General features: G+C 44.2%; 4 protein-coding genes and 1 long non-coding RNA gene across 6 annotated transcripts; 1 reads left to right on the plus strand and 4 right to left on the minus strand.

Annotated features, from left to right (window-relative positions):
- Positions 1–18641: 18641 nt before the first annotated feature.
- On the minus strand, positions 18642–40890 carry LOC121576066 (tubulin--tyrosine ligase-like protein 12). Its single transcript, XM_041889360.2, has 3 exons — positions 40837–40890; positions 28797–28935; positions 18642–18917 (listed from the first exon to the last, which is right to left on the minus strand). The coding sequence occupies exons 1-3, from the start codon at positions 40879–40881 to the stop codon at positions 18685–18687; spliced, it is 417 nt and encodes a 138-aa protein (XP_041745294.1). The 5' UTR covers positions 40882–40890; the 3' UTR covers positions 18642–18684.
- A 17530-nt stretch (positions 40891–58420) lies between these two features.
- LOC121575709 lies at positions 58421–76673 on the minus strand. 2 transcript variants are annotated; one of them, XM_041888994.2, is made up of 4 exons: positions 76482–76673; positions 62506–67867; positions 62270–62335; positions 58421–59531 (listed from the first exon to the last, which is right to left on the minus strand). In XM_041888994.2, the coding sequence occupies exons 2-3, from the start codon at positions 67769–67771 to the stop codon at positions 62277–62279; spliced, it is 5325 nt and encodes a 1774-aa protein (XP_041744928.2). In that variant the 5' UTR covers positions 67772–67867; positions 76482–76673; the 3' UTR covers positions 58421–59531; positions 62270–62276. The 2 variants fall into 2 exon arrangements, with proteins under 2 accessions (XP_041744928.2, XP_041744927.2); XM_041888993.2 differs by having other exon boundaries at positions 62467–67867.
- LOC121575710 lies at positions 59471–74760 on the plus strand. The gene is made up of 5 exons (XR_006002377.1): positions 59471–59556; positions 73870–73992; positions 74075–74193; positions 74291–74364; positions 74517–74760. It is a non-coding gene; the product is annotated as an uncharacterized LOC121575710 (long non-coding RNA).
- A 9690-nt stretch (positions 76674–86363) lies between the features above and the next one.
- Positions 86364–109147, minus strand: ttll12 (tubulin tyrosine ligase-like family, member 12). The gene is made up of 14 exons (XM_041888992.2): positions 108906–109147; positions 101042–101196; positions 100495–100693; positions 100236–100395; positions 98124–98257; positions 97514–97590; positions 97306–97422; positions 96448–96642; positions 96223–96334; positions 93852–94003; positions 90945–91026; positions 90663–90731; positions 89097–89235; positions 86364–86739 (listed from the first exon to the last, which is right to left on the minus strand). The coding sequence occupies exons 1-14, from the start codon at positions 109056–109058 to the stop codon at positions 86588–86590; spliced, it is 1896 nt and encodes a 631-aa protein (XP_041744926.1). The 5' UTR covers positions 109059–109147; the 3' UTR covers positions 86364–86587.
- A 5542-nt stretch (positions 109148–114689) lies between these two features.
- On the minus strand, positions 114690–122560 carry LOC121576065 (patatin-like phospholipase domain-containing protein 2). The gene is made up of 9 exons (XM_045212380.1): positions 122134–122560; positions 120533–120765; positions 120140–120205; positions 118345–118554; positions 116816–116876; positions 116426–116614; positions 116087–116219; positions 115531–115650; positions 114690–115405 (listed from the first exon to the last, which is right to left on the minus strand). Exons 1-9 carry the CDS (start codon positions 122318–122320, stop codon positions 115174–115176), a joined length of 1431 nt encoding a protein of 476 aa, XP_045068315.1. The 5' UTR covers positions 122321–122560; the 3' UTR covers positions 114690–115173.
- Between the last annotated feature and the right edge of the window lie 21619 nt (positions 122561–144179).

Below are 144179 nucleotides of genomic sequence, written 5' to 3' on the forward strand. Positions count from 1 at the left end.
CCCGAGTCTGTTGTGAGGTCTGTGACCGGTGTTGAAGTCTGCATCTGTTGGGCAGTTTGAGGCTGTTGTGAGGTCTGCGTCTGGTGCCGTTGTTTCAGCAAGCAGTCTCACAGCATCCTCTGATGTGAGGACGGTCAAAATCATTTGGGGAAGGGTTGGTCTCTGAGTCTGCATCTGTTGGGAGAGTCTGTTTCTTTTGGGGCTTCTGATCCATCATGAGGGCTGTGTTTGTTGCGAGGTCTGGAGTCTGTTGATTAAGCTTCAACAGGTTGTCGTGCAGGCAAGTCCACAGTCTCCATCTTGCTGTGGAAGGTGTCATCCATTTGACTTCCCCAACCACTTTGGAACTCTCCTCTGCTTTATCTGGTATGAACCAAAGGGACCAAGCTCTTCCAGATTCTTTGTCAATGTCCATACAACTTCCTCGTTGACATTTAGCCATGATGACCTGCTTAACCCAGTGGCAGAGCTGTCAACATGTGCTGGAATGGGAAAGGTTCTCGACCACTTCCAGTGATATACCACTGACTGCAAACAACCACTGCCTTCTCATCCTCACATTGACCCAGCAGACACATACTGCATTATTTTTCTCAATCCCTTTCATCTTTTAAAGCTTTAACCAGGTTAGAGGTATCCCCGCCTCCAATACAGCTCCAATACCAGCCTTTGAACTAACCATCCTTTGCATCTGTGACTCGTTGCTGCACTCTCCAGATAACTAACCAGTTGCTGAGGCGTACTTAGCCGGAACTGAACTTCGAAATTGTGGACAAATCAAAGTTCTCTCATCTGCGCCATTAGAGCTCGCTTCCACAATTATCTGTGTACCTCCTATGCTTACAATATCAGTTGCCTGGGTTGGTGTGGACAAGCGGTAAAGAGTGAACTCTTGTCCATCTGTGCGATGACCTGAAGGACACCTCATCATTGTCCTCTCCAATAGATGCCAGTGAACTTGTTGCCAGCAGCATCCTAAAGGCTTATCATGCTCCTGAACACTCTCAGCTTGAACTGTCTCATTTAGGACAGATAGGGAACTTGCATCATCTTTAGCTCTTTCCCACAGTCTTCCGCCTGTTGTTGCGTTGGTGGACCCAGGCATGCTAAATCTTAAATGGCACCTCATTGCCTGCATTCTCTGTCTCCATGGGACTCTCGGGACTGCTGTGGACCCATTGGAGGACTGATAGCCACAGGAGGCGGAGCGTGGTGGTGACTGCCGTCTGGGTTTATATACCTGGGGTGGACTTAATCTCCAGCCGTACAGTGAGTCCTCAGCACCTTCAAACCTCTCAGGGGGCCTTCGCCTGGTCATCTTTGGTGTTTAGATGTCGGTGCGTGTGCCTGCTTCTATAAAACAGCCATCTTCTCTTGTGCTGGATTATTTGGGACTGAGAGGGTCTTGTTGTAGAGTTGTTCCCATTTACGGGTCCATTTTAGATCTTAAAACACTCTGGAGCCAGTCTGCTGTATTTCATTAGTGGGTCTTATGTTTATGATTGGTGGTTTGTCTGAGGTGTCTCAGTGAAGTTTGGGGAGAGGAGAGGTATGTTGCTGTTCAGGGTGAGGGTATGGGTGCGAAGCAGAGCAGCATTGACAGGAAGATTATTGGTTTTGTTGTGTTATGGTTTGGGGAAGGAACACTAGGTCCTAGTATACCATGGGTGTCTGCATTTGTTACCTGGGCTGCTTTTAGGTCAGCGACACCCAGATTCTCTACCCTACGTGGAAGGAGATCCATAGAAACACACTGCTGGTAGTGCAGAGAGAGGCCTGCACAAGGATATAGATCTCTCACAGGACACTGTGTTCGTCTGATGTTGTTTCACTGTGTTGATTAGTTGACCACAGGAACAGTTGGAGTGTTGTTGAGCGTTCTGAATGTCTGGAGAGCTGTTGGTCGTAGTTTGAAGGGGTGACATGCTTAGCCTGGAAGTCCAGCCTGGGAGACCATGCTGGAATGGGCCCTAGGGCAAGCGTCCACTAACCCACCCTCCCGAGCATCACTAGAACCACCCCTAGATGCGTCCACTAAACCACCCCTAAGATGCGTCCACTAGAACCACCCCTAACTGGTCCCATAGACCCACCCCTCGAAGCGTCCACTAGAGCCCACCCTTGGAACATCCTCTTGAGCATTCATTAAAATGTCCTCTCGCATGAGGTGGAATTGAACATCTACCATTTGCTTTCCAAGTAATGGGGTTGTTATGAATTCACCTATCCGACCAACCATATAGTCGCCAGTCAGCGTTATGGTGAAGGGAAATATCCTCATGCCCTCTTTCAACAATGAGTGGGGGCAAAAAACTCATAGCGTGAGGGTGGGGTTTCTATACTTTGCCCATGTTTCTGTTCTAGCTCCACTGTGGTGTAAGGTTACATTAGGGGGTGCCTGGCATCTCAAGGGTACATAGGGATTTGGGCCAATCCCCTATGTTCTGACCTCTGAGCCATTCTGTGATGGTCCTGATGATACAGTGGAGGTGATGGGTCTCTTGTGCCCCCATGTCTACGGATAGTCCATTTGAGAGTTTTTGTCGATGGCAGTTGTAGTATGAGCCCACGTGGAAGCTTCTTCCTCATGGTTCCAGCCACTGATGTTCCTCCTTTCCTGTTGGGTGAGGTACTGTCTTTCACGAGCGGGAGGACTTCCACCAGTGAGACATTATGGCTGCTGCAAAAAAAGAGAGAAACAGTTGTGAAAACTATGCATTGGTTTATCCATCAACCAAGTTCATGATTATTCTAACATACAATGCAACTCTGAAACATGTTTAGGACATGTGACTGCCAGTTCAGACATTATGGGTTGAAGTTAGATAGTTGATTGTGACATGTGTCACCACACAACATAGTACAGCCACCCATGCAAGGGGAGCCTGTGCCCCACAAATACTAGTCTGGGCATAGGAGAGTTCCACCTCAGGTCAGGTTGACTCAGAGGAATCAGGGAGGTGTTGGACCCTCCACATCTGTTTGGTGTTGGCAGTCGTTCATATCCGAAGGCCCTACTTGTCTCAGGCTAATCATTATTATGACAACTGACCACACAACAACTGTCTCCAGCCCTTGAAGTGATGCAGATACATGTGGTGTCGCAGACACGATGCTGATATGCTGTGTTGACAAGGAATCCATGACACTGTACTTTGATTATATCAAAAGATTTCAGCGTCAATTTACAGATTTCTGCAGAATCTGGAGAACAACTAACCCAATCTCAAATATGATTATTCTCCCCGTCCTTTGTTCAAAACCTGGTTATATCCTACAGTGGGAAAAAAGTATTTAGTCAGCCACCAATTGTGCAAGTTCTCCACTTAAAGATGAGAGAGGCCTGTAATTTTCATCATAGGTACACGTCAACTATGACAGACAAAATGAGAAAAAAATCACATTGTAGGATTTTTCATGAATTTATTGCAAATTATGGTGGAAAATAAGTATTTGGTCAATAACAAAAGTTTCTCAATACTTTGTTGTATACCCTTTGTTGGCAATGACACAGGTCAAATGTTTTCTGTAAGTCTTCACAAGGTTTTCACACACTGTTGCTGGTATTTTGGCCCATTCCTCCTGCAGATCTCCTCTAGAGCAGTGATGTTTTGGGGCTGTCGCTGGGCAACACAGACTTTCAACTCCTCCAAAGATTTTCTATGGGGTTGAGATCTGGAGACTGGCTAGGCCACTCCAGGACCATGAAATGCTTCTTACAAAGCCACTCCTTCGTTGCACAGGCGGTGTGTTTGGGATCCTTGTCATGCTGAAAGACCCAGCCACGTTTAATCTTCAATGCCCTTGCTGATGGAAGGAGGTTTTTCACTCTAAATCTCCACGATACATGGCCCCATTCATTCTTTCCTTTACACGATCAGTCGTCCTGGTCCCTTTGCAGAAAAACAGCCCCAAAAGCATGATGTTTCCACCCCCCATGCTTCACAGTAGGTATGGTGTTCTTTGGATGCAACTCAGCATTCTTTGTCCTCCAAACACGACGAGTTGAGTTTTTACCAAAAAGCTTTATTTTGGTTTCATCTGACCACATGACATTCTCCCAATCTCTTTTGGATCATCCACACTCTAGCAAACTTCAGACGGGCCTGGACATATACTGGCTTTAAGCAGACACGTCTAGACCTGTAGGATTTGAGTCCCTGGCGCGTAGTGTGTTACTGATGGTAGGCTTTGTTACTTTGGTCCGCAGCTTCTCTGCAGGTCATTCACTAGGTCCCCCGTGTGGTTCTGGGATTTTTGCTCACCGTTCTTGGGGAGTCATTTTGACCCACGGGGTGAGATCTTGCGTGGAGCCCCCAGATCGAGGGAGATTATCAGTGGTCTTGTTGTCTTCCATTTCCTAATAATTGCTCCCACAGTTGATTTCTTCAAACCAAGCTGCACCCCCTATTGCAGATTCAGTCTTCCAGCCTGGTGCAGGTCCTACAATTTTGTTTCTGGTGTCCTTTGACAGCTCTTTGGTCTTGGCCACTAGTGGAGTTTGAGTGTGACTGTTTGAGGTTGGCTGGAAGGAGTCTTTTATACTGAACAAGTTCGAAACAGGTGCCATTAATACATGGTAACGAGTGGAGGACAGAGGAGCTTTTTAAAGAAGAAGTTGCAGGTTCTGTGAGCCAGGAATCTTGGTTGTTTGTAGGTGACCAAATACTTATTTTCCACCAGTAATTTGCAAATAAATTCATAAAAATCCTACAATGTGATTTTCTGGATTTTTCTTCTCTCTCAATTTGTCTGTCATAGTGGACGTGTACCTAGTGATGAAAATTACAGGCCTCTCTCATCTTTTTTAAGTGGGAGAACTTGCACAATTGGTGTTAGCTGACTAAATACTTTTTCCCCCCACTGTATGTAACATAAGATGGGTGTTTTGGATAGACCAATCCCTGGCTTCCACATATCCGTCGGGAAGTAAGTCCTCTGTTTCAGGCCCTACAGTAATGCTTTCCAGATGTTTCCAAAGCAAAGCAGAGTAAAGTTCATCTAACACACCATTTGCAAACCTCAACCCAAAATTATAACTGTTCAGATACTACAGACACAACCTTGAAGTGAATGAATCGCAATTGTAAAACGTTAACATAACAATGGAGACTATTCATTCCTAGCTATGTAGACAACTTCCCTAGAGTCACACCAGGTTTTAAGCTATTGGCCTGTCTCAGGTTGGACTAGAGTGTTATACTACAAATCAGGATCAATTAAGCCAGCTAACTTTAATAAGCAACCAGATACAACTATTGATTTTCTGGTTCATTCAAAACAAAACTTAGATGAGTGTTTTGTTTGTTGAATCTATTAGACCATGCCCATTTCAGCGTGAGATTTCAACAAAATAATGTTAGCCGAATATTTTAGGCAAAGTTAAGCTGGCTAACTCATTTTTTCCTGCTTTGTACTATACCCTCTGGGCTGCATGGAAAAACTAATACATTCAAATCAGTTTATTGGTCATCTACACAGTTTAGAAGATGTTATAGTGGTTGCGCAAAATGTTTATGTTACTAGCTCCTAAGAATCTACACAAAGTAATTTATTGTATTTTTATACAAAAATAATGTCATAATGAATCCAATTAACAACCTAAATAGCACTGTAACAGTAGTCTTGGTTTGAATTGTTTCTAGTCGTCCGTTTGAGTTTTTATTCTGTTTGTTCGAACTCAGCCAGTCAAACAGTGTAATAACTAAAATGTGATGTACAGTAGAGATATTACAATGAGCCATATCAAGAACACAGTATTTAAATATACAGTATGAAATGGGAAGTGTCCAGTGGTTTAATGTTTCTATAAAATGGGACAGCAGCATTGGTTGTGTGTGTGTTTTCTGTGAGCGAGAATCACTTGGCAGACGGTTAGTGATGGCTGTTCAAGAGTCTGATAGCCTGGCGATAGGCCTGAAAAGGACATGATGGCTAATTTCATTGAGGATTTACCCCGGTGTTCTACCCAAAGGCTGACTTTTCTGTTTCCATCTACACAAGCTGGCAGCCGTGTCTCACTGGGCCATGGCTCCAGTGGACCTGCTCTGACTTGGAGCCAAGGTAAGGCCACTGGTACTTTCTACTCTCATTTACATAACAATGGCTAACTGTGAACATGGGTTAACACCTTCTCACAAAGGCAACTGTCTTAATTATGCAGAGGTTGTTGATTCTTCTCTTTCACAAGTAATAAAAATAATAATATGCCATTTAGCAGACGCTTTTATCCAAAGCGACTTAGTCATGCGTGCATCTTTTTTTTTTTTGTGTATGGGTGGTCCCGGGGATCGAACCCACTACCTTACGGCATACAGACGCGTGCTCTACCAGCTGAGCTACAGAGGACCACAAGTCCTCACTCTCAGCCCTAACTATGTAAACACAATTTTCCCTAGTATAACATCAGGATGTATACACTAGGTACTTACTGTGTTAGTCGGAAAAAAACATTTAGATGACAATAATATTAGTAGTTATAGGCAGGAAACACTGGAGATTGGAACCGTGAGAGGGACTGATTGATGAGGGAGGAGGTAATCCAGTGGTGTGGAGTCACAGCGGGGTTGGGATGTGGAGTAGAAACTGGGTTTCCTATCTAAGATCACAAGTGAGGTCTAAAGGCCATCAGCTCTGGAGAGGAGAACCTTGAGGACTGACAGGGCCAACCATTGTGCATATGCAATCATATTTCTCCATCATTGCCAAGCAGCCAGTAGGATGCATTTTAGCATACAGCTGTATTTCTGTATTTTGAAAGTTATATCTCTTGAAAACCTGATTGTTGTTTTGCAACTTGTTCAGAGAGTCAGCACTTTTGCAGTACACATGTCCTTGAGCGGTCTAACAAAGAGGCTGTGTGTGTGTTACAAGTCTTATCTCATCCTACCCCCTAACGTTCCTCACATTAATCACAGCTTGTTAGGTTGACCAATTTATATCAGTACAGTACAAACCTATTATGTTTAATCATTAATGCTTTCTTAAGCTAACAGCACATCTAAAATATAAGAGAATAATTTCCACACTACTGTTCTGACTTGGTGGTGAAATGTAAGAGCTTTTTGTCTGCTTGTATGCCCCTTACTTTATCCTAAGCTTCTGACTCAGTGTTGTGGTATCTAAACAATGATACTAATCTTTGCTGTGAGAACAAGAGTCCACTTACACTACTTTGACTATAAATAGTTTATTTATATCACAAGATTTCAGTGTAAATTGACAGACATCTGCAGGCATATGGAGAACAACAGACTCCAAAATAATATGTTGTTCTGTCCTCCTTTGTCCCCACCAAGTATTTATAATCTTTACCATGATATGGTGGTTTCCCCTAGAGACCAATCCCATGACTCACACACAACAGACTTCCTCTGTTTTATGGTGCACCCTATAAAACTGCTCCCAGATACTTCAAACTGAATCAGCATCCTCCAAGACACCATTTGCAAACGTTAAGCAAAGTCATAAATTCCTTAGACACCACAGTGTACAAGGAGAATAATGTAAGAACGGCTCATGTTCTGAATTATGTCGACTCTCATTTCAAAGTGCTAACAGGGAATAAGAAGTTATATTGACGTCTGTCTTAGCGCGCTCATTAAAGTCTTAATAAAAATTACGGATGGCTTCTTATCCGCTCATCGTTCCATAGTTTGTACATCTTAATTGTCAGTAGAAACCACATTTGTTTAAGCAAGTCAGCCATATCAGGCAGTAAATGAGGCTGAATTAACTGTTTCGCTGCCAGACAAGGCTCAGCTGATAGCCAGGGTGTAGCACTGTTCAGGATTCACTCCATTGTGCTGAAAGAAAGCTCTGCTGTTGGGACAGCTTTAAGTAGGGGCCCCCTAACAGTTTGTGGGGCACTGTTTGTCAACATTATAGATGCAATTCATGTATTGTTTAGTGTTGTGTCTTTGCTGTCTTGCATCAACAACAACAAAAGTTGTTTGCCCAACCGAGATTTACATGCTAAAATCGCCACTGACAATATAGCCTCAAAACATGGTTAAAACTATAATTTTGATATCGTGGATGAGTCCCTTGCATCCATAGCGCTGTATATGAATTTTAGAGTGGTTACATTTCTCCAGCCCCATCACTCAGCTTTTACAGAAACAGTGGCAGGGATTCAATTCGTTATTGTTTGCTCTGCTGATTGCTGCTTTAAGTTACAAAAAGGTGACGAGCAAACACCTTGAAACGGTCCTCCATGTATTTACTTGGATATCTCCTGGAGAATGAATACCCATACGTAAATCCGATGCTTTTTTTTTGCACAAAGATAAAATACTGTTCAACATAGATAGCATTGTTGTTCATGTCAACTAATAGATTTTTCTAAGAGAATATAGACCTAGGGATACTTACAGAAAGCATGCGCTGCTCTTCTCTCTTTCACATGCAGGCAGATCAGCGGTAAACATCAATATCTCAACCGAGATCTAGCGATCAATAACTCGCACTCTTCTTCTTTTATCGGCATCCAACGTTATAGTGCATTACTGCCAAAAACACTCCTCTCTTCTGTTAGAACTTCTTCAAATGTATCTCTGGTGAGAGCGCGTGGCTGGTACTAGTAGATTCATGTTCCACGCCCCCCAGAGTTTTCTCCGCTCCTTCTCAGCTGATTGGCAGTATTCTCTAACCATTATTTTATTGAAGCAAATGACAAAAACATATTGAAGCCAATTTTACAAGACAAATTAATGAACGAAATACGTTATAATTTCTCTGCGGTTTTAGGTTTTGTTCTTGCTATAATTTATACTGTTTCTTCCTGCTATAATTTGACCTTTGAGCATGCTCAAACAAATAACCAGTTGTTTCGTTGTGATTTATTACTGAACTAATGCTTAGTGATATTGAAGTAATGGCTGGCCTTTATCTATAGATCGAAACGTGACCTTTTCTTGACTGCAGCTATTTAGAAAGCATATTCAGTGGTGAAATTCCATCCATTGCTAAAAACATGTTGAGTCAGGAGGATATCGGCATTGAGGTTGTGTGGTCACAAAATTACAAGATTATGTTATAATACTGTTTATGCATCGAATTGTTGTTTTATGGAATAGGAATAGGGTTCTTAGAACTCTGTCATCTGTGTCTGTGTGAACTCAGTTGAGCCTCTGAAGTTTGGGCTGGCAACTGATTGGTAATGGCTAGGTGATAAAACCTGCAGCCACATTCCATTCTATGATTAGTAGTGGGTGTGGTGTGTAGAGGGAGATGTCTCTGGTCTGACTCAGCCTGCATTTTCATAGACTGAATTGGTGTCTCTGTGTGTGTAAGTTACCAGGGACGAGATCTTTATAATAGTTGATAAGAACCCTTGTCTTGGGGGCCAAACCTGGTTTCATACAATGAGAACAGTCTTCACAGCAGATACTGTTATTGCTTTCATACAAATCCTAACCTTTTGACCCATTCCACACATCTGTTGTTTGTCATGTATTCAGGAGGATGTCCAACTATATAATGCTGTGGCTTGGTTCTGCTTGTAGAGTTATCAGTGACTACTGACCAGCTCCATTACTGCAGTAATTATTAATAAGTTTGATGGTTTTGAAGAAATCTAAAAGTTTCTCCTTTGATTAGAATAATTACCAAGACAGTTGTCGTGCATGTCTAAGGGCAACTAATACACATATTTGTCTAAAGACACACTAGTGTGGTCCTACATTATCTACATATACAGTATCTCCAAAAGTGAGTACACCCCCTCACATTTTTGTAAATATTTGAGTATATCTTTTCATGTGACAACACTGAAGAAATTACACGTTGCTACAATGTAGAGTAGTGAATGTACATTGATATAACAGCGTAGCATTTGCTGTCCCCCTCAAAACAACTCAACACACAGCCATTAATGTCTAAACCGCTGGCAACAAAAGTGAGTACCCCCTAAGTGAAAATGTCAAAATTGGGCCCAATTAGCAATTTTCACTCCCCGGGGTGTCATGTGACTCAGTTAGTGTTACAAGGTGAAGGTGTATTAAATTTGGTGTCATCGCTCTCTACACTCCCTCATACTGGTCACTGGAAGTTCAACATGGCACCTCATGGCAGAACTCTCTGAGGATCTGAAAAAAAAGAATTGTTGCTCTACATAAAGATGGCCTGGGCTTATAAGAAGATTGCCAAGACCCCTGAAACTGAGCTGCAGCACGGTGGCCAAGACCATACAGCGGTTTAACAGGACAGGTTCCACTCAGAACAGGCCTCTCCTTGGTCGACCAAAAAAGTTGAGTGAACCTGCTCAGCGTCATATCCAGAGGTTGTCTTTGGGAAATAGACTTAGGAGTGCTGCCAGCATTGCTGCAGCGGTTGAAGGGGTGGGGGTCAGCCTGTCAGTGCTCGAACATACGCCCTGCACATTGCATCAAATTGGTCTGCATGGCTGTCATCCCAGAAGGGAAGCCTCTTCTAAAGATGATGCACAAGAAAGGCCGCAAACAGTTTACTGAAGACAAAGCAGGTAAGGACATACATAATAATAGTGCCATTTAGCAGACGCTTTTATCCAAAGCGACTTACAGTCATGCGTGCATACATATTTTTTTTTTGTGTATGGGTGGTCACGGGATCGAACCCACTACCTTGGCGTTAAAGCGCCGTGCTCTACCAGCTGAGCTAGAGGACCACACACATGAATTACTGGAACCATGTCCTGTTGTCTGATGAGACAAGATAAACATATTTGGTTCAGATGGTGTCAAGAGTGTGTGGCGGCAACCAGGTGAGGAGTACAAAGACAAGTGTGTCTGGCTTACAGTCAAACATGGTGGTGGGAGTGTCATGGTCTGGGGCTGCATGAGTGCTGCCGGCACTGGGGAGCTACAGTTCATTGAGGGAAACCATGAAGTGCAACATGTACTGTGACATACTGAAGCAGAGCCATGATCCCCCTCCCTTCAGAGACTGGGCCAGGGCAGTATTCCAACATGATAACGAACCCCAAACACACCTCCAAGACCACCACTGCCTTGCTAAAGAAGCTGAGGGTAAAGGTGATGGACTGGCCAAGCATGTCTCCAGACCTAAACCCTATTGAGCATCTGTGGGCATCTCAAACGGAAGGTGGAGGAGGGCAAGGTCTCTAACATCCACCAGCTCCGCAATGTCGTCATGGAGGAGTGGAAGAGGACTCGTGGCAACCTGTTGAAGATCTGGTGAACTCCATGCCCAAGAGGGGTAAAGGCAGTGCTGGAAAATGATGGTGGCCACACAAAATATTGACACTTTGGGCCCAATTTGGACATTTTCACTTAGGGGTATACTCACTTTTGTTGAGCGGTTTAGACATTAATGGCTGTGTGTTGAGTTATTTTGAGGGGACAGCAAATTTACACTGTTATACAAGCGTACATTCACTACTCTACATTGTAGCAAAGTGTCATTTCTTCAGTATTGTCACATGAAAGATATACTCAAATATTTACAAAAATGTGAGGGGTGTACTCACTTTTATGAGATACTGTTACATTCATTTCTGGAGTTGATCATTGTAAGATATGCTCACACCTGCTGCTGTGAAGGCACAAAATTCAGCTTAATGACAATCGTGTTAGATAACTACTGTGTGCTTTAAGGCTGCTATCCAAGATGAACTAGAACAAGACAAATCTGGATTTGAGGAAGGGGGAGTATGAAACGTGGCAATCCCACATGTATGTCTTAAATAATAGATAAGCTTGGGAAAACTGTGCAGAAAAGAGAATACTGATCTAAACCAGATGTTCCTTGCCTATTTAAGCTAAAATGTATGTGTCTAAGAAAGTCCAGAAAGGTCTCCCCTGCACAGGTCACTATTGAATAAACCTTTGGTGAATGCTTAAGTTTTTTTCGACTAGAAGAGCTGATTTTTATACAGCACTGCAACCCATCAATCTGCATCAATCACCCATACTTATGATTGGGGTATGATTATGAACACGTTTCACACATATTAATAGTAATACACCACACTCCGTCAGTTCATTTAACATTTCCATGAGGTTTATTTTTTTATTTTTTATTTCACCTTTATTTAACCAGGTAAGTAAGTTGAGAACAGGTTCTCATTTACAACTGACCTGGCCAAGATAAAGCAAAGCAGTGCAATAAAAACAACACAGAGTTACATATGGGGTAAAAAACATAAAGTCAAAAATACAACAGAAAATATACAGTGTGTGCAAATGTAGCAGTTATGGAGGTAAGGCAAAATAGGCTATAGTGCAAAAATAATTACAATAGTATTAACACTGGAATGCTAGATGTGCAAGAGATTATGTGCAAATAGAGATACTGGGGTGCAAAAGAGCAAAATAAATAACAATATAGGGATGAGGTAGTTGGGTGAGCTAATTTCAGATGGGCTGTGTACAGGTGCAGTGATCGGTAAGGTGCTCTGACAACTGATGCTTAAAGTTATTGAGGAGATAAGAGTCTCCAGCTTCAGAGATTTTTGCAATTCGTTCCAGTCATTGGCAGCAGAGAACTGGAAGGAATGGCGGCCAAAGGAGGTGTTGGCTTTGGGAATGACCAGTGAGATATACCTGCTGGAGCGCAGACTACGGTGGGTGCTGCTATGGTGACCAATGAGCTAAGATAACGGGGATTTGCCTAGCAGTGATTTATAGATGGCCTGGAGCCAGTGGGTTTGACACCGAACATGTAGTGAGGACCAGCCAACAAGAGCGTACAGGTCACAGTGGTGGGTAGTGTATGGGGCTTTGGAGACAAAACGGATGGCACTGTGATAGACTACATCAATTTGCTGAGTAGAGTGTTGGAGGCTATTTTGTAAATGACATCGCGAAGTCAAGGATCGGTAGGATAGTCAGTTTACGAGGGCATGTTTGGCAGCATGAGTGAAGGAGGCTTTGTTGCGAAATAGAAGCCGATTCTAGATTTAACTTTGGATTGGAGATTCTTTATGTGAGTCTGGAAGTTGAGTTTACAGTCTAACCAGACACCTAGGTATTTGTAGTTGTCCACATACTCCAGGTCAGACCCGTCGAGAGTGGTGATTCTAGTCGGGTGGGCGGGTGCCAGCAGCGTTCGATTGAAAAGCATGCATTTAGTTTTACTAGTGTTTAAGAGCAGTTGGAGGCTACTGAAGGAGTGTTGTATGGCATTGAAGCTCGTTTGGAGGTTTGTTAACACAGTGTCCAATGAAGGGCCAGATGTATACAAAATGGTGTCGTCTGCGTAGAGGTGGATCTGAGAGTCACCAGCAGCAAGAGCGACATCATTGATATACACAGAGAAAAGTGTCGGCCCAAGAATTGAACCCTGTGGCACCCCCATAGAGACTGCCATAGGTCCAGACAACAGGCCCTCGATTTGACACACTGAACTCTATCTGAGAAGTAGTTGGTGAACCAGGGCGAGGCAGTCATTTGAGAAACCAAGGCTATTTAGTCTGCCAATAAGAATGCAGTGGTTGACAGAGTCGAAAGCCTTGGCCAGGTCGATGAAGACGGCTGCACAGTACTGTCTATTATCAATCGCGGTTATAATATCGTTTAGGACCTTGAGCGTGGCTGAAGTGCACCCATGACCAGCTCGGAAACCGGATTGCATAGCGGAGAAGGTACGGTGGTATTCGAAATGGTCGGTGATCTGTTTTGTTAACTTGGCTTTCAAATACTTTCGAAAGGCAGGGGCAGGATGGATATAGGTCTGTAGCAGTTTGGATCTAGAGTGTCACCCCCTTTGAAGAGGGGGGATGACCACGGCAGCTTTCAATCTCTGGGGATCTCAGACGTTATGAAAGAGAGGTTGAACAGACTAGTAATAGGGGTTGCGACAATTTTGGCGGCTAGTTTTAGAAAGAAAGGGTCCAGATTGTCTAGCCCAGCTGATTTGTAGGGGTCCAGATTTTGCAGCGCTTTCAAAACATCAGCTGTCTGAATTTGTGTGAAGGAGAAGCGGGGGGCATGGGCAAGTTGCAGCAGAGGGTGCAGAGTTGGTGGCCGGGGGTAGTGGTAGCCAGATGGAAAGCATGGCCAGCTGTAGCAAAATGCTTGTTGAAATTCTCGATTATTGTAGATTTATCGGTGGTGATAGTGTTTCCTAGCCTCAGTGCAGTGGGCAGCTGGGAGGAAGTGCTCTTATTCTCCATGGACTTTACAGTGTCCCAAAACTTTTTGGAGTTAGTGCTACAGGATGCAAATTTCTGTTTGAAAAAAGTTAGCCTTTGCTTTCCTGACTGCTTGTGTATATTGGTTCCTAACTTCCCTGAAAAGTTGCATATCGCGGGGCTATTTGATGCTAATGCTGTACGCCACAGGATGTTTTTGTGCTGGTCAAGGGCAGTCAAGTCTGAGGAGAACCAGGGGCTATATCGGTTCTTAGTTCTGTATTTTTGAATGGGGCATGTTTATTTAAGATTGAGAGGAAATTACTTTTAAGGAACAACCAGGCATCCTCTACTGACGGAATGAGATCTATATCCATCCAGGATACCTGGGCCAGGTCAATTAGGAAGGCCTGCTCGCTAAAGTGTTTTAGGGAGCGTTTGACAGTGATGAGGGGTGAGTCGTTTGACCGCGGACCCGTTACGGACGCAGGCAATAAGGCAGTGATCGCTGAGATCCTGGTTGAAGACAGCTGAGGTGTATTTAGAGGGTATGTTAGTCAGGATGATATCTATGAGGGTACCCATGTTTACGGATTTAGGGTTGTACCTGGTAGGTTCGTTGATAATTTGCGTGAGGTTGAGGGCATCTAGTTTTGGATTGTAGGATGGCTGGGGTATTAAGCATATCCCAATTTAGGTCACCAAGCAGTACGAACTCTGAGGATAAATGGGGGTAATCAATTCACATATGGTGTCCAGGGCACAGCTGGGGGCTGAGGGGGTCTGTAAAGCGGCAACAGTGAGAGACTTATTTCTGGAAAGGTGGATTTTTAGAAGTAGAAGCTCAAACTGTTTGGGCACAGACCTGGATAGTATGATAGAGCTCTGCAGGCTATCTCTACAGTAGATTGCAACTCCACCCCCTTTGGCAGTTCTATCTAGACGGAAAATGTTATAGTTGGGGATGGAAATTTCTGAATTTTTGGTGGCCTTCCTGAGCCAGGATTCAGACACTGCTAGAACATCAGGGTTGGCGGAGTGTGCTAACGCAAGTGAATAACTCAAACTTAGGAAGTAGACTTCTGATATTTTGTGCAAGAAACCAAGACTTTTGCGATTACAGACGTCAGCAAATGATAGCGCCTGGGGAGTAGGAGTGATACTGAGGGCTGCAGGGCCTGGGTTAGCCTCTACATCACCAGAGGAACAGAGGAGGACTAGAATAAGGATACGGCTAAAGGCTTTAAGAACTGGTCTTCTAGTGCGTTGGTACATAGAATAAAGGGGGCAGATTTCGGGTGTTATAGAAAAGATTCAGGGCATTATGTACAGACAAGGATATGGAAGGATATGAGTAAAGTGGAGGTAAACCTAAGCGTTGGGTAACAATGAAAGAGATAGCATCGCTGGAGGGCATCAATTGAGTCGGTCTCCGCGTGTATAGGGGGGTGGGACAAAGGAGCTATCTAAGGCAGGTTTAGCTGGGCTGGGGGTCTACAGTGAAATAGTACAATTAGAAATCCCGAAACAACAATAAGCTAACCATGTTTGGGCTGAGGCAAACATAAACAGGATGTAGTACCGTAAAAAGGAACAGTCCAGCAGACATCAGCTGTATAGCTGAGTTATCATAAGGTCCGGTGAACAGCAATAGGATAGTTCGGAGGCTGCTAAAGCACTAGCGAGTAAGAGGCCACAGCTAGCGTGTGCTAGCGGGCCGGGGCTAGCAGATGGAATCTTCGTGGTTAACGTCGTAACCACATCAGACGATTTCGTCGGCAGACCAGTCGTGTAGGATCGGCGGGGCTCCGTGTCAACACTAGGTGGTCCCGTCCGGTTGACAGAGAGGTAGATAGCCGGGAGATGGGCCTAGCTCAGGATGATTAGCCAGACCACAGCGTCCATTTTGTTGCAGCTAGCTGGTAGCGATGAATCCGGAGTTAAAGGTCCAGTGATTCAGTGATTCCGGTGGAAAAACTGATATGTTCTGGGTCGATAACGCGCTGGGCAGACTGGCCGAATATCCGGTGATTAATGTCCAGTGATTAAATTAATCCCGCAGAAAAAAATCCAATGTTCTGGGTGAAATACCGCTAGCTGTGGCTAATAGCAAGTAGCTAGTTAGCTGGCTAGCTAGTTTCAACTGGAGATTCTAGATAAGGTAAGTCAATAATAGAATCCGTTCCACATTGAGTGAGGCGGGTTGCAGGAAAGTATATTTTGTAGAAGGATGAAAAGTCTGATAGGGAAATATGTATGAAAAATACAAAAAAACAGGGTATTTACAGGCTATTTACAGACACACGACAAAAACAGAACTGCACTACTACGCCATCTTGGAAACAGTACCAGTATCTTAATACCAATCAGAAAATATACAAAATAAACCAGTGTTCCTTGGAAGTTGGAGAAGGATTGAGACGGAGAGAACCGAGAGAAACCACAGAGCAGAACAGTGCAAGGCCCTTACTTCACTCTCTCTCCCTGTTACAAGATACATATATTGTTATGATGAGTTTCTGGTATTGAGAAGTTCAGGATGCAAGAGAGCAGTCGACACTCAGCTGTAAAGTTGATTGACATTTATTTCAGTGCTGGATTCAATGACAGGGGGTACAGACATAGCCTCTTGTCATATGAATGACTTCCATTCATAATCTCAGTTTTTATACTGCTCCTCCGATCTACTTCTCTCCTACACAGTTGCCAACCATCATTGTGTCACGATAATTTTGTTATCAAACACTTCTTAAATCTTTGAATAATTCCCAGAGGTGTAAATCTCTAGTTTAAATAAATTAAACAAAGACCCCTTTCTGCAATGGTCAGCCTTTATTCATGAGAGCGCTCTGTCCCAGAAATGGGCCAAAGTCCATATTTTATACACACATGTCAGACAAGAATCCCACCCCGCTTTAGGCGGGCTGTATTATTTTCACTGTACACAGTGGTCCTCTGTAGCTCAGCTGGTAGAGCACGGCTTTTGTAACGCCAAGGTAGTGGGTTCGATCCCCGGGACCACCCATACACAAAAAAAAAAAAATGTATGCACGCATGACTGTAAGTCGCTTTGGATAAAAAGCGTCTGCTAAATGGCATATTATGTTTTATTTATGTTTATCTGTTATCTTAATTCTGCAACATGTTTCATAATCTTCTCCGAGCCTAACGGTTTCTCCCCTGTCTGAGTTGGGAGGCCTAATTCCTAATCTTGGTTTCACAGTTGTCACAAGTTGTCTGTCCACAGTTCTCCTTCTCCTTTGTTGTCTGGCCTAACTCCTACTCATATTGCTAAATAGTAACACAATGTCATAATCTTTACTTGTCCTACGCTCACACATTATACTAGATAATAGTCTCATGATTCTAACACATTTCATAAAGAATCGGAGTGTAATAATTAGTCATTATTAAATTATTCTATCACATTGAGTGTCACTCATCTACCACAATAGTATCCACATACTTGGTATCATGTGGCTATTCCATCACGGCCTTCCATCACGCACCCCTCCTAAGATTAGCAACAGTGGCCCCCAATCTATCTTGGCACACTGACCTTCTGACCTCCCCTCCGTGACCGAAACAACACATGGCGTGTCCTTGTCCTCTCTCCTACATGCAGCTTAGGAGTTTACAATATTAATAATCTTGTATCAACCAGTCGTCATATCAGATATGTAGGAATGAAGGGCTTAAGTACTTTTTCCCTCACTATATGTAGGAGTGAAGGGGCTTAAGTGTGTGTGTGTGAGACAGAGACTGCCTGATCAGCAGTCCTCTCCAGCAGGAAGTGCAGTGGTTGACTTCCTCCAGTGTTTTGTACTGTAGCAATGAAAACGTGCCTTTCCTCTTACCCTCCTTCTAGATCACCTACTGTTAAGAGAATGTATTAACTAACAATGTCAGTGTCTCTGTGTGTCTCCCAAAAGGTTGTAAGGCTTTTGGATCAAGAAATGGACATAGCCTCAGTGCAATAGCCAGGTCTTTATTCAGAGAATTCTGTTATCACAATTTCAGAGTCCATCTTTTATACACACACACACACACACACACACACACACACACACACACACACACACACACACACACACACACACACACACACACACACATGTTCTCATCATAATCTACTCCCTGCTCGGGCAGGCTGCATTCCTCAGTTATTGCCGTTCTCACAATATCCTGCAACATATTTCATACTCTCTTCCAAGCCTAACGGTTTCTCTCCTCCCTACATTGGGAGGCCTCTTTATCTTGGTTTCTCAGTTGTCTGTAGACAGTTCTCCTTGTCCTTTGTTGTCTGGCCTAACTCTTACTCACATTGCTAAATAGTAACACAATGTCATAATCTTTACTGGTCCTACACTCACACATTCTAACACATTTCACACAGTTTCAGGGTGTAATAATTAGTCATTAATAATGATTATATCTCCTTCCCCACCTCGGCCTCCCCTTACCACCCCTACTCTGGGCCATGTTGATGGCGAGGAAATATTATCAATTTTAAGTGTGATCCTCGGGACCTCGTGGAGAACGAATGCGACACACGGGGCAACATTTATTTGGCACTTCTGGTCCAGACCATTACTCATGATCAATTCCTACTAGAAAGAGGTAATACACATTTTCCAAATGGGCCTTTTCAACTGCGTAATATGGAAAGGGTTTGAGGTCAGGGGTTTGAGATCATCATGAGACTGGAGTGACAGGGAACTGATCAGCCTCATCCAGAGTGTTTGGAACATGTGGTCGTAGAAGCCAGGGTGATAGAGGCAGGCCTGGGCGCAGTCTGGACTGAAGTTCACCTCCAGGATCTGAGGCTTCATCAAGCGTTCACCTGATCCAGGAACAGATCATAGAGGGTTGGATCATACACTGGATTTTATTAGCAGGGGTTAATAATGGATGACATACAGTGAGGGAAAATAGTATTTGATCCCCTGCTGATTTTGTACGTTTGCCCACTGACAAAGAAATGATCAGTCTATAATTTTAATGGTAGGTTTATTTGAACAGTGAGAGACAGAATAACAACAACAAAATAAGTATTTGACCCCTCTGCAAAACATGACTTAGAACTTGGTGGCAAAACCCTTGTTGGCAATCACAGAGGTCAGACGATTCTTGTAGTTGGCCACCAGGTTTGCACACATCTCAGGAGGGATTTTGTCCCACTCCTCTTTGCAGATCTTCTCCAAGTCATTAAGGTTTCGAGGCTGACGTTTGGCAACTCAAACCTTCAGCTCCCACCACAGATTTTCTATGGGATTAAGGTCTGGAGACTGGCTAGACCACTCCAGGACCTTAATGTGCTTCTTTTTGAGCCACTCCTTTGTTGCCTTGGCCGTGTGTTTTGGGTCATTGTCATGCTGGAATACCCATCCACGACCCATTTTCAATGCCCTGGCTGAGGGAAGGAGGTTCTCACCCAAGATTTGACGGTACATAGCCCCGTCCATCGTCCCTTTGATGCGGTGAAGTTGTCCTGTCCCCTTAGCAGAAAAACACCCCCAAAGCATAATGTTTTCACCTCCATGTTTGACGGTGGGGATGGTGTTCTTGGGGTCATAGGCAGCATTCCTCCTCCTCCAAACACGTCAAGTTGAGTTGATGCCAAAGAGCTCGATTTTGGTCTCATCTGACCACAACACTTTCACCCAGTTCTCCTCTGAATCATTCAGATGTTCATTGGCAAACTTCAGATGGGCTTGTATACGTGCTTTCTTGAGCAGGGGGACCTTGCGGGCGCTGCAGGATTTCAGTCCTTCACGGCGTAGTGTGTTACCAATTGTTTTCTTGGTGACTATGGTCCCAGCTGCCTTGAGATCGTTGACAAGATCCTCCCGTGTAGTTCTGGGCTGATTCCTCACCGTTCTCATGATCATTGCAACTCCACGAGGTGAGATCTTGCATGGAGCCCCAGGCCGAGGGAGATTCTTCCATTTGCGAATAATCACACCACCTGTTGTCACCTTCTCACCAAGCTGCTTGACGATGGTCTTGTAACCCATTCCAGCCTTGTGTAGGTCTACAATCTTGTCCCTGACATCCTTGTAGAGCTCTTTGGCCTTGGCCATGGTGGAGAGTTTGGAATCTGATTGATTGATTGCTTCTTTGGACAGGTGTCTTTTATACAGGTAACAAACTGAGATTAGGAGCACTCCCTTTAAGAGTGTGCTCCTAATCTCAGCTCGTTACCTGTATAAAAGACACCTGGGAGCCAGAAATCTTTCTGATTGAGAGGGGGTCAAATACTTATTTCCCTAATTAAAATGCAAATCAATGTATAACATTTTTGACATGCGTTTTTCTGGATTTTTTTGTTGTTATTCTGTCTCTCACTGTTCAAATAAACCTACCATTAAAATTATAGACTGATCATTTCTTTGTCAGTGGGCAAACGTATGAAATCAGCAGGGGATCAAATACTTTTTTTCCCTCACTGTATAATACAACTAAAATGAGGTTTATGAGAAATTAAGAAATACAAATTAAGTGTGAGAAATTTGTTTAAGTATATGGTATTTACCAGTCTACACTGGTAAAACTCTGCAATGGTATCACTATTGATTTATAGATGAACAGTGCTATTGTACCTATCCCCATGGGGGAAACTATCACTACAGGAAACTCCCACTAAGATATATAGCAGTTTTCCTACATGCTGAGGTGTTCGCATTTTAGTGAAACTAAATCTCTGTAGAGATCAGTATGAGTGTTATATATCACTAATCAACTGTTAAGCCACCCAATCTACCTCTGACAGATTTGAGAGCGTAACGTTTGCTATTTAGCAGACAATTGTATCCAAAGCGACTTAGTCATACGTGCATACATTTTACGTATGGGTGGCCCCAGCGGAGGTCGAACGCATAGCCCTTGGCATTCCAAGTGCCATGCTCTACCAACTGAGCCACACAGGACCACATTTTTAATAACAGAAGGCAATATTGGAGATTGTTCAGTTAATCGCAGTTAACCACTATCTCACACAAGGATGGAATGTCACGGTTTACTAAGCCAGAACCCAGAAGCAGACCAGGACAAGGTAAGTGGTGTCAAAGGTGAGTGTTTATTTAACTGATCCACGAGTGCTGCTGAATAATCCAGGGAACAGAGCGGGCGGCGTGGATGAGTTGTTGAGGGTGCAGTAGTTGGTCCAATGAGGGCTCGGCAGCCGCCCGACCATCAGGCAGAGGTTGGGTGAAGGTTCCGGACGAGTGACTGCAGGGAGAACAAAACGGAGGTAAGCATACAACAAGCAAACAAGGTGCAAAACAACAAAACTAATGCTCTAAGCTCTAAGACTGATCCGCTGATAAACATACTGTTCATGGCTAACGATCCGGCAGGGAATGGATGTTAGGCCAGAGCCTAAGAAGGGTGATGATCAGGACCAGGTGTGCAGATTGCTGATGGGATGCAGGTGCGGAAATCAAGAGAGCTCCCGCCTAGCAACGTTGCCCGGCAACCAGGCAGGGAGCGTTCCAGAACCCTCGGGGAAACTGGAGATCACGAGCAGAAAAACTAGTACACAGACCGGACCCGACTCAGACTGCCGGGATCGTTACAGTACCCCCCCTCCGACGAACGCCACCGGGCGGACTCCCCGGAGCGCCAGGATGGAGGCGGTAGAAGTCCCGAATGAGGTCAGCATCTAGGATCTGTCGCGCGGAATCCAACTCCTCTCTTCAGGACCATACCCCTCCCAGTCCACGAGATACTGGAAACCCCGCCCCGCCGTCTGGAATCCATGATGCGTCGCACCGTGTAGGCAGGACCACCTCCGATCATCCGAGGAGGAGGAGGAGGAGGCGGAGGAGGCAACAGAGGACTGAGGAAAACAGGCTTGAGGCAGGAGACATGAAAGGTGGGATGGACTCTGAGCGTCCTCGGTAGTTTGAGTCGAACTGCCACCGGATTGATCACCTTCTCCACCACAAACGGACCAATGAACTCGGTAACAACTTCCTAGACTCAGTCCGTAAAGGAAGATCCCGTGTGGCCACCAGACCCTATCTCCGATGGTATAGGTGGGAGCGGGGATCCGGCGACGAATCGCCTGGAGCTGATACCGGTCCGAAACTCTAAGGAGTGCCTTTCTGGCCCGATGCCAGGTCCGGTGGCAACACGAATATGGGCCTGAACAGAAGGCACTGAGAGCTCCTTCTCCTGAGAAGGGAACAAGGGAGGTTGGTAGCCATACAGGCACTGGAAGGGAGACATCCCAGTGGCAGATGTAGGGAGAGTATTGTGGGCATACTCAACCCAAGGCAACTGAGAGACCCAGGAGGTGGGGTTGGAAGAGACCAGGCAGCGTAGCGTGGATTCCATCTTCTGGTTGGCTCTCTCCGCCTGACCATTAGATTGGGGGTGAAAACCAGATGTGAGACTGACTGTAGCTCCAATGGCCAAACAGAAGGACTTCCAGACCGCAGAGGTAAACTGAGGGCCACGGTCGGGAAAGCGATATCACTGGGCAAACCGTGGACCCTGAAAACCTCCCTAACCAGGATCTCGGACGTCTCCGAGGCAGAGGGAAGCTTGGCAATTGGCACAAAGTGGGCGAACTTGCTGAATCTGTCCACGATAGTCAGAACGACCGTGTTCCCCTCAGAAGCGGGCAACCCAGTGACAAAGTCCAGGGCCAGATGCGACCATGGTCGCGGGGAATAGGAAGGGGGGTGAAGTAGTCCAGAGCTGGGCCGATTGGTACTCTTATTCTGCGCACACACTGGACAGGCAGCAACAAAACCCCGAGTATCCTCGGCCATGGCAGGCCACCAAAAAGCGTCTGCGAAGAAACGCCATCGTCCGAGCCACGCCAGGGTGACAAGCCATCTTGCTGGCGTGGGACCATTTGAGGACAGCAGGACGAACCGACTCAGGCACAAACAACCGACCGGGTGGACCGTTACGGGACCGGGCTGCGTCCGAAGGGCCGCCATCACCTCCTCCTCAATCTTCCACATAACTGCTCCCACGACGCAGTTCCGGGGAGAAGATTGTCTCGGTCTTGGACCCACTCTCCTCCGTCTTGGAGAACATCCGGGACAAGGCGTCCGCCTTGCCGTTCTTAGATCCAGGTCGGAACGTCAGGGAAAAATTGAATCGTCCGAAAAACAACGCCCACCTGGCCTGGCGGGAGTTGAGACGTCTAGCCGATTGCACGTAAGCAAGATTCTTGTGGTCAGTCCAGACAATAAACGGTTTGCTCCGCCTCCAACCAGTGGCGCCACTCCTCCAAGGCAAGTTTCACCGCGAGAAGCTCCCGGTTACCCACATCGTAATTCCTCTCCGCAGGCGAAAGGCGACGAGAGTAGTAGGCGCAGGGATGGAGTTTACTGTCCGTGGAGCATCGCTGCGACAGGATGGCGCCAACTCCCACATCAGACGCGGCGTCCACTTCAACGGCGAACTGGACGGGCCGTGTCCGGTTGAGAGAGAATCGGTGCGTTGGTGAATCGCCTCTTCAAATCCAGAAACGCTCGATCCGCCTCCGGATTCCACTTGAAGGTCCTGATACTGGAAGTCAAGGCAGTTAACTGGAGCGGCCACACGGCTGTAATCCCGGATGAATCTGCGGTAGAAATTCGCAAACCCCAAAAATCTCTGGAGCTGCAATCTCGGCCGGGCTGGGCCCATTCCAGAACCGCTCTAACCTTCTCCTGGTCCATCCTAATCTCTCCCCTGGAGATGATGTACCCGAGAAAGGATGTCGTGTGGGCGTGAAACTCGCACTTCTCGGCCTTCACGAACAGGCGATTCTCCAACAATCGCTGCAGAACCTGCCGGACATGCTGGACGTGGTCGGGAAGGTTCCTTCGAGAAGATCAGAATGTCATCCAGGTAAACAAACACAAAGAGACCGATCATATCTCTCAGGACGTCGTTCACCATACTCTGGAATACCGCTGGAGCATTGGTCAGTCCAAACGGCATCACCTGATACTCGAAGTGACCCATCGGTGTATTGAAACCCGTCAACCACTCGTCCCCCTCTCTGATCCGGACCATGTGATACGCATTGCGTAGGTCTAGCTTGGTGAACACCGTAGCACCCTGTAAGGAGTCGAAGGCAGAACTCATCAAGGGCAGGGGATACTTGTTCTTGACCGTGATGTCATTCAACCCCCGATAATCAATACACGGTCGAAGAGAGCCATCCTTCTTACCCACAAAGAAGAATCCTGCCCCCAGGGGGTGATGACGAGGGACGAAACGAGACCAGCAGCTAGGGACTCCTTGATGTAGGTCTCCAAAGCCTCACGTTCAGGTCGGGAGATACTGTATAACCTTCCCTTGGGGTAGACAGCTCCAGGGAACAGGTTGATGGCACAATCATATGGTCGGTGGGGAGGGGAGTGACAGAGCCTTCTGCTTACTGAACACTTCCCCAAATCGTGATATGTCTCGGGAACCAGGGACAAATCTGGGGGTTTAGCCTCAATCACCTGACTGGGAACCGAATGGGGACAGGCAGTCTTGAGACAGTTAGCATGACAATCAAGGCTCCAACTCGTTACCTTGCCCGTCACCCAATCGAACGTGGGATTGTGTTCCTTCAGCCAGGGGTATCCAAGGACCAGAGGAACATGGGAAGACGGCAGAATGAAGAATGAAATCATCTCAGAATGATTCCCCGACAACAGCATCTTAACCGGTTCAGTCCTCATCGTGATACGTGCCAGACTACTGCCGTCCAGAGTGGTAGCTTCAATGGCTTCCGGCAATTGCTCCTTGGAAAGCCCCAGCTGTTCCACCAACTCGGCATCAAGAAAGCTTCCATCGGCACCTGAATCGATAAAAGCGTTAATCGCTAAGCTCTGATTCCTGTTCATAAGGGTAGCCGGAAACGGGGTCTGACAGAGGTATTGAGAGGTCGAAACTGGCTCGCTAAAAGTCCTCCCAACTTTAGCGAGCCGCGCAGTTTGGCGACCGCCGGGAACCAGTGGCGGAGGTAATGTCCCGAACCACCACAGTAGAGGCAACAGTTAGTCCTACGTCTGTGTTGGCGCTCCTCCTTGGTTAACCCGTGCCGCCCCACTTGCATGGGTTCAGAATCGGGAGACAGGACCTCTCCACTAATCCTGTGTGGTGGACGATGATCGACGTATTCTGGTCCAATCCCCGACCCGACTGGAACCTGAGAAGCTGATCGGTTGGACGGGACCCATTGCTTCTCCCTCCTTCGCTCTCGGACTCGATTATCCACCCGAATAGACAAGGCTACCAAGCTGTCCAGGTCACTAGGCTCCGGATAGGAGATCAACTCATCCTTGAGCTGCTCCGACAGACCCTGGTAAAAGGCCGCTTGCAGAGACTCCTCATTCCACCCACTCTCCACAGCCAACGTCTTGAACTCGATCACGAAGTCGGCCACGCTGCGAGTTCCTTGGCGAAGCGAAAACAGGCGCCTAGCTGCGTCCCTCCCTCGGACGGAATGGTCGAAGAGCTTCCTCATCTCGGCCGTGAACCCCTGGTATGAAGCCATGCAGGGATCCTGTCATTCCCAAACGGCTGAAGCCCACTCCAGCGCTCGACCACGCAGCAACTCAATCACAAAGGCTATCCTAGCTTTGTCTGTGGCATAAGAGTAGGGCTGTAGATCGAACACTAATCCACACCGCATAAGGAAGGAACGGCATCTTCCCAGCTCCCCCTCATATTTATCCGGCGTCGGAACCTTGGGCTCACGGAAGGACACAGCTCCAGAAGCGGCAGGCGAGATGGGTGAAACCGGTAGTGGATCCTCCACCGGAAACTTGCGCTGGTTCTGGACCTCCGTCAGACCGGTAGAAAGGTTCCGAACTGACAACGCGATCTCCTGTAGTACCGTGCTATGATGACCCAACATCTTCTCCTGATGGGTAATGGCATGGCGAACAGAGTCCAGGTCCGCTGGGTTCATTACTGGCCGGATCGTTCTGTCACGGTTTACTAAGCCAGAACCCAGAAGCAGACCAGGACAAGGTAAGTGGTGTCAAAGGTGAGTGTTTATTTAACTGATCCACGAGTGCTGCTGAATAATCCAGGGAACAGAGCGGGCGGCGTGGATGAGTTGTTGAGGGTGCAGTAGTTGGTCCAATGAGGGCTCGGCAGCCGCCGACCATCAGGCAGAGGTTGGGTGAAGGTTCCGGACGAGTGACTGCAGGGAGAACAAAACGGAGGTAAGCATACAACAAGCAAACAAGGTGCAAAACAACAAAACTAATGCTCTAAGCTCTAAGACTGATCCGCTGATAAACATACTGTTCATGGCTAACGATCCGGCAGGGAATGGATGTTAGGCCAGAGCCTAAGAAGGGTGATGATCAGGACCAGGTGTGCAGATTGCTGATGGGATGCAGGTGCGGAAATCAAGAGAGCTCCCGCCTAGCAACGTTGCCCGGCAACCAGGCAGGGAGCGTTCCAGAACCCTCGGGAAACTGGAGATCACGAGCAGAAAAACTAGTACACAGACCGGACCCGACTCAGACTGCCGGGATCGTTACATGGAAAACTTAACAAGCTAAGTATGGTGCAAAAAGAAGAGGCCTAAAACAGAGCCAGGAAATGACTGTTATTTTTTACATATATTAATTGATTACGCATATGGAAGGTGTTGTAGAAAAATGTCCTTATACTTATTAAAAAACCAAAGTACTTCCAGCGGTTTTGTAGAATCAAGATAAACTTTAATACACAAGCAATATAGCCGAGCTGGTCTGCAGAGCAACTAACTCTCCAACCCTCAGTTCTCAGTTTTTATACAGTTCCATTCTTGCTAATTTTACATACGTTTTAGCTTAATCCCTCCCTGTTTGGTTCCTCCACCACTGTTTCCAGTTTTCACCTCTTGACCGCTCCGCCCACTTCCTTATTTTATAATAGTAGCGAAATCTGACCTCTCTTCCTTCTATGTATTCAGTTTCTGGAAACAATAGTGACGTGACCAAGCCCTGTCATGTAAAAATAACAGAGCCATTTCCTGGCACTATTGTTTCCAAAAACGGAATGAATAGAAGGAGGAGGAGCCAGATTGTGCTACTATTAAAGAATAAACATGATGGGCTGGGCGGTCAAGATGTTAAGATTGGAAACAATTAAGGAAAAGGCGTGTACTATGAGCAAGAATGAAACTGTATATAGACTGATAACTGAGGGTTGGAGAGTTAGTTGCTCTGCAGCCCAGCTCGGCTCTATTGCTTGTGTAATAAAGTATATCTTGATTCTACAAAAACTCTGGAAGTACTTTATTTTTTAATAAGGATAAGGACGATTTTCCACAACAACAACAAACCAACTGCACTCTCAACCTCCTAGCCTGTTGGGTCCTAAATTCTTTACGTCCACCATATTAAGTTGTAGCATCTGGGTGACCTCTGAGGTTAGGAGTCGTCACCATAAAACAGAACTTGGTATCCTAGGTAACCTTCCTGAGGCTACGGCCGATAGCTGTAACTCAGCCATAGGCACATTCAAATGATAGTTTACTCTGACCCAGAGGGTGGAGATGTTTTGACCAGGGCCTAGGCACTTGGAGAGCGAACAGAGATAAGATGAGTATATAATGAGTGGTTTGTCCTTCAGTTCTTCGGCAGATTGGTATGGACCTTCCGAGGAACGTGTCTGTCTCCCCATATGTGTTTCTCTATTAAACCTTTAAAAATATCAAACGTGTTATGATGTCTTTTCGTGGTGTTGTGGGAACAAGGTTACATTTGTTTTAGAGGTGACACTTGGTGCCACAGAGTCTGAATACCAAGGATTCCATTATGTCGAGGGAGCTTACTGGTGTTTATCTTAGAATTATTGATAGATATAATATACTGACTTGGGGTACAGGGCGATACCATCAGGGACGGGAGTGTCCACTGATGGTTACCAGATGTGGTTGAAGGAACGTGTAACATGAAGTATATAAACTGAGAGATTTCCTTTGTCCAGAGTTGGGATGACAAGAGGCAAAGCATGTGTCGTTTGTTAGACGAATCACGGTACCATACCTATTAAATATTTTGCATTAACTCCCCATATAATTGTTTAAGTATATTCTTGCAGCCTGAATTACTTGACACCAGAGAAACTCATCATAACACCTTGTATCCAGCATTTCCCACACCTTGAACAAATATATAATTCCCAGCATGCCCCAGTAGCCATACATGAGTTTTATGTCTGTAAATGTAGGGACCTAAAAAATACAGAGTAACAACCTTACGCCTATACATGTGTTACTGTTTCATGCAGCTGCTGCTGGTCCTCCGCGGCTCCCTCTCCTTTCCTTACAATGGCAGTACTATCCATCACAGTTACCATGTATACACTGTGGGAACAGGAGGACAGCTGGTCTGGCCTTGAACTGGCTAGTCTCAGAAACAATAGATCAAATGTGTTCGTGTCATGCGCCGAATAATGCTTACTTACAAGGCCTCATTGTTCAATAATGCGTAAACACAAATCTGTGTGTAAACCATGTGTGTGATCATTTCCATGCAAAGTGTGAGATAATGAATAAGAATGTGGACAATAACAGTTAGCCTATCTATTGTTTCTGAGACTGTAGCCAGTTCAAGGCCAGACTAGCTCTCCTCCTGTTCCCACAGTGTATACAGTTAGCCTTTCTTGTGAATGTGTGAGGAACTCCATGAGGAATGTAGAGCTCTCACACATAAACACGTGGAGGTACAGAAATGTACACACAAACATATGCATTAATACACCCATGCCTCACCTCTGTCCCCGGTGCCCCACTTGAGCAGAAGGTCTACAGCGTAGATGGCCCGGGAGGAGGGGTAGGCACAGAAACCGTAGGGGGCTGGACGAGACGAGGCTACCTGGAAGAGCTCTGCAAATGCCTTGAACATCTCTCTCTGAGAGAGAGGAGAGAGGGGGAAGGGTAAAGCGTCACTAGGGGGTAGAGAGAGAAATAAACACGCCTTGCTATTGAGAAAGGCCGCCGTATGCAGACCTGGCTCTCAAGAGAAGACAGGCTATGTGCACACTGCCCACAAAATGTGGTGGAAACTGAGCTGCACTTCCTAACCTCCTGCCAAATGTATGACCATATTAGAGACACATATTTCCCTCAGATTACAGAGATCTACAAAGAATTAGAAAACAAACCCAATTTTGATAATCTCCCTTATCTACTGGGTGAAAAACCAGTGTGCAATCACAGCAGCAAAATGTGTGACCTGTTGCCACAAGAAAAGGTCAACCAGTGAAGAACAAACACCATTGTAAATACAACCCATATTTATGTTTATTTTATTTTCCCATTTGTACTTTAACTATTTGCACATTGTTACAACACAGTATATATACATAATAAGACATTTGAAATGTCTGTCACGAATACCGCCGCGGCTGCTCCTCCTCCTTGTTCGGGCAGGCTTCGGCGTTCGTCGTCCCCGGAGTACTAGCTGCCACCGTTTGATGTTTCGATGTTTGTTTGGTCATGTCTAGTTTAGTGCACCTGTTTCGTATTATGTCCTAATTATGTCACCTATAAGTTTCCCTGTGTTATGTTCTGTAGTTGTGTGTTATTGTCCGCCTGTCGTTTGTCTTTTTCGGTAATATGTTGTGCATTAGTGTTTTACGCGTTGCGCGTAGTCTTTCGCCTCCTGTGTGTTCGAGGCCATTTCTTTTTTTGTATTTTGTCATTGTGTCTAAGTAAAGTCGTTTTGACTTATCCGCTGTGTCCTGCGCCTGACTTCACCACCACATCCACAAGTATACCGTGACAATGTCTTTATTCTTTGGAACTTCTGAGTGTAATGTTTACTGTTAATATTTATTGTTTATTTCACTTTTGTTTACTATCTACTTCACTTGCTTTGGCAATGTTAACATACGTTTCCCATGCCAATAAAGCCCTTAAATTCAATTTAATTTAATTGAAATAAACAAGGGGAGGCGGTAGACAGAGATAGGTGAGAAAACGAGGTGGCGATATAGGGGATAGAGTGTCAGAGAGAATGAGATAGAGGATAGGGGTCGAGAGAGATGGTGAGAGAGAGGTGGAGATAAAAGGGATAGATAGAGAGAGAGGTGATAAAAGGGATATATATATATAGAGAGAAAGAAAGAGATAGAGGAGGGGTAGAGAGAGAACGATAATACAACTGTATTACAAAAGTTACAAGTTTTATTAGTTGTATGTACGTGATACACACAGTCTACACCGTCCAACTAAATGCTTACTTGCAGGTTCCTTCAACAATATAACGATAAGAAATAATAAAAGATAAGAGTACGAACATAAAGTAAATGGCTCAGTAGAATGGAATAAACATTTTAGCATAAGTATAATACAGGAAGGCACAATTTATAGTCCAATATTTACACATGTTTGAAAAAGTAAGGTGTTACGTAATCAGATTACTTTTATGAATAACGGAGTAAAGTAACTTTTTCAAATTGGGTAATATTACAGTTACTTTGTCAAACAACGTGTGCGTTACTTTCAGAATCATATCTCTACCGGGAGCATGTTTACATAATCCGATCTCGACTTGTTTCCTCAATTAGTTCTCCAGCGATCGGAGAAATGCTGTTTGGAGAAATGTCATGACAGCTGCATTAATTAAGAACACCTTCCTAATATTGAGGTTCGGGGCACCTCCCCCTTTTGCCCTCAGAACAGCCTCAATTCGTCGGGGCATGGACACTACAAGGTGTCGAAAGCGTTCCACAGGGATGCTGGCCCATGTTGACGCCAATGTTTCCCACAGTTGTGTCAAGTTGGCTGGATGTCCTTTGGGTGGTGGACCATTCTTGATACACACTGGAAACTGTTGAGCGTGAAAAACCCAGCAGTGTTGCAGTTCTTGACACACTTAAACCGGTGTGCCTGGCACCTACTACCATACCACGTTCAAAGGCATTTAAATATTTTGTCTTGCCCATTCACCCTCTGAATGGTACACATACACAATCCATATCTTAATTGTCTCAAGGCTTAATAATCCTTCTTTAACCGGTCTCCTCCCCTTCATCTACACTGATTGAAGTGGATTTGACATCAATAAGGGATCATAGCTTTCAGCTGGATTCACCTGGTCAGTCTGTCATGGAAAGAGCAGGTTTTCTTAAATGTTTTATATACTCAGTGTATATGCTTGTGTGGCTTGTACATTATGCTATTCAGCTGAAACATCCTGTTTGGTGAATAAATCTGGTTTGAGCTTTTATCTGTGTCTGTCTGGTCTGTACCTTGAGCAGAACCTTACAGTAGTAGTACTGCATACTGACGCCACACACACACTCACCACATACACTGCTGCTACTGTCTATTATCTATCCTGTTGCCTAGTCACTTTACCCCTACCTATATGTAGATAGCTACCACAATTACCTCATACCCCTGCACATCGACTCGGTACTTGTACTCCCTGTATATAGCCATGTTATTTTCTACTCCCTGTATATAGCCATGTTATTTTCTACTCCCTGTATATAGCCTTGTTATTTTCTACTCCCTATATATAGCCTTGTTATTTTTACTCTTTATTTTCATTCATTATTCACTGTTTATTTCTTCCTTGTGTCACTATTTATATATTTTTATAATTGTATCTTATCTTTAACTCTGCATTGTTAAAGACTCTGCAGCCCGTGTAGTTCTGGGCTGAATCCTCACCGTTCTCATGATCATTGCAACTCCACAAGGTGAGATCTTGCATGGAGCCCCAGGCCGAGGGAGATTGACAGTTATTTTGTGTTTCTTCCATTTGCGAATAATCGCACCAACTGTTGTCACCTTCTCACCAAGCTGCTTGGCAATGGTCTTGTAGCACATTCCAGCCTTGTGTAGGTCTACAATCTTGTCCCTGACATCCTTGGAGAGCTCTTTGGTCTTGGCCATGGTGGAGAGTTTGGAATCTGATAGATTGATTGCTTCTTCATTTTTGACATGCGTTTTTCTGGATTTCTTTGTTGTTATTCTGTCTCTCACTGTTCAAATAAACCTACCATTAAAATTATAGACTGATCATTTCTTTGTCAGTGGGCAAACGTACAAAATCAGCAGGGGATCAAATACTTTTTTCCCCTCACTGTAGCTACGATAAATCACAATTGTTTTCGCGAGACAGTGTGGTATCGACAATCCTCACGACCAAGTGAAGAATCTTGTAGTGTGAACCCATCTGTGCCACATCGTTTAGTGTTGTCACGGTTTTGGCCGAGGCTGCCTCTCTTCCTTGCTCGGGCAGGCTTCGGCGTTCGTCGTCTCCGGAATACTAGCTGCCACCGTTGCATGTTTCTATGTTTGTTTGCTTTTGTCTGATTGTTGTTACACCTGTTATCGTTTAGTGTAATTAGTGTCCTATAAGTTCTCGTTGTGTTTGTCTAGTGTTGTGTGTTATTGTTTTACTGTCGTGCCGGTAGGCTGTGTGACGTCACGAGAGGCTACACAGCTTTCAGCGGGATTGCTCAAGTAGTGCAAGGAGACAAGGTTCAAACAAAACAAGGATTTTATTATAGGTCTTGGGAAATTAACGAAAATATAACCAAATTCTGTTCTCTTGTGGCTCTTTAAGGATTAACAGTTCAGGGATGTCTCTTCCACATCCAAAATCATAATTCTCACTCGCTCAGATAACTTTTCCCCAGCCTTACTGTAGTCCACGTTGCAGCTAGTGGCCAACCCAGCAAAAAGTCCTTCCAAATGTCTCTCACGTATTTCCACAGGTGCATATATCCAAAGGTGAGTATTTCCCAAAGGTAAGTATCTCCAAATCCTTATATTCCTCATGGAAGTGGACGTGCAGCACTCTTGTCCTCCAGAGAGCCCAGGTTGGAGACTGTGTCTCTTCCCCTCCCAAACCTTCAGCTCATCAGCTCCTCATTTGTTTCAGCTGCGTGGGAAGATTGGCCATAGAGGGGTGGAGTTCCCGACCATACCAGCAGATGGAGCCATAGCTGTCTGGGTTTGCAGCCACCTCAGGGGGATGTAACGTCCCTCCAGGACACAGCCTCTCGTGACATCACACATCCCCCTCTCGGGACCGACGTCCTCGTCGGGGTAAAGGCAGCGAAGAAGGCATCACGCCGGGAGAGGGCGTCCGCATTGCCGTGGTGCTTGCCAGACTGCTCTCTCTTCAACTCCTCCAACTCTAGGACCAGGGACTCAGCCTCCTGTTGTCTCTCCTTGAGTTTCTTACTGAACGCATCAGCCTTGGTTTTAGCAGAGTTTAGCTTCTGTTGAGCAGCTTTCAGTTCCTTCTCTCTCTCTGCCTCCGCATTCTTCATCTTGTTCTCCAACACCTTGTACTTCTCCTCTGCCTTCTTCTGGACCTCCTTACTACTGCGCAGGGTCTCCTCACACTCCTCGATGGTCCTGCGCAGCCTCTCCAGCTCCTCCTGTTGCTTAGGGAAGGAGCTCTGTTGGAGTTTAGCCTGGAGGATATCTAACTCTTCTGTCTTCATGTCTAACTGTTGCTTTAACAAACGATACCTCTCAGCGGTCCCCCTTCAGACCAGACAGTTCTTTGTCCAGATTCTGTAGCTCCGTCTCTGTGTCGGTCTGGGCACCTGCCATCCCTATCAGAGCCCGGGCGGGAGTGAGTAACTCGGAGGATTGCACCGGAGCCTTCCCAGGATGAGTCTTGCCTCTCCGTTTCCGAGGTACTCGGGTTATCCTCTCCTGAGACTCTCTCCAGAGTGGGTAAAAGGCTGGGCAGTCTCGTCCAATTAGGACAGGGACGGGGAGGGGAATCAACCACCCCGCCCGGTCGTGTGTATGGTTCCCCGTGTGCTGGTCATTGTAAGTTCAGTAATGGGGTATTCTCTGGTGTCCCCATGGACACAGGAAACTGGGAGGACTTTCCCCGGGGTCAGACACGTTGGGCCCACCAAATCCTTACGCACCAGGGTGGCCCGGCTACCAGAATCCAGTAAGGCCTCCACATCATGGTGATTCACAGTTACCGGGCAGGTGGGGGGTCGATCGGGGCCGCCATCTACGACTCCCAAGAGCGAGGCAAAACGGTGTGTGGGTGCTGAGCTGGGAGGACTCCGCAGTGGGCATAGGTTCATCGGCTGGTTTCCCACACAGCCAGGAGATATGTCCCATCTCCCCACACCGTAACACTGTCGAGTTTCCCCCTCCTGGTGTACTCTTCTTGGACCCGCCTGGTTTCTGGCTCCCCTGGAGCCGGGATAAGTCCTGACGTGGCTGGGTTCGAGACCTTGGGGTCCTTGGACGGGTTCTTCCCATTTGTGGTGGGGCCGCCCTCCTGGGGTCTTTTCGGGAAGCATTCAGCATCTCCGCTGTGGCCTGGTACTTTTCCACAGCTTCCACGGTCAGATCAGCCGTGGTCAAGGCCTGTTGACCTGATGAACCGTTTTGCCTCATAAGGCAGGGCGCGTAGGTAACGATCCACCACAACGGCCTCCACCACCGCCGCTGCTGTATTCCTCTGCGGATCCAGCCATTTCCTTGCGATTCGGACAAGTTCATGCATCTGCGCCCGAGGAGGTTGGTCTGGTTGGAAGGTCCAGCTGTGAAAGCGCTGGGCCATACCAAACTTTGTGAGTCCATATCTGCTGAGGATCTCAGACTTCAGGGCATCATAGTCAGTAACCTGGTCAGGGCCCAGGTCCCGGACAGCATTCAGCGATTCCCCGGTTAGAAAGGGGGCTAACAGACCAACCCACTGTTGCTTGGGCCAGGCTTCCCTAGTGGCCGTGGCCTCAAATGCATGCAGGTATGCCTCAATGTCATCGGTAGCTCCCATCTTAGATATAAAGTCACTTGCCTTTATTGGGCGGGTATTTTGGACCACCCTCTGTCTCTGCAACTGCAATTCCTCTGCCTTCAGAAGGTTGGCTTTCTTTTGCTCCTCCAAGAGAGCCACGTTTGCTTGCATCTGGGCTTGCTGGCCAGCAACAAGGGCTTTCAATATGTCCTCCATTTCAGTCGGGCGGGAGCCTACGGCCAACTTGGAAAACTGGGTGATCAAACCTTCGGTATCCTCCTCTGACATGCACTATTAACGCTTGAGCGTGCCCGTATTCTCCACCATCTGTGACGTCACGAGAGGCTACACAGCTTTAGCGGGATTGCTCAAGTAGTGCAAGGAGACAAGGTTCAAACAAAACAAGGATTTTATTATAGGTCTTGGGAAATTAACGAAAATATAACCAAATTCTGTTCTCTTGTGGCTCTTTAAGGATTAACAGTTCAGGGATGTCTCTTCCACATCCAAAATCATAATTCTCACTCGCTCAGATAACTTTTCCCCAGCCTTACTGTAGTCCACGTTGCAGCTAGTGGCCAACCCAGCAAAAAAGTCCTTCCAAATGTCTCTCACGTATTTCCACAGGTGCATATATCCAAAGGTGAGTATTTCCCAAAGGTAAGTATCTCCAAATCCTTATATTCCTCATGGAAGTGGACGTGCAGCACTCTTGTCCTCCAGAGAGCCCAGGTTGGAGACTGTGTCTCTTCCCCTCCCAAACCTTCAGCTCATCAGCTCCTCATTTGTTTCAGCTGCGTGGGAAGATTGGCCATAGAGGGGTGGAGTTCCCGACCATACCAGCAGATGGAGCCATAGCTGTCTGGGTTTGCAGCCACCTCAGGGGGATGTAACGTCCCTCCAGGACACAGCCTCTCGTGACATCACAGCTGTTATTCTACTGTTTGCTCGGTTGAGCTATTTCTCCATATTGTTTTGGAGTGTTTTGTCGCACCTGTTAGTGCGCCCGTTATTTTCGCCTACGTGCGGAGTTTTCGCCTCAGGGCATTTATTCGTGATTGTTTTTGTGTGCATCTACTAAAGTCTGTTGGACTAACGTTCTGCGTCCTGCGCCTGATTCCACCACCACACCCACCTACATCTACCTTGACAGAATAACACACCTTAAGAATGGAATCAGCAGGAGCCGCAGCAGCACAGGCGACGCTGGAGGACCGGGTCCGCGAGCAGAATGACCAGATCCTGCGGATGGGGTCCGCACTGCAGGAGGTGATCACCACCATCCGAGGCTGGGAGACCCGAGGGACACCTCCACCACCATCCTCCCTGCCCGCACCATCGGCAAGTCAGCCCATTCCCGCTCCGGAACCCAGAGGAGTTCGACTCTCGCTCCCGAGGGCCTACGATGGGACCGCTGCCGGGTGTCAGGGATTCCTTCTCCAGGTGGAGCTTTACCTGGCCACCGTGCACCCGGCGCCCTCGGGACACGAGAGCGTGTCCGCCCTGATCTCCTGCCTTTCCCGGTAAGGCGTTGGAATGGGCCAACGCAGAGTGGAGGAGAATCGACGCTACCACCATCACCTACGACCGAGTTCTCCCGCCGCTTCAGGGCGGTGTTTGACCATCCCCCGGAGGGGAAAGCGGCGGGGAGCGTCTGTTCTGCCTCCGGCAGGGGAAGAGAGTGCCCAGGAGTTCGCCTTAGAATTCCGTACTCTAGGGCGGATGCAGGGTGGAATGAGCGGGCCCTCATCGATCACTACCGATGTAGTCTACGTGAGGACGTCCGTAGGGAGCTGGCCTGTAGGGACACCAGCCTCTCGTTCGACCAGTTGGTCGACATGTCCATCAGGCTGGATACCCTGCTAGCTACCCGCGGACGTCCCCGAGGGGGTCCGTCCATTTCACCCTCCAGCGCCTCCGAGCCGTGCCCCATGGAGCTCGGGGCGCTGGCGCTAGAGAGAGGAGGGGTCGGATGACGAGGGGGTCCATCTCCTGCACCAACTGTGGTCGGGGAGGACACACCGCGGCTAGGTGCTGGGGATGGCCTCCTAGGGGAGAAGACGACAGGTCCCGCACTGGGGGAGTCCTTCCAGGTGAGTAGGTGCCCCACTCACCCAGAGCTCTCTGTTGCACACTTCTGTATGCCTGTGCGTTTTCCACAGGTAGCACCTCATTCCCAGCATAAGGCGCTGGTAGATTCAGGCGCGGCTGGGAATTTTGTTGATAAGAAATTTTGTTTAGCCTTAGGGATTCCCCTTCTCCCCTGTTGACGTTCCCTTCCCCGTTCATGCCCTAGATAGCCGTCCGTTGGGTGCGGGCTTGATCAGGGGAGGTCACGGCGCCACTTAGGATGTGTGCGCAGGGGGTCATCAGGAGATGATCCAGCTATTTCTGATCGACTCGCCTGCGTATCCGGTGGTGCTGGGCATGCCCTGGTTGAGTACCCATAACCCATCTATTTCGTGGCAGGAGAGGGCTCTGATGGAGTGGTCTGCCCAGTGTGTGGGTCGATGTTTAGGCGTTTCCGTAGGGGCTACCTCGGTGGAGAGTCCAAACCAGGTGCCCGCATTGCACGTTCCCCCTGAGTATGGGGATTTGGCTATTGTGTTCAGTAAGTCGAGGGCGACGCAGTTGCCTCCCCCATAGGCAGGGAGATTGTGCGATAGACCTCCAGGCAGGAGTTGCGCTCCCACGGAGCCATGTGTATCCTCTGTCTCAGGAGGAGAAGAGAGCTATGGAGACTTACATAGACGAATCTCTGAGACAAGGATACATACGGCCCTCCACTTCCCCCTGCGTCCTCGAGTTTCTTTTTTGTGAAGAAAAAGGATGGGGGGTTACGCCCGTGCATTGACTACCGTGGTCTCAATCAGATCACGGTGAAGTACAGTTATCCACTCCCGCTGATTGCGACCATGACGGAGTCATTGCACGGGGCGCATTTCTTCACTAAATTAGATCTCAGGAGCGCGTACAACTTGGTGCGCATTAGGGGAGCGATGAATGGAAGACAGCCTTTAGTACCACCTCGGGCCATTACGAGTATCTTGTCATGCCATACGGGTTGATGAACGCTCCTTCAGTTTTCCAATCATTCGTGGATGAGATCTTCAGGGACATGCAGGGGCAGGGGGTGGTCGTGTACATAGATGACATTCTCGTGTACTCGCCTACCCGGAATCGGAGCATGTGGCCCTGGTGCGCCGAGTGTTGCGGAGGCTGTTGGAGCACGACCTGTATGTCAAGGCAGAGAAGTGTCTGTTCTTCCAGGAGTCGGTCTCCTTTTTGGGTTATCAGTTGTCTGCGTCAGGGGGTGAAGATGGAGGTAGACCGGGTGTCAGCCGTGCGTAATTGGCAAACGCCAACCACTGTGAAGGAGGTGCAGCAGTTTTTGGGGTTTGCGAATTACAACCGGAGGTTTATCCGGGGGTTTTGGACAGGTGGCAGCTCCCATAACGTCTCTTTTGAAGGGGGTCCGGTGCATCTGCAGTGGTCAGCCGAGGCGGACAGGGCGTTTGGGAGGCTGAAGGACCTGTTTACCTCGGCCCCGGTGCTGGCGCATCCGGATCCCTCTTTGCCATTTCAGGTAGAGGTGGACGCGTCAGAGGCCGGTGTAGGAGCCGTGCTTTGCAACGGTCCGGCGTGCCACCTAAACTCCGCCCCTGTGCTTTTTATTCCAAGAAGCTCAGTCCGGCGGAGCGAAACTATGACGTAGGGGACAGGGAGCTGTTAGCCGTGGTACAGGCCCTAAAGGTGTGGAGGCACTGGCTTGAGGGGGCTCAACACCCTTTCCTCATTTTGACGGACCACCGTAACCTGGAGTACATCCGGGCAGCGAGGAGGCTGAACCCTCGCCAGGCGAGGTGGAATATGTTTTTGACCCGGTTCACATTTAAGATCACGTACATCCCTGGGTCACAGAACGGTAAGGCAGACGCACTGTCTCGGCGGTATGACACGGAGGAGAGGTCTCGTGGAGCCCACTCCCATACTGCCGGAGTCTTGTCTGGTGGCACCGGTAGTGTGGGAGGTCGATGCTGAACTCGAGCGAGGCGTTACGCACCGACCCTAGTCCACCTCAATGCCCGGAGGGTCGGAAGTACGTTCCGCTCGAGGTTCGGGATCGATTGATCTATTGGGCTCACACGTCACCCTCCTCTGGACACCCTGGTATCGGCCGGACAGTGCACTGTCTTAGTGCCAAGTACTGGTGGCCCACGTTGGCGAGGGATGTGAGGGTTTATGTTTCCTCCTGCTCGGTGTGCGCCCAGTGTAAGGCGCCTAGACATCTGCCTAGGGGTAAGTTACTACCCCTGCCCGTTCCACAACGACCATGGTCTCACCTCTCGGTGGATTTCCTCACTGACCTTCCTCCTTCACAGGGGAATACCACTATACTGGTCGTTGTGGACCGGTTTTCTAAGGCCTGTCGTTTGCTCCTATGCCGGGCCTTCCTACTGCCCTGCAAACCGCCGAAGCACTATTCACCCATGTGTTCCGGCACTACGGGGTACCCGAGGATATTGTGTCTGATCGAGGTCCCCAATTTACCTCCAGAGTCTGGAGAGCTTTTATGGAGCGGTTGGGGGGTCTCGGTGAGCCTCACCTCGGGTTACCACCCGGAGAGTAATGGGCAGGTGGAACGTGTGAACCAGGATGTGGGTAGGTTTCTTAGAACATACTGCCAGGACCGGCCGGAGGAGTGGGCCAGGTGCGTTCCCTGGGCCGAAATGGCCCAGAATTCCCTACGCCATTCCTCCACTAACCTAACCCCTTTCCAATGTGTGTTGGGTTACCAGCCGGTTCTGGCACCTTGGCAGCAGAGCCAGATCGAGGCTCCTGCGGTGGATGAGTGGGTGCGGCGCTCGGAGGAGACATGGAACGCTGCACACGTCCACCTGCAGCGGGCCCTCCGTCGTCATAAAGCGAGCGCCGATCTCCACCGCAGTGAGGGACCGGTGTACGCACCTGGTGATCGAGTCTGGCTCTCTACCAGAAACTTGCCCCTCCGCCTGCCCTGTCGGAAACTGGGTCGGCGGTTTGTAGGGCCATTTAAAGTCCTGAGAAGGTTGAACGAGGTGTGTTACAAATTACAACTACCTGTTGAGTATAAAAGTATTAACCCCTCGTTCCATGTGTCTCTTCTCAGGCCGGTGGTAGCTGGCCCACTCCAAGAAAGTGAGATCAGGAGACTCCTCCGCCCCCATTGGACATCGAGGGGCACCGGCGTACTCCGTGCGGTCCATCTTGGATTCGAGACGTCGGATGGGGGGTCTCCAATATCTAGTGGAGTGGGAGGGGTACGGCCCGGAGGAACGGTGCTGGGTGCCGAGGAGAGACATTTTGGACCCGTCTCTCCTGACGGAATTCCATCGTGGGCACCCGACGCACCCTGCTCCGCGTCCTCCTGGTCGTCCCCCGAGGCCGGAGTCGGCGCACGTCTGGAGCCGCGCGTCAGGGGGGTACTGTCACGGTTTCGGGCCGAGGCTGCCTCTCTTCCTTGCTCGGGCAGGCTTCGGCGTTCGTCGTCTCCGGAATACTAGCTGCCACCGTTGCATGTTTCTATGTTCGTTTGCTTTTGTCTGATTGTTGTTACACCTGTTATCGTTTAGTGTAATTAGTGTCCTATAAGTTCTCGTTGTGTTTGTCTAGTGTTGTGTGTTATTGTTTTACTGTCGTGCCGGTAGGCTGTTATTCTACTGTTTGCTCGGTTGAGCTATTTCTCCATATTGTTTTGGAGTGTTTTGTCGCACCTGTTAGTGCGCCCGTTATTTTCGCCTACGTGCGGAGTTTTCGCCTCAGGGCATTTATTCGTGATTGTTTTTGTGTGCATCTACTAAAGTCTGTTGGACTAACGTTCTGCGTCCTGCGCCTGATTCCACCACCACACCCACCTACATCTACCTTGACAAGTGTGCAAACCACTACGTTGGCAACATAACAAAATTACAGGAAAAACGGTTGTTTAATGTGAGAGGCGATGTTAGGATTTTAAAAGTCATGTAGTGTCCTCCCGGCTTAACTCACACATACAGATAGATACATTAAGCATTAAAAGTGTCTGTTTACCTCAACCTCTTTCCATGGATACTGAGGATACTGCTTTTCAAACATGGGTATGAATTCATCGTAGTGAACCTGGGGCAGACAGATTTAGGGAAGTAATTCAGGTAGTGTGTGTTTTTTTGTTGTAGCTGTGTGTGTGTTTTTGTGTTGTTGCTTTGTGTGCATTTTCTTTGACAAGTGTTTGTTTACTTTTCTGTGTGTGTGTCCTTTTCAGTCGGTTGGCTTAGTCTGCATTCCATGAATGACCACAGTAGTTGTGTGTACATGGGGGAATCAATGCAGGGGTTTGCTTTGGCATCATTATCTGTTTGACCCCTTCTGCATAGTTCATGACAGTGAAGTGCTTCTGGTAGTCATATGGTAGAATGAAACACCTATATACCTTAAATGCTTATGGATTGAGAACCAGTTGAAGGGTTGAGACAGAGCAGAGACATTTATGTGCTTTTCATAAACTCCCTGCAGCTGGTCTGGGTATGTCAATGACATGTGATGGAGATACAACTCCTCGTGGTGGCTGTGTGGAGATTGGAGTAACAATGGAACTAGTGTTATCATTTGTTTGTGCTTATGACCTGACACATAGCCACATGCACATAATCTCAAGGGCCAGGGTGTCATGAACCCTGCGTCCTGAGTCTGTTCCTGCCTGTGTTGCCGTTTTTCTGCTTGGTATCTCCTGTTTTCCCGAAGGTTCCTGAACGCACCCTGTCCGGTTGCCGGGCGACGTTGCTAGGCGGGTGATCTCTTGATTACCCGCACCTGTTTCTCATCAGCCTCGGCACACCTGGTCCTGATCATCACCCCTTCTGAAGCTCTGACCTGACATCCATTCCCTGCCGGATCGTTAGCCATTAACAGTATGTTTTGCCAGCGTATCAGCCTCTGAGTACTAGCGTTAGTTTTGTTGTTTTTGCACCTTGTTGACCTGCCTTGTACTTATCTCCGTTTTTTTCTGTCTACAGTCATTCTCCCGGAACCTTCACCCAACCCCTGCCGTGACATCATTTAATCTGCCACTTCACCTCCACCTACTCATCTCCGCCACCCGCTCCGTCTCCTGGATTATTCTGCATCCTTTTGAATCTGTAAATAAACACTCACCTTCGTTCAACTCACCTTGTCCTGGTCTGCTTCTGGGTTCGGTCTTAGAGAACCGTGACACAGGGAGGATGGTAAATGATAAATGCTTAAATGTATGTGGTTGAGAATGGGTTACGGATGACATGTTTAAACCATGTTTAAGTATTAATTGATATGTTTTATAATGTGTTATGAAATGATAAAGGTAAAACAGAATGAACATGATTGATACTTTGTACTCCAGATATATGTCTGGATAGTGAATATAGTCAATACAGAGTGTGATTGTTCTTTAACGTACGTATGTACATACGTTTTTGAGTCACGCCACTAATAAGATACAGAGGCCCCATTTAGAGAAGCGCAAGTAACCCTCATGAGTAGCCAACATGTGATACTGAAAGATGTTATTCATTCACATAGAGAGGAGTAACTATGTATGTTGTATAAGAATGACTATGCATTTGTGTCTGTATAAAAGGAGCGCTCCGGTTCAGGGCAACCAGTTGCTCCATGGAGCAAGCTCGGCTTTGTTATGCAAATAATAAAGTCTAATTTTTGGATTCACAAGCGCCAGTCTCTTGAGAGATATTTTTGAGTTGACTACTTTTGAGTCAAATATTTCTACGACATATTTGGCGAGCGTTGCCAGGAGTTGAAAACAGGGACCAGAGACGGTGTACATCTGTGGTTGTGAAACGGTTTGGACGAACCATACAAACAAAAGCGGACGCTTTTAAAAGGTAAGCCAAGTTCTTACTTATATAGTATAAAGTTTGTGTGGTACGATCCGGGGTCCGGCATCAGATGCAGAAAACCAAGTAGGTCTCTCCAAATTTAAGAACCAGAAAATTAGAGACTGGGAGCTTTTTAATTTAAGAATACATGTCGATGTCACTCTGTTGTTCGTCTGAACCGTCTGTTCAATTGATTTGATTCATTTGATTCATTTGATTCATCCTGCTTTGTCTGGGTCATTTCGGCACGGGCGGTTGTCCATCTGGTTGAGCGATCAGACAATAACATGTTAGAAAGTCCTACGAATACCGCTATAAACATGTCGAGGAAGTGTATCGTTTATAGGCTGCTTAGGTAGGCAGAAATCCTGTGCAATACCGCTTCGTTTCTGTGTCGAGGAAGTATATCAGAAAAAAAGGGCAGAATTAGGAAAAGGGCAGAATTAGGTCGCTTAGGAAAGCGTAGTAGAAGTCCAGGTGTGTCGAGGAAGTGTATCACCTAGGGGGCTAAATAAATAGAAATCCTGTATAAAATCGTCTTTCTTGTGTCGGGGAAGTGAATCAGAAAGGGTCGATCAGGTAAAAAGATAGGTCATCCGGAGTAGGTGACATAAATTGGAGTTAACACCAGTCATCCTGAGTAGGTGAACGGGTTAAACAGTCACTATGGCTTCAAAATATAGAGAATGTGTTAGATAGAGTAGGTCTGATCATCTCGTGTGGATGAGTGGTTTGCTTGGGCTACTGTGAGTCAATCGACTGTCTGATTCATTTGGGCACAAGTGGCTGCTCATCTGTGTGAGTGAGTATAATAAGAAATCCTGCAAGTAATAGCCTTTCTGTAAGGAAAGGAACTATATTTGAGGTCGTTTGAAGCTTCTGCCTGGTGGAGAAAGGGCACGCCCAATCTCGCATTAGGAAAAAGAAGAATATGGATGTGGATATACGTTTACCAACTGAGTGGAAAATTCACATTACTAGGAGGGGTATGAGGAATCCTGTTGGAGGAACAGGTCACGTGTACCGGTGTGATCATATGACAGAATGCATTGTATTTTGATCAATCTTTTAGGGTATGTTTCTGACATTATATTTGGAAACTTTAGTAGTATTGTGATAAATTGACTACAGTAAAATAATAACTGGGATAGGGTTAACATTCCAAATTTGGGCCCTTTGATAGAATAAAATATTCCTGTAGGTTATACAAATAGTAATTAAGCGCGTTTGAGAACAACATTGTATAAATATGGAATGAGAGTGGTATAATGGTGTAAATGAGTCGCACTCTAAAGTTTGAATGATGAGATATAGAGGTGTGTATGATAATTATATATATACGTTGGAATAATAAGCTTTTCTTGTAAATGATATCTTGGAGTTTCGTACAACAATGCCTGTCATGGAATTTTGTAAGATCAGTGAATAGTGATCAGCATATACGATTCTGGGAGGATTCTATGACTGAGGGGAAGGATTTGGGTAAATTGTTGTTCGTTCCGCTGAGACTAGATTGTGATTAACTGATTTGTGGCAATAAATAATCATTAGAAACATGAATGGTTTGGTTGATGTGAATATATTAGAATAGAATGAATTTTATGTGAGTGTAATTTATTACGAGGGATTGGATAAAATAATAGGTGCTGACTTGCACACCCAAAAAACGTAGACATACGTGGGGGATGGGAGACAGTACATAGAGCATGTGGTGGAATTAAGCATTATAATAAACTATTTATTATTTCAGAAGCAGAGGTGATATAGTCAAGGAATTTTAGTATATTAGGGGGAAAATATAATTCATTTGGTTAGTTCGTTAGATCTGTTTCCAAATCAATGAATGTGGGGTTTGACTCGTTGACTGCTAAGTTGTTTACGTTGAGCGTGTGAGATCTATATCCTTCAAAGCTATTTTCTGATAAAGTGTGGTATGTGCCAGATACTAAAATTACTGACCATTATCATTGGAATAAAGGAGGATTAACTTGTCTTTTCAATAAAGCATAGATTCTGCATCGCTGATCAGAGTCTAGGTTTTCTAAGTATAGTTCAGCTGTGGTTGTGGGTTGTTTAGATTGAAGGAACAGTCAGGATAAGACTGGACGATTTAGCAGCCTGCGTCTTTTCAGACTGAAGGACTCACTTATTCAACGGGAAAGAGGGAGGAGTGACTTTAGTCTAATCAGAAAGGACAGTTACATACATTTGAATAGCGGACTGGCAATTGCGATAGAGTTATGGCCATAATTTGAATTGTTTAGGTAGACTGGAATGAAAGTAAGGTCTTTTAATAATATGAATATAAATATATTAGTAGTTATTGTTGGGATGTGAATAGACTTTACTAATGCCATGAACTAGTTTCTGGGTAAAAGAGAGTCGTACTTGCTTGACTGTATCGAGCTGAAAGAGATATTTGAAGCAAGTTTGAATAGTTGGATGGAAAACTTTTATTTGACAAATTCTAATTGTTATTACTTTATTCTATAGTTTGCGTGACACCAGTGATGTATGCGAATAGTTGGTGAATTCTAGAACGATAATTTATTTTTTGTTACGTGAACCAGGGGATGCAAGGAGCTTTGGCTATTATGCTGAGGGAATAGCACCAATTTATAGTGGGTTCTAGATTTGTTGAATAAACAAACTTATATTTTAAACTAAAGTAATGCAATAGGCTACAATTATAACATTATCAGAAAAATGCACTATACGCTCATCTGTGGTCCTCTGTAGCTCAGCTGGTAGAGCATGGCGCTTGTAACGCCAGGGTAGTGGGTTCGATCCCTGGGACCACTCATACACAAAAACGTATGCACGCATGACTGTAAGTCGCTTTGGATAAAAGCGTCTGCTGAATGGCATATTATTATTATCTGGAAAAAGCAAATTTAAGACACAGAAGGACAATACAAAACCCAGAAAAATAATGGATACTAGGGGTGCCCAGAGAATCCTAAAGGGGAGGGTCAGCTAGTGGCAGTAACTATGCAGGCTGATGAAGAACCTATGCTAAAGGTTCAGGTGAAGAATAGAGGCACCCCAATGATGATAGATACAGGAGCAACTTACTCATGTGTAAATCCAAATGATGCCTCTCACCAACCCCATGTCAGGCAAAGATGCACAGACAATATAATTTTCATGACAAACGCAGTTAATACATATGACAGTTCCAGTAGAATAAAAAGCAGGAAAAAGTTACGTGTACATATATTAGTGTCAGAACAAATTCCAGTTAATTTAGTAGAAAGAGATACACTGTGTAGAATGGGGGTCCAGATTAAATGCAGATCAGAGGGACTAATAATAGTTAAGGAAGGGGTATGTCCACAGAAGGTAATGGGGAAACCAACATCACATTAGTAAACTATTTTGGTAGAAGGGGGGTCACAGGCATGTGGGAAAGTACAACCAACAAGGCAAGAGATAGCATATTTGAGTTTTCGATGTCACGAAGCATGTTGGGGATGATTGAGTGCGAAACAGTGCGGCTAAGGAAAAGCCTAGGGGTTTAAGTCTTATGGGATTTTATTTCGTTTTATGTGCGCTGAATTGTGGAATTCACCGGAGAAGGGAGCAGTCACAAGTGATGTTCTTGAGGGTTGTCTGAAAGGAGGGATCAGGAGATGTGGCAAGAGAGTGAGAATTTCGAATTTAGATTGTGTGGACTGATTAAGAGGTATCAAAATGGAAACTAACTAAATGTGTACTTTTTCTTCCAGGAAAAAGGGGGGAGTGATTCTCTTTTCTTTGAAATATTTTCTGAGACTATAAATAAGGCCTGGCCATTTTTTGTTTGTTTATTGTTTTACTATATGGTGTTCGAATGACCACAAACAAACCACTTAGTATGAAATGTTAGCTGTATAGGATTTTTATTTGTATTTTGGGTTTTTTCACGGGATGGAAGTGAAATATCTTAAAGGGTCATACACATGTAATTTGGGTTTTTATTTACTGAGGGATAAGTAAATACAGTGGGGAAAAAAAGTATTTAGTCAGCCACCAATTGTGCAAGTTCTCCCACTTAAAAAGATGAGAGAGGCCTGTAATTTTCATCATAGGTACACGTCAACTATGACAGACAAAATGAGAATTTTTTTCTCCAGAAAATCACATTGTAGGATTTTTAATGAATTTATTTGCAAATTATGGTGGAAAATAAGTATTTGGTCAATAACAAAAGTTTCTCAATACTTTGTTATATACCCTTTGTTGGCAATGATACAGGTCAAACGTTTTCTGTAAGTCTTCACAAGGTTTTCACACACTGTTGCTGGTATTTTGGCCCATTCCTCCATGCAGATCTCCTCTAGCGCAGTGATGTTTTGGGGCTGTCGCTGGGCAACAAGGACTTTCAACTCCCTCCAAAGATTTTCTATGGGGTTGAGATCTGGAGACTGGCTAGGCCACTCCAGGACCTTGAAATGCTTCTTACGAAGCCATTCCTTCGTTGCCCGGGTGGTGTGTTTGGGATCATTGTCATGCTGGAAGACCCAGCCACGTTTCATCTTCAATGCCCTTGCTGATGGAAGGAGGTTTTCACTCAAAATCTCACGATACATGGCCCCATTCATTCTTTCCTTTACACAGATCAGTCGTCCTGGTCCCTTTGCAGAAAAACAGCCCCAAAGCTTGATGTTTCCACCCCCATGCTTCACAGTAGGTATGGTGTTCTTTGGATGCAACTCAGCATTCTTTGTCCTCCAAACACGACGAGTTGAGTTTTTACCAAAATGTTTTGGTTTCATCTGACCATATGACATTCTCCCAATCCTCTTCTGGATCATCCAAATGCACTCTAGAAAACTTCAGACGGGCCTGGACATGTACTGGCTTAAGCAAGGGGACACGTCTGGCACTGCAGGATTTGAGTCCCTGGCGGCGTAGTGTGTTACTGATGGTAGGCTTTGTTACTTTGGTCCCAGCTCTCTGCAGGTCATTCACTAGGTCCCCCCGTGTGGTTCTGGGATTTTTGCTCACCGTTCTTGTGATAATTTTGACCCCACGGGGTGGGATCTTGCGTGGAGCCCCAGATCGAGGGAGATTATCAGTGGTCTTGTATGTCTTCCATTTCCTAATAATTGCTCCCATAGTTGATTTCTTCAAACCAAGCTGCTTACCTATTGCAGATTCAGTCTTCCCAGCCTGGTGCAGGTCTACAATTTTGTTTCTGGTGTCCTTTGACAGCTCTTTGGTATTGGCCATAGTGGAGTTTGGAGTGTGACTGTTTGAGGTTGTGGACAGGTGTCTTTTATACTGATAACAAGTTCAAACAGGTGCCATTAATACAGGTAACGAGTGGAGGACAGAGGAGCCTCTTAAAGAAGAAGTTACAGGTCTGTGAGAGCCAGAAATCTTGCTTGTTTGTAGGTGACCAAATACTTATTTTCCACCATCATTTGCAAATAAATTCATAAAAAATCCTACAATGTGATTTTCTGGATTTCTTTTTCTCAATCTGTCTGTCATAGTTGATGTGTACCTATGATGAAAATTACAGGCCTCTTTCATCTTTTTAAGTGGGAGAACTTGCACAATTGGTGGCTGACTAAATACTTTTTTTCCCCACTGTATGTGTGATTTATTTTGAAAAGAGCTGTACTAAGGACTTACTGTATACTTGGGATACAACATTTATGAAATGTTTTGACGGTTGTTAATGAGTAGTATACTATTTAATGGAACAATTAATTGAATGAATTCAATGACCTCTGCAGTCTGTCCTGGCTTTATAGTGTGGCCTGATCATCCACGCTGTAACTCTTGGAGGAATGCTGAATTAGGGGTTGTTTATAATTAGGAATTGAAAATAAATATATAGTTTGGCATTAATCCTATATATCATCCCAAACAGGACAAAGATGAAGTGGGAGAGTTAGTCTTGAGGGAGAGATATCCTTGAATAATGTTATCGAATGCAATTGGGTTAAGATATCATCAAGGGTTGTCATTTTAAGTTGTTATTTTTGGTTTAACAAGTAGTGTTGTTGTTCTTTTGTTTTTTGAACACATGAATCACGATGTGATGCATGTGTCCAAAGGGGGGAAGGTGTTAACGATTTAATAATTTTTGGGCTTAGAGGAGTTTTAATGTTTTAATGGTTTTTAATGGTTTTAATGTTTTTGTGGTAGGATATGCAAATTGTATTAAGGATATGAGCAGTAATAATAATGTGTTATGGGTTAGGTTAAATCTTTTTGTTTTTTGTTTTTGTGATAGGAGGCAGGGTGTAGAGGAGGTCTGTCTATGAAATGAGCTGGAAGCAGGGGCGCTTCATAATCTCAAGGCTTCTCCTGACGGATGAGAGGACAGAAGTAGCATACTGTGTCTCACCTAACCTAACAATGTTCTTAAGATTTTATTTTCATGGGTGAAGATAACTCTGCCCAACTGAGTAGGAGAATCTGAGTATTTTCTGCGCCCTGGAGACTATGTGATGGCAAAAGACTACAGAAGAAAGAGCTGGAAAGACCCTATGTGGAGGGGCCTGTACCAGGTGTTGTTGGCTACCTCAATGATGGTAAAAGTGGCGGAGACAGATACATAGATTCATGTTTCCCAATATAAGGGTGTTCCAACCTCAGCCATTGGGTAGCATTGTTGTATTTTGTGTGTGTCTGTGCTTGTGTGTCTTTGCAGCAGTAACTCCGAGCTTCCCTATGGGTAGGCTGGTAGAAGGACACTCTTCGCAGACTGATGTCGATAGATTGAGAGGGACTCTGGCTGATCCGGAGACCCTAGTGACGTAGGAAGGTTAACAGCTAAAGTGACCATACATCGTTGTCCAGGTCACACCAACTGCGGTACGGATAGAGGGGAGCGCGATCGGGTATCATCTAAACCATTGTACCAGAGTGAGGGAACTGATGACTAAGAGACCACCGAGACTGTCAAGACCTCCAAGACCTTCAAGACCGCCGAGAGATTCCAGACCACCGAGAGATTCCAGACCTCCAAGACGCACCAGATATCCTCATCATTGATTTCTCTGTACTTGACTAGTTCCCAGAGAATAAGGGGAATGGGGTACTGATAATGATAAAGAGCAGAAGAACAAGACATAGAAGGGATATAGATAGGATTAGAATGTATATTCCTGCACAGGCAGGAACCATAACTAAAATACAGAAGAGAGGGAATGGAAGGAGCCGTTAAACAATGATTGGTATAGATGAGTACAATATATTATATTACAATTAAATAAAGAAAATAGTCTAATATGCACCACATCTCCGTTTAAATAATTAACAGTAGTTCAAAATCTTCACAGTTACCAGGACTGTGTGCTAGGATTCAATCACAACTTTTGTAATATTTAGGAAATTCTAACTATACATTTTTTATGATCAACCATGATGAGGAGAGAAGTGTAAGCAATTGTTAGAATAGGAACAAGGAAAAGGGAAACACCAGAGTAATGTCAAATAGATTATGAGCAAAAATATAGGAATGTTACAGTAAAACAATTGGGTTATATAATTTGGGAGAATTCAAGGGAGAATGTGAAACTAGGGGGTGTTTAAACAGATAGCCTTTGGAATACAGGGACCCCTCAAAGGAAAATCTATCAGGCATTAGATAGAAATGGGTATTAAGAATGAGTGATGAAACATAATGATTTGTCATGTAGACAATGTTAATAGGGATGTTTTAGATTGGAAATTAACTCAACTAAACTGTTATGATCTGTCCTTTCCTGAGGTTACTACGGATGGTGTCGTAATGCATAGCAGAGATAATTCGGTCCAGAACGGTGTAAACCTCAATAAAAACCAAAAACCCTCTACCCGGCTGAAGAGGAACAACAAAGGCGTTGAAGACGTTCCTGTCCGACACCACCTCTGCCAGGAGACCTGAATCCAGCATCAAATCAAAGCAATCAATTGCCTTCTCTTTTGTGCCTTTTCTCTCAAGAATGTGACAGGAGTCCATGTGGAGTGAGCAGGAAGAGAGAGGTCTATGCCAATGCAACGTTCTTCGTAGTTTGGGTATACTGGTTGGCAAATGGACAAAACAGAATGGGGGTAGAGGTGAGGTGGTTCAGGTGTGACATTGGAATTGGGACATTGCCATGGGCAATCCAAGATGAACTATGAAGCTATCTGAAGAACATAATGAAGACGGCAGAAGATTGAGTGCCGGTAGAGGAAGGGAGTGTTAGTTGAGGTAGTATGTTGATTAAGGACGTATTATACACTGCTAAATGTATAGTAATTTAGACTAGGAATGCATTGAGATACTGATCTGTTGTAATTCTCGTTATGAGGAAGTTAATGCTAGAATTATGATAATATAAATATACATTCCGCCAGTGTCAGTATGTGCCAAGGTGAGAGTTTTAACTTTGAATGATGGAACCAAGGAGACTAATTAAGAATTGTCATTCTAAAGTTGTTTTGGGTAATTAATTTGATTATGAATTATAAGTGGATTGATTGATCTGAATAAGTTATACATATTAATGTCTAATGATGTTGACATTGCAATTAATGGATTAGATATTGATATTGATTATTTTGATCGTTATACTACTTGTGATATGGGTAAAAAATGTTATGTAAGCTAAAGATGTTGACACCATTCTTAACATGTCCTAGATATTATTGTTAAGATAGAGTTGCATATTTTGATGTGTTAGGATACTAATACATATATGGGAAATGCTATAACTAAACAGAAGTGGGGAGCAATGTTTACAAAGATGGCAATCATGATAGGCGTAGCACTTGTAGTAATGGGAATGGTATTTTGCTGTATACTACCTCTGTTAAAATCATTTGTTGATCCAAACCACAGTAAAACAAATGACTGTACAGATCATTGTTACTAGTTCAGCCAAAGAAATACACCCAGTTAAGGGAGCTCCAGGACAGTAGGTAAATGAATATGGGACATTTTGGAAATGTTAAAGGAGGACCAATGTACTGTCCATTTGGGAATTCTGAATGTTTGTATGGAGTTGTTCCTGGGAATGGATGGGCTTGCCATGGTTACAAAGCCCAATAGAAAAATGTGGAGGTTAATTTAGAGGAAAACCTTCCAGACTTGTAACCAATACCTGACTGGGCTCTGGGTCCTCATCAGGATGGGTCAAACAATGAGGAATATATATTGGTTTAAATATATGCATATAAAAAGTAACCACATATGGCAAGGCTAATAATAAGTAAATGCACAGGCTTACATTCCTTTTAAAGTAAATCTTTGTATTATTGGGACTTTGTTGGAAGTCCCAAAGGCAAAATGTTGGGAAATGTCAAAGGTAAAATATAGTAAACGTGATTGACATTTTATAATCCAGATGCATGTTTAAATAAGGAAATAGCCAATACAGTGTGTAACCATGCCTTAATGTATGTATGTGTATTATTTTTAAGAGGGGGTCTGCCACCAATATAATGAGATATGAGAGAGAGGCCTCATATGGAAAAGCGCCCATGGCCTTTTGGAGTAAACCACATGTGACATCTGGATGTTGAAAGATAAGGGTAGAGTGGCACTAAAATAAGTTAATCATTTGCCCTAAGGGGAGTGACTGTATATGCTATGTAACATGATTATGCATTTGTGTATAAAAGGGAGCTCTAAGCCAAAGAGAGACAGCCATTCCATGGGGTGGCTCGGCTTTGTTACGCAAATAATAAAGTCTAATTTTTGGATTCACAAGCTCCAGTTTCTTGAGAGAGATTTTTGAGTTGACTACTTTTGAGTCAAATATTTCTATGACATGCTGCACTGAAACACCAGCCTCATAAGAAGTGTTGGAGTTTTTGTTTTATCTTTGAAATAATGACATTATAGCCATTGCTTTCTCGCTGTCTCTTTAGTCCACACAATCAGCAAGGACAGGTCTGACAAACAAGTGAAGAAATGTCCCCAATATCTTTAACCCAGTTTATCAGAAACTACAAGAATGTAAACAAGGTGATGTCAGGCTACAACTGTAGCCATTGTCCTTATGTTGTTGTTTTTAAACAGCACATCATTTATCACCTTAAGAGACTGTAAAATATGTTCCAAATAAATGATATGCAGTGATAGTGTCACTAAGATTCATGTGTATTAGTTTGTATAGTTACCACTCGGGCTCCCGAGTGACGCAGCGGTCTAAGGCACTGCATCTCAGTGCTTGAGGTGTCACTACAGACCCCCTGGTTCAATTCCAGGCTGTATCACAACTGGCAGTGATTGGGAGTCCCATAGGGCGGCGCACAATTGGCCCAGCGTTGTCCGGGTTTGGCCGGTGTAGGCCGTCATTGTAAATAAGAATTTGTTCTTAACTGACTTGCCTAGTTAAAAAACCTAATAGGGAAAAGGTTAATTTAAATAAATAAATAAGTAAGTAATCAAATTTGTCTGGTTCTAGCCCAGTTTCGGTGTCTATTCCGCATATCACAAAGTAGTGTGCGAAGCGGCAGGGCACCCTGTGTCCTGTCGAAGAGAAAACTTGCTGGTTGTCAGCTCTTGGTCGCACTGACAATAGAGAATCAAACCGAGTGGGAAGCGCGAGCTCAGTGTGTGTGGGTGTGTGTGTTTGATTCCATGCCTTGCGCGTTGCAGGGCGGGACATTCAAATAAAATCTGATGCATAAGTTAGGTAAATTGGGTGAATAATGTGCAGTGAGGGAAAAAAGTATTTGATCCCCTGCTGATTTTGTACGTTTGCCCACTGACAAAGAAATGATCAGTCTATAATTTTAATGGTAGGTTTATTTGAACAGTGAGAGACAGAATAACAACAAAAATATCCAGAAAAACGCATGTCAAAAATGTTAGAAATTGATTAGCATTTTAATGAGGGAAATAAGTATTTGACCCCTCTGCAAAATATGGCTTAGTACTTGGTGGCAAAACCCATGTTGGCAATCACAGAGGTCAGACGTTTCTTGTAGTTGGCCACCAGGTTTGCACACATCTCAGGAGGGATTTTGTTCCACTCCTCTTTGCAGATCTTCTCCAAGTCATTAAGGTTTCGAAGCTGACGTTTGGCAACTCAAACCTTCAGCTCCCTCCACATATCTTCTATGGGATTAAGGTCTGGAGACTGGCTAGGCCACTCCAGGGGCCTCATGTACAAAGACTTGCGTTGAATTCATACTAAAACATTGCGTACGGACAAAGCCATAAATGTGCGTACGCACCAAAAAAATCTGATGTATGAATCTCTGCGTACGCAGCATTCCACATACATTCTAATTGTACATCCCAATCAACGCGAAATTGAGCGCACATGCACGAGCACCACACCACACCCTGTCTCCTCCCTCAATTAAATCAATTTAAATATGGTAATTAGTCCAATTTGGCAAAAGAAACCTGCAAGAACATGGCTAAAGCAAGCAAGAAACGAAATTTCACTGAAAACGAATTAGAGGTGCTACTATCAGAGGTAGAAACAAGAAAAAATATTTTATTTGGAAATCTGTCCTCTGGAATTAATAACAAAAGAAAGAAAAAAGAGTGGGCAAGTTTGTCTGATGCCGTCAACGCGGTGGGATCTGAGAGTCGCACCGTAAATGAACTGAAGAAGAAATGGTCAGACATAAAGGTGGAAGTTAAGCGGAGAACTGCTGCGCACCGACAAAGTGTGGGCAGAACAGGCGGTGGTACAGGGACCGATGAACTTGCACCCTTTGATCAGAGAGTTGCCTCTATTGTAGGAGACACGTTAATCTCTGGAATCGTATCCGCTGATGTAGGAGACTCGGATATACTACAGGACTGCCAGCAAGGTGACTCAGATTTATTTCCTTAACTTTGATATACATAGCCAGCCACCGTTTAATTTTTAAATGCATGCAATATAGCAAAAGGTACACCAGAGATTTCACGTATCCACTGCTTTTATTGCAAATGCATGTACCCATTAATAAGGAACAGACTCAAATTACTGTTAAGATGTGCCTGTGTTTAATTGGACTTAGGAACCGCAGGAACGTCCACTGGCATGCACTCAGAGTCCGCACCACCTGAGCAGCCAGAGCCCATTCAGTCCAGCGTCTCCCGTGTCTCTAATGTTCCCCCAGTGCTGAAGCCCGTCCATCTGGCCGTGTCTTGACGCATGCTGTTCTGGAGTCACAACAACAAATTGTTAGGGCCATTGAAGAAATGAACAGTCACCTTAAAAATGTCACTGACGCACTCACAGAAATAAGCCATTCATTAAAAGAATTGGTCAAAAAATTAACTTTGTGTCTGAGTACCATTTATATTGTCGCAATTACACGTTGACGGGCCTGAATGGCTTGTTGATTGTGCTGCACATATACTGGTCCTGGGTCAGGGTCATCTGGCGGTGCCCCCACCTCACCAAGGGGTATGCCATGCCTGTGCGCGACATTGTGCAGCACTCCACAGGCCAGTATGATGCGGCAAACCTTGTCAGGGCGGTATAACAGCATCCCCCCGGTCCTGTCAAGGCAGCGCCACCGACATTTCAGCTGCCAATCGCCCGCTCCACAACTGACCGAGTGCGGGAATGGGCATCATTGTATCTGCGCTCTCGGTCAGTTTGTGGGTTGGTGAGGGGGGTTAACAGCCACGTCTTTAGTGGATAACCACTGTCTCCTGATGGGCAGTAATAATAATTACAGACACAAACATTTTACTTTTAGATAGAACCATACATTTAAATGCATAACTTACCAAGTAGCCACCCATCGCGCACCCTGCCAGCTTGGAGTCTCATCCCAACCATGCTGTTTGTAAGGATATATGAATCATGGGTTGACCCAGGCCACCTTGCCACAATATTTGTTAGGCGCATTTGTGCATCACATATAATCTGCACATTTATTGAATGGAAATGTTTCCGATTCACATATGCAAATTCGGATTAGGAAAACCGGCTATCGCTGCAATTAGGAAAACCGGCTATCGCTGCAAATTGCGCTTTGATGTTTGGCTGGTCACCTGCATCGTATGGGAACGTTATATACCTGGTAGACAAGCGGATGATGCCGTCCCATACAGGTGGCATTGCACGGCTCAAACACGACTGGCTTATTCCTGAGCGGTCTGCCAGTTCTCTTTGGAAAGAACCGGTTGCTAGGAAACCAAGTGTAGTAAGCACCTGTAAAGGAACGGGTAATGCGTGGCTCCTCACTGTCTCTCTTTCCAAATTCGGACCCAACTCAGCGCAGAGCTCCAAGAGTATAGCCCTTGGAAATCTGAAACGGCTGATGAGCCAGTCATCGTCGTGGGCCAGAAAATCACCGTGGTCCCTAAAAACTCGTTCTCTCCGGATTTGTCCATTGAAAATGTCTTCTAATAAAGCCAAAGCTGCCATTGCTAGACGGGTTGTATCAATTTTCACATCCTTTATATATGTTCTTACTTAATTGCATAATTAATAGAATATTCTAATAAGACTCGTGTGACAATAATATGGCAAATCATTTATCAATTACAAATTATAAGCAATATCTGGCAGGTGCGATAGAACAGTTCGTAGTGTAATGTTTGCCACTTCACTTTATTGCCTCTATGAGTCGCCAACGGACAAACATCACAAAAATGTACATACGCCAGGCCTGAAGTTTACGTGGAAGAACGCACATTCTTACGTTAATTTCACTGTTAGTACATCTGACCGTGAACGTGAAAGCTGGCGTACGCCGTGTTTTCGTGCGTACGCAAGATTGATACATGAGGCCCCAGGACCTTAAATGTGCTTCTTCTTGAGCCACTCCTTTGTTGCCTTGGCCGTGTGTTTTGGGTCATTGTCATGCTGGAATACCCATCCACGACCCATTTTCAATGCCCTGGCTGAGGGAAGGAGGTTCTCACCCAGTCCATTGTCCCTTTGATGCAGTGAAGTTGTCCTGTCCCCTTAGCAGAAAAACACCCCCAAAGCATAATGTTTTCACCTCCATGTTTGACGGTGGTGATGGTGTTCTTGGGGTCATAGGCAGCATTCCTCCTCCTCCAAACACGGCGAGTTGAGTTGATGCCAAAGAGCTCCATTTTGGTCTCATATGACCACAACACTTTCACCCAGTTCTCCTCTGAATCATTCAGATGTTCATTGGCTTACTTCAGACGGGCATGTATATGTGCTTTCTTGAGCAGGGGGACCTTGTGGGCGCTGCAGGATTTCAGTCCTTCACGGCGTAGTGTGTTACCAATTGTTTTCTTGGTGACTATGGTCCCAGCTGCCTTGAGATCATTGACAAGATCCTCCCGTGTAGTTCTGGGCTGATTCCTCACCGTTCTCATGATCATTGCAACTCCACGAGGTGAGATCTTGCATGGAGCCCCAGGCTGAGGGAGATTGACAGTTATTTTGTGTTTCTTCCATTTGCGAATAATCACACCAACTGTTGTCACCTTCTCACCAAGCTGCTTGTCGATGGTCTTGTAGCCCATTCCAGCCTTGTGTAGGTCTACAATCTTGTCCCTGACATCCTTGGAGAGCTCTTTGGTCTTGGCCATGGTGGAGAGTTTGGAATCTGATTGATTGCTTCTGTGGACAGGTGTCTTTTATACAGGTAACAAACTGAGATTAGGAGCACTCCCTTTAAGAGTGTGCTCCTAATCTCAGCTCATTACCTGTATAAAAGACACCTGGGAGCCAGAAATCTTTCTGATTGAGAGGGGGTAAAATACTTATTTCCCTCATTAAAATGCAAATCAATTTATAACATTTTTGACATGCGTTTTTCTTGATTTGTTTGTTGTTATTCTGTCTCTCACTGTTGAAATAAACCTACCATTAAAATTATAAACGGATCATTTCTTTGTCAGTGGGCAAACGTACAAAATCAGCAGTGGATCAAATACTTTTTTCCCTCACTGTATGTAGTCTACATGTTAATCAATATTTTGCATGCTATGTTTAATTTTCTTCTGAATTGATTCAGTTAATTAAAATGTTTAAATGGACATTATCTCATGAGATGGGACTAACATACTGTATCTAGCCTGTTATTTCCCCAATATTCCTATCCCATGCAACAGACACAATGGACTTCCTCAGGTTAATGGTTGGTGAGGTGAGGTTAATGACCATGAGTGTTTTAGCACCGTGTTGGGAAGGGCCTCTCCTCTGACACCTGCGCTGCTGAGATCAAAACACACACAGCTCATTTAAAGGCATTCAGAGGACAGTGTGATATTATGACCCCTTGCTGAGACCGAGGAATAAGAGGGAAGAACATGGGAGGAGGATGGAGGAGAAAGGCTCCTATTACATTGGCTGACTCCATAATTCTCTCTCATGGATTGCTTGAATAACGGCTGGATTTTAACCCTCTGATCCCCCAGGCAAGGTCAGTCATGTACAGAATCCTGTAGCCTATCAAGTAAAAACTGAGGTTGAGGAAAACTATAACAGAAACAGCAAGTTGACCTCAAGTATGTAAGGTTAGGACTTTTCAACTCATGATGAGATATAGAAATCTCATTTGTAAGTAGTGATCTTGTACTATACATTCTCAACAAGCTTCCACCACTCTTGTCCTTGAAGGAAAAAGTTTCTGCTTGGCTTTCTCCAATTAATATACAATGAGTTGTGTAGAAACAGAAAATATGACTGAAGATTCCCCTCTTATCTGTTCTTATCCATTCACCTATGTGGAGTCTCTCAAGTCTCAACACAAAGGAGGACCCAGAAGCCTTGCACAAGTGAGTGACTGAAATGAAAGGAACATTAACATAGTACTTTGCTTCCCTCTGGTGGTGTAACTGTGTGTCTCAAATGTGGTCTGCCTGGTGGAGGGGGTAAATAATACTACAATTATCTTCATTGGATGCTGTGTAGTCTGAGAGGATTAGTAACAACAAAAATTTATTTTCTGTATTTATGTTAGTTCAGTGCCGTAACAATACAGTAAACAGAGGTAAAAAATAAAAATACAGCATCAAAACTGACAAAAACGAACAGATATTAAAAACAGAACTTGGCATTTCGACCAATTTTTAAGACGTAGTATAAAACCAGTGACCTGTGAAGTACATACATTCCTCAATACCCGAAATATTAGCAGTATCAGTGAATTTAACTACAAACATCATCTATGGCCACAGATAACTAAACCCATTGCAAGGAACCACATCAAACAAAGTGACAATGACTTTCAAACATAATTTGTTGTTGGATAGCCATGATACATTTACCCACTTTACCACCAGTGTTAAAAAAAACACCTGTTACAATTGACAAATTTTTTGTGTATGGGACAGCAGAATCTCGTTAAACAATAAGTTCAGTCTGGTTTCTCCCCTTTAGCTTTGGTTCTGGCTGCAATAGAAATAGACAATACAAATACTAGAAACAAACAAAATCCAATACCATCACTATGATGATTCAATCCCTATGATACCCTAACAACGTAGGCAAACAATACTATAGGAATACGGGTAACCAAACACCAATCACCCTTAGATGTCAAGAGTTACAATAAACACATATACATAGTATATAAAACACACTTCTGACTGTTTCAACCACAGCTAACCAAACATATTATAGAGAGAGAAATGTATTCATTTAAAAACATGTAGAAAAGTAAACTGCATAATGTAGCCTAAATATGGCTTTATAGGCACTGTCAGTAGTTGTTTCAAGTTTTAAAAAAGAACAGCATATGCACGATGTCAGGTATGAGGTAAAAGTATTGTCTTTGCCAGTTGCCATCAACTACTGTGTTGTCTGGTGTATCCTGTCAGGACCGACTGATTGGCTTACGAATCACATCTGTCTCCTGAACACCGCTCGTTCCATTCGTTCATGGGAGAGCTATGGTGCCTGGCTGTTGGCTCAACTCCTCTCAATTGGCTGGAGGATGAATGGCGACCAGGAAGGGGGCTTACATTCTGAGAGGAAGCTGGATGGTTACTGTGAGGGGGGCTTGCATTCGGAGAGGAACCTAAGAGGCAAACATAAGCAAGCAGGTGAGAAATATTTACATTAGCACTGTGGGAAATAGCCGTCCCCCAGCTACTGGCTTTCCAAGTGGAGATGAAGGATCAGTAAGGCGACTTTTCAGTTCATAAGTCTATTTTTCACCGTACACAGGATCCTGGGAACACTGCCTCAGAATATACTCAGAGCATGGCTAGAACATGTTCCAACCAAATCACACATACACTACTGTTATGAGTTTCTCGGGTATCAAGTAATTAAGGATGTAAGAATATACTTAGACACTTTGTGGAAAGTTAATACAAAGATTTTAATAGTCTGTAACGGGTTCGATATACCAAAGACAGAGCTTTGCCTCTTGCTATTTCGAACTGATTTGAACAAAGAGACCATCTCACTTATATACCCTCTGTTACACGTTTCTTCAACCACATCTGGCAACCCTCAGTGGGCACTCCCTTGTTTGATGTTACTACCATGCACCCCATGTCAGTATATCCTGTCCATCAATCATTCTAAGATAAACATCAGTAATCTCCTTTGACATAATGGAATGCATGGCACCTCAGACTGTGAGGCGCCCAGTCACTTTCTACTAAACTCAATCTGTTTCCCATCGCACTATGAAAACATCATAACAACTACCGTTCAAAAGTTTGGGGTAATTTAGAAATGTCCTTGTCTTCGAAAGAAAAGCAATTTTGTTGTCCATCAAAATAACATAAAATTTATCAGAAATGCAGTGTAGACATTGTTAATGTTGTAAATGGCTATTGTAGCTGGAAATGGCAGATTTTTAATGGAATATCTACATAGGCGTACAGAGGCCCATTATCAACAACCATCAGTCCTGTGTTCCAATGGCACGTTGTGTTTGCTAATCTAAGTTCATAATTTAAAAAAGCTAATTGATCATTAGAAACCCCTTTTGCAATTATGTTAGCACAGCTGAAAACTGTTGTGCTGATTAAAGAAGCAATAAAACTGGCCTTCTTGAGACTAGTTGAGTATCTGGAGCATCAGCAATTGTGGGTTTGATTACAGGCTCAAAATGGCCAGAAACAAATAACTTTCTTCTGAAACCCGTCAGTCTATTCTTGTTCTGAGAAATGAAGGCTATTCTATTCGAGAAATTGCCAAGAAACTGAAGATCTTGTACAACGCTGTGTACTGCTCCCTTCACAGAAAAATGAAAACTGTCTCTAACCAGAATAGAAAGAGGAGTGGGAGGCCCCGGTGCACAACTGACCATGGACAAATAGGTATGGGAAGTATTTTTCAAATCAAAACGTGCACCTGGGGGGCCGAGTACCGACTTACAGTGGGGAAAAAAAGTATTTAGTCAGCCACCAATTGTGCAAGTTCTCCCACTTAAAAAGATGAGAGAGGCCTGTAATTGTCATCATACGTACACGTCAACTATGACAGACAAAATGAGAAAAATAAATCCAGAAGGCACTGCAGGATTTGAGTCCCTGGTGGCGTAGTGTGTTACTGATGGTAGGCTTTGTTACTTTGGTCCCAGCTCTCTGCAGGTCATTCACTAGGTCCCCCCGTGTGGTTCTGGGATTTTTGCTCACCGTTCTTGTGATCATTTTGACCCCACGGGGTGAGATCTTGCGTGGAGCCCCAGATCGAGGGAGATGATCAGTGGTCTTGTATGTCTTCCATTTCTTAATAATTGCTCCCACAGTTGATTTCTTCAAACCAAGCTGCTTAGCTATTGCAGATTCAGTCTTCCCAGCCTGGTGCAGGTCTACAATTTTGTTTCTGGTGTCCTTTGACAGCTCTTTGGTATTGGCCATAGTGGAGTTTGGAGTGTGACTGTTTGAGGTTGTGTACAGGTGTCTTTTATACTGATAACAAGTTAAAACAGGTGCCATTAATACAGGTAACGAGTGGAGGACAGAGGAGCCTCTTAAAGAAGAAGTTACAGGTCTGTGAGAGACAGAACTCTTGCTTGTTTGTAGGTGACCAAATACTTATTTTCCACCATAATTTGCAAATAAATTCATAAAAAATCCTACAATGTGATTTTCTGGATTTTTTTCTCTCAATTTGTCTGTCATAGTTGACGTGTACCTATGATGAAAATTACAGGCCTCTCTCATCTTTTTAAGTGGGAGAACTTGCACAATTGGTGGCTGACTAAATACTTTTTTTCCCCACTGTATGTCTTTTCATGGTGTAGTAGGAACAAGGTTAGATTTGTGAGAGAGGTGATTATTGGTGCCACAGAGTCTGGATTCTGGTATGTCGGGGAGCTTGATGGTGTTTATCTTAGAATGATTGATAGATATAATATACTGACTTGGGGTACAGGGTGATACCATCAGGGAGGGGAGTGTCCACTGATGGTTACGAGATGTTGTTGAAGGAACGTGTAACATGAAGTATATAAACAGATTTTCCTTTGTCCAGAGTTGGAATGACAAGAGGCAAAGTATGTGCCGTTTGTTAGACGAATCACGGTACCGTACCTATTAAATATTTGTATGAACTCTCTGTCTGTGTCCCATATTCTATTGCATCCTGAACTTCTCGATACCAGAAACTCATTATAACACCGACTTTGGGAAACCCTGCTCTAGATGATTCCAATCAGAACCCAACATCAAACTGTGTACATCTGACATTTTTTTAAGAAAAATACATATACAACTTTGTTTGAAATACTGGGAAATCATTGGTGCAATTGTAAAAGTAGCCTACCATGTGAAGCTAGCATAGCCTGCGACTTACCTTCAATTTAATTTGGCCTCGTCTTCTGCTCCTCTGACCACTTGTAACCAACTCCAGTTGTTTTTGCTGTAACCAGAAGAACTTGTCAATGACTGGAAATCCAATAAAATGTATCTAAATATTGACCGGTAGTGTGTTCGTTTTTCATGCCAATGATAGCTATACATATTACACAAAAACTTTGAGGGAATACATACCATATTCGTTTGACAGTGGCTTGTGATTGGTGTCCTTACCCGAGTGTCTGGAGTCTTTCGGAGGTTCACGATGGAGACACTTCATCCAATGGTTTGCCTGAACAATGCTCTTCTTCATCAAAATGGCAGCAGGCTCATGTATTTCACGTTTCCTTTTGAAGCTCTTTTCACATGCACCGCTTGGTCCAGGCTTCAGCTCCCCTATATCTTGAGGACACCCTGATCGTCTGCGAGTCCGGGGGGTTGGCGTCGGGACAAAGCTACTCTCCCAATCAGAGAACACCTGCTGCCTCGCAGAGACTTTTGCCCCAAAATGACCATCGCCATATAGCGGTGATACCCTAGCCGGATTAGGGCATGCATGACTACCTGGGCTATTACCATTGGGACTGGCAGGCTTGATAAAAGGTTTTGGCTTGTGTGCCACTCTTGCAGGTTTGTTCAGCGTTTGTGATTCAGGTGAAGCACTGGGAGATGTCTCTTCTCTGTTCTCTCCCTCTTTCCCATCCTTTGAAACCTCTGGAGTCCTCGGAAGCTTGGGAATCCTTGGCAGCTTTGGCTTGGCGGGCGGCGAGTCGTTCTCACACTCGCTTTTTGAAAACCATCCTTTCTCATTCCTATTCAACACCTTCGGAATCTTTGTCAACTTCTGTTGGGATGTCAAGTCGCTCTCTGCCTTATGTTTTAGTTTCATGGACGAGTCAGGATTCTTAGAAACCTTTACCCCTAAACCCCCAGGGACTTCTCTATCCTCCACCCTCTTCAGCCTTGGTGGGGAACCTTTCCTGACAAGATGTTTGGATAAGGACAACTTTTCCAATCTGACTTTCAGGCGTTGAATTTTTTGCTTGTGTTTGATGCCGTTCCTCTGCCGCTCTTTGACAACAGGAGACACTGACTTTGCAGGGGAGCAGTGTCTTTTGTTCGGGACTTTAGTCTTTGGCTGTTCCTTTGGCATTTTGGGGACGTCCTCAGTATGTTTGGAGGGTGAGCAGTTTGTGGAAGGATTTTTGGGGACATTTATGGTGAGTTTGAGAGGAACGGTGGTAGTTGAGGATCCCTGCACATGGAGGGTTTTCACCCCAGGGCGCGGCAGTGGAAACGCACTGCCGTGGTCCCTCTCTCTTTCCACCAACTGGCACTGCAACTCTTTGGAGTCACCAGAGTTCCTGCCTTCAGTTTCAGTTGAAGTTCTCCTCTTCTGTGATATCTTGTCCCTAGATTGACTGCCCTCACCCACTTTTTCAATTGAAGGTCTCCTCTTCTTGTCCCTACTTTGATTGTTCTTGCTCTCTTTCTCAGTTGATGATCCCCTCTTCTTGTCTTTGCATTGATTTTTATCACTCTTAGTCGAATGTCTCCTCTTGTGTGACGCATGTGGCTTCTTGTCCCTGCGTTGATTATTCACAGTTGCCTTCACCCCAGAGCTCTTAGGGGGTTGGGATGGTGACCGTCTCCTCTCTGCTCTCCCATGGCTTTTCTTGAGCTTTTGTCTATCAGATGACTTTGGATGGAGGGTATTCTCCTTTTCCATATACATATATATTTTTTTCTTTGACTTGCAGGTTTTGTATTGGGTGAAAAAGTCTGCAACTTTGTCATACTTATCTACAGGTGAACCACAGTCCTCTATAGGTGAACACCAGTTGTCTGCTATGATGTTAGCTCTTAATTTTGAGGGGGTTTCAACCTTGGGAAGTGGTGATGTACTCATCCTACAGTCTTGGTCCTTCTCTTGCCATCTTTCCCTATCCTCAGAACTAGGACTGACTTTTCTGTGGGTAGTATGTTCTTGGGCTGACTCACATGGTTCTTTGGCATCAGTTTCAGGCTCCGTCCTTTTAACATTAGAAGCATGAGCCTCAATCTGAGCATGTTGTTCATTAGGGTTCTCCTCTGTCTCCTGATCTGAATCCTCACTTGTGTCTGACCAGAAAAAAAAGTCAGTGATCGGTACGACGTTTGTACATTGCTGCATTTCTCCCTCTGTTTTAATGTCACTGAATTGATTGTCATCACCCTCTTCTTCAGTTGATTGCATCTGCTTCTTGTCCCTGCATTGATTGTCCACAGTCGCCTTCCCCCCAGAGTCTGTTTCAGCAAGCAGTCTCACAGCATCCTCTGATGTGAGGACGGTCAAAATCATTGGAGAAAGGGGTTCTGTCTCTGAGTCTGCGTCTCTCGGGAGGTATGAGTCTGTTGGGGGGTCTGCGTCCATCATGAGGGCTGTGTTTGTTGCGAGGTCTGAGTCTGTTGCTTCTGTCTCCTGATCTGAATTTTCGCTTGTATCCGACAGGGTAAGGCAGTGAGAGATTGTTATGCATCTTGTACCTTTCTGCAATCCTTTCTCTCTCTGACAACTGGAGCATAGGCCACTTTCAAACCCATTGTCAGTTTCAATAATACAAGGACAGTAGCAGGACTTATCTAAGCTGCCAATTACTATATTCTTTAGTTGCTTGGTCTGGGTCTTATCTTTGTTTTCAGAGCATGGTTCAGGGGACCAGAGTTGGAGGTCAGAGCCATTTTCAATCTGGCAAAACAGTCTCATGGCATCCTCAGATGTCAGGATGGTCAAATTCATTGGGGGAAGGAGGTCTGTGTCCGAGTCTGTTGTGAGGTCTGTGACGGTGTTGAGGTCTGCATCTGTTGGGCAGTTTGAGTCTGTTTTGAGCTCTGCTTCTGATGCCTCTGTTTCAGCAAGCAGTCTCACAGCATCCTCTGATGTAAGGACGGTCAAAATCATTGGGGAAAGGGGTTCTGTCTCTGAGTCTGCATCTTTTGGGAGGTCTGTGTCTTTTGGGGGGTCTGCGTCCATCATGAGGGCTGTGTTTGTTGCGAGGTCTGAGTCTGTTGCTTCTGCTTCAACAGGTTGTCGGGCAGGCAAGTCCACAGTCTCCATCTTGCTGTGGAAGGTGTCATTCATTTTGACTCCCCCAACCACTTTGGAACTCTCCTCTGCTTTATCTGGTATAAACCACAGAGACCAAGCTCTTCCAGATTCTTTGTCAATGTCATACAGCTTCTCGTTGACATTTAACCATGATGACCTGTAACCCATGTGGGAAGAGCTGTCAACATGTGCTGGAATGGGAAAGTTCTCGACCACTTCCCCCAGTGATATACCACTGACTGCAAAGACAACCACTGCCTTCTCATCCTCTACGGCCCAGGCAGACACATCCTGCATTATTTTCTCATCCCTTTTATCTTTTAAAGCTTTTACCAGGTTAGAGGTATCCCCGCCCCAATATCGCTCCAATATGGCCTTTAGACAACCATCCTTTGCATCTGTGACTGTTGCTGCACTCTCCAGATAACTAACCAGTTGTTGCAGCGTAGTTAACTTGAACTGAACTTCAGAAATTGTGGACAAATCAAGAGTTCTCTCATCTGCGCCATTGGAGCTAATGTCCACAATTGTCTGGGTACCACAAATGCGTACAATATCAGTTGCCTGAGGGTTGGTGTGGACAAATGGTGAAGGTGAACTCTTGACCAGAAGGACCCCATTGTCCTCTCCAGTAGATGCCAGTAAACTTGTTGCAGATGCATCTACAGGCTTATCACACTCCATAACACTCTCAACTTGAACTGTCTCATTTAGGACAGATCGAGAACTTGCATCATCTTTAGCGCTTTCCCACAGGCTTTCCACCTGTTGTTCGTTGATGGACCAGGCATGTAAAATCTTAAATGGCACCTCATTGCCTGCATTCTCTGTCTCCATGGGCTCTGGGGACTGCTGTGGACCCATTGGCGGGACGATAGCCACGGGAGGCGGAGTGGTGGCGACTGCCGTCAGGGTCATACACCTGGGGGTGGACTTAATCTCCAGCCGTACAGTGGAGTCCTCAGCACTAAACCTCTCAGGGGGCCTTGCCTGGTCGTCTTTGGTGTTTAGAAGTCGGTACGTATTGCCTGCTTGTAAAACATCCATTTTCTCTGTGCTGGATTGTTGGGACTGAGAGGGATCTTGTGTAGAGTTGTTCCCATTTACGGGTCCATTTTTAGATCTTAAAACACTCTGGAGCCAGTCCTGTATTTCACTGAGTGAGATCTTATGATTATGAGGTGGTTTGTCCTGAGGTGTCTCAGTGAGAGGTTTGGGAGAAGGAGAGGGAGCATGTTGCTGTTCAGGGGTGGCAGAGGTCTGGGTGTGAGAAACCAGAGTAGCATTGACAGAAAGATTATTGGTTTGTTGTGTTATGGCTTGGGAAGGAACACTAGGTCCTAGTATACCATGGGTGTCTGCATTTGTTACCTGGGCTGCTTTTAGGTCAACGACACCAGATTCTCTACCTCCCGTGGAAGGGAGATCCATAGAAACACACTGCTGTGCAGTCGCAGTGAAGGCCTGCACAAGTGATGTAGAATCTCTCACAGGACCTGCTGTTCGTCCTGATGTTGTTTCACTGTGTTTGTTGTTGACCACAGGAGCAGTTGGATTGATGTTGGCATGCTGAATGTCTGGAGAAGTGTTGGTCGTAGTTTGAGAAGGGTTGACATGCTTAGCCTGGAAGTCCAGCCTGGGAGACCTGCTGGAATGGGCCCTAGAACATCCACTAGACCCACCCCTAGAACGTCCACTAGACCCACCCCTAGATCGTCCACTAGAACCACCCCTCGAACGTCCACTAGACCCACTCCTAGAACGTCTACTAGAACCATCCCTAGAATGTTCACTAGAGCCACCCCTAGAACATCCTCTTGAGCATTCATTAGAATGTCCCCTTGAATGTTCATTAAAATGTCCTCTAGCATGGGTGGAATTGAACATCTGCCATTTGCCTACCAAGTAATGGAGAATGTTATGATTCACTACCCGACCAACCATATAATCACGGTCAACGTTATGATGAAGTGAAATATCCTCATGCCCTCTTTCAACAATGAGTGGGGGCAAAAACTCATAGCTGGGGAGGTGGGGTTCATACTTAGCCCATGTTTCTGTTCTAGCTCCACTGCGGTGTAAGGTTACATTAGGGGATGCCTGGCATCTCAAGGGTCCATAGAGATTGGGCCAATCCCTTATCTTCTGACTCTGAGCCATTCTGTGATGGCCCTGATGATACAGAGGAGGTGACTGGGTCTCTTGTGCCCAATGTCCACGGAAGTCCATTTGAGAGTTTTGTCTATGGCAGTTGTAGTGGGCCCGCATGGCAGCTTCTTCCTCATGGTTCAGCCACTGGTGTTCCCTTTCCTGTTGGGTGAGGTACTGTCTTTCACCAGCAGGTGGAGCACTTTCCCAGTGAGCCATATTATGGCGGCTGCATCCGTCACCATCGCTCCAAGTGTTATCCATGTTGTGTCAGCTCTATCTGTCCCAGCACATTAAGCTGGGCAGCATTTCAAGCATATGGGGCACCATCCTCAATAGTTGAATTGTGAGAGGTCAATTCTGGAGAAAAAAAAGAGAGAAACAGTTGTGAAAACTATGCAATCAACCAAGTTATTGATTTTTCTAACATACACCGTAACTCTGAAACATGTTTAGGACATGTGACTGCTAGTTCAGACATTATGGGTTGAAAGTTAGATTTAGAGAGCCGCGCACAATTCACAGTCAACTAACACCATCAACATAGTACACACCCATACAAGAGGAGCCTGTGCCCCACAAATACTAGTCTGGGCAGGAGGAGAGTTCCACCTCAGGTCAGGTTGACTCTCCAGAGGAATCAGGGAGGGTGTTGGACCCTCCACATCTGTTTGGTGTATAATATGGCACTGTTGATATCCAAGGCCCTTTCTCAGGATTAAACCAAGGTAACTTGTCTCAGGCTACTTATTATTATGACAATTGACCACACAACAACTGTCTCTAGCCTTGTGATGCAGAGACGCAACCTTGAAGTGAATGAATGACAATGGTTAAACGGTTAACATAACAATGGAGCCTATTCATTCCATTGTTCAGAACCTAACAGTGAAACAGTGTAACTAAAATGCGATCTACAGTAGCAGAGATTTTAGAATGAGCCATATCAAGAATAAACAAGTCCTCACTCTCAGCCCTAGGGGGGGGGGGGGTGTAGAGTTTCCTGTCTAAGATCACAGGTATTTGCGCTTTCAAACCACTTGAGCCACAGACTCCAAAGTGTCATGATGTTGGAAAAATTGCACAGGTCTTATTTTCACGATATGGACATTAATTTGCTTTCCAAACCTAATAAACATGTGGAAATGTGAGCAGCATTCCATATTCCTAGTTGAATTAGTTAGGGAGCATAAACAAAGTCTAATTTTTACAGTCTAATTTAAATAGCTCATTGGTCATGTGACCTACTGACCTCAACCATGGTTCAGAATGTCTGGCAGTCTGACTAAAGTGCCAGAGGTATGAGGAGAGACATCCTCCTTTGTATTTATGGGAACAAATATTTCCTAACGCTTTGGATCCTATTCTTGGACAGTTAGTAGACAATGTATCAATATGGAAGAAAAAAAACATTGTTCACTATTTACTGTCCATGAGTGACCTCAACCTTGTGGTTCTGTGTGTGTTTGGACCAATAAAGTGCCAACTCAATTCTACTACTGACTAGTCTCTCATGCCCCTATGACCAGAGGCAATAGCTTCTAATCTAAACCAGCCCTTTTTTACTGGAGTACACTAACCCCTAATTGGGGCTCTTTCTTGACACATAGTAGCAGTTTACCAGATAAGAAGTCAAAAAAGTAGATTGTTGTAAGGGTTTATTAGGTCCTGTTCTGGCCCCATTGTCATATCTGTTCTGGATTCTGAGTGGTAAAAACATAGCTGAAAAGTGCCTCTTTGTATGTGTATACTGTATGTGGGAATGTCCATCCTACATGTAGTGTTGGTACATGGAATACTCATCAACTGCATATATCATAAATTGCTATGGCAAATAGAAGTATTATGTTCAACAACTGACATTTACGGATCTTATTTTGACAAAACACACTTTAAATGGGTGCTTACAATTAATGATCTATTGTCATAGACTTGGTGGGCACTGTCATCTGTGATCTTTGTGATATGACTTTCTTTAAGCACGTTCTGATGAAACTGTCACTTCATATTTTTTTCTTAAATATGTCGTGGATAATTATCACTATACTTGTTAACAATCAAAAGTTCTTCCAGAGTTTTTGTTGAATCAAGATATACTTTTATTACATGAAGCAACGAAAGCCGAGCTGGTCCATGGAGTAGCTGCTTGCCATGACTCGAAGCTCTCCTTTTATACAGACACAAATGCATAGTCAAGCTTATACAACATACAGTGAGGGAAAAATGTATTTGATCCCCTGCTGATTTTGTACGTTTGCCCACTGACAAAGAAATGATCAGTCTATCATTTTAATGGAAGGTTTATTTGAACAGTGAGAGACAGAATAACAACAAAAAAATCCTGAAAAATGCATGTAGAAAATGTTATAAATTGATTTGCATTTTAATGAGGGAATTAAGTATTTGACCCCCTCTCAATCAGAAAGGTTTTCTGGCTCCCAGGTGTCTTTTATACAGGTAATGAGCTGAGATTAGGAGCACACTCTTAAAGGGAGTGCTGCTAATCTCAGTTTGTTACCTGTATAAAAGACACCTGTCCACAGAAGCAATCAATCAGATTACAAACTCTCCACCATGGCCAAGACCAAAGAGCTCTCCAAGGATGTCAGGGAGACCAAAATTGAGCTCTTTGGCATCAACTCAACTCGCCGTGTTTGGAGGAGGAGGAGGAATGCTGCCTATGACCCCAAGAACACCATCCCCACCGCCAAACATGGAGGTGGAAACATTATGCTTTGGGGGTGTTTTTCTGCTAAGGGGACAGGACAACTTCACCGCATCAAAGGGACGATGGATGGGGCCATGTACCGTCAAATCTTGGGTGAGAACCTCCTTCCCTCAGCCAGGGCATTGAAAATGGGTCGTGGATGGGTATTCCAGCATGACAATGACCCAAAACACACGGCCAAGGCAACAAAGGAGTGGCTCAAGAAGAAGCACATTAAGGTCCTGGAGTGGCCTAGCCAGTCTCCAGACCTTAATCCCATAGAAAATCTGTGGAGGGAGCTGAATGTTCGAGTTGCCAAACGTCAGCCTCGAAACCTTAATGACTTGGAGAAGATCTGCAAAGAGGAGTGGGACAAAATCCCTCCTGAGATGTGTGCAAACCTGGTGGTCAACTACAAGAAACGTCTGACCTCTGTGATTGCCAACAAGGGTTTTGCCACCAAGTATTAAGTCATGTTTTGCAGAGGGGTCAAATACTTATTTCCCTCATTAAAATGCATATCAATTCATAACATTTTTGACATGCGTTTTTCTGGATTTTTTTGTTGTTATTCTGTCTCTCACTGTTCAAATAAACCTACCATTAAAATTATAGACTGATCATGTCTTTGTCAGTGGGCAAACGTACAAAATCAGCAGGGGATCAAATACTTTTCCCCCTCACTGTACATAGTTACTCCTCTTGATATGAATGAATAACATCTTTCAGTATCACATGTTGGCTGCTCACGAGGGCTACTTGCGCTTCTCTAAGTGGGGCTTCTGTCTCTTATTAGTGGTGTGACTCAAAAAAGTTTATACATACGTACGTTAAAGAACAATCACACTGTATTGACTATATTCACTATCCAGACATGCATCTGGAGTACAAAGTATCAATCATGTTCATTCTGTTTTACCCTTATCCTTTCATAACACATTATAAAACATATCAATTAATACTTAAACATGGTTTAAACATGTCATCCGTAACCCATTCTCAACCACATATATTTAAGCATTTACCAACAGCCATCCTCCCTGGCCCTTGAGATTATGTGCATGTGGCTATGTGTCAGGTCATAAGCACAAACAAGTGATAACACCAGTTCCATTGTTACTCCAATCTCCACACAGCTACCACGAGAAGTTATCTCCATCACATGTCATTGACATACCCAGATCAGCTGCAGGGAGTTATTAGAAGCACAGCGTTTGCACTAAAGAAATGTCTCTGCTCTGTTTGAACCCTTTAATTCAGTCCTTCTCAAATAGTGGGGCGTGCCCCCCTGGGGGGGCTCGGAGCGTGTGACCCCGGGAAACATGCTTTTTTTTGCCGCAGGGAGTAGGGTTTTTTTGCACCGAACAAGAGCACACAGCACAGAGCAGGAGATATGAAGTGCAGATAACAAACCCTTAAGAGACACCATGGAAACATATCTAACAGGGATGAAAAGAAAGGCGGAGAGAGACGGAGATAATGAGACAAACGTAAGTCTCCCGAAAGCTAAGACGAGGAAATATGACGAAGTGTATGTAGCGCTTGGCTTCACTGTGACTACGGTGGGAGACGAGGAAAGACTGGTATGTTTACTGTGTCTAAAAATGTTGGCAGCGGACAGCATGAAGCCAAATAAATTAAGGCGTCACTTAAAGACATTACACCCCAATCACGCTGATAAGCCGCTTAAGTTTTTTCAGCGAAAACGTGCCGAATATTGCCAACAATTGTCCCGCTTTGTGAATGCTACTTCAGTAAACCAGCGAGCACTGTTAGCATCATATACAGTCATATACCTTACAGTTAGATGAAGCAACTGACAGCAACAAAGACTGTTTGTTTATCGCTTATGTACGTTTTGACATGACAAACTCCCTGTGTGAGGATCTACTTTTTTGTTAATATGTCAGAGACAGAGCCACAGCTGAAGAGCTATTCAAAATGCTGGACTGCTTCCTGACTGAGAATGGCTAAAGTGGGAGAACTGCATTGGTGTTTGCAGTGATGGTGCACAGACCATGGCAGGGATGAGAAAAGGACTTTGGGCACTCATCAAGAAGGCCTCACCTAATGCTGAGTGGACACACTGTGTTATACACAGAGAAGCACTGGCATCAAGGCACCTTTCCTCTGAATTAAGTGAGGTTATGACTGACATTGTAGGTGTAGTCAATTTTATAAAGACCAGACCACTAAAAACAAGAGTCTTCTCTGCTATCTGTGAGGAGATGGGAGCTGAACATCAAGCTGTGCTGTTTCACAGTGAAGCAAGGTGGCTGTCACGAGGAAAAGTCTTGTCCGAAGTTTTTGAGCTCAGAGAGCAGATAAGAATGTTTTCGGAGCAAGAGCACAAGTATGACCTTGCAGAAAAATTTAGTGATGAGAACTTCCTGGCAAAACTGGCCTACCTGAGTGACATATTTGGAAAGCTAAATGAACTAAATCTACAGCTTCAAGGGAAAGATAAACACCTCCCTCAGGTCACAGACAAGATCAGCTCTTTCACTCGAAAGCTTGCAATGTGGGGCAGGCGACTTGATGAAGGAAATACTGATTGATTCGAGAACCTGCATGAATTTGTTGACACTACTGACTATGATGCTACCTCAGTGATTCCATATATTAAGGAGCATATTTCATCACTGATGGGATTCTTTAAAAAGTACTTCCCTGAAAACAGTTCCCAATATGACTGGGTGAGAGATCCTTTCAATGCACCAGCTCCAATTGGTTTCAGCTCTGCAGAGGAGGACCAGTTTATTGATATGACGTCTGACTCCACATTGAGACTGAGGTTCACATCACAGACAGTTAATTCTGGCTGAGTGTAGAGAGGCAGTATCCACTCTTAGGGCAGAGGGCCATGGGCATTCTTCTTCCTTTTGAAACATCTTATCTTTGTGAGACTGGCTTCTCTGCTGTTGCTGCACTGAAGACCAAGTACAGGTCCCAGCTAAACATTGAGCAGGAGCTGAGAGTTGCAGTATCCTGCTTCAAACCCCGTTTCGAAAAGTTGTGCACTGCAAAACGTGCTCATTGTAGCCATTAATCCTGACTTCCTCATTAAGTATTTTCTGTTACAGACTAAAAAACAATGTTAATAAAGTTATTCTTTGTTGTAAATTGATCTATATTTCTTTCTTTATTCTTTTTTTTGTTTTCTTTAATGTTAATAAGGATACAATGTTATGCAGAGGTGTACTTATAACAATTTTATAGACAAATGATACTATTTACAGTCGCGGCGGAAAGTTGGGGGGCGCGAAATGTTTACTTCTTCCTAGGGGGGGCGTAACATAAAATAATTGAGAAGCACTGCTTTAATTGGTTCTTAATCCATAAGCATTTAAGGCATATAGGTGTTTCATTCTACAACCTACTGTATGTACTAGAAAATCATCCATAAAGTCTACAAACACTCTACATTTATTCACTCTGTGATACGGTTGGATCCTATACGGTTGGATCCTATCCTATATATTATTATTCTCCTGTAAATGGTTCAGTGCCTATAATTTAGGCTGTGTAGAATGGGGCATAAAGGAAATTACCTCTACAAGATTATGCTGATAAGGAAAACAGCATACAGTTTTGGCCTGTGTATTCACTTGCCTATAACTAATCAGAATTCCATTATGTTTACATTAAAAAAAAGAATACTTCAAAATAATAAGATCCTGCCATGGAAAAGAAGACTGGGTGGACATCGTGGAAAGGAGGGGAAATAACTCACACCATGCAGCAGGACACCTTCAGCTGCGGGGTCTTAGTAATGCAGGTTTGATAGTTATATTTTCAATACTGAATGGTTAGCTGTTATGTGACAATTAGGTCAAAAACTATTTTCTTTTTTGGTGTAGATGGCCAAGGAAGTTGCACAGAACTTCCCCAACATCCCCTCCCAAATGGATATAGAACCTTCACAAAAACACATGGAGCAACTGAAAATAAATGGCTGAGGATATACTAAAAATGTCTGGTATGTAATGAAATTTCATTGAAAGTAAATGTCAATTCTTTATTTTTATGTAGTTGTGTGGGACAACCATTTGTTCAGTTCATGCCTATGATTTCAGAGTTCAACAAAGCCAACAACTGCTTCATATGTGCCACTGATAAAGAACCTGGATGTGGCCCAAAGACTGACTGGGTTAGTAACTTTATTTAACATGTTTATAATCTTTTGGCAACAGGTGACGGCATGTAAGACAATGTATGATATAACACAATGGATGGCTAATTTGTCATACTGCATTGATATTGAATATTATTTATAACGTGTTAGACTTTCTTCTATTTTAGATTGAATGTTTTGCATGCCAACGGTGGTTCCATGTGCTACAAAAGAGTTAAACAGAGTGAAGAACACAAACTGGAAGTGCAGTCTGTTGTTGAAACTGTATGCTATACCCCATCCACACTGAAGAGGCTCTGAAGTTTACGTCAACCAGGAATAAAGAGAAAGTTAACACTGTGAAATGTTTAGTACTTATTTGAAGTAAAGTGTCCGTTGACATGTTGGAAAAGATTAAAGGTTTACAATTTCTGTTTAATTTGTCATCATTCAATTTTAATTCATTGATTATCTGGCCACCATTATTGTGGTTACATGTTCAGTATATGTATCAACCAGCAAACCCACTGCAGCCTACCTTACTGGCCGTGCAGTTCACTCTCCGTCCATGCTTTGGACAATTATTAACATGACTCTCATACTTTGCCCTTTTCCTTTATGGTTGATATTAATGATCCTCTGTAGCTCAATTGGTAGAGCATGGCGCTTGTAACGCCAGGGTAGTGGGTTTGATCCCTGGGACCACCCATACGTAAAAATTTATGCACACATGACTGTAAATTGCTTTGGATAAAAGCGTCTGCTAAATGGCATATTATATTATTATTATGATGAACAGAGATATTCTCTTTCTCTCTCTCCTATTGTGTACCACTGTTAAATACTGTGGCAAAATAAAGACTTAAGGAAAGGGAAAGTAAGTACTCAGAACTACCAATTATTAGATAAACAATAAAGAAAATGGTAAACAACACTGGACTAAACCCCATAATTGTCAAACTAATATTAATGTACAACAATATAGAAGATACATAACTAGAGGTTATGCTATAACTTAAGCACACATCTTAGGTGTGTAACTGACATGACCAAGGAGCTAAAATCGCATGAGATGAAAATGGACGAACAAAAGGGTATGCAATATAGAAGGGTAGTCAGTGGACATGCTGAACCATGTTTAAGTCCAGTAGGTCACATGACCAAGGAGCGATTTAAATTCTAAAGTTTGAAAAATGTATGTAAAATCATGTGAGAAGACAATGGACAAACTTATGTGTGCAATATAGAAGGGTAGTCAGCGGACATTCTGAAAGTAGTTTGAGGGTTGTAGGTCACATGACCAAGGAGCTATTGAAATTTGAAAAATTTGATATGTCACCATGTTGATGGTCCCTAACTGCTGTTGGTGGACATAAGGAAAACTACAGGCGAATATCCAACCTGAATCTTTACCTCCATGTTTGTGGGCACCGTTTGTCACCATTATAGTGCAATTAATGTATTGTTTAGTGTTGTGTCTTTGCTGTCAGGCGGCAGGTAGCTTAGTGGGTAAGAGCGTTGTGCCAGTAACCGAAAGGTCGCTGGTTCTAATCCCCGAGCCGACTAGGTGAAAAATCTGTCGATGTGCCCTTGAGCAAGGCACTTAACCCTAATTGCTCCTGTAAGTCGCTCTGGATAAGAGCGTCTGCTAAATGACCAAAAATAAAATAAATAAATAATAAATAAATAAAATAAATAAATGTATAAACAACAACAAAAGTTGTTTGCCCCACCAAGATTTACATGCTAAAATCGCCACTGACTATATAGCCTCAAAACATGGTTAAACCTATAACTTTGATAGCATGGATGGTCATTCCTTGCATCCATAGCGCTGTATATGAATTTTAGAGTGGTTACATTTCTCCAGCCCCATCCCTCAGCCTTTTACAGAAACAGTGTCAGGGATTCAATTCGTTATTGTTTCCTCTGCTGATTGCCGCTTTAAGATGTGTTACAAAGTGACGAGCAAACACCTTGAAACGGTCCTCCATGTATTTACTTGGATATCTCCTGGAGAATGAATACCCATGCGTAAATCCGATGCTTTTTTTTTTTTTGCACAAAGAGAAAATACTGTTCAACATAGATAGCATTGTTGTTCATGTCAACCAATAGATTTTCCTAACAGAATATAGACCTAGGATACTTACAGAAAGCCTGCGCTGCTCCTCTCTCTTTCACATGCGGCAGATCAGCGGTAAACATGCATGTATCTGTTGTGGAAAATTGTCCTTATCCTTATTAAAAATAAAGTACTTCCAGAGTTTTTTGAAGAATCAAGATAGACTTTACTGCAGAGCAACGAACTCTCCAACCCTCAGTTCTCAGTTTATATACAGTTTCATTCTTGCTCATAGTACACGCCTTTTCCTTAATCCCTCCCCGGTAAATTCACTCCACCATTGTTTCCAATCTTAACCGTCCCGCCCATCATGTTTATTCTTTAATAGTGGCGCAATCTGGCTTCTCCTCCTCCTAGTCCAGTGCTTCTCAATTATTTTATGTTACGCCCCCCCTAGGAAGAAGTAAACATTTCGCGCCCCCCAACTTTCCGCCGCGACTGTAAATAGTATCATTTGTCTATAAAATTGTTATAAGTACACCTCTGCATAACATTGTATCCTTATTAACATTAAAGAAAACAAAAAAAAAGAATAAAGAAAGAAATATAGATCAACTTACAACAAAGAATAACTTTATTAACATTGTTTTTTAGTCTGTAACAGAAAATACTTAATGAGGAAGTCAGGATTAATGGCTACAATGAGCACGTTTTGCAGTGCACAACTTTTCGAAACGGGGTTTGAAGCATGATACTGCAACTCTCAGCTCCTGCTCAATGTTTAGATGGGACCTGTACTTGGTCTTCAGTGCAGCAACAGCAGAGAAGCCAGTCTCACAAAGATAAGATGTTTCAAAAGGAAGAAGAATGCCCATGGCCCTCTGCCCTAAGAGTGGATACTGCCTCTTTACACTCAGCCAGAATTCACTGTCTGTGATGTGAACCTCAGTCTCAATGTGGAGTCAGACGTCATATCAATAAACTGGTCCTCCTCTGCAGAGCTGAAACCAATTGGAGCTGGTGCATTGAAAGGATCTCTCACTCAGTCATATTGGGAACTGTTTTCAGGGAAGTACTTTTTAAAGAATCCCATCAGTGATGAAATATGCTCCTTAATATATGGAATCACTGAGGTAGCATCATAGTCAGTAGTGTCAACAAATTCATGCAGGTTCTCGAATCAATCAGTATTTCCTTCATCAAGTCGCCTGCCCCACATTGCAAGCTTTCGAGTGAAAGAGCTGATCTTGTCTGTGACCTGAGGGAGGTGTTTATCTTTCCCTTGAAGCTGTAGATTTAGTTCATTTTGCTTTCCAAATATGTCACTCAGGTAGGCCAGTTTTGCCAGGAAGTTCTCATCACTAAATTTTTCTGCAAGGTCATACTTGTGCTCTTGCTCCGAAAACATTCTTATCTGCTCTCTGAGCTCAAAAACTTGGGACAAGACTTTTCCTCGTGACAGCCACCTTGCTTCACTGTGAAACAGCACAGCTTGATGTTCAGCTCCCATCTCCTCACAGATAGCAGAGAAGACTCTTGTTTTTAGTGGTCTGGTCTTTATAAAATTGACTACACCTACAATGTCAGTCATAACCTCACTTAATTCAGAGGAAAGGTGCCTTGATGCCAGTGCTTCTCTGTGTATAACACAGTGTGTCCACTCAGCATTAGGTGAGGCCTTCTTGATGAGTGCCCAAAGTCCTTTTCTCATCCCTGCCATGGTCTGTGCACCATCACTGCAAACACCAATGCAGTTCTCCCACTTTAGCCATTCTCAGTCAGGAAGCAGTCCAGCATTTTGAATAGCTCTTCAGCTGTGGCTCTGTCTCTGACATATTAACAAAAAAGTAGATCCTCACACAGGGAGTTTGTCATGTCAAAACGTACATAAGCGATAAACAAACAGTCTTTGTTGCTGTCAGTTGCTTCATCGAACTGTAAGGCAAAACGTTTGTCTTTGAGTTTATCTACCAGCTGTTCTTTAAGATCGTTAGCAATGTCATTTATACGTCTGGCGACGGTGTCATTGGACAGAGGGATAGTTTTTATTTTTGCAGCACTTGCGTCATCCAGCATGACAGAGACCATGTCTAATGCTGCAGGCAGTATCAGCTCCTCTGCTATGGAGTGTTATTTTTTGCACTGAGCAATTTGGTACGCCACCTTATATGATGCTAACAGTGCTCGCTGGTTTACTGAAGTAGCATTCACAAAGCGGGACGATTGTTGGCAATATTCGCACGTTTTCGCTGAAAAAAACTCAAGCGGCTTATCAGCGTGATTGGGGTGTAATGTCTTTAAGTGACGCCTTAATTTATTTGGCTTCATGCTGTCCGCTGCCAACATTTTTAGACACAGTAAACATACCAGTCTTTCCTCGTCTCCCACCGTAGTCACAGTGAAGCCAAGCGCTACATACGCTTCGTCATATTTCCTCGTCTTAGCTTTCGGGAGACTTAAGTTTTTCTCATTATCTCCGTCTCTCACCGCCTTTCTTTTCATCCCTGTTAGATATGTTTCCATGGTGTCTCTTAAGGGTTTGTTATCTGCACTTCATATCTCCTGCTCTGTGCTGTGTGCTCTTGTTCGGTGCAAAAAAAAACCTACTCCCTGCGGCAAAAAAAAGCATGTTTCCCGGGGTCACACGCGCCCCCCCTGGCATCGCTCCGACAGGGGGGCACGCCCCACTATTTGAGAAGGACTGTCCTAGTCAATCAGTTTTTAGAAACAATAGTTGCGCAACCAAACCTTATTATGGTGGTCCTCTGTAGCTCAATTGGTAGAGCATGGCGCTTGCAATCAACAACTTGCAAGTTTCTTCTTCTTCTGAGGGGTTTATCGGGATCCAACGTTATAGTACATTACTGCCAAAAACACTCCTCTCTTCTTTTAGAACTTCTTCAAATGTATCTCTGGTGAGAGCGCGTGGCTGGTGTGGTATCGAAATAACGATGCTAATTATGCTGTGATGACAAGAAATCCGCTGACACTGTCCTTGATTATAATGGTTTATTACATCAAAGATTTCAGCTTCAATTTACAGACTCCTGCAGACATCTGGAGAACAACTGACCCAATCTCTAATATGTTATATTCTCCCCGTCCTTTGTTTCAACCATGGTATTTATAATATGTAACATAATATGGGTGGTTTTCCCATAAACCAATCCCTGGCCTCCACATAACAGACTTCCTCTGTTTTAGGGGGCCCCTATAGTAATGCTTTCCAGATGCTTCCGCAAGCTGAGTCAACTTCCTCTAACACACCATTTGCAAACGTCCGCAAAATCATAAACTGTTTAGATACTACACTGGTACTAGTAGATTCACGTTCCACGCCCCCAGAGTTTTCTCCGCTCCTTCTCAGCTGATTGGCAGTATTCTCTAACCATTATTTTATTGAAGCAAATTATTAAAAAAACATTAAAAAAATTACAACAAGACAAATTAATGAACAGAATAAATACTTTATAAATTCCTCTGCGGTTTTAGGTTTTGTTCTTGCTATAATGTGTTTCGTTGGGTGCTTCATTACTGAACTAATGCTTAGTGAAATTGAAGTAATGGCTGGCTATCTATAGATCGAAAACTTGACCTTTTCTTGACTGCAGCTATTTAGAAAGCATATTCAGTGGTGAAATTCCAACCATTGCTAAAAACATGTTGAGTCAGGAGGACATCATCGCCAAAGTTGTCTAAGGGCAACTAATACACATATTTTTCTTAAGACACACTAGTGTGGTCATACATGATCTACATATACAGTGGGGAGAACAAGTATTTGATACACTGCCGATTTTGCAGGTTTTCCTACTTACAAAGCATGTAGAGGTATGTAATTGTTATCATAGGTACACTTCAACTGTGAGAGACAGAATCTAAAACAAAAATCCAGAAAATCACATTGTATGATTTTTAAGTAATTAATTTGCATTTTATTGCATGACATAAGTATTTGATACATCAGAAAAGCAGAACTAAATATTTGGTACAGAAACCTTTGTTTGCAATTACAGAGATCATACGTTTCCTGTAGGTCTTGACCAGGTTTGCACACACTGCAGCAGGGATTTTGGCCCACTCCTCCATACAGACCTTCTCCAGATCCTTCAGGTTTCGGGGCTGTCGCTGGGCAATACGGACTTTCAGCTCCCTCCAAAGATTTTCTATTGGGTTCAGGTCTGGAGACTGGCTAGGCCACTCCAGGACCTTGAGATGCTTCTTACGGAGCCACTCCTTAGTTGCCCTGGCTGTGTGTTTTGGGTCGTTGTCATGCTGGAAGACCCAGCTACGACCCATCTTCAATGCTCTTACTGAGGGAAGGAGGTTGTTGGCCAAGATCTCGCGATACATGGCCCCATCCATCCTCCCCTCAATACGGTGCAGTCGTCCTGTCCCCTTTGCAGAAAAGTATCCCCAAAGAATGATGTTTCCACCTCCATGCTTCACGGTTGGGATGGTGTTCTTGGGGTTGTACTCATCCTTCTTCTTCCTCCAAACACGGCGAGTGGAGTTTAGACCAAATAGCTCTATTTTTGTCTCATCAGACCACATTACCTTCTCCCATTCCTCCTCTGGATCATCCAGATGGTCGTTGGCAAACTTCAGACGGGCCTGGACATGCGCTGGCTTGAGCAGGGGGACCTTGCGTGCGCTGCAGGATTTTAATCCATGATGGCGTAGTGTGTTACTAATGGTTTTCTTTGAGACTGTGGTCCCAGCTCTCTTCAGGTCATTGACCAGGTCCTGCCGTGTAGTTCTGGGCTGATCCCCCACCTTCCTCATGATCATTGATGCCCCACGAGGTGAGATCTTGCATGGAGCCCCAGACCGAGGGTGATTGACCGTCATCTTGAACTTCTTCCATTTTCTAATAATAGCACCAACAGTTGTTGCCTTCTCACCAAGCTGCTTGCCTATTGTCCTGTAGCCCATCCCAGCCTTATGTCATGCAATAAAATGCAAATTAATTACTTAAAAATCATACAATGTGATTTTCTGGATTTTTGTTTTAGATTCCGTCTCTCACAGTTGAAGTGTACCTATGATAACAATTACAGACCTCTACATGCTTTGTAAGTAGGAAAACCTGTAAAATCGGCAGTGTATCAAATACTTGTTCTCCCCACTGTACATACATTTCAGGAGTTGATCATTGTAAGATATGCTCACACCTACTGCTGTGAAGGCAATAAATTAAGCTTAATGACAATTGTGTTAGATAACTACTGTGTGCTTTAAAGCTGTTATCCAAGATGAACTAGAACAATACAAATCTGGATTGAGGAATGGGAGTATGAAACATGGCAATATATAACAGATAAGCTTGCCAAAAAAACACGTTGTGTCTGTATACAGCCCTTAGCCGTGGTATATTGCCCATATACCAAACCCCTGAGGTGCCTAATTGCTTAAATAGACCCTGGATGAATGGTTAATGTCGTAGAAATATTTAACTCAAAAAACAGTTAACTCAAAAAACATCTCTCAAGAAACCGGAGCTTGTGAATTCAAAGTTAGACTTTATTATTGAGCAACAAATCTGAGGTGCTCAAATCAAATCAAATCAAATTTTATTGGCCACATGCGCCGAATACAACAGGTGCAGACATTACAGTGAAATGCTTACTTTCAGCCCTTAACCAACAGTGCATTTATTTGTAATAAAAAAGTAAAATAAAACAACAACAAAAAAGTGTTGAGAAAAAAGAGCAGAAGTAAAATAAAGTAACAGTAGGGAGGCTATATATACAGGGGGGTACCGGTGCAGAGTCAATGTGCGGGGGCACCGGCAAGTTGAGGTAGTTGAAGTAATATGTACAGTGGGGGAAAAAAGTATTTAGTCAGCCACCAATTGTGCAAGTTCTCCCACTTAAAAAGATGAGAGAGGCCTGTAATTTTCATCATAGGTACACGTCAACTATGACAGACAAAATGAGAATTTTTTTTCCAGAAAATCACATTGTAGGATTTTTAATGAATTTATTTGCAAATTATGGTGGAAAATAAGTATTTGGTCAATAACAAAAGTTTCTCAATACTTTGTTATATACCCTTTGTTGGCAATGACACAGGTCAAACGTTTTCTGTAAGTCTTCACAAGGTTTTCACACACTGTTGCTGGTATTTTGGCCCATTCCTCCACGCAGATCTCCTCTAGAGCAGTGATGTTTTGGGGCTGTCGCTGGGCAACACGGACTTTCAATCCCCTCCAAAGATTTTCTATGGGGTTGAGATCTGGAGACTGGCTAGGCCACTCCAGGACCTTGAAATGCTTCTTACGAAGCCACTCCTTCGTTGCCCGGGCGGTGTGTTTGGGATCATTGTCATGCTGAAAGACCCAGCCACGTTTCATCTTCAATGCCCTTGCTGATGGAAGGAGGTTTTCACTCAAAATCTCACGATACATGGCCCCATTCATTCTTTCCTTTATACGGATCAGTCGTCCCTGGTCCCTTTGCAGAAAAACAGCCCCAAAGCATGATGTTTCCACCCCCATGCTTCACAGTAGGTATGGTGTTCTTTGGATGCAACTCAGCATTCTTTGTCCTCCAAACACGACGAGTTGAGTTTTTACCAAAAAGTTATATTTTGGTTTCATCTGACCATATGACATTCTCCCAATCCTCTTCTGGATCATCCAAATGCACTCTAGCAAACTTCAGACGGGCCTGGACATGTACTGGCTTAAGCAGGGGGACACGTCTTGCACTGCAGGATTTGAGTCCCTGGCGGCGTAGTGTGTTACTGATGGTAGGCTTTGTTACTTTGGTCCCAGCTCTCTGCAGGTCATTCACTAGGTCCCCCCGTGTGGTTCTGGGATTTTTGCTCACCGTTCTTGTGATCATTTTGACCCCACGGGGTGAGATCTTGCGTGGAGCCCCAGATCGAGGGAGATTATCAGTGGTCTTGTATGTCTTCCATTTCCTAATAATTGCTCCCACAGTTGATTTCTTCAAACCAAGCTGCTTACCTATTGCAGATTCAGTCTTCCCAGCCTGGTGCAGGTCTACAATTGTGTTTCTGGTGTCCTTTGACAGCTCTTTGGTCTTGGCCATAGTGGAGTTTGGAGTGTGACTGTTTGAGGTTGTGGACAGGTGTCTTTTATACTGATAACAAGTTCAAACAGGTGCCATTAATACAGGTAACGAGTGGAGGACAGAGGAGCCTCTTAAAGAAGAAGTTACAGGTCTGTGAGAGCCAGAAATCTTGCTTGTTTGTAGGTGACCAAATACTTATTTTCCACCATAATTTGCAAATAAATTCATTAAAAATCCTACAATGTGATTTTCTGGATTTTTTTTCTCAATTTGTCTGTCATAGTGACTTGTACCTATGATGAAAATTACAGGCCTCTCTCATCTTTTTAAGTGGGAGAACATGCACAATTGGTGGCTGACTAAATACTTTTTTCCCCCACTGTAGTACCCACTCAGATATCAGCTACTGTAAATGCATCTTCTGTATTTGATGTGTGCGTAAAGGGACAACCAAGGGGCGAGTTTTCAGCAATAGATATTGCGTTCTTGCGAGCTTCTCAATGTCTCATCATGTTTGAGAACATGGGAGAAGACTATCGTATTTCTAAACTGGGAATCCTACCGATTCCAGGGTTCTTTTGGTGTTCTGGAAATAATATATGGACTAATCTTCCTCCACTATTCAGGGGAATCTGTGGAGTGTGTACTTTAAACGACCTTCTTTACGTGGTTCAGCCTGTTGAATTTGTCCATACAAATATATTCAATAAAACCATTACAACTCTTAAAAAATGTTAGGGAATTAGAGGCAGTAGGATTATTCAATGAGCAGAAACAATTCAGGCACTGCAATTTCCCCAATACAAACAGCAGGATAAAATGGTACCATTTCAGCAGCATACAAACGGGCAATTCGTACCTTATAATAATAATCGAGGGAGAGGCAGGTCCAATGGTAATTCCAGAGGAGGAAGAAGGAGGTTTAACAGAGACATGGATACTTGCAATTATTGTAAACAATGGGGACATTGGGTTCGAGATTGTAACGTGAGAGTACAGGATGAGAAGAGACAGCGATATGGAGATAGAGAGGGGGAATTGGAATCCTGCCAAACCGTACCCTAATTCCCAGAATGAAAACCTAGAGAGGAGATGTCATTGTCCCCATAATGACATACAACACCGATAGGCAGGGAGAAGGATAAATACATGATCAATGCACCACAATTGCATATTTCGGATAGCCCATTAGAAATACCACAGTTAAGTTTATGTGTATCTGGTAAAATAATTCAATTTTTAATACAGTGAGGGAAAAAAGTATTTGATCCCCTGCTGATTTTATACGTTTGCCCACTGACAAAGAAATTATCAGTCTATAATTCTAATGTTAGGTTTATTTGAACAGTGAGAGACAGAATAACAACTAAAAAATCCAGAGAAACACATGTCAAAAATGTAATAAATTGATTTGCATTTTAATGAGGGAAATAAGTATTTGACCCCTCTGCAAAACATGATTTAGTACTTGGTGGCAAAACCCTTGTTGGCAATCACAGAGGTCAGACGTTTCTTGTAGTTGGCCACCAGGTTTGCACACATCTCAGGAGGGATTTTGTCCCACTCCTCTTTGCAGATCTTCTCCAAGTCATTAAGGTTTCGAGGCTGACATTTGGTAACTCAAACCTTCAGCTCCCTCCACAGATTTTCTATGGGATTAAGGTCTGGAGACTGGCTAGGCCACTCCAGGACCTTAATGTGCTTCTTCTTGAGCCACTCCTTTGTTGCATTGGCCGTGTGTTTTGGGTCATTGTCATGCTGGAATACCCATCCACGACCCATTTTCAATGCCCTGGCTGAGGGAAGGAGGTTCTCACCCAAGATTTGATGGTACATGGCCCCGTCCATCGTCCTTTTGATGCGGTGAAGTTGTCCTGTCCCCTTAGCAGAAAAACACCCCCAAAGCATAATGTTTCCACCTTCATGTTTGACGGTGGGGATGGTGTTCTTGGGGTCATAGGCAGCATTCCTCCTCCTCCAAACACGGCGAGTTGAGTTGATGCCAAAGAGCTCGATTTTGGTCTCATCTGACCACAACACTTTCACCCAGTTCTCCTCTGAATCATTCAGATGTTCATTGGCAAACTTCAGACGGCCCTGTATATGTGCTTTCTTGAGCAGGGGGACCTTGCGGGCGCTGCAGGATTTCAGTCCTTCACGGCATAGCGTGTTACCAATTGTTTTCTTGGTGACTATGGTCCCAGCTGCCTTGAGATCATTGACAAGATCCTCCCGTGTAGTTCTGGGCTGATTCCTCACCGTTCTCATGATCATTGCAACTCCACGAGGTGAGATCTTGCATGGAGCCCAAGGCTGAGGGAGATTGACAGTTATTTTGTGTTTCTTCCATTTGCAAATAATCGCACCAACTGTTGTCACCTTCTCACCAAGCTGCTTGGCGATGGTCTTGTAGCCCATTCCAGCCTTGTGTAGGTCTACAATCTTGTCCCTGACATCCTTGGAGAGCTCTTTGGTCTTGGCCATGGTGGAGAGTTTGGAATCTGATTGATTGATTGCTTCTGTGGACAGGTGTCTTTTATACAGTTAACAAGCTGAGATTAGGAGCACTCCCTTTAAGACCACCCCTACTCCTTACCACCCCTACTCTGGGCCTACCTACTTTACTCTGGGTGGGTGGGTGTGTGAGAGAGATCAGTGTATATCAGTCCAGACCAGGGGTGTCAAATATATGGCCTGCGGCCCAGAACCAGCCCGCGAGCCCCTTCAATCAGTCCCGCAGAAGGTTTGAATAATGCTAAAAATAAATACATTGGGGGAGAAACTCATTTGACATTTAAAATTACTAAAGCCAAATCAAAACTGTGTAGAAATTATAATGAACCTACATTTATAGTGGTCACTCTTTCCAGTTTGCTAACAGTCATCGAAACAAAATCTAGACAGTCAGGGAGCATAGAAAATTCCAAAAGTGATTGAAAAATAATTTATTTGCAAATTTTGATTGCGAGGAAATATAATCAATTTTAAGTGTGATCCTCCGGACCTCTGTGGAGACCAAATGCGGCACACGGGGCAAAGATCCAGACCATTACTCATTCTCAATTCCTACGAGAAAGAAGAAACACAAATTGTCCAAATGGGCCTTTTCAACTGCGTAATATGGAAGGGATTCGAGGACAGGGGTTAGAGGTCATCATGAGACCTGAGTGACAGGGCACTGATCAGCCTCATCCAGGAAGAGTGTTTGGAACATGTGGTCGTAGAAGCCAGGGTGATAGAGGCAGGCACGGGCGCAGTCTGGACTGAAGTTCACCTCCAGGATCTGAGGCTTCATCACACGTTCACCTGATCCAGGAACAGATCATAGAGGGTTAGATCATACACTGGATATTATTAGCAAGGGTTAATAATGGATAACATTTAAATGGAACTTATATTATATAATACAACTAAAATATGAGGTTTATGAGAAATTAAGAAATGCAAATTAAGTGTGAGAAATTTGATTAAGTATATGGTATTTAGTGTACAATTGTCTACACTGGTAATACTCTGCAATGGTATCACTATTGATTTATAGATGAACAGTGCCATTGTACCTATCCCCCTGGGGGAAACTATCACTACGGGAAACTCCCACTAAGATATATAGCAGTTTTCCTACACGCTGAGATTTTTGCAGTTTAAACATCTGTAGGGATCAGAATCTGTGTTATACATCACTAATCAACTGTTAAGCCACCCAATCTCCCTCTGACAGAGTTGAGAGCGTAACGTTTGCTATTTAGCAGACACTATTATCCAAAGTGAGTTAGTCATGCGTGCATACATTTCCCGTATGGGTGGCCCCAGCGGAAATCGAACCCATGACCCTTGACATTCCAAGTGCCATGCTCTACCAACTGAGCCACACAGGACCACATTTGAAATAACAGCAGACAACTAACCAACTGCACTCTCACCCTAGCCTGTTGGGTCCTAAATTCTTTATGCCCACTAAATTAAGTTGTAGCATCTGGGTGACCTCTGAAGTTAGGAGTCGTCACCATAAAACAGAACTTGGTATCCTAGGTAACCTTCCTGAGGCTACGGCCGATAGCTGTAACTCAGCCATAGGCACATTCAAATGATAGTTTACTCTGACCCAGAGGGTGGAGATGTTTTGACCAGGGCCTAGGCACTTGGAGAGCGAACAGAGATCAGATGTGTATATATTGGAGATTTTCAGTTGAACATAGTTAAGCATAGTTAATCACAACATGACAAGCTAAGTATGGTGCAAAAGGAAGAGGCCTGAAACAGAGCCAGGAAATGGCTCAGGGAATGGACCTACAATTTTTAAGGATTAATTGAGGCTCAGAAAAATGGATCTGCTATTTTAAGAATCAATTAAAAGGGTCAGAACAGAGCCACCTGGCTCTTATTTTTTACATGACAGGGCTTGGTCCCGCCACCATTGTTTCAAAGAACAGATTGAATAGAAGGAAAATAAGTCAGATTGCGCCACTATTATAAAATAAGTAGGCGGGGCGGTCAAGGTGTGAAAACTGGAAACAATGGTGGAGGAACTAAACAGGGAGGGATTAAGCTAAAAAGGTGTGTAATATGAGGAAGGATGAATGTTGGTCCTCTGTAGCTCAGCTGGTAGAGCACGGCGCTTGTAACGCCAAGGTAGTGGGTTCGATCCCCGGGACCACCCATACACAAAAAAATAATAATGTATGCACGCATGACTGTAAGTCGCTTTGGATAAAAGCGTCTGCTAAATGGCATATTATTATTATTATTATTATTATTATGAAAATGTATATAAACTGAGAGCTGAGAGTTGGAAAGGCAGTTGCTCTGCAGACCTTTTTGGCTCTATTGCTTGTGTAATAAAGTATATCTTAATTCTACAAAAACTCGAAGTACTTTGTGTTTTACTGAGGATAAGGATAATTTTCTACAACATATATAATGAGTGGTTTGTCCTTCAGTAGATTGGTATGGACCTTCCGAGGAACGTGTCTGTCTCCCCATATGTGTGTGTCTATTAATCCTTTTAAAATATAGAACTTATTTGCTTCATCCTTTTATCCAGCATTTTCCACACCTTGAAAAAATAAATTATTCCCAACAAGCCCCAGTAGCCATACATGAGTTTTAGGTCTGTAAATGTAGGGACATCAAAAATACAGAGTAACAACCTTATGCCTATGCATGTGTTACTTTATGCAAAAATATTTTATGCAGCTGCTGCTGGTCCTGGTCCTCTGCTGCTCCCTCCCTCTCCCTTCCTTCCTTACACTGCCAGTACCATGCATCACACCAGGATCTTTACTTCTCACAGTGCAGATGCATTATGTCATCATTAGGACATGTACAACCTGATCAGTTATGGGGATCTCCTATAGCTGGTCCAACTAGTCCGGTCACAGAGACAAGAGGCTGATTTGGCTGCGTTCCCTTGTATATGCCGTGAGAACAGGAGGACAGCTAGTCTGGCCTTGAACTGGCTACAGTCTCAGAAACAATAGATGGACAATAACAGTTAGCCAGTTCAAGGCCAGACCAGCCGTCCTCCTGTTCCCACAGTGTATACTGTTAGCCTATCTTGTGAATGTGTGAGGAATGTAGAGCTCTCACACATACTCACACGTGGAGGTACAGACACGTACACAGACACACAATAAGTATGCATTAACAAACCCATGCCTCACCTCTGTCCCCGGTGCCCCACTTGAGCATGAGGTCTACAGCGTAGATGGCCCGGGAGGAGGGGTAGGCACAGAAACCGTAGGGGGCTGGACGAGACGAGGCTACCTGGAAGAGCTCTGCAAATGCCTTGAACATCTCTCTCTGAGAGAGAGGAGAGAGGGGGAAGGGTAAAGCATGAGAAGGGGGTAGAGGGAGAAATCACAGCAGCAAGATGTGACCCGTTGCCACAAGAAAAAGGCAACCAGTGAAGAACAAACACCATTGTAAATACAACCCATATATATGTTTATTTTTTAATGACTCCAACCTATGTGTATGTAAACTTTCGACTTCAACTGTAGCAATGTTATTTTAACTCTTTATTTTTATTCGTTATTCACTGTGTATTTCTTCTTTGTGTCACTATTCATATTTTTTATTTTAATTTTATCTTTAACTCTACATTGTTAGAAAAGGACCTGTAAGTAAGAATTTCAATGTTAGTCTACACCTGTTGTCTACAAAGCATGTGACAAATAAAATTAGATTTGAGTAAGTAGCCCATCTTTGGTAGCGCATGCACGTCTCGCCTTGTTCTCTATGACAGTCAAACAACATTTAAAAAATCATGAAAGTAACGCAAAGTAATAATGTGTTACTTTCCACACAAAGTAATATTGTACTTTGTTAAACAATGACTAATATATTACTTTCACAAGTAACTAATCTCAACACTGATTATCTAACAGAGCTACAGAGTAAAGTTGGGTCTACAGTACACGATTTTGGCCACGATTTATCTGTCCTAGACCCGTTTTTGAGATCAGAGACAATATGCCCATGTCGTTGCCTACTCGGGGCGCGCGGCCATCACCAAAGCTCGTTTAATGTGAGCGGGTCAAAGACGTAATCTGAGGACTACCGATTTCGTCTTTGAGCAGTCCCAGACGTCCCGATATTTTCAAACATGTTTGATTTTATCGGCACAAAATCTGCAATGCTCTTGTAGTGAGATGTGCAACAACAATTTTTGAGAACGATGATCAGCAATAGCCAATGAGAGCTCACCAGAGAAGAAGCCAGTGAGATGATGACGTTGTTTGGCATCACCCAGAATTTGTAGACTTTGGAGCAGGAGCCATGACTACTACTAGTATGCGTTAGTACTTGCCTTTAACCAAAGCATCAAATCGTTACAGCTCTAAAGTTCATAAGCAATGTTATTCAATTCAAATTGTTGGCAAGATATTTCAACTCTGTATGGCAAGAGTGAATGTCTGACTGAAAACGTTTATGAGGCTGCTTTGAGCCACAGCTCGTTGTAGCTACGTTAAATCTAATCACATCATTGTTTTTGCAAGGCAGTGTGGTATCGACAATCCTCACGACCAAGTGAAGAATCTTGTAGTGTGAACCCATCTGTGCCACATCGTTTAGTGCACCACTACGTTGGCAACATAACAAAACTACAGGAAAGACGGTTTTTTAATGTGAGAGGCGATGTTAGGATTTTCAAAGTCATGTAGTGTCCTCCCGGCTTAACTCACACATACAGACAGACACATTAAGCATTAAAAGTGTCTGTTTACCTCAACCTCTTTCCATGGATACTGAGGATACTGCTTTTCAAACATGGGTATGAATTCATCATAGTGAACCTGGGGCAGACAGAGTATCAGATTTAGGGAAGTAATTCAGGTGGTGTGTGTTTATTGCAGCTGTGTGTGTGTTTTTGTGTTGTTGCCTTGTGTGCATTTTCTTTGACAAGTGTTTGTTTACTTTTCTGAGCATGTGTGCATGTGTTTGTCCTTTTCAGTCGGTTGGCTTAGTCTGCTTTCTATGAATGCAGGGGTTTGCTTTGGAATCATTACCTGTTTGAGCTGGACCCCCTCTGCATAGTTCATGACAGTGAAGTGCTTCTGGTAGTCATCAAAGTGGTCCAGAGAGAAAGGCCTGTGTAGAACAGAGATGAGACCAGGGGCATATAAGCATAAAGCTCTGGACCTGTATTCACAAAGCATCTCAGAATAGGAGTGCTGATCTAGGATCAGGTTCCCCTTCTATATAAGGCAAAACAGATCTCTTATTCTGGAAGTCAAAGCTCCACAGGTGGCATTTATGTGTTGCAGCATTTGATATTCAAATTCTGTCCTCACCTAAACCTTTTGAGCCCCATCCTCACACGTCCTCAACCATTCTAAGAGAAGAGCTACAAACATGTAGGACCTATACGCAGTCTTGTGAGTGGAGCATGTCGATAGAAAGGGGGAAACTGTGGTTAGCAAGGCAGCTGGTTTAAATTGTCAAATGTTCTAGCTAAGATGCAGAGGTATTCTCCTGCTTCCTGTTAACAAACAAAAGCTCAAACGGGAAGTACCAGTGATGCGCTCAATGCAGAAGTGGTCGGACGAAGCAGACGCGAGGCTACAAGACTGTTTTGCTAGTACAGACTAGGGGTGGGCAATATACCGGTATGAACGTGAATACCGATATGATGGTGTGCCATGATATGGATATTGCCATATTGTGCATATCATAATAAATTAATAAATGTATGAAATAAGGCGTTTTTGTTTCATTCTAAATTTCAGTCGAGTGATAAAAACATAGCCTTTTTTTATCAAAGAACAAAACTAGAAGCATGGACGTTACACGCAATCTGCCTGCCAATCAAAGTTAACAAACAAACATGCACAACTGCAGAGTAAGCAAACATTTAGTTAAGTAAACTTTCGTTAGCAAAAGTGTCCGAAAATCAAGCGCAAAAGTGTAAGCAAGCATTGAGAATGACTGAAGACAACGAAAATAATGCTGTTGAGGTTAATTTGCAGGAAGACGAAGAATTGGTTTGAAAAAAGGGGGCCTCCTCTGTCGTTTGGAACTGGTTTGGCTTGAAGACACCCGACCTCGACCAACAAACAGTACTGTGTAAGTTGTGTCGACGCATTGTGCTAGCCAAAGGTGGAAACGCCAGCAATCTACCAGAATGCGTGCAACAAACCCCCGGAGTAGCAGAGCAAGTCCCAAGACATCTTCAAGCCAGACCCGCATTCAGCTATCACTCAAGGCATCATTCGTTAGTGGTACTCCCTATGACAAGAAGAGCAAGAAGTGGAATGCGATAACGAGTGCAATTACGTATCACATAGCGAAAGACATGGAACCAATTCAAACTGTGGAGAAAGACGGTTTCAGAAAGTTCAGCAGGGTTCACATCAACACCATCATCACGGAAACCCTAGACCCACTCCAATTCGCATACCGCCCCAACAGATCACGCAATCTCAATCGCACTCCACACTGCCCTTTCCCACCTGGACAAAAGGAACACCTATGTGAGAATGCTGAGCGTTCAACACCATAGTGCCCAAAAAGCTCATCACTAAGCTAAGGACCCTGGGACTAAACACCTCCCTCTGCAACTGGATCCTGGACTTCCTGACGGGCCGCCTCCAGGTGGTAAGGGTAGGCAACAACACATATGCCACGCTGATCCTCAACACTGGGGCCCCTCAGGGGTGCATGCTTAGTCCCCTCCTGTACTCCCTGTTCACCCACGACTGCGTGGCCAAACACTACTCCAACACCATCATTAAAGTTTGCTTACGACACAACAGGGGTAGGCCTGATCACAGACAACGATGAGACAGCATATAGGAAGGAGGTCAAAGACCTGGCAGTGTGGTGCCAGGACAACAACCTCTCCCTCAATGCGATTAAGACAAAGGAGCTGATCGTGACCTACAGGAAAAGGCGGGCCGAACAGGCCTCCATTATCGTCGATGGGGCTATAGTGGAGCAGGTTGAGAGTTTCAAGTTCCTTGGCGTCCACATCACCAACAAACGATCATGGTCCAAACACACCAAGACAGTCGTGAAGAGGGTACGACAACACCTTTTTCCCCTCAGGAGACTGAAAAGATTTGGCATGAATCCCCAGATCCTCAAAAAGTTCTACAGCTGCACCATCGAGAGCATCCTGACCGGTTGCGTCACCGCCTGGTATGGCAACTGCTCGGCATCTGACCGTAAGGCGCTACAGAGGGTAGTGCGTAGGGCCCAATACATAACTGGGGGCAAGCTTCCTGCCATCCAGGACCTATATACTAGGCGGTGTCAGAGGAAGGCCCAGAAAATGGTCAAAGACTCCAGTCACCCAAGTCATAGACTGTTCTCTCTGCTACCGCACAGCAAGCGGTACCGGAGCGCCAAGTCTAGGACCAAAATGCTTCTTAACAGCTTCTAACCCCAAGCCATAAGACTGCTGAACAATTAATAAAATGGCCACCCAAACTATTTACATTGACACCCCCCCTCCAGTCAAACAATACATACACACACACACACAAACACACTTTTACACTCATCATTTGCTGCTGCTACTCTGTTCTTTATTTTACTCTTATTATTATCGATCCTGATGCCTAGTCAGATGCCTCTGGTACTGGTACTCCCTGTATGTTGCTCCATTCGTGTGTATATTATTTTATTCCTCGTGTTAGTTACCATTTTATTTTGGATTCTTATTTATTTATTTAATCTGCATCGTTGGGAAAGGTTTATAAACAAGCATTTCACTGTAAAGTCGTCAGCAGTTGTATTCGGCGCATGTGATAAATAAAATGTGATTTATTGGTTTCCTATTGAAAAGAAAGAAACCCAGTATAGCCCAGCATTTTGTGGTGAAAGTCAGCATGACAAACTTGTACAATCAAGTGTTGCAAGGAAGCTCCACTTTCTGCAGCAGTTGAGGGGAAGCGTGTGTGTTTGTGTCTAACCTGTTGGCAAAGCGCAGCCAGAACACTTTGTAGGCGTAGAGGCGTAGAGGCTGAACTGAGCGCAGCAGCAGCATGTAGCGGATATCAAACTTCACCATCCCCACCTCCTCCCTCTCAAACAGCACCGGATCCTCCAGGTACTTACACACCACCTGGGAGACACACACACATACACAGGCATAAATACACAGATGCATGCACGTATACACACACACTTTTTCAACCAATAGGCCTAGTCAACACACTCCTTCATTTATCAAGCTATATCTAATTGATGTGTTCATAGTGTTCACTTCCCAATGTGATGTTTTGACTAGATGTGTATGGCATTATGGTGTTCTCTGAGTCTGCCTTTGGCTGAAATTGCAAATAAATTCATAAAACATCCTACAATGTGATTTTCTGGATTTTTTTTCCTCATTTTGTCTGTCATAGTTGACGTGTACCTATGATGAAAATTACAGGCCTCTCATCTTTTTAAGTGGGAGAACTTGCACAATTGGTGGCTGACTAAATACTTTTTTCCCCCACTGTATTATCTATAAGGTCCCTCAGTCGAGCAGTGAATTTCAAAACACAGATTTAACCAAAGACCAGGGAGGTTTTCCAATGCCTCGCAAAAAAGGGCACCTATTGGTAGATGGGTAAACATTAAAAAAGCAGACATTGAATATAGTGGTGGGACCAAGCCCTGTCATGCAAAAATAACAGTCCTGTCATGTAAAAATAACAGAGCCCTTTTCTGACCCCCTAATTGATTCCCAAACATATCAATAAATACTTAAACATGGCTTAAAACATGGCAGGTCCATAATCAATTTCTCAAACATATACCAGCCTCCTCCCTCTGTACCACTCAGTCCCAACGCCCCTCATGCTGTGATTAACCATGTTTAGTCTGAACTCTGTTCAACCCTGGCTCCGTTCCAGGAATATGCCTAAGGAGAGAGGCAAAGGGCAACAGTCTGGTTTCAGTCACTGATAAGGCAGGGCAGCCGTGGATTAGGGAGGAGCGAGGAATTTGACCCGAAGACAGGTCAGATGAAAAGAGAATAAACTGTCCTATTTCACACACACATACACCCGGCAGGGCAATGACTACACCAGTGAGAGGAACCAATTAAGTTCTTGCCTAGCAACAGAGATGTACCCATGTTTAACCCTGTCTCCGTGTTCGTCATGTTGTGATTAACTATGTTTATCTTATAGTCTACTGAGTCTGAAGAGATTTAACTATAGTCTACTGAAAAATCCCCATCAGTGGCTGCATCATGTTATGGCTATGCTTGTAATCATTAAGGACTGGGGAGTTTTTCAGGATAAAAAAGAAATGGAATAGAGCTAAGCACAGACACTGCGAGATTAATTCACATTTCAGCAGGACAATAACCTAAAAACACAAGGCCAAATATACACTGGACTTGCTTACCAAAAAGAGACAGTGAATGTTCCTGAGTTGCCGAGTTACAGTTTTGACTTAAATCTACTTTAAAATCTATGGCAAGACCTGAAAAAAGTTGTCTAGCAATGATCAACGACCAATTTGACAGAGCTTGAAGAATTTTGAAAAGAATAATGGGTAAATGTTGCACAATCCAGATGTGGAAAGTTCTTAGGGACTTACCCAGAAAGCTGTAATCGCTGTCAAAATGTGCTTCTACAAAGTATTGACGCAGGGGTGTGAATACTTATGTAAATGTGATATTTCTGTATTTCATTGTCAATAAATTTGCAAACATATTTAAAAACATGTTATCACTGTCATTATGGGGTATTGTGTGTAGATGGGTGAGAAAAAATAAATATTTAATCAACTTTGAATTCAGGCTGTAACAACAAAATGTGGAATAACTCAAGGGGTATGAATAATTTCTGGATGCACTGTATCCCTCCTGGACCTAGTTTGTGCTGTCAAAGTAGTGTAGTGTAAAGAGGCCCAGAGATGTATACAAATGAGGTGGCCTTTGACACAGAATCTTGAGCTGTTGATAACAGGATGTCTGTGATGACAGGATGTCTGTGGTTGATTTAGAATAAATGTTCTGCATCTTACCTATTGAATGTAACCTGTGAGCACTAAAGCGTGAGTAGTGCAAAGTGACATGTAAATAATAAAGGGGGGTAGTGAGGGGTTAATGGCTTGATCAATCAACTTCTGGCCTGAGGCCATCTGGAAAGGGTCTCAGAGGGGTTAATGATCGAACCACATGGGACACAAAACCCCAGGCCTTCAACAGAGAAGACTAGTGTTGTTAATATTTCAGTCTGTGCTCTAAAATAGCTTATCTGGGGTTGGGGGAGTACAGTACATTGGGTAAATTGGGGTGCTTTTCCATAATTGTTTTTCACATGACCATGGTGTGTGTGTTACCTTGGGCGTGCTCTCTCGCTGTCTGATGATGTAGTCTAGGTTATTGGTGATGTGTGTGTCCAGCCCACGGGCCAGGTTCCAAGGCTTACAGATCCAATGATTGTCTTCTCCCCTGGAACAGACACACACACACACAATTACTTATATAAAAACGTATAAAGCTAATAACTTTCAGCACTGTCTGATGTCCTATATGAAGGGAGGTGTCTGATCATCTGAGCGCACCGCTCTTGTCTTTGTTGGTAATGTCTGACAAACTGAGGCAGCTCGGTCTGCAGGTTGAATGTCTCTGGCAGCCACTCGGCCCCCTGGCCCCCCCGGGCCCTCCGCGACACGGCGGAGAGGCAGTCCTTCACCGTGACAACCGTCTCACAGGGAAACTGATTGGTCATAACGTGAGGACGCTCCTCACTTAACTTCCTGTGGAGGGGGGGAGAGTCAGTTTAGGATTATTATTAGTTTGGTATTTTTCACATCAAAGGCTAGGATTGAGACAGCTGATCCTAATAGATGGGTAAGTTGTCAATAAATCAATTGTACTCTTATTAGACAGATAAGATTGAGGCCAGATCCCTGGAGACTTATCTCACCGCCCAAACAGCCTGGAGTTTTTGGTTAAAGTGTGATCTGTGGTGTGTGTCATTGGGACAGAGAGCAGCTATGTCTGTCCCAATGCACTATAAAATAACTATAATTTGAAGTATCTCAACATCATTTACATGTCACTTAGCACTACTTACTAAAGTGCTCACACTTGGAAGGCCACCTGAGTTATATACGTGTCTGTGATTGTCACAGCTAGGGGCAGGCAGACGTAAGATACTGGTTGTGGTGAAGTGAGCCGTGATCTTACTAAGACGACACTGTGGTGTCAGCCAAAGGCAACCGATTTAGAGAGCACACCAAAAAGCCCACATCTAGTGAAAACCCCACAGTTGTAGAAGTGAAGACTATCAGTTATGAAATAAGAATGCAGTTTGACATGGCTTGATATGTTGGGTAGATTCTCATAGGAATTCAGTGTAATTAAATTATGGAAAAGTGTTTTGGGTACTTGTTGAAAGTGTGTGTCTGTGTGTTGACCTGTAGTCTCTGATGTGGGAGAAGGTCCAAAGAATATCAGCCTCTTCTTCAGTCTCTGTGAATGTGAACCGTGGGTGATGGAGATTGTTTAGAACTTGCCCCATCTCTGTGTATACCCTGCAAGGCATGCACACAAAGGGGTTTTGTGAGCATGATTATATGTCATATCTCATTAATGGTAATGAAATAAAAATGGACTTGGACTGACTTGAGTACTTTGTCTTTGGGGACAGTATGGGGCCGAATGTCCAGAGGAAGAATCTCCTTGTTCTCCTGTGAAATGGTCTGAGGAGAGAAAGACGGGGAGAGAGAAAGAGAGGGGAGAGGTGTTGGCAGTTTAAAATGGCGCTCCAGTCTGCTTTTCACCCCATTTAACACCAGATTTTCTTAACAAAAGGCACATCTCAATAACTGGTCCAGGTAAGTCATGACATGGCACAAGTGGGGGGGGCTTTCCTCTTTAGTTCTCTACTGCTCCTCAAGCAACAGAATCCCATCACATCAACTCCTTGAATGCCCTACTCCTTGCAGTTTGCAGTTGTGTCTAAAAAACACTATTTTGTTCAAAACATATTTTTTTTCACCCTTTAGTATGGGTACTTTACTGTATTTGTACTTGGGATATCGCTTTTCATAAAAATGCAAATAAAATAACAATTCACTGGAGGACATCTTTAACCATAGTTCAAAATGTCATTAATTTGACCTCTAAAGGTTTCATGTGTAGACTTTTCACTTATGAACTTCCTCAAGACATTGAGTGAGTAATTAATTGGCTGACTGTATTGACACTAGAAACATGTTTCTTGTCTCCCTACCTCATAGTAGAGATCAGAGGGTTCAGGGGTCAGAGTGCTGACCCCTACCAAGTCAGCTGGTATCCACGGCAACAATCGACATCTCCTCACCAGAGGGTTGCTCTCGCCATAAGCATAGTCCCGTGTCACTTCCTCTGGAAGAGAGGAGGGAAACTTAGTTAAAAGAGAGACAGACACTGAAAAAAAAGGTTCTGGGGACATATGGGGAAAACGCATGTGAGAAAGATTGAGAGAGAGACGCACTGACCGGTTCATCAGACCTAGCCTATAGATTACGTGGATCATTGTTGGCCAGGCTTTGAAAGCATGTAAGTGTGAATATAGGCCTGGGGAAGATGGAAAGCTTTTTGTCACTGATGGCCCACTTCAATGGCATCTCCATGTATTCACCAGTGAGAAGCCTGGGGGCCTACCCTACCAAAGCTAAAGCACCTCCCCCAATGGTGTGTCTGTGTGGTAAACATTATTAGTTCAGCAACTTAAATGTAGGTATTGTGATCTGAGGGCTATGGCCAAATAGTATGTTTAAACCCTGTAGTGTTAACCACACAATATAAAACACTGCTCTCTTGAAGGCTTACAAGCGGATTACATTGTACAAGGCCCCCTTGGCTCGACAAGAACATCTGGCGTACCTCCAATAGACTTGAATGGCCCAGGACATAAAAACACGAGGTGTGGACTATACAATGCCTTCAGAAAGTATGTTTTGGAATATTTGTATTCTGTACAGACTTCCTTCTTTTCACTCTGTCATTTAGGTTAGTCTTGTGGAATAACTACAATGTTGTTGATCCATCCTCAGTTCTCCTATCACAGCCAATAAACTAACTGTTTTAAAGTCACTGTTGGCCTCATTGTGACCTCCCTGAGCGGTTTCTTTCCTCTCCGGCAACTCCATTAGGAAGGACACCTGTATCTTTGTAGTGACTGGGTGTATTGATAGACCATCCAAAGTGTAATTAATAACATCACCATGCTCAAATGCTGTAACGCTTTGCACACCGAGTGAGTCCATGCAACTTACTCTGTGACTTGTTAAGCAATTCTGTACTCCTAAACTTATTTAGGCTTGCCGTAACAAACGGGTTGAATACTTATTGACAAGACATTTCTGCTTTTCATTTTATTTTATTGTAAAAAAATTATGGGGTATTGTGTGTATGCCTGTGACCCAAAATCTCAATTTAATTAATTTTAAGTTCAGGTTGTAACAATAAAATGTGGAAAAAGTAAAAGGGTGTAAATACTTTCTGAAGGCACTGCACACTAACATCCCAACACACACATAACAAGCACACACATACTGACGCCACACACACACACACACACACATTTTCACTTATGCTGCTGGCACAGTCTTATCTATTCTGTCACTTTACTCCTACCTATATGTACAGTACATAGCTAGCTCAATTACCTCGTACCCTGGCACATCCACGCAGTACTGGTACTCCCTATACATAGCCATCTTATTTTCTATGTTTCTAGCCATGTTATTTTCATGTCACCCATTGAGCATGTTTGGGATGCTCTGGATGGACTTGTACGACAGCATGTTCCAGTTCCCGCCAATATCCAGCAACTTCGCACAGCCATTGAAGAGGAGCATGACGCAAATGGTGGTCACACCAGATACTGACTGGTTTTCTGATCCACGCCCCTACATTTTTTAAATGTGGTATCTGTGACCAACAGATTAATATCTGTATTCCCAGTCATGTGAAATCCATAGATTATGGCGTTTCAATTGATTGATTTCCTTATATGAACTGTAACTTAGTCAAATCTTTGAAATTGTTGCATGTTGCGTTTATATTTTTTTGCGTTTATATTTCCTTCTGTCATTGAGATTTATTATGATTACTATTGCATGGATTCCATAGGTTGAGGAAACTCCCCTCTCTCTAATGTATATCAAGTGGTGATTGAGATCCATGTGTGTTAAAGCTTGTATGCTACTCGTATACAACTCTTCACGGCTGGTCATTTATAAAATCTTTAATTGGAGTGTTTGTCGTTTTGTTCTCGGTATTCATCAAGACTCAGAGCCCTACACTGTGAATAAGTGTGTGTGTATATATATATGCACACGCTCATGAGTGTCTATACCTCCCTCCTGCAGGTCTGTGAGAGGCCAGAGCACAGTGTAGGCCAGCTGGCCCTGTGTGTAGAAGAAGGGGGCCATGCAACAGGTAGGCTGGTCAGAGTGCTGCACCTGGGAGCCAAACTCATCCATGATGTACCAGACGGGCACTTTTTCCTCTGCTGACTGGGGACACACACACACAGGAAGAGGGGGGGTTAGAGAGACAGAAAAAAATAGTGTGCGTGTGTGAGAGAGAGAGAGAGAGAGAGAGAGTACTCATACCCCCTGGGCCAGCTGGTACGTCTGGTTGTACTTCCACATTTGTTTCAGCACCAGCTCCACAACGTTTGGGTCAGGAGCCTCTCCGTGGAAGTCAAGCCCCATGAGGGAAGCCATCCTGGGTAGAAGGCCGGGGATCTGCTCTAGCTGCTGCCTGGAGCTCTCCACACGGTATGTCCATGCATGGTCAACCAGGAAGATACTGGAGGATGGAGGGATTAGAGGAGAAGAGGTAAAGGATAGGGAGATGGAAAAGGAAGTGATTAGGAGGCAGGGCAGGCGAAGAATGAACGAGATGTAGAGGGAGGTGGACTGCTAGTATGTCTCTGGGATGTGTAAAAAAATGGGTTGGCCTAAGCGCTAAAACAATAAGTGTATCCACTTTATACAATACTAGCCGTAGTTTTACACATACTTATAAAAACATTCTGTGCTCTTGACCTTGAGAACATAAAAAATCAACTGCATATCTCTGTGAAAAAGTGAGGGGGTGACTTGCATGAGATGGTGAACAACAGGTGGTTATTTATTATGACTAAAGCGCCCTCACCTGGTGGCATCTGAGGCTTGCATGCCAGTCCCCCTGGTCACAACCACTTTACACGTAATCTCTACACTAGGACAAGCCTTCTTTCTCTCTTCATCTCCTTCTTCATCGTCCTGTTGTACCTGCATGATGCCAAACACTTCTCCTGCATCGTACACCTAGAACCGAACAGCGAGGGCAGATTTAGGTAGGCTAGCCAGATAACTATAAAACCCAATTAAATAACATAATTAAACTGCACGCACAGAATAACATTGAAATTGCATTAAAAACAACTGTTAAACATGCAAACCATTCAATCAGACAGGCATTGGATCTGATACTGAGCCGTAGCTAATATTATCTAGCCTAGCTCCAGTGGAGGTTGGGCCGTTTAAGATTAGGGAGGATTCTTTTTTCTTCTTCAAATTAGCATTTTAAAATCACATTACATTGAATTAGTCATTCATATTCCATTCACCCAGCTCAATGTTACATTGATAGGTTTAGGCTACTACATGATACTCACATTTCCCCAATACCCATCATGAGGTTGCTACAACCTAGCCTACAAATGAAGGTTTATAACGTACAGCACATTCGGAAAGTATTCAGACCCCTTGACCTTTTCCACATTTTGTTACGTTACAGCCTTATTCTAAAATGTATTGAATAAAAAAATTTCCTCAATCTACACAATAATGACAAAGCAAAAACAGGTTGTTAGAAATTTGGGCAAATGTATTAAAAATACAAAACAAAACAAAACACCTTATTTACATAGGTATTCAGACCCTTTGCTATGAGACTCGAAATTGAGCTCAGGTGCATCTTGTTTCCACTGATCATCCATGAGATGTTTCTACAACTTGATTGGAGTCCACCTGTGGTAAATTCAATTGATTGGACATGATTTGGAAAGGCACACACCTGTCTATATAAGCACATAACTGGTACGCAGGTACGCAAGCGCGACATAAATCAGGAATGCGTAATGCCACTTGTGTTACTACGCGCCTTTGCGTACTTGACCGATCTTCTCATCTAACCTTACACATGACATGTTGCTTGTCAACTACTGTCAGGGATGTCCAAAAAGCAACAGACATTAAGCAGCTTCTTTGGCGTTTCGCCACCTACAAAGAAACGCCAACTGGAGCCAGAGCCGAAGAAAATACTTTTTTTCGGAAAAGTGGCTCCAAGATGTGCAGTGGCTTGAAGCTAACGATGAGCGCACTGAAATGTGGTGCAAGATTTGCCGCTCAAATCCACATCTAGCAGACAAAACGGGTGCATTTTATAAAGGCTCAAAGAATTTCAACCATCCTTTATTTGACAAACATGAAAAGAGCAAGGAGCACACGAATGTGGCGCAAGCCATTGCTAAGCTAGCTGAGAAGAAATGTCCAGTCGCCCACTTGCCAGATGGTGAGACAAGCTGAATGAAGAACAGCGGCAAGCTCTGTTTAATATTTTTCTCCTCGCCTTCCATAAAGCTAAACATGCACGTCCCATGTCTTCCTATTCTGAGGATGTTCCTTTACTGAAGCGGCTAGGAGTAAATGTCGGAGGTGCATATCATTCACGTGAAGGGGGCACACGGATCATGCAGAGCATCGCTCACACCATCATCGGGGAGTTCCGAGCCAAGTTGCAGTCTGCTGAATTTTGGGGGCTGCTTTTTGATGGATCTGAGGACATCACAAAAACTGAGCAGGAAATCGTTTACATTGTGTCTGTGTCCAGCAACGGAGAGTTTACTTCGGACTTTATTGGACTGATTGAATTGGGTGCTGACCGAACCGCGCAGGCCATAACAGATGGACTTGTGAGACTTTTCCAGGACACAGGCTTGGATGACTGGACAACAAAGTTGGTCGCTGTGTGCACAGACGGGGCTGCTGTCAATCTACAACGGCGTTGTGCCAAAACTCCGGAAACTTGCTGCGGTTGGAGACTCCCTTCTGCACATTCTGTGCACCGCACACACACTGGAGAATTGCGCGAAATCAGCTGATCGCAACGTTCCTTACTGTGAGACATTTAATCGCTCTGTGGTCAAGCTGCTGCAGTTTTATTTACAAAAAGGTGGAGCAAAAAAAACTGCTGCACTGAATAAGCTATGTGAAGAAAATGGGATCTCCTTTGTGAAACTGGGTATGTTTCATAATATCAGATGGTCTGCATGGAGGCATGAAACACTGTTAAAAATATCAAGACTATTGCCAGCCATTAAAATGCAACTGGTTACGAGTGAAAACAGTGACTTGCAGCATATCTGCACAGAGCGTTTTCAGTGCTTTCTGTCAAACATGCTTGACATTTGCAACATTTTGAAGACCACATCCATTAGATTTCAGAAAGAAAAGCTGACCATTAGAGAATGTAAGGATGAACTCATGGTGGCCATTGGACAGTTCACACTTCTGCTTGATGGTGAAAGCCACAGGGCACACACTGTTTTCAATGCTGATGCTGACAGAGACAAGACACACTTACTCAGGGGGTTAATTGAAGAGTTTGAAATGAGATGACTCCCTCAAGTCATGTGATAATTTCTTACTATTTGATCCTTCAACATGGCCTCAGGAAATGCAAGACCTCCACAGTTTTGGAAACACAACAGTTTGCAGCATTCTCAAGAAATATGAGGCCACCTTGCAACTTGACAAAGATACCACTGTGACAGAATGGATGCGCTTAAAGCAGGCAGGAAAACGCTTGGGAGCCTCTTCTGTGTATGACTTGGTCCAAATAGTAAATACAAGTAACCCAGATGCTTACTCAAACATCAATAAGGTGGTTAAGCTGTCTCTTACACTGCCTTTAAGCAGTGCAGCTTGGGAGAGGGGATTCTCACATCTCAACATAATAAAAACCAAGTACAGATCTCGTCTGTCACATGCTTGTCTCTCAGCCCTGATGCACATTCACCTGTCAAAGCAGACCACAGAGACATTTGACCCAAAGCCTGCTGTTGACCTGTGGATGGAGACAGCTAATCAGAGGCTTAACCAAAGACAGGGAGGTGCATCTGCAGCATCTTCATCATCTACCATGCAGGAAGCTGAAGAAGAGGACAGTGGGGGCGACATTGAAGAGGACAGTGGTGGCGGCACTGAGGAGGACAGTGGTGGCGGCACTGAGGAGGACAGTGGTGGCAGCACTGAGGAGGACAGTGAGGAAGACTGCACTTATTAAGACCACGCTACATATGGGGTGAGTACCAGACACCATCTGCTGGTACTCACCTGAGTAACTCACTGAAAAAGTTATGTGCACCCCTGTATATAAGGTCCCACAGTTGACAGTGCATGTCAGAGCAAAAACCAAGCCATGAGGTTGAAGGAATTGTCCGTAGAGCTCCGAGACAGGATTGTGTCGAGGCACAGATCTGGGTAAGGGTACCAAACCATTTGTGCAGCATTGAAGGTCCCCAAGAACACAGTGGCCTCCATCATTCTTAAATGGAAGAAGTTTGGAACCACCAAGACTCTTCCTAGAGCTGGCTGCCCGGCCAAACTGAGCAATCAGGGGAGAAGGGCCTTGGTCAGGGAGGTGACCAAGAACCCGATGGTCACTCTGACAGAGCTCTAGAGTTCCTCTGTGGAGATGGGAGAACCTTCCAGAAGGTCAACCATCTCTGCAGCACCACCAATCAGGCCTTTATGGTAGAGTGGCCAGACGGAAGCCACTCCTCAGTAAAATGCACATGACAGCCCGCTTGGAGTTTGCTAAAAGGCACCTAAAGATTCTCTGGTCTGATGAAACCAAGATTGAACTCTTTGGCCTGAATGCCAAGCGTCACGTCTGGAGGAAACCTGGCAGCATCCCTACGGTGAAGCATGGTGGTGGCAGCATCATGCTGTGGGGATGTTTTTCAGCGGCAGGGACTATAAGACTTGTCAGGATTGAGGGAAAGATGAACGGAGCAAAGTACTGAGAGATACTTGATGAAAACCTGCTCCAGAGCGCTCAGGACCTCAGACTGGGGTGAAGGTTCACCTTCCAACAGGACAACGAACCTAAGCACACAGCCAAGACAACACAGGAGTGGCTTCGGGACAAGTCTCTGAATGTCCTTGAGTGGCCCAACCAGAGCCCGGACTTGAACCCGATCTAACATCTCTGGAGAGACCTGAAAATAGCTGTGCAGCGACGCTCCCCATCCAACCTGACAGAGCTTGAGAGGATCTGCAGAGAAGAATGGGAGAAACTCCCCAAATACAGGTGCGCCAAGCTTGTAGTGTCATACCCAAAAAAAACTTGAGGCTGTAATTGCTGCCAAAGTTGCTTCAACAAAAGTACTGAGTAAAGGGTCTGAATACTTTTTGCTTTGTCATTATGGGGTATTATGTGTAGATTGATGAGGGGGGGAAAACTATTTAATCCATTCTAGAATAAGGCTGTAATGTAACAAAATGTGGCAAAAATCAAGGGGTCTGAATAATTTCCGAATGCACTGTAGGTGCACAGGTCGAGAGACAAATTGGAATAATCAAGGTGACAGACAGTGACAAGTTCAATACCGCCTTGCACACTCTTGCCTGCATCTAGCTAATCTAAGGTGTAATCATTAGTCTAAACACTAACGAGAGTTTCTATTGGACAAATTCAGGTAGGTCCATCCCCATTTCGTTCCGTTTGCTTCTGTTTAAGAAACCTTTTCAACAGAATCAGAGGAATGAATACACCCCTGATCACCCGCAAACACAGTTCAATTTCATAGCAGCCACATACAAACAGCATCATCACTTTGCTTGTTATATGATTCCGTTCTCGCATCTACGCTCTCTCTTCCTCTCACCTTTTCCTCTCACTTGTGGACTTCAGTGCACAACACAATAGCTGTCTGTGACCAGGCGAAAAAACCTCTCCAAGCCAAACTTTCATACCATAACAGTTAACCGCTACACAGCGCCTACATCGTTGTCACCACATTAGCTAACTTCACTCAACATAGCTACCAGAACTAACACGTTAGTAAACCCACAATCCAATCCATGTGAACAAACTCGCAGTACAGCATACAGCAAGCAGTTTAGCATTCACACTGGTAGGCCCCGGTGGCAACAAATTAATAAAACCGAAAGCTTACCTTGATTTGGAAGAGTTGCAGTGTTGGATAGCCTTAGCCAGCTAGTTAACATAAATAGCATTCCTCTCGTTTTGAGTCAGGTTGTTGAGTAGGCTAAATTAGATGCATTAGCTAGCTAAGTGAGTGAAGGTGAAAAAAAACAATGAAATATAGCTCTTCAAAACTATTCAACTATTGTCTTTCTGAGTCAACTACTCAACACATTTGATGCACTGCAGTGCTAGCTAGCTGTACCTTATGTTTTTAGTACTAGAATCTTTCTCTGATCCTTTGATTGGATGGACAACATGTCAGTTCATGCTGCAAGAGCTCTGATAAGTTGGAGGAAGTCTTCCGGAAGTCGTCATAATTACTGTGCAAGTCTATGTCAGGGGGTGAGAACCATGAGCCTCCTTGGTTTGGATTTTAGTCAATGTACCCAGAGGAGGACTACAAATAGCTGTCCTCTGGCTGGCTACACCATGGTGCTACCCTAGAGAGTGCTATTGAGGATACTGTAGACCTTCATTACAAAACCGTGTGTTTTAATCAGTTATAAGGTGACATGAATATTTACACTGAACAATAAATATAAACACAACATGTAAAGTGTTGGTCCCATGTTTCATGAGCTGAAATAAAAGATCCCAGAAATGTTCCATATGCACAAAAAACTTATTTCTCTCATTTTGGGCACACATGCCTATTAGTGAGCATTTCTCCTTTGCCAAGATAATCCATCCACCTGGCAGTCGTGGCATATCAAGAAGCTGATTAAACAGCAGGATCATTACACAGGTGCACCTTGTGCTGGGGACAATAAAAAGCCACTAAAATGTGCTGTTTTGTCACAACACAATGCCACAGATGTCTCATGTTTTGAGGGAGCGTGCAATTGGCATGCTGACTGCAGGAATGCCCACTAGTGCTGTTGCCAGATACTTTAATGTTAATTTCTCTACCATAAGTCGCCTCCACCGTCATTTCAGAGAATTTGGCAGTACGTCAAACAAGCCTCACAACCACAGACCATGTGTATGGCGTTATGTGGGCGAGCGGTTTGCTGATGTCAACATTGTGAACAGAGTGCCCCGTGGTGGCGGTAGGGTTATGGTATGGGCAGGCATAAGCTACGGACAACAAACACAATTGCATTTTATCAATGGCAATTTGAATGCACAAAAATACCGTGATGAGATCCTGAGGCCCATTGTGAGGCCCATTTTTTCAAAAGGTATCTGTGACCAACTTATATGAACTGTAACTCAGTAAAATCAATTAAATTGTTGCATGCTGCATTTATATATTTTTTCAGTATAGTTTTATCTAAAAATAATCACTTTAATGTTTCACTATTTTTATGAAATTCAATGAGAAGGATGATCCTCCTCTGATGATCCACTTTAATAATGGAACACTAGCCACTTTAATAATGTTTACATATTTTTGCTTTACTCATCTCCATATGTATATATTGTATTCTATTCTACTGTATTTTAGTCTATGCCACTTCGACATTGCTTGTCCTATTATTTATATATTTCTTAACTCCATCGTTCTACTTTTAGATTTGTGTGTATTGTTGTGAATTGTTAGATACTACTGCACTGTTAGAGATAGAAACACAAGCATTTCGCTACACCCGCAATAACATCTGCTAAATATCTGTATGTGACCAATACAATTTTATTTTAATTGATTGAGAGGCTTTGAAGCCACCGGTCAGCCATTTTAGCACTCCCCAGTAGGAGCAGTCCTCCATAGGAATGAATGGAATTCTACAGTATTTCAATTAAAAGGACAAAATGACATTTATTTAAGTATTTTTGTTGTTGTAGTGGGGACGGTAACATTAGTACTCTCTAAAAAATACATTAAGGAAAATGTTTGTATATATTTTTTCATTTTTATGTTTAGCTCACATAATATAATTGAAAAGTAGCCTATGCATTAAGGTGTCTGTAATAGAAAAAACTAATGAAAAAACTAATGTAGACATTAATAAATGCATTTCTGTAGCTTCCAAAATCATTTTTACATTGGGGAGTATCAAGATGGCTGCACAGTGGGTTCAATACAGCGCTCTGTCTGTCATCCAGGGTTTATACACATCTTTGATTTTAACATTTAGAAACATCAATAATGATCGCTTTTGATATGGCTTTGAAACATATGACCCTTATCTTTCATCAGCGAAAAATAACCTTTCAAATAAAAAAGATACACTTACTGTAGCAATTTTGCACAGATCCATATAGCTATGGGTCCATATAGCCATGGGTCCATATACATTTTACATTTTAGTCATTTAGCAGACGCTCTTATCCAGAGCGACTTACATGAGCAATTAGGGTTAAGTGCCTTGCTCAAGGGCACATTGACATATTTTTCACCTAGTCGGCTCGGGGATTAGAACCAGCGACCTTTCGGTTACTGGCACAGCCATACGAAACTACACTTCCCGAGTTATGTTTACACATAGGTGTTCGGAGCATGCTAGATAGTGAATTATCACAGGTGGTCGCCTTTTGTCTTCTTTTCCGTAAACAAGCGCTGTAACGTGAAGATATGGCCGTGTGGGAACACTAATCCCTATCAAGGTGTGTATCAATTTTACCTTTTTATTATTTATCACTGATTTGAAAGATAAGGTCCTTATGCTTCCAAAACCGTACCGCAAGCGATGCATGTTAATGTTCAGACCGAGCGTCGGGCATCTTAACAAAACTACTCCCTTACTTATGTGTAACGTAATGGAACTGAGAGTCATGATCAAGGGCTATATGTAGCTTTAGCCATTATGCTACCGACCTCGTTGATAAGTTTGTAGTACAAGCTCTTCCAATACAGCGGTGGGATTCTTGAGGACTGTAGTGCAGCGGAGTGCAAAGAGAGGAAGGTATTGAAATGTCCATCCTCGCCATTCATAACGTTTGTGTTAAGTTCCGTGTTTGGCTGCTCCATCTTTCACCGTACGCGTGTGTATTACTGAGGCATATAATAACAAGTGTGTACGGAACTACGGGGTAGTCCCGGAGATCTGACAGCTCAGCACGCGGTGCATTATTGGAAATTTCTAGAACGAACCACAGACTTAGACATCTCATCATTGTATCTGTCCCATTATGGCGTCTGTTAGAGCAGCGGTTCCCAAACTGTGGGGCGCGCAAATATCACATGAATACACATTAGACATGGCAAAATGTATAGAATTGCAAGAAATGTAGCTTTAAAACGGCAGAATTTTATTTACACCCCATGACAAAATGTGTACAATTGCAGGAAATAAGCTTTAAACCTGCAAGATTCTCTCCACAAACAAGAGGGCTGTGAACAGTTTGTGTCATGAGCAGTGCCTGTGCCCATAGAAATAGACGTGGCGTGTGCCCTACACGGGATGTTCCCCAATGCTGGAAGGAGGGCCCAGAGTGAAAAGGTTTGGGAAACCCTGTGTTAGAGCATGCATGGGCAGCGGTTTCCACTAGCAGAGCCACAAAGTCAAAATTGGTTATGTAGTAAAAATGTATTAAAAAAGAAATTTGCTTTTTGGTCTTAATTTAAGTTTAGTGTTAGGCATTATGTTGGCAGTGTGGTTAAGGTTACGTTTAAAATCACATTTTAAGAAGATAAATTGTAGAAATAGGCAGGGTTTAGGACTTTGTGGCTATGGAAACTAGACCATGGGCAGCGCCATTGATTCCATCTCCATTTTGAAGTAGTCCATTTTCTTCTTCTACTACTTCTATGAGTTGGCAAACAAACTGGGTGTACACTGCCACCTTGTTTGAACAGGTAGCCTATAAAGCCTAGTTTGGCAATTTACTTCCACCTGCAGTTATGGAATGTTTGCTCACAAGTGTAATTCATTGGTTTATCCCTCCTGGTGACCTAGATGGAATTATGTGACCATCCCTTAACCCATTGGGTGTTAAGGAATGGAGAAAGTCCTCAATGGCGCTGCACATACCGTTACAGGCTTTTGGCCACTAGAGTATATCTATCTCTATGGAATGAACAGCGAGAGGACCGGAAAGGACCAATTGGGGTGTATTCATTACGCCAATTCTGTTGCAAAACGTCTGTTGTTAAACGTTTTTCAACAGAAACCGTTTACTCCAAACGGAAAACATTTTGTAACTTAAACGAGAGTTTCTAATGGACAAATGTAAGTAGGTCCCTCCCCATTTCGTTCCGTTTGTTCTGTTTGTTATGTTTGGTAAACGTTTTCGTTAGTGCTGAGCGATTAACCTAAATGTCGGTTATTTTTCGGTTTTTAAACAACTAATTGACCGACATCTGTTCAACTATTTTTCTTTTTTTTCTTTTTTTGTGAGCTCGATATGTAGTTTCTGTAGAGTTAAATCAGATTAAGCCTGAACTGTGTGATGTAGTAGGGAGTTGTAGTTTCCAACAGGCCAATATTCTACATAGTTTAGCCAGAAAACTTGGTAAATAACTACAATTACCATAATCCATTGCGCGCCCGCTTAAACTTGTCCGGTCTGTGTGGAGCAGACACTGAGAGAAGAGAGAATGCACGATCCAGAGGAATAAAAAGCAGTTGCTTCGCAAGCCTGAAAATACATTATCTAATAGTTGGTATTCATAAAAGTATGCCTTATTTACTTTGAAGAACTACTAAAATAATGATATTGTCAGACAGCATAGGCAGCAGCTCTAAAGAGATGATGATGAATTGGAATGAAATGTTTTACATTTTAGTCATTTTAGCAGACGCACTTATCCAGAGCGACTTACAGTTAGTGAGTGCATACATTTTTTCATACTGGCCCCCCGTGGGAAACGAGCCCACAACCCTGGCGTTGCAAGCGCCATGCTCTACCAACTGAGCTACACGGGGAAATAATAAAGTAATCAAATAAAACAAATATTTTATTAAAGTAAAGTAATGTGAATAAATGATGGTTAATAAGTGATAAGCAGTGCTTTTTTTCACTACCATCATGGGACTTTTATTAATTGTGTTATTCAGTGTTGTTACAGCATTCTACCCACATAATGCATAGTGCATTTAATGTCTAAAAAACTAATCGAAAACGAAAACCGTGATTATTTTTTAATAATCGAACCAAAACTGAACCGACCTCAAAAGTCACTAATCGCTCAGCACTGGTTTCCGTTGCAAGACGTAATGTTTGGAGGCCAATAAGGGGCAGGCTCCCCTCCAGAGTAGGGGGAGTTTTATACAGGACTTGTAAATCATTATTTGAGGTGTACTTTATACACAATTAAAAGGTACCTGCGAGTTATTCTCAAGTACAGCAGAAGTGTGTTAATGTCACAAACATGTTATTCATACCCTATAAAATGTGATTTAGTATAACAACAAATACACTACAATGTAATGTACTTCAACACCATATAAATGCACTGAAATAAAAGACAAAGAACAAAGTTGAATGAAAGTCTGTATTGAAGTACTGAAAGAGTACACCATAGTTCAAGTGAACTTTTAGTGTACATGGACTATGCTAGTGACATTATTAACAAACTTCTGCTGTACTTCATACTATTTGACTAAATGACCATACTGTATTAATACACGTTTTTATTAATGGATTACATTAATTGGAAATGAAAGTAAGTATAGCAACACAAGCTTTACGTTCATAAAATGTGTAGAGTAAATTGCCACAGTAGATTCTCTGTGGTAAATGAGGAAATACCTAATTTCAATTGTACGGAATGATTTTCAAATAGTAAAATCTGTGCTTAGTCTGCTCAATTATTAGGTTTAATTTATACCGAAGATAATACTCACCAGAGGGCTAAATAGTCTTGAAATGTTTTGGCAGCAACCAGGACTTCAAGTATACTGTCACGATCGTCGGGAACAGAGGAGGACCAAGGCGCAGCGTTGAAGGCGAACATATTTATTATATTAATGATCACACGATCAAAACAACAAAACGATGACGTGACAGTCAATGGTAAACACAAACCAAATACGAACAAGAAACCACAATGAATGAGTGCCAAACGGCTACCTAAGTATGACTCCCAATCAGAGACAACGAGCTACAGCCGTCTCTGATTGGGAGCCACCCTGGCCAACATAGATCTACAAAACCAGAAAGTGAAACCTAGAACACACATAGACTATACACACCCTGGCTCAACATATTAGAGTCCCCAGAGCCAGGGCGTGACAGTACCCCCCCCTAAAGGCGCGGACTCCGACCGCGCCCACCAAACACCACAGGGGAGGGACCGGGTGGGCACTCCGCTTAGGCGGCGGATCCGGCTCCGGGCCTGATCCCGCTCCCTCTCCAACCCCCCAAAGTACCCCTGGTCCGGTCTGGCCCCGCTGGCCGGAGCTGGACTGCACACTGGTGGAGCGGATTGCTCTAGCTCCGGCGTGAAGCATCTGACCGGTGCCGGACCAGCCACCGGTGGAACAGGCACGGGCCGTGCCGGACTGACGACGCACACCACTGGCTTGGTGTGGGGGAGCAGGAGCGGGCCGAGCCGGGCTGTCGAGCGCACCACTGACTTGGTGCGGGGAGCAGGAACGGGCCGAGCCGGGCTGACGAAGCGCTCCACTGACTTGGGGCGGGGAGCAGGAACGGGCCGAGCCGGGCTGACGAGGCGCACCACTGACTTGGTGCGGGGAGCAGGAACGGGCCGAGCCGGGCTGACGAAGCGCACCACTGACTTGGTGCGGGGAGCAGGAACGGGCCGAGCCGGGCTGACGGCGCTCCACTGACTTGGGGCGGGGAGCAGGAACGGGCCGAGCCGGGCTGGCGAAGCACACCACTGACTTGGTGCGGGGAGCAGGAACGGGCCGAGCCGGGCTGACGGAGCGCACCACTGACTTGGTGCGGGGAGCAGGAACGGGCCGAGCCGGGCTGACGGCGCACCACTGACTTGGGGCGGGGAGCAGGAACAGGCCGAGCCGGGCTGACGAAGCGCACCACTGACTTGGTGCGGGGAGCAGGAACGGGCCGAGCCGGGTTGACGAAGCGCACCACTGACTTGGTGCGGGGAGCAGGAACAGGCCGGACCGTACTGGGGACACACACCACTGGTCCTACGCAGGGATCTGGAATGGGCCGGACCGGACTGGTAACACACCCCAGTACCTCTCGCCGTGCCTCTACACCTTCCACCCCCTCTTCGACCAGTGGCCCCCGTAACCTGGCGGCCTCCTCTGCCAATCCGCTGGGCCGCTCTGCCGCGGTCTCCTGCTGGCCCGTCGTCCACGGCGTTAGCCCCCCCCTAAAAAATTTCTGGGTGTCTCTCCTACCCGTGGACCAGGTCTCCATGTCCCTCGCCAGCCTTTCGCCCTTCTGCCACAATGTCAAGCCCTTCTCTTCCTCACTCGGCTTGACCCAGTCGAGGAGGCGAAGGAGATCTGCCAGAGATCTCCCTGGCGATGGCTCCTGGACACGCTGCTTGGTCAAATCTTGGTGGTTTCTTCTGTCACGATCGTCGGGAACAGAGGAGGACCAAGGCGCAGCGTTGAAGGCGAACATATTTATTATATTAATGATCACACGATCAAAACGATGACGTGACAGTCAATGGTAAACACAAACCAAATACGAACAAGAAACCACAATGAATGAGTGCCAAACGGCTACCTAAGTATGACTCCCAATCAGAGACAACGAGCTACAGCCGTCTCTGATTGGGAGCCACCCTGGCCAACATAGATCTACAAAACCAGAAAGTGAAACCTAGAACACACATAGACTATACACACCCTGGCTCAACATATTAGAGTCCCCAGAGCCAGGGCGTGACATATACACAGACATAAGCTTTAGGGAGCGGTAATATTGTGGCCAATAGTGGTTGCAATTGAGATCAGTGTGTGGGGGATCTTAGCGCATATTGATGGTTGAGGCACAATAGGATTTTAACAGTTACAGTATATTTAAAGACAGAATGTCACATCATAAAAACTGGTGTTGTGCTTTATGTTATTAAGATAAGGGCCAACTCTGCAATAACAACAGTAAAGGATAAAAGGAACAAGTAGGCAGAGGTTTTCACAGTGGTTTCATGAAAATCACCCATTTGAAGATGCCATATTAAAATTGTGAATCCTATGCAACTCAAATAATTGTGCAAAAGCTATGGTCAACATTGAGAGAAGTTCGGAAAGGCACGTTCAAGAATATTGTGATTCAAACTTCTTCACATCACAGCTCATCACAGTAGTTCATAGTTCAGTGCAAGGGTCCTGTCTAATAGTAGTCAGGAAAACACAAAGCTCATAGTCAAGGAAGTCAACGTCAAGTAAGGTCAACAGTCCGTTAGGAATGATGAATGAATGCTACATTTAACTGAACACAGGTAGGTAGGTACTGTAGCAAAGGTGACTGCTGAGGGGAGGACGGCTCATAATAATGGCTGGAACAGAGCGAATGGAATGGCATCAAACACATGGAAACCATGTTTGATGTATTTGATAACATTCCACTTATTCTGCCTCCAGCCATTACCACAAGCCTGTCCTCCCCAATTAAGGTGCTACTAACCTCCTGTGTACTGCAGGTAGGTAGGTAGTAGAGGAGGCTGGTGGGAGGAGTTATAGGAGGATGGGCTCATTGTAATGGCTGGAATGGATGATTTGGAACGGAGTCAAACATGTGGTTTCCATATGTTTGATACTGTTCCATTTATTATACTTCAGCCATCACAATGATCCCATCCTCCTATAGCTCCTGCCACCAGCTTCTTCTGGTAGGTAGGTACTGTAGGTAGGGAGGTAGGTAAGTAAGTAGGTAGGTAGGTAAGAGTTGTAGTGACAACAAGTTATCTGGTAAAACTAGACATAGTTATAAAATGTATAATTTCAAAAAGGAATTCACTTGCAGAGGTCTTTGGTGGTGAGCTGGTACATTGTTTTCCAATGTGTACAATAGAATAAAATATGATTGGTGGAGTGATCAAAAGACATGATTGAGTCATTAGTGTGTCTATAGCAACAGTTCTGGATCCCAAAGCTATTCAATCACATGACCATCATTTGTCCATCCCAAACCACCCTTCACAGTTCCTATAGCCTATAGACAGGCCCTGTGGGAGGTATCTTGAGCTGGTGGGTCTGTCAGTCAGTCTCGTCCTGCGAGCCAACAAAGAAGCAGATCTGTCGTGGGGAGGGGCTGGGCATGAGGGGGCTGGTGGGGCAGTGGGAAGAGGGTGGGGTCGGGATGTTCCAGTATTGGCTTTGGAGGTCGAGAGCAGAGAGAGCGAACCCGGCGAGGTGACCGTTTCTCTCCCTGTGTCTGTCACTATCCAGGGGTGGAGGCAAACTCAGGCAATTCCTCAGGGAACCATCACTGCAAAAAGAAAAACACACAAGGCCATTAGACTTTATTTATACTGTATGACAGACATACAAATCTACAAGTAGACTCCATCCATCCATAATATAACCTAGTAGTAATAATTCCATGTCTCTCACCTGGTTATGTCTGCTGGTGCTCCTCTCCAGGCCTGTCTGTACACGCTCCCAGCCACATCCCCAGCCACCCCAGCTAGCCAACGCATGTCTGCAGGCACCTCTGGGATCCACTCCACAAACCTGGAGCACAGGAGAGGGACAACACAGAGTCAATGTACTGTGATGTACCACTAGGGGAGGCCAGTTCTCAACAATTCCTGGGTGGATTGACTTGCCCACTAGGTGGCGTCCCTGTGCAGCACATTCACATTGATTGCATTTAGTAGGAAACCTGTTTGTATTCCTAGTTTGTTTGCATTCCCAGTGTTATTTGGTTGCTGTGGTGGGCTAATGACTACTTTGTTGTCAGTGGTTTCTGTCAGGGCTAGTTTGAAGGTATTGGCTACTGTATGCTAAAGGCTAGTAATGCTAAAGGCTAGTTCAGGGCTTTTAGAAGCTGATTTGTTTGCATTACTGTTGTCATCATTTGTTGCTGTTTGAGCTACTGTGACCGCATTGAGTTCATTGAGGGCTTGTTTGTGGTAGGTAGCACTAGTGGTGTAGGATGTAGTCTTACCTCTTGCCCACTGAGTAGGCTGACACCACAGGTAGTGTGCAGGGCAGGAGCATGTAGGAGGCCACTCTGACCGGCAGCATCTCGGACACCTTAGCATACAGACCAGGCTTCTGCTGGCACGCCTCACAGAACACTACAGTCATAGACACACAATATGTTACACTTCGCACAGCCTCAGAGGACTTTCAGATACAGCCTCAGAGGACTTTCAGATACACACAACAACCACATGTCACTGACAAGAGCACAGTGACAACACAATGTTATAACTAGATAACAACAGCTTCTAACAGCTTTGAGCAGAAAATATCTGAAAGTCTAGGTTAACCTCCTATCTACCTTTTTTGATTTGGATAGGCAGGTTGTCAACAATCTGCTCGTCCAGCCACCAGTGCCGCTTCCTCAGGAGGCGGAGCCGCCGGAGCAGCCAGTCCTTAGTGGTTTCCGTGGCGATGGGCTTGCAGCAGCAGGTGTGTATGGCTTCTGATGGGTTGGGGCCGACAGTCGGACACTCCAGCTTCAGCAGATCTGACATCATAAACAATACATGAATAATCTTTGTAACACAGCATAAAAATACTACCCCAATAAATAAGTGCTGGTTTACTCCATACTTCATGTTGAACCCTGTACAATTGACATCATTGATGCTCACTGCATATATGTCACAGTAGCTTATCATTTTAGTACTGCCACTATTACTGTCAAAGGCAACATAGTAATACTCACGGTTCTCCTCAAGAAAGCGAAGGGCGTCCTTGTAGCCACTCTGACATATCTCTGCCATGACCTGCCAAAGAAAACACATAGATCATACCTATTGAGGTAGGGGATCATATGCAAGAGGTAGATTGAATAAATATACTGCTCATATTTAAGCGATAGAGGATACACATGTAAGACACTCATAATCATATCACAGGATCATTATGACTCAGATATACCCACACAAGATATATGATCTCACCTTAATTTTGTCATTTGTTATCACTACCACTGACTGATTAGCAATCATGTTATTGCTGACAGTTAACAACTGTATTACACAAGTACAGCTGTTTTTAACCACATAAAACAGAGGGGAATTACTTATATCAGCCTGAACCCTCCTGGGCAACAGGCTCCTGTATTTGTGAATGGACAGCAATCCAGGAAGTGTTTAACTAGGTGTTAAAGGTCAACGTGGCAGAGTTCTCTCTGTTCTCTGGCTACTCCTTATTCTGTGTGTTCCTACAACAACAAAGCCACAGGGAGAGAGGTATCTGGCCAGCTAACTTCACAGTGACACTACCTATGTGTGAAGTTAGTCAGGGTAGGTTAAACTATTATACGTGAGGGAAAAGGCAGGGTGGAGTTTTCTATGTGTGTCTGTGCATGTCATATGTAAACACTATGTCAAATGTAAAGGTGCCTGAGTCAAGAAAAACACAGTTCCTTATTCTAAGTAGGGCCTCTGCACATGGCTCTGTCGGCGGGACAGGGATGACATAATCCCCAAATTCCAGGAAACACAACATTCCAGGCACACGTGAAGGGAAAAGACGGTGGCAAATCTTGGATTGCAGCAACAATAATAACACAGCGAAAACTGAACCAAGAGACACAGATCAACATCAAAGAGTTCACCTTACGCTAAAAGTTGACTCCCATGTTATTATCCAGAAAGTGAAGAAGAATGTGGAATACAGGGAATGTAATTTAACAGGGACAGAAGCCAATAATGTCCTGCCAGTATTGATCACTGTGGAGTTAGGGAGGGACAGGGGAGGGCAAAGTTCAGATGGGAAGTATGGGGGGTAAGGGTAGGAGGCAGAGTCCAAGGAGGAGACAGGGTAGGGGGCGAAATGGGGGAGTTGGGGTTATATAATCAGGGAATAGGATAGTGGGAGGTCAGGGGTCAAACTATGAGGTGTCCAGTCTCCCATACCAGACTACTACACTCTCCCACAGAAATGTATAGAATGTTTAGAACCATGGAAAACAACTATTTCAAGGGTACCTAAATAAGGATTTCATAACACATTCATAACCCATACATAAGGCATTTATGAATGGGACTAAGGAGCATCCTGATCCTCCATCCTACCTTTGGCAACAGGGCCTACATAAGGACTTCATAACACATTCATAACCCATATATAACGTGCTGCAGCACGTTATCCGCCCCCTCGGCGGAAAAATCGCAGCACCCCCACCCCCAAACATCTTCCTGCGGCTATGCATAACGCATTGGTAAGCAGTCATAGCAGGCGTCCTACCTTGGGTTCTGGGGGGAACAGGGCATTGCTGAGGCGGTACATATTGCCCAGGTTAATCTGGATGGAGGTGTTGGTGAATCGCAGCTCGTGGAAGTTGAAGGAGGTGTCCCGGGGACTGATGTCGCTCTCGCCCGAGAACGGAGAAATGCTGATGGTGTTCTTCAGCTCCGACTGAGGAAGGTTGTCACTGATCCCCCCATCCACGTAACGCTGCAGCGAGAAGAGGGTGATAAAGTGAGAATATTGTGTTGTTGGACTCATAAATATTTGTTGTTGACTTCCTCCACCTATCTTCTGCTAAAAAACACGTCACTTATAACCCAACTCGGTTATCACTGAAATCTAATATGATACGACATATTCAAGGTAACATTCTCCTTTGAGGGCATATTAGGCATGTCAGTACAAGATTTACCATTAGCCAGCCTCTCCACACTGCCAACTCATGACCAAACAATCTGACATTACTATTTGGAGAATTAATCAATTTTTACGCCAGTCTTACATAATTACACGATGTAGCTCCATTTCAAGTTCAGATGCGAGCGACCCTCTAACATTTCCAAATGAATTAATAGTTTTCCAGTGTAAAACGCTTAGAACATCTGAGGGAAAAAGGATAGCAGTGCCAGTTCCAAAGCCAGATCAAGACTCAATTTGGCAGTGAGGTTGGCAAAGAGAGTTCAGGGCTGAGGGCAAAGATTGTAGTATATTTCCTTGTTCAGAGTGTCATAGCCAACTGTTACGTGAATGTAGTCCCGTGTTGAAATCTATTTTAAATGAAACTTCATCACTTTCACAAGAAAGGTAAATAAATAGTTGGTACAATATTCTGAAAAAGTACATGCTCAGTCAACTGGTAGAAATGTTGAACTTCATGCCCTCAGATATGCTGTTCATAAGTCATATATGACTGTTGTATATGTTGGTCTTAATAGGCCTAGTATAGGGCATACATCTATATAGAGAGACGGGGCATAAGACAGGTATGTGTGTTAATGTGTTGAGTCACAATGTAGACTTGGCTCTGAGCCCGTTCTTCACCTGAGACAGAATGGTACACAATGTACAGCTGAGACAGAATGGTACACAATGTACAGCAGAGAGAGAGAGAGAGAGAGAGAGAGAGAGACGGCTGGGCGGGGGTGGAGGAGTTTAAACAGGATCTCTAAATAGCTATCTGTGAACCTGACTCACCCGGCTATAGGACACACTAACTATAACCTATATTTATTGTACAATCCAGTGTGTTCTACCTGTGTTCTATGGATGTATCCTTTGGCACTGAGCCAGGGACATGCCCAGATAGCAGCTATATGCCCTCAAGAATAACAAGAGCAGATAGCAGTGAAATATACTAGAGAAAAAGCTACCTAAATAGGTCAGTGTTATATGGTAGTTTATGTTTTGGAGGACTGTGCTCCTATGTCCTAGTGACTCAGTTTAGAATGGAGCCACCCTGGACTCTGGTCCCAATCTGCTGAGGCCAGAAGCCAGTCTGGAAGTATATAATACACCACTGGCCTGCCAAGGGAAATTGTCCTTGGGCTGATTAGCTACTAGGGTAGGGTAGACTGACAAATGGACAAGTACCAGAGTGTATGCACAGACCCGACAGACAGACAGACATACACACAAACAGAAAAAGACAACATTGTGTAACACTTGAACCTATAGCCTCCTTATGACTATGACCTGAGCAATAAAGGCATCAAAGATGAGACCATAATAAACCAAGTCCAACATCTGCTGCTTCTTCTTAGAAAATAAGGAAACAGTGTTCAAGGAAACGTACCACTCCTTGGAAGGATGGGGGGATCAGGCCACAGTATATGGGGATGAAACAGCTACACAGTAGCGCCTGTGGACACACCAGAGAAAGAGATGTTACACAGTTCAACCCAGTTTACACTAAATACAACTTATGTAAAAAGTCAATGGCAAGGCCAGTAGGTGAAAGGACAAATATGTATGGGATAAATATGGGATATGGAAAAACTCTCAAGTGCTCAGGGGTGTTCAGGACCCATATTCACAATGTGTTTCATAGTAGGAGTATTGATCTAGGATCAGGTGCCACCTCCTTATCCATTATGATTTAAGAGGCCAAACTGATCCTAGATCAGCACTCCTACTCGGATATGTTTTGTGAATAGCAGCCCAGGTGGGTTGAGCGAGGCACACTCACCTGGATGAGCTCCTCCTTGGACTTGAACTCGGACACGATGACGTTTTGTCCATCAGACACGCGAGTGAGTGACACACACAGCCTCCCGGAGGCAAGTGTGTGAGCGTCGGCGGGCAGGTCGCGCTCCAGGCCTGACCTGATGACCTTGACCAGGTTGAAGGAGGGGTGGAGGGGACCCAGGTTACTCTTCCGGGCCTCCTTGGCTGTCTCGATCACATCCTCACAGCACTTAGCTAGAGGAGGGGAGGGACGGAGAGACAGTGTGTTAGGGCCTTCCATTGGGAGGAATTGGATAATGTGTTTTATTCAAAGCAAGATTGATTCTCAAGGGAATTAAACAGTGATCTGTAGCTCACAAAACCCATTTATCCACTGATTTCACTTATTTACTGCTCTGCACCTTTACTGAGCTAGTTATGTGTGTTCATCTTATCTACACTTGGACGGAATGGATCTAAAGACTGTTATGCACACAGACAGAGTTCTAGTAAAGAAAATCAAGTGATTAGAAAATACTGAGGTAGTCTTATCTGGCTGGAATAATGATGTTACTTACACTATCAGTGGAACACATGTGAGTCACTGACACAGTGAAACTCTGGCAAAAACGTAACCCTATAAGAACTGATGTCATGAACGGTAACCTATATCTTTCTTCTGCCAATTTTTCACAACAATCCAGTGCTTTCTTTTGACTCTTAATGACCCCTATATTGACTGTTCACTCAATAAGTCTCCCTCTATTACTCTTTCACTCTCTCACCCTCTTTAACTGTCTCTCTTTCTCTCTCAATTAGACATGATACAACTGGGACACGTACTAAGTGTGCCAGGTATGGACTGATTCCAAGAAACCTTTCAGACTAGTCCTTGGTCTCTTCACTATAAGGTTATTGGGTTTAAAAGAAAGTGAAAGAGGCCTGGTATCACACAGAGACTTAGCTAAGAGCTTACTATGTCACGTTCTATGTCATGCAGGGGCATGTTTGCTCTTAATCGGGATTGTGTTTTCCCCTAGTCAGCGAGATCAATCAGTACCATTGGGAGGCCGCTGATCCAGATGACCAATAGGTCAATAGTCCTATAACTGACTCAGATGGCATTTATCAATGGTAGGCTACAATATTTATAAACAGGCAGGCATTTTGACTCTGACCATGTAATTATGTAATTATTAATAATTTGTAGTTTATAACATGAAAATAATATATGCCATTTAGCAGACACTTTTATCCAAAGAGACTTACAGTCATGTGTGAATACATTTTATGTCTGGGTGGTCCCGGGAATCGAACCCACTACCTTGGCGTTACAAGCGCCATGCTCTATACTGAGCTACAAAGGAGCACCAGTATAACCACCTATACATACCTGCAACGTTTTAAGCATTGTTTAAATAATTTTACCCCATGTATCAAGGCCACAAGTGATTATTCTTTAAAGTTAATTTAGTTGCTTCTCTAAAGTTGCCTAAACATATGAAAGAGAGGACTAGGCTACTCCTTGTGCGCCCCTTTTGCTTAAAAGTCCCCATCCAGGCATTCCACTGATGACAGGGACCGGTGAACTCAAGGGGCCAGTGTTGGGTATTGGATGCCTACCTATGGATGCCTGGCTGGCGAGCACCGAGGCGGTTAGGGCACCGGCCGAAGCCCCGTAAATCTTGGTGGCACCTTTGATGAGGTAGGGCGCTTGTTCCAACAGGCAGCTGGCCACTCCGATGTGATAGATCCCCAGGAACCCGCAGCCAGCAAACGACAGATTCCATTCCTTCGTTAGGTCGAACATCCCAGGTGGACAGTCTTTGGCGAGGACCTATACGTTTGGGTAAATGCGCTTGTAATAATCACTCCAAAATGTTTACCCATGGAGCTTTTGACAAGTTCCCTTCATTACTGAATGTCAACAACAGTTCCGAAAGATATAGGAATAGAGGACGGCTCAAAATAGCACACACTAGTCAGTCTACTCCTCTTGAGTAACGTAGTAACGTACAAAGAGTCGACAGTTAGCCTATGTGTTGATAATCGCCGGAGCGCTGATTTGCCATAAACTTCCCGGTTCTAGAACAGGGCAGGTCTGGCCAATCCGCATAAGGAGGAGCCACGCCCCCACATTCTGCATCGTTAACACATGAGAGCGACGCATTCTGTTCATGTCTATTCTATTCTAATCTAATCTATATTTGTTTCACCTGCCTGCTATTACTGTGACAAATCGAACCTTATTAACAGATTTGAGCCTATAGGCTAACACCCAGATCAAACAAGGAGAAATCCATAGGCTCATGATACCAATCACGCAAGGATTGAAAAACCTTATCTGTTGATTTTATCTTACAAAAAGAACAGGCCTACTTGCATCATCTTGAATGCTTCATGTATGCTTGAAGGCATTCCTCTTCCCGCTACAGAGACTAGTGAGCACGTGCGTACCTCGCCACAGCGAACTGGTGCTGATGCTGAGGAGGAGGCGCGCGTATCACATAAGCGCATCCCATTACGTCACTTTACGACGACGTGATTGGCAGAAGCCTGAAGGTCAAGGGTACTTCGCTCGCGGACTATCACGCCCTAGCCAAGCCATATATCCCGACTCAAGAGGATACATATGATCGTTCTCAAAACAAATCAAATTATAATCTTTGCATTACGAAAATCTTTTCGTTTGGTGCCTTTTTTGAGGATGGCCAAGCGCAAGGCAGACACGCAAAGCACCCAGATAGAGTTTGAGACCAAATAGGCCTACTTCGTGTTTGATGGAGTGCGGTTCCCACCCTTCTGCAGAGGAAAGATGGAGCAGGTCGCCAACTTCTCCCTCAGAAGTAGCATATTCCAAATCAGGTAAACAATATTGGAATGTGTTGATGCTATGCAATATGTTAGTGCAGTACCCTCACTACCCTGAGATGCAGCATGCTGTAGGCTTGAGAATGCACGTTCTTAGGTGTATCAGTGGAGGCTCCTCAGAGGAGGGAGGGGAGGACCATCCCACTCAGTGAATTTCATAAAAATAAAAATAGTGAAACATTAAAAGGTTATCATTTTTAGATAAAACTATACTAAATATATTCAAGTCACAAAATAACTGATTAAAACACTGTTTTGCAATGGTCTACAGTAGCATCAACAGCACTCTCTGGGGTAGCACCATGGTGTAGCCGGAGGACAGCTATTTTCCATCCTCCTCTGTTTTTAACAGAAGCAGCAGAGAGAGAGAGAGCTAGCTATATTTTGTTGTATTTTTTCACTTTCACTTAATTAGCTAATACAGCTAGCTAATTTAGCCTACTCAAACACCAGGATCAAACAGAGTGGAATGCAATTTATGCTAGCTAGCTGGCTAAGGCTATCCAGCACTGGAACTCTTCCAAGTCAAGGTAAGCTTTCGGTTTTATTAATTTATTGCCATTGGGTCCCGCTGGTGTAACTGCTAAACTGCATGCTGTACACTGTACTGCGTGATTGTAGCGGGTTTACAAACACGGTAGTTCTAGTAGCTATGTTGACTATGACGTTAGCTAATATGGTGACATGGTGACAATGATGTAGGCTGTGTGTAGCGGTTAGCGGTTATGGTATGAAGGTTTGGCTTGGAAAGGTTTTTTCGCCTGGTCACAGACAGCTGTTGTGTTGTGCACTGTAGCAACCTCATGATGGGTATAGGGAAAATTAGAGTGTCACATAGTAGCCTAAACCTATCGATGTTACATTGAGCCGGGTGAATGGAATATGAATGACTGTCATCCAATATGCTGTAATAGAACTAAGGCCATGCCCATAAAAATAATCGTCCTCCCTAATCTTAAACAACACCGACCGCCATTGGTGTAGGTCTATAGTTGCTTTCAGGGGCGCAACTTTCACTGGTGACGGGGGGGGGATATAACCCCCCCCCCTCCCCTCCCCCCACATTCTTAAATTGCATTTCTGTACCCCCCAGTTTTACCATTGCACTGTGATACAAAACACGGCAACGGTGTGCTTTAGGACCATGCGGACGCCTCAGAGCAGTCCGGTAGGCTGTTTTCTGGTTTCAGCCGGCTGGACACCACAGAGCAGAGCGTGCAGACACGGACACCACAGAGCAGAGCGTGCAGACAGTCTGTGTGAAGGCACGGGAGAGATTAACAGAGGCAGCTGCTGTCTGTGTTGCACTTTTCTCCAAGTTTTATAAGTAAGCAGAGCAGAAACTGGCTACTCTTTAGTTGACTGATCTAGCTGGCAACGTAACTGCTGTTTGACAAAATAAAATAAAAATAATCCCAGTGCTGAGCTCGTAGTGTAACTGACATGTTATGTTAGCTAATGTTTCATCCCCTCTGGACTGAAGTTAATGAACTACTAGCAGCTAGCTAATAGCTACTACAGCCAGTTCAGCTCTAGCTAGCCTCTAGCTATCTGTCAGGTAGTAGTATCTAACAGCTGTTGTGTGTATGGAAATGTTCTGTAGCCTTTGTTTTGTCCCATTTCAACAGAAGTAAATTTGATGATGTACCATTAGCTAGAGCTAGCCAAAAGTTGGCTAACGTTAGCTAGCTATCTCACTAACTTTAGCTATAATTTTTGCCCCAATCACACTAGACCTGAATCAAATGATGAAACCAGCACCCAAACGATTGAAGACCGATATTCTGATGTTTGTTCAGCGCAATTTGAGTTACATTAGTCAGTATAGCAATGTAACGTTATCTGTCAGTTTCCCTACCTAATTCCCTACTTTTCACACTGACATGGTATAAACAGCTCTACAGGCTTCACTGTCATGGTGCACAGTCAGTACACAACACTATGCTCATCATGTCTTAGCAGGATTAGATGGTGACAGGTGTCCCTGCAGGGTCAGACAGCCAGGGAAGACCAGTCTATGGAGCTCAGGTGCATTTTGTAGTATATTATAACAATCAGTGAATTTATACAACGTTCCATCTTGAGTTGATGGGTAGGCTACAGTCTGGGATCTGGGCATAATGGTCATTTCAATTATTGAACCATTGATTCTGTTCATGGCTAATATAATGTATAAATGTACACCAAGGTAATTCTTTGTCATGCCTTATCTGAGCAGGATCAGATGGTGACAGGGGTCTCATCAGGGTCAGGCAGACAGGGAAGACCAGTCTGTGACGGCGCTGAGGTTAACTTTTGCAGATACAACACTTTATTCTCTCTGTGCAGCAAACACTGGACAAGCAATAAGCTTCAAAGATTGAAACTATTTTAAGGCCGTCTGACAAACCTCCAAAGTTGATTTACAAACTGTACCAAGGGTTGATAGAGGCTTTTCCTGATGACACAAAACATGTAAAACAAAAATGTGAGGAAGACCTGGTAGACGCTATTGATGATGATGAATGGATACATACAGTGGGGAAAAAAAGTATTTAGTCAGCCACCAATTGTGCAAGTTCTCCCACTTAAAAAGATGAGAGAGGCCTGTAATTTTCATCATAGGTACACGTCAACTATGACAGACAAAATGAGGAAAAAAATCCAGAAAATCACATTGTAGGATTTTTTATGAATTTATTTGCAAATTATGGTGGAAAATAAGTATTTGGTCAATAACAAAAGTTTCTCAATACTTTGTTATATACCCTCTGTTGGCAATGACACAGGTCAAACGTTTTCTGTAAGTCTTCACAAGGTTTTCACACACTGTTGCTGGTATTTTGGCCCATTCCTCCATGCAGATCTCCTCTAGAGCAGTGATGTTTTGGGGCTGTCGCTGGGCAACACGGACTTTCAACTCCCTCCAAAGATTTTCTATGGGGTTGAGATCTGGAGACTCCAGGACCTTGAAATGCTTCTTACGAAGCCACTCCTTCGTTGCCCGGGCGGTGTGTTTGGGATCATTGTCATGCTGAAAGACCCAGCCACGTTTCATCTTCAATGCCCTTGCTGATGGAAGGAGGTTTTCACTCAAAATCTCACGATACATGGCCCCATTCATTCTTTCCTTTACACGGATCAGTCGTCCTGGTCCCTTTGCAGAAAAACAGCCCCAAAGTATGATGTTTTCACTCCCATGCTTCACAGTAGGTATGGTGTTCTTTGGATGCAACTCAGCATTCTTTGTCCTCCAAACACGACGAGTTGAGTTTTTACCAAAAAGTTATATTTTGGTTTCATCTGACCATATGACATTCTCCCAATCCTCTTCTGGATGCACTCTAGCAAACTTCAGACGGGCCTGGACATGTACTGGCTTAAGCAGGGGGGACACGTCTAGCACTGCAGGATTTGAGTCCCTGGCGGCGTAGTGTGTTACTGATGGTAGGCTTTGTTACTTTGGTCCCAGCTCTCTGCAGGTCATTCACTAGGTCCCCCTGTGTGGTTCTGGGATTTTTGCTCACCGTTCTTGTGATCATTTTGACCCCACGGGGTGAGATCTTGCGTGGAGCCCCAGATCGAGGGAGATTATCAGTGGTCTTGTATGTCTTCCATTTCCTAATAATTGCTCCCACAGTTGATTTCTTCAAACCAGGCTGCTTACCTATTGCAGATTCAGTCTTCCCAGCCTGGTGCAGGTCTACAATTATGTTTCTGGTGTCTTTTGACAGCTCTTTGGTCTTGGCCATAGTGGAGTTTGGAGTGTGACTGTTTGAGGTTGTGGACAGGTGTCTTTTATACTGATAACAAGTTCAAACAGGTGCCATTAATACAGGTAACGAGTGGAGGACAGAGGAGCCTCTTAAAGAAGAAGTTACAGGTCTGTGAGAGCCAGAAATCTTGGTTGTTTGTAGGTGACCAAATACTTATTTTCCACCATAATTTGCAAATAAATTCATTAAAAATCCTACAATGTGATTTTCTGGATTTTCTTTTCTCAGTTTGTCTGTCATAGTTGACGTGTACCTATGATGAAAATTACAGGCCTCTCTCATCTTTTTAAGTGGGAGAACTTGCACAATTGGTGGCTGACTAAATACTTTTTTTCCCCACTGTATATGTTAGAATGCCCAGTCATGTTTATATAATCTTAGACATAAATTACTGCAGTTAAAGACCATCCATAGAACATACTATATGCCAGTGAAACTGAATATCATGCTCTCAGAAATGTAATTATTCTGCTGGAGGTGTAAAACACTAATTGGAACATATTTGCATATGTTATGGTCTTGTGAAGGCTAGCTGAATTTTGGCAAAGAGTATATTATTTTATCTCAGCCTACATATTCTCCCTTCTCCCTGTTTTTGTTTGCTTGGAAATGTTGATACTGGAGACTTATCAGAAGAAACTGTGTAACCTAGCATTTATAGTGGCTAAGAAATGCATTGCCATTAATTGGAAGGTTGGTTATCCTCCCACAATGGATGGAAGACATGTCAAGTTATGTATCACTAGATTTGATTTATTACAAGATTAAGGGTATACTGTGCAACTTTCATAAGGTCTGGATGTCTTATATGGAATACTGTACGACAAAAGGAGTCTGAATTGAAAACATGCCCACGTCAGGAGAGATACCTATTTAGGCAATCCCTAGCTGCTGGGCTGCTCAGTCCTGGCCCTGGGAGTCTGCCATACTGTTGGTTGTCACTCTGGCCTTGGCCTAACACACCTGAAACCAATAATGAATGTTTCACTAAGATCCTAAAGCTGACTGGGGTGTGTTGTGTTGGGGTGCTGCAAGTCATTTTCTCTGATGAATCCCCTTTCCAATTGTTTGGGGCATCCGGAAAACACCTTGTCTGGAGAAGACAAGGTGACCGCTACCATCAGTCCTGTGTCATGCCAACAGTAAAGCATCCTGAGACCATTCATGTGTGGGGTTGCTTCTCAGCCAAGGAAGTGGGCTCACTCACAATTTTGCCTAAGAAGACAGCCATGAATAAAGAATGGTACCGACACATCCTCCGAGAGCAACTTCTCCCAACCATCCAAGAACAGTTTGGTGACGACCAATGCCTTTTTCCAGCATGATGGAGCAACCTTGCCATAAGGTAAAAGTGATAACTAAGTGGCTCGGGGAACAAAACATCGACATTTTGGGTCCATGGCCAGGAAACTCCCCAGACCTTAATCCCATTGAGAACTTGTGGTCGATCCTCAAGAGGCGGGTGGACAAGCAAAAACCCACAAATTCTGACAAACTCCAAGCATTGATTATGCAAGAATGGGCTGCCATCAGTCAGGATGTGGCCCAGAAGTTAATTGACAGCATGCCAGGGCGGATTGCAGAGGTCTTGAAAAAGAAGGGTCAACATTGCAAATATTGACTCTTTGCATAAACTTAATGTAATTGTCAATAAAAGCCTTTGACACTTATGGAATGTTTGTAATTATACTTCAGTATACCATAGTAACATCTGACAAAAATATCTCATAACACTGAAGCAGCGAACTTTGTGAAGACCAATACTTGTGTCATTCTCAAAAGCTTTGACCACGAATGTAGCCCTTTACACTCATACCAGAATACGGGTTGAAACTGACAGATTTGGGCACTGATAAACGCCTAAATTGAAACATAGTGGCTGTACAGTAACACTCTGTGCATGACGTCAGACCTCAGGCTCTGTCCTTCACAGCGCTGTATGGGTTTTGACTGACATCCGTTCTGAACTTGAGCATCTCGTGCGACAAGAAGTTGCCCCCATCCCTCTCGCTAATTGGGCAACTTTTGCAAATGTTTTGTTGACTGAGTGAGGGAAATGCTGTAAATTAACAGGACTCACTCTTAATTGCACTCAGGAATTATTCAGACCCCTTGACTTTTTCCACATTTTGTTACGTTACAGCCTTATTCTAAAATGCATTAAATAGTTATTTTCCCTCATCAATCTACACACAATATCCCATAATGACAAAGCAAAAACAGGTTTTTAGACATTTCTGAAAATGTATTACAAATAAAAAACGGAAATATTACATTTACATAAGTATTCAGACCCTTTACTTTGTTGAAGGACCTTTGGCAGCGATTACAACCTCGAGTCTTCTTGGGTATGACGCTATAAGCTTGGCACGCCTGTATTTGGGGAGTTTCTACCATTCTTCTCCGCAGATCCTCTCAAGCTCTGTCAGGTTGGATGGGGAGCGTCGCTGCACAGCTATTTCCAGGTCTCTCCAGAGATGTTTGATTGGGTTCAAGTCCGGGCTCTGGCTGGGCCACTCAAGGACATTCAGAGACTTGTCCCGAAGCCACTGTGTTGTCTTGGCTGTCTGCTTATCGTCGTTGTCCTGTTGGAAGGTCAACCTACACCCCAGTCTGAGGTCCTGAGCGCTCTGGAGCAGGTTTTCATTGAGGATCACTCAGTACTTTGCTCCGTTCATCTTTCCCTCAATCTTGACTAGTCTCCCAGTCCCTGCTGCTGAAAAACATCCCCACAGCATGATGCTGCCACAACCGTGCTTCACCGTAGGGATGGTGCCAGGTTTCCTCCAGACGTGACGCTTGGCATTCAGGTCAAAGAGTTCAATCTTGGTTTCATCAGACCAGAGAATCTTGTTTCTCATGGTCTGAGTCCTTTAGGTGCCTTTTGGCAAACTTCAAGCCGGCTGTCATGTGCCTTTACTGAGGAGTGGCTTGCGTCTGGCCACTCAACCATAAAAGCCTGATTGGTGGAGTGCTGCAGAGATGGTTGTCCTTCTGGAAGGTTCTCTTATCTCCACAGAGGAACTCTGGAGCTCTGTCAGTGACCATCGGGTTCTTGTTCACCTCCCTGACCAGGCCCTTCTCACCCGATTGCTCAATTTGGCCGGGCGGCCAGCTCTAGGAAGAGTCCTGGTGGTTCCAAACTTCTTCCATTAAAGAATGATGGAGGCCACTGTGTTCTTGGGGACCTTCAATGCTGCAGACATTTTTTGGTACCCTTCCCCAGATCTGTGTCTCGACACAATCCTGTTTCCGAGCTCTACGGACAATTCCTTCGACCCCATGGCTTGGGTTTTGCTCTGACATGCACTGTCAACTGTTGGACCTTATATAGAGAGGTGTGTGCATTTCCAAATCATGTCCAATCAATTGAATTTACCACAGGTGGACTCCAATCAAGTTGTAGACACATCTTAAGGATGATCAATGGAAACAGGATGCACTTGAGCTACATTTTGAGTCTCATAGCAAAGGGTCTGAATACTTATGTAAATAAGGTATTTCAGTTTTTTATTTTAAATAAATTAGCAAAAATATCTAAAAACCTGTTTTTGCTTTGTCATTAAGGGGTATTGTGTGTAGATTGATGAGTAACATGTTTTATTTAATTCATTTTAGAATAAGGCTGTAACGTAACAAAATGTGGATAAGGGGTCTGAATACTTTCCGAATGCAATGTATTTTGAAAGCTGAAATGTTGAGGATTATAATAAATACTTATTTGATGTGTCTACACCTCCTGAGTGGCGCAGTGGTCTAAGGCACTGCATCGCAGTGCTAACTGTGCCACTAGAGATCCTTGTTCGAATCCAGGCTCTGTCGCAGCCGGCCGCGACCAGGAGACTCATGGGGCGGCGCACAATTGGCCCAGCGTCGTCCAGGGTAGGGGAGGGAATGGCCGGCAGGGATGTAGCTCAGTTGATAGAGCATGGCGTTTGCAACGCCAGGGTTGTGGGTTCGATTCCCACGGGGGGCCAGTATAAAAAAAATATATAAAAAAATATGTATTCACTAACTGTAAGTCGCTCTGGATAAGAGCGTCTGCTAAATGACTAAAATGTAAATGTAAAATGTAATGTCATACAAGCAAGCCAAACAGCTGTGAGTTCAAATTTGCACTTCACAATTCTATATCATAAAACGCATGTCATATAGGCCAACGTTTATGATCACTATGTTTGATGTACAGTTACAAGATGACATGGCGTCATACCCTGGGTTATTCTGAACAGAATGAGCCTGTGTTTGTCTACAGTGAAGAAACTTTGCCACGGCACACGCCTCTGAATGCACTCCTGACTAATTTCTATGCGCACCAGGATTACTGTTTCCCTGAATTGCATTGTGAAAGCCTAATACTAATATCATATTTTATACCTTAGCTAGTCATGTTGGCAATAGAACAAGCTGACCCAGATTGCGATTTATAATGGACCGTTTTTGGATTGTGTAAACAACAACAGTAATTGTGTGATGGTGGGGATGCAGGGTTGTGTTCCAAACAAAACAACTACAAGGGAGCTTGCTCTAGTTCCTCGACTGCACAGCTAAAAAAGTACCTTATAGTTTAAGACTCATTGAGTCATGAAAGCACATTTTAAATTACTTAGGAAATGTGCACACTTTGGAGAGATGTGTGGCCACTTGTTGACACCAATTATTCTTCTCACTCAAACCCTTGTCATGTTTTTGTCTTATGTTCCACCTACCCCACATTTCCCAGGAATATTCTTATCATGTTACTGAATGTATCCAGAGTTTAACATTTCATCATCAACAAATGCGGCGTAAAGTACAGTAAATGTAAAATGCACATAAAATCAACAGTTTGGATTCAGCTTTGTGTCAGGTGAACTGATGCTTCCTCAGTATTGGTCTAATAATTTTCACATAATCTCCAAACTGTTCACTTTCAATTGCTACCATGGTTATGCATATGCTTTTCAAATGTATTCTATAAGAATCATTTCATTTTATCCCCATCCATATAGGCCAATTCCCACAAGTGTTAAGGGTTAATTGCCGAAAATGCTGTTATCGAGGTCATTTCCTTAAAAGGTGACATCAGAGGGAGAAGTGATAGACGAGTTTCCCACTAGTAATTACCAGTTGGAGGGCCGTTGAAGTGGATTTTCCCACAGCCATATGTGGTAAATTCCCACTTCCCACTTGGTTACGAATGCAGCATAAGGCCTTTGAGGGTAAAAGGGATTGGGGTCACTCAATATTACCTGTTAAGGAGTGTAGGCTAGCCTACTCCTTTAACGTCCAAGGACCTTGAGCCTCAAATGTTATGTTCAGAGGTAAATTGGCTCTGGCAGCCAATACAGCCAAAATACTCCAACTAAACGTGAATCGGTTCTCAATTGCGATAAGGGTCTAGAATCATATAGCCTTCTACTTTCATATCACATCAGAAAGAATTGTACAAATGCAAAATATACTTACTGTTCACTGTTATAAAGAGACATTTCAAAAAATGTCAACTTCATGATCTCCAGTATCACCCCAACATCAACATATGTGAAAATTGTGCATATCTATGTTTTGTGGTAAAAAAGATAGAGGAAGATAAGTGTTTCCAATGACATCAGTGTGCATTGTGAGATGTTAACCAATTATGAGGAGGCATTGCCTACTAATTGGTTGTCTTCCTCTTTTTCTTCTTCCCTTTAACACAGTTGCAGCCAACAGTACTTCTCAGTTACAACAATTGTCTGCCATCCATCCGTTACACACAGTTATTCGAAGACGCTAGATGGATAATTAGAACAGGTGGTCGCTTCTCTCTTCCGAAAACAAGCCATAACATGGAAATAGAGCCGTGTGGGGGTAAGAAGGATGTGGTAGTCTGGAAGGGAGATACAAAAGGGAAACATTAGGAACACATTAACATAAAGGTGCTTGACATGACAAAGTAGTGCCAGGTGACTAAAGGAAATTGACATATAACATCTTATCAGGCTGCCAGGACTAAACATAACTAGAACAGAGCATTAGCATTATCATTAGCATAAATTGAGGGCATAGATATATTACATGATTAACACTTACATCTACAATATTATATAATAATATAAAGGCACTTACATCATCATATCATGCACAAAGGATTGATATGCTGCTTATATGGGGAAACAGGAGTGAAAAATGCAGAGAAGAGGAGATTGTCACGCTCTGGCTCCGGGACTTTGTATTTTGAGCCAGGGTGTGTTCGTTTTGTTGTGTTTTGGTTGGTTGTCTTTGGTTGTGTTTTCTTGGTTGATCGAGTGACTCCCAATCAGAGGTAACGAGTGTCAGCTGTCGGCTCGTTATCTCTGATTGGGAGCCATATTTAAACTGTCTGTGTTCACCTTGTGTTTGTGGGTTTTTGTTCCTTGTCAGTCATTGTCACTGTGGACTTTACGATCGTGTTTTGTTTTGTTTCGTGTACTTTACCAATTAAAGTCATGTTCGTATCGCACGCTGCGCCTTGGTCCACTCATTTCGTAGACGATCGTGACAGAAAAACCCACCATACCAGGACCAAGCAGCGTGTCCAGGAGCCAAGGGTCTGGACATGGGAGGAGATGTTGGATGGTAAAGGGTCTTGGACTTGGGAGGAAATCCTGGATGGGATGGATCGCCGGCCATGGAGTAAAACAGTGGAGAGGCGACTGAGAGAGGAGCAACGGCGTCAGCAGGGCCATCGTCGGAGGGACGAGAGGCAACCCCAAAAAGTTTTTGGGGGGGGGCACATGGCTTGGGCGGCTGGGCAGCAGGAGGCTGCCACAGGGAGACGTGGAGAGAAGGCTACCGGATTACGGGAGCCATTGGCGAGTAGAGGGAGGGAAGTAGTTGAGGCACGGCGTGAGAGACTGAGGTGTGTTACCAGTCCGGTCCGGCCCGTTCCTGATCCCCGGTTAAGGCCAGTGGTGTGTGTTCCCAGTACGGACCGGCATGTTCCTGCTCCGCGCACAAAACCTACGGTGTACGTCGCCAGCCCAGCCCGACCTGTTCCTGCTCCTCGCACAAAGCCTGCGGTGTGCGTCGCCAGCCCAGCCCGGCCTGTTCCTGCTCCACGCACAAAACCTAAGGTGTGCGTCGCCAGCCCAGCCCGGCCTGTTCCTGCTCTACGCACAAAGCCTACGGTGTGCGTTGCCAGCCCAGGCCGGCCTGTTCCTGCTCCACGCACAAAACCTACGGTGTGCGTCGCCAGCCCAGCCCGGCCTGTTCCTGCTCTACGCACAAAGCCTACGGGGTGCGTCGCCAGCCCAGCCCGGCCGGTTCCTGCTCCACGCACAAAACCTACGGTGTGCGTCGCCAGCCCAGCCCGGCCTGTTCCTGCTCCACGCACAAAACCTACGGTGTGCGTCGCCAGCCCAGCCCGGCCTGTTCCTGCTCCACGCACAAAACCTACGGTGTGCGTCGCCAGCCCAGCCCGGCCTGTTCCTGCTCCACGCACAAAACCTACGGTGTGCGTCGCCAGCCCGACCCGGCCTGTTCCTGCCACTCGCACCAAACCAGGGGTGCGAGTCGCCAGCCTGGTCCAGCCCGTTCCTGCTACTCGCACCAAGCCAAGGGTGCGAGTCGTCAGCCTGGTCCAGCCTGTTCCTGCTACTCGCACCAAGCCAAGGGTGCGAGTCGTCAGCCTGGTCCAGCCCGTTCCGGCTACTCGCACCAAGCCAAGGGTGCGAGTCGTCAGCCTGGTCCAGCCCGTTCCTGCTACTCGCACCAAGCCAGGGGTACGAGTCGTCGGCCTGGTCCAGCCCGTTCCTGCTACTCGCACCAAGCCAAGGGTGCGAGTCGTCAGCCTGGTTCAGCTCGTCCCTGCTACTCGCACCAAGCCAAGGGTGCGAGTCGTCAGCCTGGTCCAGCCCGTTCCTGCTACTCGCACCAAGCCAGGGGTACGAGTCGTCGGCCTGGTCCAGCCCGTTCCTGCTACTCGCACCAAGCCAAGGGTGCGAGTCGTCAGCCTGGTTCAGCTCGTCCTGCTACTCGCACCAAGCCAAGGGGTGCGAGCCGTCAGCCTGATCCAGCCCACTCCTGCTACTCGCACCAAGCCAGGGATGCGAGTCGTCAGCCTGGTGAGGCCCGTTCCGGCTCCACGCATCAAGCCTAGGGTGCGTATCGTCAGCCAGGTCCGGTCCGTTCCTGCCTCACGCGCCAAGCCAGGGGTGCGCGTCGTCAGTCCAGATCCTACCAGCTGGGTCAGATCGGACCGGGGGCGCTACGGGGGGATTGAAGAAGGGTGGTGGTCAAGCCCGGAGCCGGAGCCGCCTCCGAGGAGTAATGCCCACCCAGCCCTCCCCTGTTTGGGGTTTTTGAGGCGCGGTCGCAGTCCGCGCCTTTAGGGGGGGGTACTGTCACGCTCTGGCTCCGGGACTTTGTATTTTGAGCCAGGGTGTGTTCGTTTTGTTGTGTTTTGGTTGGTTGTCTTTGGTTGTGTTTTCTTGGTTGATCGAGTGACTCCCAATCAGAGGTAACGAGTGTCAGCTGTCGGCTCGTTATCTCTGATTGGGAGCCATATTTAAACTGTCTGTGTTCACCTTGTGTTTGTGGGTTTTTGTTCCTTGTCAGTCATTGTCACTGTGGACTTTACGATCGTGTTTTGTTTTGTTTCGTGTACTTTACCAATTAAAGTCATGTTCGTATCGCACGCTGCGCCTTGGTCCACTCATTTCGTAGACGATCGTGACAGAGATTCAGGAGTGGGACAGGTATGGAGGGAAGGGGCGTGAACATTTGGACAGTTGGAGTGCGCCCCTTCACAACAACTACTCATTTACATTTTAGTCATTTAGCAGACGCTTTTATCCAGAGCGATTAGGGTTAAAAGCCTTGCTCAAGGGCACAGACAGATTTTTCACCTATTCATCTCGGGGATTCAAACCAGCGACCTTTCGGTTATTGGCACAACGCTCTTAACCACTAGAAACATGAAATGCATTTTGGCTATATCGCCCAGCACTACACACAACTCATCTCTCTAATAATAATAATACTTGGGTTCTATATAGCGTTTTTCATGGACCCAAAGATGATCTTATTAGACTCTATATTGTAAGCTTTGTACATCGTGTCCCCAGTGCAAGCTCAAAACATGATCCTAAAGACAGTCCCTAAAGACAGTATTAGACATGGTTATGGCAGACAGCCATTCATTTTGTGGGACATTATGTGGCCTGTCATTACATCACAAGCCTCGATCACATGAAGCCAATTCCAGTGAAGCAAACTGCTGGATTATCTTGAAATTCCTATTTTATTTGAGTGTGGTCAGTGCCACTGGGCACTGTTCTGAGACTTGGTTTCCAGTAAGACGTCATGACTACTGAGAGACATGATTGTTAAGTGTAATGTGTGGGATACATGGATTCTGTGGGACTTGCTGATTCTGTGGAATTTGATGTGGTGTATCATTGCCTCTGGAGCTTATGCGCACAATGATGGGTAACCATCATTGAGACTGAGGGAATTGTACAGGCTGTCTAGTATCTGATCTCTACTTCACATAAACAGTGTTTGTTTCCCTGTAAGAGAGGGTTCATGGAAGCCACATAGATAATTTGGGGTGTGAGGTTGGCATAGCTGTGAAATCTCTTGTCCTAGGCTACTGTAGGGCAAGTCTCTGTCACAGAGGCACAAAGGCTGACATGTCACACATTTAGAAAGACAAGATTTGGAAAGGGATATACAGTTTGGTAAATGTTTGCTAAACATAGCAGGAGACTGGTTTAGTTTGGGCTGTGAATATTTCCCTCATTGGTGTCATTTTACATTTTGACTAACGAGTAACCTTTTCCACTCGATTACAACTACCCATTACCCTTTCCTCTTGATTCTCTCTACCTCCTCTCCCCCTCCCTCCTCTCACCATCTTTCCCTCCACTCTCCCACTCCCTCCATCTCTCCCCCCACTTCCCCCTCCCTCTCCCAGGTACCAGTCTCCTTCAGGAGGTGGTGTATCTGGTGAGTCAGGGGGCAGACCCAGATGAGATTGGTCTTATGAACATTGATGAGCAGCTTCCTGCTCTGGAGTACCCTCAGCCTGGTCTAGAGATCATACAGGTAGGCCTACAGCACTGAGTATTACTACTGTTCTGGAGTACCCTCAGCCTGGCCAGAGATCATACAGGTAGGACTACAGCACTGAGTATTACTACTGTTCTGGAGTACCCTCAGCCTGGCCTGAGATCATACAGGTAGGCCTACAGCACTGAGTATTACTACTTCCTGATCCTGAATTATTTTTGGTCACTCCAATGCTGTAGAGCTGATTCAGCCTACTTATAAGAAAAATAAGAAAAAAAAATTTTACAGCCTTGTTTCAGCTGGTTTTTACCTGGTATTGCATGTAGTAACAAGTACCTTGTAGCTTGTTATGCTACTTTTTTCAAATAAATATGTTACATCTTTCAAAGAAAATAAAAAAACCTTAGTAGCAGACTAGAATAAATGACAATCATCCCATTTTCCCAAGGGAGCAAAGACAGCAAGATCCTTGTTGTATTATACAATATGTGTAATGTATTACCAGTAACAAATATTAGTTAATTATATTAGAAATATGCTAGCTGGCTACACAGAACATTGCATAATTAGGTTGATATATGAGGTCTTATGTTGGTATTTAGCAGATGTTCATGTTTATGGTCAGTTTCAAGTCGTAAGATGCATTGCGATTGGTCATGAACCCATTTTCATTGAACCTCAACACCTTAATCCTGATGTCTACAAAATTGATGATATGGCTCCTTAAGCCCCCCATAAGCAATGGCAAAAAATATTGTATTCTAACGTTCATAAAATATTTTGGTAATGTCTATTAAACAATGATTGTGTTTTATCCTGTGATCAAGTAGATAATCTCACAGGAACATATTTAAAGAGTACCAAATGCTTGGATTTATCTCAAGTAAAATAATCGCAAGATTACAATAACAATGCTAGACTTTGATGTTGGGGAAAAGTTGGGCTGAAGGGGCCAGTAGAAGATGATTAGATAAATATTAGAATATTATATGCAGGCAGCACTGTAGGCAAACACGAGAGCTTAGAATGTCATGTGTAATCTGAAACCTACAGTAATCTTGCTCTGTAAACAACTTTATTTAATCAACATGTAATACTGTTATGTAATAAACATGTTGGATTCACTTTATTTTTTATTTTTTATAGACATCTTGCTGTTGCGCCAGATAGCATATCTCGGGTCTCCGGTCACAAGGAGTACACTTCCCCAAACATGCTCACTAACATGTAGCAACCCTTTTCTCTTCTCATACAATGACTTTATACATCAAGACATCACAAAGGCTTAAAGCCTAACCAGAGGAGGCTGGTGGCAGGAGCTATAGGAATGGCTGGAATGGAATCTATGGAATGGTATCAAACAAATGGAAACCACATGTTTGACTCGCCTTGCTCCCTCAGACGGTCAAACAAATGGGTGTAAATACACACGTGCATGCACGTATACACACACACACTTTTTCAACCAATAGGCCTAGTCAACACAATACTTATTTTATCAAACTATATCTAACTGCTGTGTCCATAGTTTTCATGTCCTAATGTGATGTTTTGACTAGATGTGTATGGGCTTTATGGTGCTCTCTCTGAGTCTGTTGCCTTTGGCTGACACCACAGTGTCTAAGGCCACGGTTCACCTCACCAGAGCAGATCTTAGTTGCGCAATTTTACATCTAACTGTTTGGTGCAGTATTTCTCAAGTTAAAAAATGTGCACGAAAGAGTTGTCTATTGTTGAATGACAACAAACACTTCATTGACGAATCCCTACTGTTGACCAATGACCGAACTTCGGCTTGCTTCAAGAAAATATATTGTGCGCACGAACAGCCGGAAAAATCCTTGCTTAAGACCAAAACTAACAAAACGTACCTGTTATTCACACAACCAGGCCAGTGTCTCCTCAATGCACATCCAATTGGGTGATAAGTTGGATGAAAAAGCTAGTAAAACCCCCATTATTATATATGTGCTCGGTGTATTCAGCTTGTCAACACTTCTTACAAAAACAAGTAGTGATGAAATCAATCTTTCCTCCACTTTGAGCCATGAGAGATTGACATGCATGTAATTTAATGTCAGCTCCCCGTGTACATTTAAGGGCCAGCCATGCTGACCTGCTCTGAGCCAATTGTAAAGTCCCTCTTTGTGGCACCTGACCACATGACTGAACAGTAGTCCAGGTGCGACAAAACTAGGTCCTGTAGGACCTGCCTTGTTGATAGTGTTGTTAAGAAGGCAGAGCAACGCTTTATTATGGACAGACTTCTCCCCATCTTAGCTACTGTTGTATCAATATGTTTTGACCATGACAGTTTACAATCCAGGGTTACTCCAAGCAGTTTAGTCACCTCAACTTGCTCAATTTCCACATTATTCATTACAAGATTTAGTTTAGGGTTTAGTGAATGATTTGTCCCAAATACAATGCTTTTAGTTTTTGAAATATTTAGGACTTACTTATTCCTTGCCACCCATTCTGAAACTAACTGCAGCTCTTTGTTAAGTGTTGAGGTAATTTCAGTCACTGTAGTAGCTGATGTGTATAGTGTTGAGTCATCCGCATACATAGACACACTGGCTTTACTCATGTCGTTAGTAAAGATTGAAAAAAGTAAGATTCTACCTGGATTATGTTGGAGAGAACACCCCCTGTGTTCTGTTAGACAGGTAACTCTTTATCTACAATACATAACACATACGTTTTTCCAGCAGGAGACTATGATCCATAATGTAAAAAGCAGCACTGAAGTCTAACAAAACAGCCCCTACAATATTTTTTATTATCATTTTCTCTCAGCCAATCATCAGTCATTTGTGTAAGTGCTGTGCTTGTTGAATGTCCTTCCCTATAAGCGTGCTGAAAGTCTTGTCAGTTTGTTTACTGTAAAATAGCATTGTATCTGGTCAAACACAATTTTGCTCCAAAAGTTTACTAAGGGTTGGTAACAGGCTGATTGGTCAGCTAGCTGAGCCAGTAAAGGGGGCTTTACTATTCTTAGGTAGCAGAATTCCCTCCAGGCCTGAGGGCACACACTTTCTAGTAGGCTTAAATTGAAGAAGTAGCAAATAGGAGTGGCAGTATCGTACGCTATTATCCTCAGTAATTTTCCATTCAAGTTATCAGACCCCGGTGGCTTGTCATTGTTGATAGACAACAATAATTTGTGTGTGAGAGAGAGAGCGAGAGAGAGAGAGAGACTGTACTCGTACTCCCTGGGCCAGCTGGTAGGTCTGGTTGTACTTCCACATTCATTCCAGCACCAGCTCCAAAACGTCTGGGTCAGGGGCCTCTCTGTGGAAGTCAACCCCCATGAGGGAATCGATCCTGGGCAGAAGGCCGGGGATCTGCTCCAGCTGCTGCCTGGAGCTCTCCACACGGTACGTCCATGCATGGTCAACCAGGAAGATACTGGAGGATGGAGGAATTAGAGGATATGAGGTAAAATAGATAAAGGACAGGGAGTAGAAGAGGAAGAGGAAGTGATTAGGAGGCAGAACAGACAAAGAATGGAAGAGCTGTAGAGGGAGGTGAAATGCTAGTACAGTGAGGAAAAAAAGTATTTGATCCCCTGCTGATTTTGTACGTTTGCCCACTGACAAAGAAATGATCAGTCTATCATTTTAATGGTAGGTTTATTTGAACAGTGAGAGACAGAATAACAACAACAAAATCCAGAGAAACGCATGTCAAAAATGTTATAAATTGATTTGCATTTTAATGAGGGAAATAAGTATTTGACCCCCTATCAATCAGAAAGATTTCTGGCTCCCAGGTGTCTTTTATACAGGTAACGAGCTGAGATTAGGAGCACACTCTTAAAGGGAGTGCTCCTAATCTCAGCTTGTTACCTGTATAAAAGACACCTGTCCACAGAAGCAATCAATCAATCAGATTCCAAACTCTCCACTATGGCCAAGACCAAAGAGCTCTCCAAGGATGTCAGGGTCAAGATTGTAGACCCACACAAGGCTGGAATGGGCTACAAGACCATCGCCAAGCAGCTTGGTGAGAAGGTGACAACAGTTGGTGCGATTATTCGCAAATGGAAGAAACACAAAAGAACTGTCAATCTCCCTCGGCCTGGGGCTCCATGCAAGATCTCACCTCGTGGAGTTGCAATGATCATGAGAACAGTGAGGAATCAGCCCAGAACTACACGGGAGGATCTTGTCAATGATCTCAAGGCAGCTGGGACCATAGTCACCAAGAAAACAATTGGTAACACACTACGCCGTGAAGGACTGAAATCCTGCAGCGCCCGCAAGGTCCCCCTGCTCAAGAAAGCACATATACATGCCCGTCTGAAGTTTGCCAATGAACATCTGAATGATTCAGAGGAGAACTGGGTGAAAGTGTTGTGGTCAGATGAGACCAAAATCGAGCTCTTTGGCATCAACTTAACTCGCCGTGTTTGGAGGAGGAGGAATGCTGCCTATGACCCCAATAACACCATCGCCACCGTCAAACATGGAGGTGGAAACATTATGCTTTGGGGGTGTTTTTCTGCTAAGGGGACAGGACAACTTCACCGCATCAAAGGGACGATGGACGGAGCCATGTACCGTCAAATCTTGGGTGAGAACCTCCTTCCCTCAGCCAGGGCATTGAAAATGCGTCGTGGATGGGTATTCCAGCATGACAATGACCCAAAACACACGGCGAAGGCAACAAAGGAGTGGCTCAAGAAGAAGCACATTAGGGTCCTGGAGTGGCCTAGCCAGATCTGCAAAGAGGAGTGGGACAAAATCCCTCCTGAGATGTGTGCAAACCTGGTGGCCAACTACAAGAAAAGTCTGACCTCTGTGATTGCCAACAAGGGTTTTGCCACCAAGTACTAAGTCATGTTTTGCAGAGGGGTCAAATACAAATACTTATTTCCCTCATTAACATGCAAATCAATTTCTAACATTTTTGACATGCGTTTTTCTGGATTTTTGGTTTGTTATTCTGTCTCTCACTGTTCAAATAAACCTACCATTAAAATTATAGACTGATCATTTCTTTGTCAGTTGGCAAACGTACAAAATCAGCAGGGGATCAAATAATTTTTTTCCCTCACTGTATGTCTCTTGGATGTGTAAGAACATTTGTAAGTGTACAAAAGTGTACCCACTTTACACCTAGGCCTACTTATAAAAACATATTCTGTGCTTTTGAAATGCTCAACTGCATATCTCTCTATGAAGAAGTGAGGGGGGTAGGTCACGTGTGTTGGTGACTTGTATGAGAGCCAACAGGTGGTTATTTATCATGACTACAGCGTCCTCACCTGGTGGGCTCAAAGGCTTGCAAGCCAGTCCCCCTTGTCACAATCACTTTTATTTACATCTCTACACCAGGATTGGCTTTCTCTCTTGATCTCCTTCTTTATCGTTCTGTTGTACCTGCAATGATGCCGAACACGTCCCCTGCATCGTACACCTAGATCCGAAAAGCAAGGGCAGATCAAGGTAGGCTAGCCAGATAATAAGAACGACATGACCATAAAATCCAATTGAATACAACTGCATGCACATAACGATAACTTTGAAATTTCGTTAAACCAACTGTAAAGCATGTAAACCATTCAGACAGGCATTTGATCTGATACTGAGCCATAGCAAATATTATCTAGCCATAGCCATAAGGCTACCAACCTCATTGATAAGTTTATAGTACAAGCTCTTCCAATACTGCGGTGGGATTCTTGAGGACTGGAGTGCAAAGAGAAAATGGTACTGAAATGTTCATCCTAGCCATTCATAACGTTTGTGTTTGATTCACTGAGGTACATAGTCACGGGAAGTAGGGGTGCTACAGCACCACCCTGAAACATCGGAATTAAAAAATGTAATACTAAAAATATATCTTCTTCTACTACTTCTATAAACTGGCAAACAAACTGAAAGGGTGCACACTGCCACCTAGAGTGTGTTGTTTGAACAGGTATAAAGCCAATGTTGGGGATTTACTGCCACCTGCAGTTATGGAATGTTTCCTTAAATATAATTAATTGGCTGATCCCTCCTGGTGACCTGGATGGAATTATGTGATCATTCCTTAACCCATAGGCAATCCCACCCAGTACTTCAAATGGTGAAAGTCTTCAATGGCGCTGAAACAGGCTTTCGGGCACCAGAGTCCTCTATCTATCTCTATGGAATGAACATAGGCTGTATCCCAAATCACCCCCTTCACCTCGCCATTTGCACAAGTTTCCCAAAACTGAGGGAGTGAAAATTATCGAGGGTGTAGGCAGGGGCTAATGAGCCCCTCCGGTGATTCATGGGTAACTGCATACATGGAGTGTGTCGGAAAGTGGGCATGTCGACAGAAGGAGGGAGGATCAACAGAAGTGGGTGTACTGAAAGCTAATCAGCTAATCGAGTCGATTGTTAACAACTGTAGCATTTTAGCTAACCCTAACCCTTTTCCTAACCTTAATCTCATTCTCCTAACCTGCCACATTAATTATCCTAACCTGCCACATTAATTATCCTAACCTGCTACGTTAATTATCCTAACCTGCTACATTCATTCTCCTAACCTGCTACGTTAATTATCCTAACCTGCTACGTTAATTATCCTAACCTGCTACATTAGTTATCTTAACCTGCTATGTAAATATTAAGCTGGCCCGCAGTGCACCTGACTATGGCCGGTCTAACCAATAATGGAGCGCTGATGTTACACCCATCGCTGTTGAATGATCCACCCACTGATGTTACACCCATTGCTGTTGATCCACCCACTTCTTTTGGAACGCCCACTTTCAGACACACTCCATGTATGCAGTTACCCTTGACTCACCGGAGGGGCTCTTTAGCCCCTACATCCTCGATAATTTCCCCTCACATTTGAGTCATGGGTAACTGCATACATGGAGTGTGTCTGAAAGTGTGCGTGTCAACAGAAGTGGGAAGATCAGCAGAAGTGGGTGTAGGGAAAGGGAATCAGCTAACAGGGCAGATTTGTTGCCACTCAAGATGTTTTGCATGGCTGATTGGGCTGCACAACGAGTCAATTGTTGACAACTGTAGCATTTTA

Source organism: Coregonus clupeaformis, unplaced genomic scaffold (assembly GCF_020615455.1).
Source record: "Coregonus clupeaformis isolate EN_2021a unplaced genomic scaffold, ASM2061545v1 scaf0009, whole genome shotgun sequence".
Taxonomy (NCBI): Eukaryota; Metazoa; Chordata; class Actinopteri; order Salmoniformes; family Salmonidae; genus Coregonus; species Coregonus clupeaformis.

What these genes read in the sequence shown, in the direction of transcription:
- LOC121576066 (XM_041889360.2), bottom strand. Translation starts at nt 40,881, where the DNA reads ATGTTTGAAAAGCAGTATCCTCAGTATCCATGGAAAGAGGTTGAG. An exon ending in ATCCATGGAAAGAGGTTGAG is followed by an intron (nt 28,936 to 40,836) that starts GTAAACAGACAC and finishes CCTCTCTCTCAG; the next exon opens with AGAGAGATGTTCAAGGCATT. An exon ending in GTGGGGCACCGGGGACAGAG is followed by an intron (nt 18,918 to 28,796) that starts GTGAGGCATGGG and finishes TTCCTGGATCAG; the next exon opens with GTGAACGCTTGATGAAGCCT.
- LOC121575709 (XM_041888993.2), bottom strand. Translation starts at nt 67,771, where the DNA reads ATGGATAACACTTGGAGCGATGGTGACGGATGCAGCCGCCATAATATG. An exon ending in GCCACTGTCAAACGAATATG is followed by an intron (nt 62,336 to 62,466) that starts GTATGTATTCCC and finishes TTCTGGTTACAG; the next exon opens with CAAAAACAACTGGAGTTGGT.
- ttll12 (XM_041888992.2), bottom strand. Translation starts at nt 109,058, where the DNA reads ATGGAGCAGCCAAACACGGAACTTAACACAAACGTTATGAATGGCGAG. An exon ending in CAAGCCTCAGATGCCACCAG is followed by an intron (nt 100,694 to 101,041) that starts GTGAGGGCGCTT and finishes TCCATCCTCCAG; the next exon opens with TATCTTCCTGGTTGACCATG. An exon ending in TGGCTGCGCTTTGCCAACAG is followed by an intron (nt 91,027 to 93,851) that starts GTTAGACACAAA and finishes TGTTCTACACAG; the next exon opens with GCCTTTCTCTCTGGACCACT.
- LOC121576065 (XM_045212380.1), bottom strand. Translation starts at nt 122,320, where the DNA reads ATGTTCGACCTAACGAAGGAATGGAATCTGTCGTTTGCTGGCTGCGGG. An exon ending in CCCCATCCTTCCAAGGAGTG is followed by an intron (nt 118,555 to 120,139) that starts GTACGTTTCCTT and finishes TTCTCGCTGCAG; the next exon opens with CGTTACGTGGATGGGGGGAT. An exon ending in TCGCTTTCTTGAGGAGAACC is followed by an intron (nt 116,615 to 116,815) that starts GTGAGTATTACT and finishes TTATGATGTCAG; the next exon opens with ATCTGCTGAAGCTGGAGTGT.